The sequence below is a fragment of the Phaseolus vulgaris genome, chromosome 11 (assembly GCF_051622355.1).
Source record: "Phaseolus vulgaris cultivar YP4 chromosome 11, ASM5162235v1, whole genome shotgun sequence".
Classification (NCBI taxonomy): Eukaryota; Viridiplantae; Streptophyta; class Magnoliopsida; order Fabales; family Fabaceae; genus Phaseolus; species Phaseolus vulgaris.
The window spans coordinates 5,969,376-6,111,495 of NC_143508.1; the positions used below are offsets into that span (position 1 = coordinate 5,969,376).

The 142,120-nt window shown below is 32.6% G+C and overlaps 17 protein-coding genes across 31 annotated transcripts in view; 12 read left to right on the top strand and 5 right to left on the bottom strand.

Moving 5' to 3' along the window:
- Positions 1–11,183: 11,183 nt before the first annotated feature.
- LOC137822334 (ras-related protein RABE1c) lies at positions 11,184–14,840 on the top strand. Its single transcript, XM_068627238.2, has 8 exons — positions 11,184–11,471; positions 12,297–12,369; positions 12,463–12,563; positions 13,541–13,606; positions 13,719–13,816; positions 14,200–14,262; positions 14,338–14,430; positions 14,510–14,840. The coding sequence occupies exons 1-8, from the start codon at positions 11,399–11,401 to the stop codon at positions 14,585–14,587; spliced, it is 645 nt and encodes a 214-aa protein (XP_068483339.2). The 5' UTR covers positions 11,184–11,398; the 3' UTR covers positions 14,588–14,840.
- An 11,204-nt stretch (positions 14,841–26,044) lies between these two features.
- Positions 26,045–30,433, bottom strand: LOC137821980 (UPSTREAM OF FLC protein (DUF966)). Its single transcript, XM_068626849.2, has 3 exons — positions 29,469–30,433; positions 28,506–29,375; positions 26,045–26,591 (listed from the first exon to the last, which is right to left on the bottom strand). The coding sequence occupies exons 1-3, from the start codon at positions 29,765–29,767 to the stop codon at positions 26,429–26,431; spliced, it is 1,332 nt and encodes a 443-aa protein (XP_068482950.2). The 5' UTR covers positions 29,768–30,433; the 3' UTR covers positions 26,045–26,428.
- Positions 30,434–41,824: 11,391 nt separating this feature from the next.
- Positions 41,825–43,378, top strand: LOC137822167 (transcription factor MYB59). Of its 3 annotated transcripts, none has more exons than XM_068627082.2 (3): positions 41,825–42,153; positions 42,240–42,369; positions 42,542–43,378. In XM_068627082.2, exons 1-3 carry the CDS (start codon positions 42,135–42,137, stop codon positions 43,116–43,118), a joined length of 726 nt encoding a protein of 241 aa, XP_068483183.2. In that variant the 5' UTR covers positions 41,825–42,134; the 3' UTR covers positions 43,119–43,378. The 3 variants fall into 3 exon arrangements, with proteins under 3 accessions (XP_068483183.2, XP_090153093.1, XP_090153094.1); XM_090296967.1 differs by having other exon boundaries at positions 41,875–42,160; XM_090296968.1 differs by lacking the exon at positions 42,240–42,369 and having other exon boundaries at positions 42,049–42,189.
- A 3,213-nt stretch (positions 43,379–46,591) lies between these two features.
- Positions 46,592–50,632, top strand: LOC137822221 (Protein-tyrosine phosphatase-like, PTPLA). 4 transcript variants are annotated; one of them, XM_068627139.2, is made up of 9 exons: positions 46,592–46,782; positions 46,855–46,940; positions 47,753–47,800; positions 47,892–47,980; positions 48,394–48,447; positions 48,920–48,987; positions 49,098–49,147; positions 49,533–49,630; positions 50,344–50,632. In XM_068627139.2, the coding sequence occupies exons 1-9, from the start codon at positions 46,724–46,726 to the stop codon at positions 50,446–50,448; spliced, it is 657 nt and encodes a 218-aa protein (XP_068483240.2). In that variant the 5' UTR covers positions 46,592–46,723; the 3' UTR covers positions 50,449–50,632. The 4 variants fall into 4 exon arrangements, with proteins under 4 accessions (XP_068483240.2, XP_068483275.2, XP_090153095.1 ...); XM_068627174.2 differs by lacking the exon at positions 49,533–49,630 and having other exon boundaries at positions 46,603–46,782; XM_090296969.1 differs by lacking the exon at positions 49,098–49,147 and having other exon boundaries at positions 46,603–46,782.
- A 295-nt stretch (positions 50,633–50,927) lies between these two features.
- On the bottom strand, positions 50,928–52,327 carry LOC137822101 (aquaporin TIP1-3). Its single transcript, XM_068627028.2, has 3 exons — positions 52,073–52,327; positions 51,712–51,962; positions 50,928–51,431 (listed from the first exon to the last, which is right to left on the bottom strand). Exons 1-3 carry the CDS (start codon positions 52,203–52,205, stop codon positions 51,057–51,059), a joined length of 759 nt encoding a protein of 252 aa, XP_068483129.2. The 5' UTR covers positions 52,206–52,327; the 3' UTR covers positions 50,928–51,056.
- Positions 52,328–56,294: 3,967 nt separating this feature from the next.
- On the bottom strand, positions 56,295–56,689 carry LOC137822755 (ATP synthase small subunit 6, mitochondrial). The gene is made up of 2 exons (XM_068627780.2): positions 56,447–56,689; positions 56,295–56,341 (listed from the first exon to the last, which is right to left on the bottom strand). The coding sequence occupies exons 1-2, from the start codon at positions 56,565–56,567 to the stop codon at positions 56,295–56,297; spliced, it is 168 nt and encodes a 55-aa protein (XP_068483881.1). The 5' UTR covers positions 56,568–56,689.
- Positions 56,690–58,813: 2,124 nt separating this feature from the next.
- Positions 58,814–69,750, top strand: LOC137821900 (putative leucine-rich repeat receptor-like serine/threonine-protein kinase At3g14840). 4 transcript variants are annotated; one of them, XM_090296965.1, is made up of 24 exons: positions 58,842–59,006; positions 59,819–59,993; positions 60,122–60,193; positions 60,282–60,350; positions 61,079–61,150; positions 61,232–61,303; positions 61,480–61,551; positions 61,679–61,750; positions 61,859–61,930; positions 62,014–62,088; positions 62,215–62,286; positions 62,502–62,576; positions 62,774–62,836; positions 64,444–64,509; positions 64,591–64,626; positions 64,731–64,771; positions 66,249–66,624; positions 66,960–67,155; positions 67,248–67,394; positions 67,914–68,032; positions 68,126–68,336; positions 68,451–68,688; positions 68,909–69,059; positions 69,250–69,750. In XM_090296965.1, the coding sequence occupies exons 17-24, from the start codon at positions 66,394–66,396 to the stop codon at positions 69,643–69,645; spliced, it is 1,689 nt and encodes a 562-aa protein (XP_090153091.1). In that variant the 5' UTR covers positions 58,842–59,006; positions 59,819–59,993; positions 60,122–60,193; positions 60,282–60,350; positions 61,079–61,150; positions 61,232–61,303; positions 61,480–61,551; positions 61,679–61,750; positions 61,859–61,930; positions 62,014–62,088; positions 62,215–62,286; positions 62,502–62,576; positions 62,774–62,836; positions 64,444–64,509; positions 64,591–64,626; positions 64,731–64,771; positions 66,249–66,393; the 3' UTR covers positions 69,646–69,750. The 4 variants fall into 4 exon arrangements, 2 of the variants coding, with proteins under 2 accessions (XP_090153091.1, XP_090153092.1); XR_016517151.1 differs by having other exon boundaries at positions 58,872–59,006; positions 68,457–68,688; XR_016517152.1 differs by lacking the exon at positions 64,731–64,771 and having other exon boundaries at positions 58,814–59,006.
- Positions 69,751–78,709: 8,959 nt separating this feature from the next.
- Positions 78,710–81,340, top strand: LOC137832448 (uncharacterized). The gene is made up of 2 exons (XM_068640652.2): positions 78,710–78,964; positions 80,309–81,340. Exons 1-2 carry the CDS (start codon positions 78,929–78,931, stop codon positions 81,146–81,148), a joined length of 876 nt encoding a protein of 291 aa, XP_068496753.1. The 5' UTR covers positions 78,710–78,928; the 3' UTR covers positions 81,149–81,340.
- A 349-nt stretch (positions 81,341–81,689) lies between these two features.
- LOC150023014 (RING-H2 finger protein ATL66-like) lies at positions 81,690–82,423 on the top strand. Its single transcript, XM_090297048.1, has one exon. The coding sequence runs from the start codon at positions 81,742–81,744 to the stop codon at positions 82,306–82,308; it is 567 nt and encodes a 188-aa protein (XP_090153174.1). The 5' UTR covers positions 81,690–81,741; the 3' UTR covers positions 82,309–82,423.
- An 829-nt stretch (positions 82,424–83,252) lies between these two features.
- On the bottom strand, positions 83,253–84,763 carry LOC137832605 (large ribosomal subunit protein uL23). The gene is made up of 4 exons (XM_068640896.2): positions 84,673–84,763; positions 84,547–84,593; positions 84,055–84,418; positions 83,253–83,529 (listed from the first exon to the last, which is right to left on the bottom strand). Exons 2-4 carry the CDS (start codon positions 84,557–84,559, stop codon positions 83,445–83,447), a joined length of 462 nt encoding a protein of 153 aa, XP_068496997.1. The 5' UTR covers positions 84,560–84,593; positions 84,673–84,763; the 3' UTR covers positions 83,253–83,444.
- Positions 84,764–84,854: 91 nt separating this feature from the next.
- Positions 84,855–89,922, top strand: LOC137832531 (UDP-N-acetylglucosamine (UAA) transporter family). Of its 2 annotated transcripts, none has more exons than XM_068640774.1 (11): positions 84,855–85,198; positions 85,564–85,677; positions 86,031–86,123; positions 86,225–86,290; positions 87,463–87,561; positions 88,156–88,235; positions 88,395–88,507; positions 88,658–88,746; positions 88,924–89,010; positions 89,102–89,170; positions 89,339–89,922. In XM_068640774.1, exons 1-11 carry the CDS (start codon positions 85,067–85,069, stop codon positions 89,459–89,461), a joined length of 1,065 nt encoding a protein of 354 aa, XP_068496875.1. In that variant the 5' UTR covers positions 84,855–85,066; the 3' UTR covers positions 89,462–89,922. The 2 variants fall into 2 exon arrangements, 1 of the variants encoding a protein (XP_068496875.1); XR_016517214.1 differs by having other exon boundaries at positions 84,856–85,198; positions 88,854–89,010.
- Positions 89,923–95,554: 5,632 nt separating this feature from the next.
- LOC137823534 (glutelin type-D 1) lies at positions 95,555–98,599 on the top strand. The gene is made up of 3 exons (XM_068628724.2): positions 95,555–95,932; positions 96,901–97,621; positions 98,261–98,599. Exons 1-3 carry the CDS (start codon positions 95,737–95,739, stop codon positions 98,412–98,414), a joined length of 1,071 nt encoding a protein of 356 aa, XP_068484825.1. The 5' UTR covers positions 95,555–95,736; the 3' UTR covers positions 98,415–98,599.
- Positions 98,600–99,678: 1,079 nt separating this feature from the next.
- Positions 99,679–108,029, top strand: RAD51D (DNA repair RAD51-like protein). 6 transcript variants are annotated; one of them, XR_011082239.2, is made up of 10 exons: positions 99,679–99,837; positions 99,928–100,007; positions 100,113–100,228; positions 100,459–100,540; positions 101,356–101,484; positions 101,563–101,673; positions 101,765–101,855; positions 102,469–102,640; positions 104,597–104,746; positions 104,983–106,317. XR_011082239.2 is itself a non-coding variant. In XM_068622929.2 (10 exons), exons 1-10 carry the CDS (start codon positions 99,750–99,752, stop codon positions 107,793–107,795), a joined length of 975 nt encoding a protein of 324 aa, XP_068479030.1. In that variant the 5' UTR covers positions 99,679–99,749; the 3' UTR covers positions 107,796–108,029. The 6 variants fall into 6 exon arrangements, 5 of the variants coding, with proteins under 5 accessions (XP_068479030.1, XP_068479042.1, XP_068479048.1 ...); XM_068622929.2 differs by lacking the exon at positions 104,983–106,317 and adding an exon at positions 107,739–108,029 and having other exon boundaries at positions 102,570–102,640; XM_068622941.2 differs by having other exon boundaries at positions 102,570–102,640.
- Positions 105,194–106,256, bottom strand: LOC137819188 (dirigent protein 25). Its single transcript, XM_068622965.2, has one exon. It carries the CDS (start codon positions 106,254–106,256, stop codon positions 105,360–105,362), a length of 897 nt encoding a protein of 298 aa, XP_068479066.2. The 3' UTR covers positions 105,194–105,359.
- A 15,192-nt stretch (positions 108,030–123,221) lies between the features above and the next one.
- LOC137819152 (cytochrome P450 93B16) lies at positions 123,222–126,216 on the top strand. Its single transcript, XM_068622919.2, has 2 exons — positions 123,222–124,182; positions 125,308–126,216. Exons 1-2 carry the CDS (start codon positions 123,262–123,264, stop codon positions 125,962–125,964), a joined length of 1,578 nt encoding a protein of 525 aa, XP_068479020.1. The 5' UTR covers positions 123,222–123,261; the 3' UTR covers positions 125,965–126,216.
- A 12,748-nt stretch (positions 126,217–138,964) lies between these two features.
- The window catches only part of LOC137824987 (Tetratricopeptide repeat (TPR)-like superfamily protein), a 3,377-nt gene continuing 221 nt past the window's right edge, over positions 138,965–142,120 (top strand). The window contains exon 1 of the mRNA XM_068630662.2: positions 138,965–142,120. This exon is cut by the window's right edge and continues 221 nt beyond it. Coding sequence (XP_068486763.1) covers positions 139,042–140,385 — 1,344 coding nt within the window. The 5' untranslated portion in view covers positions 138,965–139,041 and the 3' untranslated portion in view covers positions 140,386–142,120.
- The window catches only part of LOC137824994 (dirigent protein 25), a 1,047-nt gene continuing 221 nt past the window's right edge, over positions 141,295–142,120 (top strand). The window contains exon 1 of the mRNA XM_068630669.2: positions 141,295–142,120. This exon is cut by the window's right edge and continues 221 nt beyond it. Within this exon, the coding sequence (XP_068486770.1) occupies positions 141,295–142,120 (826 nt within the window).

Here is a 142,120-nt window from a genome sequence, read left to right on the forward strand (position 1 = left end):
AGGGAGTCATGAGGAATTATAATTTTATAAAAAAATTGATATATCTATTGAAACTAAAATATTCAAAGTATTAAAGATGAACATATTGCATATTTTGTATTCAATTTTTAAAATATAAAAATGGGTCGATCATTCAATTTAAAATGGTTTAACAACTCGAAATAGTTTAACTAAGAGATTAAGTGAATCAAGTCTATTTTGGTTTATAATGGGCAATGCTCTATTTGTTTCAATCCAATTCTACTTGAACTTGTGGTGAATTGGGTTTACTTATGTTTTTTTCTTATTTATTTGCTTTGCTACTATTGTTTTAATGCATGGAACATCTTTTTAGAATTGTGAATTTTAAGTGCTTTTGTGGTATATTTTTTATTTGCAATTTTTTCCTTAATTTTAGTCAAAATGTTTAAGAGTTTTTATGGAGAAACACTATTCTTTGAAAGGTTTTCCTAATTGAGGGTGATTTTTCCAAATCACGTCCCTATTTATTCTTTTTCTCTATTGAAATATTTTGATAATTAATTTGAATCCTAGTGAAATTGTTATTGACTTTAACTAATTTTGTCCTTCTAACTTTATTGAGAGGATGTAGATTACTCAATTACATAGATGAATAATAAACAATTAGTCATTTTAATCAGCTCTTCTTATACTCTGTTTGGATCTAATCATGTAATGTAATCACAAATTTGAAAACAGATAAACCAAAAACATTATTCACATTTAGATCCAGTGATTTAAAGGAAAGGGATGTGAAAAAGAAAGGGAGAGGGAGCGATGCCCCTAGAGTTGGGGTGAGAAAATGAGAAGAAAGTTTATGGATTCGGGGACAACTCTCTCTTTACTCATTCACCTTATTGTGTATGCATTTATGGTGCATGTACCTAAAAAAAAGTTATCATTTATAATATTCAAGGTTACAAACGACATGAGAAAATAACTAAGTTTGAGTTTTTCAATGAAGACACAACACATTGATCATGATTAAGAACATAATTGACTGTGTTTGACTTGCATAACCACTAGATGGGAAAAAAATCATATAACATCATCTATCACTGTTTTTATAATGAATATTATTTTTTGTCTTTGAGATGGTTTTATTATTTCTTCTATTCTTGTATTGAAACTTCATATTTACGTTTTTAATATTTTTTACGACTACAACAATGTTTATGAATTCATCTACTTGTCCATAATATGTGTACAAATATTTTTTCAATGACATATATACATGTACAAATTTTAACATATTTTTCATAAACAAACTTAGTCAACTTTTAATTAGAAGCTTATTTTTATGAACCAAAGTTCAAACAACTATTTAACAAAATTGAATTATTATAGACTCGGATTCAACCTTTATAAACTTAAATAAATGTATATTCAACGAAAGGAGATAAGTAATGACACATACTTAGTGTGGTTTAGATATATAATTATATTTACTTTTTATGAGTTTAAATTCAGTCCAATAATTAATCAATTCAAAATTGATATAGTTTAAATGTAGAATTCTACTCAATCCTTTATGATATGGAGACTCCATAACAAATAATCAAGTTCGAATTGAATTGTTTAAATGTGGGTTTTTGCTTAACCTTTTATGATGTTAAATTTGACTTAATAATAATTAATCAAGGTTAGATTCAAATTAATTCAAATGTAGGCTCTTTTTTTTTACGAATTCAAACTATATTCAATATCAGTTAACCAAGTTTCAATTAAGCTACTCACACTTGACCTCCCATAGTAATTTAGCCATATAAAATAAAGGTGTTTGTTAATAAAATATTACGTGTCTCATTGAAATTCCACTCACCAATTTTTCTGGTTAGAAAAGAAACCAAGATGAAAAAAGGAACAATAAAGTTCATTGGATCAAATATAATAAATTTTCGAATGGATTACATTAACTCTTTGAAATCAACTCTCATCAACATCAAGATCTTTCAATTTATAGATTTTATTCTATTAATCACAAATTACATACAATTTTCATTTTACTTTTCACTCAATATAGCTCAATTCAAACAACATTAGTCTCTTCGTTCTTTCTTAAATAATTTCATATTCACTTTTTAATCTAAAGCAAACATTAAAAGTTAATGAGGTTGTGTTAATTATCTGCTCTTGACAAATCCTTCTTCACCTTCATATTTTTTGTTTCTAATTCCAATAATATTATTTTCAATATGATGAAAAGTGTGATGGTTTCTTCTTCATTTTCAAGTGGTGGTGGTTGTTTGTGGTGACTGGTGGTGAAAGTGAGTGATTGAGGTAAGTTTTGTGGTTGAGGTAAGTTTTGTAGTGTTTTTAGGTAGTTGTATTTTCGTTTACTTTTTTTTATTTATTTTGGAAGTCAACAAACCTATAAAAAAAATTAACAAAAGAAAAAAATGGAGTACAAACTAAAAAAATGAAATACTAAGATATAAGGTATTGATTGTTCAAATAATGAAATTGTTTGTTCAAACACTTCAATAAAAGGAGAAGAATGAAATACTAAGATATAAGGTATTGATTTGTCTTTGCTCTTTCACTTTCATTGTGGTTACTCTTATTGCAAAACTCTAGGCCCAAGATAAAAAGAAAAAGACTAAACCTAACCAAATCTGGTTCAATCTCATTATTTTTGTTGATTTTTACCATATACATTATAATCCACTAGACTCACGTGCTTGTGTATCCGCATTTTTTATTTTAACTATTTATATATTCATATAATTTTAATAAATATTAAATTATATGAGAAGATATGTAAATTATCTAAATGCACCATTGATAATAGTTTTATTAAGATTTTATGTTAATTTTTTTATATTTTCATTTTATTGTTTTTGAATATTAAATTTTGATTTAATTTGGGTGTAATCTTGAACTTTGTAAGGTTATCAAGATTAAAATTAAGATTTAAAAAAAATGGACTAGCAAATAATGTCAAAACATAATGCAAATGATTGTATGTTGAAAGTTGTAGAATCTATCACCATATCAATTGAATCCACATCTTCCATGGCAAAGAAGTCGAAAAAAATAAAATAATAAACTAAATACAAATTAACAAACTTCCAACTTATGTAATATCTAATAGATCAAAGCACAAACATAAAAAATTTGCCCGCAAAGCTGGGCTTAGGATTCATACAAAAATAAATAAAAAAATTAAGAAAGCAATAGAAACAAAAATGTTCAAATCCTATAACAATGAGACACGTCTCTGCTTCGAACGCTTTGGAAAGTGCGAGAAGGAGGAAACAATGGTGGTTGTTGTTGTACAATGGTGATTGAAAAGGGACTAAGATGGGTGAGAGTAGGAGAAGAACATGGAGCGTGAAGGAGGAAAGTTCAAAATGTGTCAAAATTTTCTTTGGATGCAACGGGTGAAAACTACTTCTTATAAGGAAGTGGAAGAAAGTGGTAACCGCTCAACTATTCCTTATAAGGGAGTGGATGTAACTAGTGAAAACTACTCATTCGTAAGAAAGTGGATGTAAATGGTGACGGTGAAAACTACCGAAGAAAGTGGTAACTGCTCAGTAATAATCAAATTGTTCACGTTTGGCCACTACTCACATTTCCTAATATTTATTTTTCTCTCATAAAACAGACACTCCTCTCATTTCATTATGCAATTAATTTTTAAAATAAATTATCTCTTTCAATTCGAACGGTTGCTCCATTTATTTCAAATATTTTATTAATTTTATTTTTCTCTCATACAACAGACACTCTCTCATTATGCAATTAATTTTCAAAATAAATTATCTCTTTCACTTCATAATCACTCCTCCACCTCTCTTTCCATTCATAATTGTTCCTCCACATCTCTTCCAATTCAAAACCGCTTTTCCACCTCTCTTTCAATTCAAAACCGCCCCACTACGTATACTAAATATTGTAGAAAAAATAAGAAAGAGCACAATGACCATAATACAATAATAAAATTAAATATTAATATAAGAATAAAATGGAAAAAAATTAAAAGCAGTCAATAGCATAATAAGAAATGACACAATGACCATAATACAATAATAAAATTAAATATTAATATAAGAATAAAATAGGAAAAAAAATTAAGAACAGTTAAAAAGAAATCTCCTTTATATATAGGTATAGATATATCAAAATCTCGAATAGCCATTAAAAGTGGATAACCATTAAAAGTGGAGAACAAAGTTAATTCCCAAACTTCTATATTTAAGCGTTTCAACTTTTATTTTGGTAGAATAATCCATATACACAGTACATATATATAGCATATCTCGCGAATTAATCACATTATTCTGGGCACCTTAACTTCTAAGTTGCAGAACAGATCAGACTCCAAACAAAACACAGCAAAAAAACAGTTTAAAAAGAACAAGGGAGCAAAATAGAGCGAGAATAACTAGCACTGCAAAAGGGTGTGCAATAGCACATACACACACAAATACATAATTATATAATCTATATTAAGCAACCATAACTTAACCATAACTTAGTATGAGTTCTTTCACAGAACATACATAGATGGAATCAACATTTTGGAAAACCAAAACCTCATAATTTGTTGGGAAAATAGAAGGTTAGAGGAGGAGCAAGGAGCATCCTTCACATCCTGTTCCTAAAGGGTGTCATGCCAAAGGATCTTCAGTTGCCCAAATGATCAAACAAGTCCAAAGAACTTGCAATTGTCATTGGTTGATCAGGAATTGAACTCTGTGTCATCTTCCTCGTCTTCACCGTCGTTGATCTCACTCTTGTTACATGCCTCAGTTCCTATCCGAATCAGCATCTTGAACTTGCAACAGAGCACACCTCCCCTTGGAATTCTGAAGTGATGATTGGTGAAAGAGAAGAAGGGAAGGAGAGTTTAATAAAGTATAAAGGTTTGGGTATGGAGAGGGTGGGTGGGGGCATAGGCAGAGGATCTTCTAAGCATATGCTTGGAGCATTAACTTGCTGCCCCATTCTTTTTCACATATGCTTTTGGCATCTTTTCTATCACTAATTAATTACTATACTTCTATTGTTGGATGTGGATGCATGTAATATGTACCTAAAGATTGCAGTTAATTGCTTTCTGTTTTCTCTTAAAAAAATTAGAATGGTCATTGTCTTGGATTTCACTCCATGATTTTTTTTTTCATGTGCTTTGAGATGTAGTTACTTGATTGCTGAATTTTTCTTGATTTGTAACTTAAAAAACATAAAGATGGCTACATGAAAAGACCAAAAGTGGGTCCTTTCATTTTTCTTTCTAAATAGCAAGGGTATGAAGTCAGGGGTAGGCAATTGATTGGTGTTCAATGGCACATGGTAAACAGTAGCTAGTTGCATTTAGCCAAATTAATGGACAAGTTAATTGATTGTAAAAAAAAATTAAAACTAACTTTAAAATTGTATTTGTATTAAAGAGTATAGGCAATCTGTTGAACAATTTATTCTTCTCTTTCTATCGCACTTTTTTTTCTCTTTCTCTTTTTCTTACTTAGTTCTCGTTTAAGAGCATACATATCATAATCTGACGATTAAGTATACTCAATGTGATTAATGTATTGATTAAAACTTATCTTATTTTGATACAAACACGTTTATTTATAGAATTTATAATAGACTCTCTTGTTGATGGACCGTATTTAATGTATGTCATATTTTAAATGGAATTACATGATTTGTCGCGTATTTTCTTACTTTATCTCAGTGTTTTAACGTTAACTGATATCTGTTTTAGTTTGTCTGATCTCGATCAGTAAAAAATATTAAATAACTAATAAAATCGGAACTTTATTTTTAATTTTCACATAGAATAACATTCTTAAAAAAAAAGCCTTGAAGGAAATCCTTTATTAGACAAGTTTTTAAGTCACTTAAGTATATCAAATTCTAGTTTAAAAACACCAAGAGACACTTTTTAGGTCAATTATGGAGAATATATTGATTCGCATATGGAAAGCATAAATAAAGCTCAAGTAATAGTCCACACATTGCATTTGGACTATGATTTGGGTTTATCGACTAAAGAAAGTTATTTATTCACCAATTGCACTGGAATATTTTTGCTGGTAGTAGGCGAGTACATTTTAAACATCTCAATTTTTATAATACACATTTATTTTATTTTTCAATCTCAAATTTATCAAGGTAGCATAAGATTAAATTATCATATTTTTTGAGCTATTTTTCTCTCATAATTTAATATTTTTGTTAGAGTTTTATCTAAAAAAATAAAAATGTAAGTACCTAATTATTTGTTTAAGACTGAAAATGGTATAACATAGATGAAGTGTTAATATTTTATTATTGAAGTATAAAACTTATAAAGAAATAAAAGTTAACTATTTAGATTTAACTTTAGAAAAATTATTATTTTTTCTAAAACACTACAAGAAATAATAATAGTAGAGTTTCTAAAAGAGCGACGCAAAAAGCAAAAGATAGACGCAACATGAGATTAGTGTGAGCTTAGTGTCCTAATAGGAATGGAAGTTAATCTTTTGGTGGCTATGCATTAGAGATGACCTCCAGACACAAATTTACAAGATAGTGTTGACTAAACCTATATAAAGAAAAATATATTATTTAACTATAACGTAGGTTTGGAGACACTAAAATGGATATAAAATTAAATAGTTATTAAGAAGTGGACTTACACTACAAGAAAATTGATAAGCATATATTTATTCACACTCACTAGCCTTATTCATAGATTATTGGACTATAATAATAAATAAATTCATTGTTTTAATTAATATTCTTATAATTGGGTTTATTTGGGCCTTAACTATTATTATTGTTAATTTTGTGTTTTTAGAGTAAATTATCTAGAGGAAACATCTACCTTTGTGAATGAGCCAAATATGCAAAAGTCCAAGTTGCTTTTTGAACCAAAACAGTAAACAAATTTTGATGAGAAGAAAGAGAAAATAAAATCTACAATATATCAGAAACAGAATTGGAAGCAAATCTTCTGCAAAATACAATAATTATGAAAAGATGGAAACGGTTAACAAAATATAAACTACAATATTTTCCCAAGAGATCCTTGGACCAAAAAAGCCCTATAAAAGGACACAAGCATCAAGGAGAAAATGGGGAGCTTCATAGGATTTTCTTAGTTTAGTTTCTTCTTAGTAATTCTTTTGTTTTGCCTCCGCATGAAAGGCTAAACCTTTTTGGTTGATTCTTTTGTAATTCTCCATTTAGTTATGAGGTTTTGTTTCTTAGTTAGTTCGCATTGTTCTAATTAATTTCTTGAGCGAATGATTCAAGAGATAAGAGGTAAGCATTCCCACGGAGTATACGCATGAAACAAAGTGGGTATTGATTAAACCAGTAGACGCATGTTCAATATGGTTTAACTCTGTTGGAGGATTGACAAAAGATTAATCTTTAGAGAACCTGTGAAGAATTCAATGGTGAAAGAACTTGGGATCAACCGCTTTTTATTTTTTGTTTCAATTCTCTTTTATATTTCCTGCATAACTATCTCAATCTTTTTTTTTTCACTTTACCATTATTGCTAATTTTCATTGTTTGCAGATAGGTTTTGAATTCTATTCACTGAAATCACTATTGGATTCGTTGGGAGACAACTTGGGGTCATCTGACCACAATTATACTATCATATCTATGGTGTTGGACAAGTCTACACTAGAATCATATTAACTTAACAGCAAAACGACGACTATAAAAAATCATGAAATAAAAACTAATTTTTAGAGACCAAAATAGAAACTAAAATTAATTAATTGTTATAATGACTAAATTAGAAACTATTTTAATCGATATCTAATTAGCTATCAAAGTTATCAAGGTTTTTGCTACCAAGTTTAGAAACTAAATAATTGGTGGTTAAAACCTTGGTTGTTAATTAGATACCAATTTAGAAACTATTTAGTTACTAATTGCAACTAATTATTATTTATTTATTATTGCAATTAATTATTTTGGTCTCTAAAACTTTGTTTATATTTCATGATTTTCTTGTAGTGTTAGCCTAACTCAATATCACAAAATCGGCTTATAAGGTGAAATTTTCACTCACTTATATTCTATGAAATGTTCTACTATTTAGTCGATGTGGGATCTCCAACACACTCCCTCACGTTGAGGCTACCAACTCGTGCGTGAGATTATATATTATGGGTGGTCCGATAACCGCTTCATGTGTCTGATAAGCCCAACAAATAATCGCTAGGATAGACTCGAAATGACTCTGATACTATATTAAGAAGTGAACTTTAAGTCTAACTAAACCTCATAAAACTGGCTGGTGAAGTTTGCACCCACTTAAATACTATGAAATGTCCTAATCTCTAGTCGATATGGGATCTCCAACAATAATTAAACTTAGCGTCGTCGTTGGGAATATTACGTGAGAAAGTAAATGTGAGTACATTGTTGCCATTGGGGACACTATTTGGAAAATAAATGAGTAAAATGCACCCAAGCACTCAAGGAGGGAGAAATGGCCACGATGACAAAAATGAAAAACGAAATTACGGAGAGCGAAATGACCACGAAGAAGACGTAGGTTTTTTTGGGAGGAATTTCAAGATTATGAGTTTGAAAGTGTGAGACAGAAATGAGAAATTGAAAGTTGAGGAGATGAAAATATGAGACAAAAATGTTTTAATGTTTTATTTTTCTCTCTCATTAAATAACTTAGCGTGGGCTAAGGTGACGATAAACGTACACGCCATCTTAGTGTCATCCACAACTACACTAAATGTAATAAAATATTAACTTGCATTCACTTTGTATCCACATTCTCGACGTAGTATCATTCTACAACATTCTCCACGTCATCTTAGTATTATTCTGTCACTTAATTTTTTTCATTGCATCTACTTTGTGTCCTAATTCTAGACTCTAACTTATTATTATTATTTTAATAATTTTTAGTAAGTTAAAGGTCTTCATTAAGGACACAATATTTGACATTTATTTTTGTGTCCAACTTGAGTAAACTTCATCCATGCTAGTGACTTCATTTTTATAGCCCCCACTTTTTTTTCAACTAAAATGGATTTTTTATTGTAGTGAAATACTTCCTCCAAGCACTTTTTCTATAGATTTCTCAAATATCTTATTATCTCTTTTTGACCAAAACTTACCTTAAAATTTTTGGTGGAGAACATATAAAATCGATCTGATCATAATTTGTTTTATAATAAGTTTCTTTTTTATATTTTTTTCTTAAGTTAGGTTTGAGAAGTTTTACATGTCTTGTGACTATGGTTTGCACGTGGTTTTAAAGTAAAGAAGATTTTTTTAGTCCAAGATCATAATGTTTAGATCATTAATCAGAGAAATGTGTACATGTTTGAGAGCTTAAACTTGACTTGAGCAAGTAAACAAATAAGAAAAACTAGAGTAGATAACGTAAACCCTAAACAATTAGACAATCTTAATAGTCTTAGCAAAAATAAACTATAAATGTAAAAAAGATGTTATATTCATCTTTTATTTATTCTTCATTTTATATATATATATATATATATATATATATATATATTCTATAGAAAGGAAGATTTTATTTTAAAAAGACTTAATATCTATATATATTTTTTGTTTGGTAGTTAGTAAAAATGTTAAAAAAAAGAATAAGATGTTTTTAATTCTGAAAGGACTTTTGGATGTGCTAAACATATTTCTTATGTTTTTAATTAAACATTTTTTTTTATTTATGTTATAAATTAATCACACTCATTTTTCTAATTTTGTTTAAAATTACAATACTAGTTACAATTTAAATAAAAATTATAAAAATTAAATATCTTTCATTAAAACCACAAACCGAGTGTTTTTTTTTATTAAAAATAAGAAAAAGTGAATACCTATTTAAAACTTTTAATAAGTATGTAAAAGAGATAAGTACATATTTTAATATTAAAAAAATGTAAGTGTTACATAATATACCATTAACAAGACAAATTAAAAACTCACACATTTGTAAAAAGTATAATTTTATAATTTGTTTACTATTTGTTAATTCAGAAAACATTAATATAATTTTCAAATTTTGACGAATAATATTGACAAATAAGTAAATTCAATTATTGACGGAGTATCTACTTTTTTGCATAAAATATATTTTGAAAATTATTAAATTTATATCATAAAAAAGTTAGAAGAATAGGTGTCTATTAAAAATAGCTGTAGTGTGTATTGGGAGATTAATTTTAATTAGTGTTTACATTTTTTATCATTATCATTATTAATTTAGTTTAGTTTTACATATTTTACTGATAAATTAAATATATAACAAAAATGTTAGCACGTCTTAAAAAAAAAGAAGATAGTTAACACCATCATTTTATCATGAAGGTAAAATGTATAAAAGTAGAAAGATATGATGATTAAAGATATGAAAAAAACTTGAATGATGAAACAAGTCTTTATGTCCACGTGATAAAGATATTTTATTTATGATATATACAATAATAAATAAAAATAAAGACGATAAAGACAATTTATGATACATACTATTATAAATAAAAATTAAAAAAAAAATTTATAACGAGTATAAAATTTTATGAGTCAATTTAAATTTTAAAAATATATTAGAATGCTATGAACTATGTAGCACAAACACTGATACGGATACTGATATGACATGAATACGGACGTGAAAATAAGTATAATCTCTAAAATGTAGGACACGGGAACACGAATATATATATATATATATATATATATATATTGTATAATTATGAATTATATAAATTGACAATAAAGATTTATGTGCACAAGTATATTTCAAATATTTTTTTGGAGCAAAAAATGTTGTTCATGACTAGTTCAAAATGATTTGTTTCTTATTTTTATAATCATAATAAAAATTTATACAATAAGTTTGAGTTTTAGAAAATTAATGTATTTTTCTTTTTTAAAATTGTACTAGAATTATAAAAAATTTAACAAATATTTTTTGAATTGGACACTTTATAGATACGTGTGTCCTACGAGTGTCGTGTTCATGTATCCAAAACTTACACGCCATTTAAGAGAAGTGTCTGAACTTCATAGACTGTGAATGATTTAATATATTAATATATTAAAAAAATTGAAAATAGTTTGTAAACTTTGCTGAGTCTAACATAAAATTTAAACAAATTACACTTGAATGTTAAAATATAATGGTTGAAGATGAAGTTTGTAAACATATGTTCTCCTACTCTTCTCTTTTCATTTTTACTTTTTAATAAAATAAAATGAAATGAGACAAAATTAAGCACCGGTGTTTTCTCTCTAAATTTTCCATCTTTCTTCACTTACGAGTGAGTTTTGGACGAGATCCCTCTCTCTTCCATTATCGATCTCACCATTTTTCTCACACTCAACACCATTTTCCATACTCTTCAGACCTGTTCTTCCTTTCATTCCAAACAAAATTTCAACTTGAGAGTTGATGGCTGCTCCACCTCCAAGGGCTCGTGCCGATTATGATTATCTCATAAAGCTTCTCTTGATTGGTGACAGCGGTAGACTCTTCTTCTTTTTCAAATTAATTTGTAGGCAAAACAAATGTTTGTAAAATCAAACACAAGGGGAACATGCGATTTCTTTGTAATCATAAATTATGGTTCTTTCACTAGGGGTTCCCTTTTTGTCATTCCACCATTTTTTATTTATTTATTTTTTCTATATTTTGAATCGTTGAGTTTGGAGTTCTGCAAATGCATATTTTTCAAATGGGATTGGTGTTAAACCGTGGCAAAAATTGTTCTTTTCATGATCTGGTTCGAGTCAGCATTTGAATTTATTGTTTGTGTTATTGTGCTGCAAATTTTGGGTGAAAGAGGTTGGATTGCAAATTTTGTGTTGACTTGGGTGGTTATCATTTGAAATTAGCCTTCTCTTTGATCCATTAATAATTTGTTTAATTCTCAAAATTTCGGTTGCCAAAATAAGCCCTCAGTGGTCTAATTGCATCTGCAAGATGTTCTTGTGTTCATGATACCTTTAATTTCCTTTCTCCCAACAAAAGCTTGAGTGATAAATGTATATTGATACTGTGAACGATTTCTATCATCCAATCACAAACTAACTTGTATGACGGAATGACTATGTGTAATTAGAACAATTGAATACGTTAACATGATTTGTGATTGGGTTATAGTATAATGTTTCTTACACTAGTGGTGCTCATAAATTAAGCTCCAAAAATTATGGCATTTGTTGAGGTTTCGCAAAGGTTGGAAGTATTTTAGTTGGCATCCTAGTTATCACAATGGAATAATTGTGTAGCTTTTGTTTGAAACTATATGCAAGCTAACATCTCATGTTTTTTTATTTTATTTTTGGAGGTGTTGGAAAAAGTTGTCTCCTTCTGCGTTTTTCTGATGGTTCTTTCACTACTAGTTTCATCACAACTATAGGGTATGTTTTTTACAGCTTAGGAGTAAAAGTATAGAATTTTGTTTGCCAAAAGCTTCTCTCTCTAACACCAATAGGCCCACCTTCCTAATGTAGCATTGATTTTAAGATAAGAACCATTGAGCTTGATGGCAAGCGGATCAAGCTCCAAATTTGGGACACTGCAGGGCAGGAGAGGTTTCGGACAATTACAACTGGTAAGATTTATGGGTATTGTTATATTGATTTTAGTATCATTGTATGTGAGACTTGGAAATTCGTTTCATAGCAGTTGACATATGGTTTGTGGCTCTTCCTGATGTAGGACTTAAAGGTGGTGAAAAAATGGAAAATAGGAGATATAGTATAGAAAAAAAAATATAAGCTTGAAGAAAAATTAGAGAAAAAAAGTCAGGAAAAGAAAGGGAAGTAATCAGTGAAAACATCATAGTTCTTATTGAGTGTCAAATATGATATGTTAGACCATAGAAGCAGCTTATTGTTCTAGTTTGGAGATGATACTTCCAAATCCCAAGGATATGACAAAAATTGGATCCTGGGATATCTATTATTTTGAACCTTAAAATGGTCTCTTCTTGCTATATCTTTTTTATCACCATTGTTTCTGCTGCATAACTTTTTGTTGGTGAGAAAGTTTCTGTAGGGATAATATAACTTCCATGTAGATTTTTTTCTCAAGTTAATTATTAAATGTTAAAGATACAAGAGACTAGAGCCAACGAGAGTTTGTTCAATTTACATGAGATGAATATTACAGAGATTCATTTAGGATATGTGAGTTAGGTTTTGGAGGGGAGTGAAAGGATTGACAAATGTTTTATTTTAAATTAAGATAGATAATAAACAAAAAACTAATGCTTTAAGTTCATGCTAATCTATTACTTTGTTTCTTTTATTTACAATAAATAAATTATAGAGTATTGACTAAAAATGAAAAATTTGCCCTCCCTTCCAAAAAACAACTTCTAAACATCCCCTTTGTATTAATTTGTCCACTACCAAGAGTTAAACTTCAGAAAAACCGTCCATTACTGTCGTTTCATTCATGCTACCTTAAATTTTTTGTATTTTTCAAATTTTTTAAACTTTTTTATATATAAAAAACGTACAAGTGGGAGTGTTTATCATTTAAGTTTTTGGTGTTACCTATCTTTTTTGTATTTTGTTTTCGCAGCTTACTATCGAGGTGCAATGGGCATATTATTAGTCTACGATGTTACAGATGAAGCATCATTTAGCAGTAAAGTTCTCAATTGTTACTTAAGTTCGAAATTTGAAAATCTATGAATAACTCTTCAAACTTTAAATGCTTTTTGCATTTGGAATATTCATTCTGCTTCTACTTATTATAGATATCAGGAATTGGATTCGCAATATTGAGCAACATGCTTCAGACAATGTTAATAAAATACTGGTGGGGAACAAAGCTGATATGGATGAAAGCAAAAGAGTAAGATAACCTTGGTCATGTTTGGTGAAACCTCTTCATTTCTCTTTCCTTGTACCTTCTACAACTTGAATGAGCAAAGTAAAGATACTTCGAACACCAATTTCATTTGAACAAGGTTGTAGAACTAAGAGCAAAAGGGCTTGGAAAAATAACCAATACTGTTATCAAATGTTCTTCCATCATTGTTATGCAAGTTACAACTTATGGTTAAATTTCATCATTGATGGTGTTAGAGAACCCTGTTACTGCAAGTGAATTTTCAACTGTTTTGCTGGGATGTGGAGGTTAGAAAGGGGTTGAGTTTTGATTTGAGATGCCATATGTGCATGCATGTCAGACTTGAAATGTTTGTGATCGTAATATACCTTCCCGTCTCTTTTAAGGTTGTGCCTACATCCAAGGGCCAAGCACTGGCCGATGAGTACGGAATCAAATTCTTTGAAACTGTAAGTGGTGTGTACCAGAAAATGTGGAAACCCCTAAACTTCTTGTTATTATGCTCATGAAAAATACCATTGCAGAGTGCAAAGACAAATCTAAATGTTGAGGAAGTTTTCTTCTCAATAGCAAGAGATATAAAACAAAGGTTGGCTGACACTGACTCCAAGGCAGAGGTATTTGAACTTCCTCTCTCAGTACTTAAATGTCTTAATAGTTCCCTCTTCCTCTCTGAAGTTGATATTTTCTTTGCAGCCATCAACAATCAAAATCAACCAAGACCAATCAGGTGGAGTCGGGGAAGCTGCACAAAAATCTGCTTGCTGTGGTTGATGACAAATGTTACAAATTGGAGGCAACATTACTCTCCAAGAACATGGAGGAAAAATTACATGTATAATGATCATGATGCTGACTTGCACTCAACCTTGTCATTCTTCATAAATTTGTGTGTGATAAGTAGTGTCTGAACCTTTTATAACAAGTAATCCAAGACTCCATGCATCGTGGAGATTGCATGTCTAACTCTACCCCCAGCTTTCTATGGCGGGGGTCGTGAGATTCATTCAATATTAATTTTTTCCCACTGTATAGATGCAAAGCAAACGACTTGTGCTGGGCTGAAACACATTTTGAAAATTTGTTCTCTGCCATTAGGCACTACAGTGAAATATAAATGCAACCTTCATATTAACTACTTAAGGCAAAGTTGATATAAAAAAATATATTAGCCTGGTTGTTTTAAGTGAAAATATAAATTTTAAATATTTTACAAAAGTTAAATACGATCGGAAGAATTTTTTTTAGTTTCTAATATGTTACAATTTTCTAATATCCGAACTACCTTAGAAATAATTCTGTGTCAAGTACAAGATAAAATCTTAATAACGTCTGCCAAAGATATTACCCAATGGAAGACATAAATAGTAAACAAAATATGAAAAAGATAAACATATTACCTTATTTTCGAGATTGAGTTTTGTACTGGTACAATCAAACGATTTGCTGAGTTGGCCAACACTCTAACTAGGTCACCGTCTAAGCAAAGTCGAGGTGGTCACGTGACGCCACATGGTCGATCGACCCCTAACATTTAGTCAAGGGTTGACCAAATCAGCATGGTTAATCCGTGGTTAAGGGTTGTTTAGCATAACCCTAAACATGAACCAAATCCATAATCTGGTCCATCAACGAAGGTTCATTAAGATAATATAAATAGCACGCATCCCAAAGAGAAAGGTATGTCATTATCTATGGTGCTCACCCCGACTGACTTGAGCGTTAGAGCGCCTTCTACAGGTACTATTCCCGTCTGTGGAGCCAGAAGACTGAGAGGAGGAAAGTGTGACGGAGAGCTTGGAGTATTGTAGACCGACTGAAGGTGGAAGCAAGAGCAATCGTTCTCTAGATTCCAAACCTGTTCGAGAACAAGTTTATATATATATATCAAATTAAAAAAATATATTGAGTTACATAATTAGGTAGTTAATAATTTTCTGTAAATACCATGAAAATACTTACTGATGTATTGAACTGATCCTTTTAAAATTCCATTTTTATATAAAAAAATTGTGAATTTTAAAAGACAATGAATCTTATGTAGAAAAAAATAAATTAAAAGGATTTTTTGAATTCTAATGAATCTTTGTCATAAGAATTTAAAATATTTTGAAAGCAAAGTATGAAATTATAAGATTTGAACGAGCTTTATAAAGTTTTAGAAAACATTAAAAATCAAAATTGCAAGAGCCAATAAAAATAAATAAATTGTAAGATATGGATAAAAATATAAACCCAATACAAAAATTTCAATGTCTGAATAACTATTTTATTCTAACTTCATGCTCTTTGTGTTAACCTTGTATACATTACTATTTTTTTTTTTAGTTTATATGATTGGATTTAAATAATAAGTTTATTATTATGGTTACTGTTATTTGGTGATATCGAAGATGAAGATTTTTATGTTGGTTCAATTAAAAAATTCATCATAAGTAACATCATTCAAGTATTGAACATGAATATTTATATCGCCTTCTCGATAGAAAATAACATATCAACGTATAAGGAAAGAAAATATGATAATAGTAAAACAAAGATATAAAATTCAAAAAGCCTAAATTATTTACACGAGATTGTTTTAAAGATAACTACAAGAAAATCATGAAATAGAAACTAATTTTAGAAACAAAAAATAATTAGTTGATATAGTGACTAGATTAAAGATTAAATAATTGGTAGTTAAAATCTTGGTAGCTAATTAGATACTAATTTAAAAACTATTTAACAATAATATAAACTAATTTAGAAATATTTTTTTTAGTTTTTAAAATGATCATTACAACTAAATATTTTAGTATATAAAAATTGGTTTCTATTTGATGATTTTTTTTAGTGTAAATAATCAGATTCATCTTTACTAAGTCAAATATATGAGAATCCTTCTTAAAAAAAAGTATATTCATCTTTTTATAAGCAGTAAAACATTTAAATTAAACATGACTGAATTTTATCATCTCTTAAAAAAAAATCTTTAATCATCATAATGGAATAATAAATAAAAAAATAAAAAAATCAATCATTCAAAAGTAATTAAAAAGACTTTTCACATCTAGAAGATATAATATAATATAGGATTAACCTATATCAACCATAACTCATGGTTGGGTGATGCATCATATGAAATAAAACTATACTTTTGCATAGGTAGCTTCTATGAAATTTAATTATATTTTATTTTGGTGTTCTTGAGAGTGATTGGGATGAATTCGTAAATTTTGAAAATTAATTTGGTATGTTTTTTAAAATAAATTGGGGTTGTGTTTTTGAATAATTTCAACCTAGTTTAGTGTTAACTTTCTCTCTCTCTAAAAGATATATATTTTTTCCAACAATTATATATTAGTAATAAAAAAATTTATTTAATAAAGAATATTATGTATAACATTACTTTGTATTATAACGAAGTATTTTATTTCAAAATTTGTAGTTATAAACTAAACACTAATTAAACTTTATATTATTTTATAATTTAACTATATATAATTTTAGATTGATATGTTGTAGTTGACTCAACTTTGTTTCTACTAATTTCAGGTTTTATTCGCAGCCAGGATTAAATTTAAATAAACGGATTCATAAAAAAAAATTAGTTTGGATAACAACAAAGATGGAATAGGTCTCACATAGTTCCTTACTCACTTCTAAGCCAAAGTGTCTAATTGAAATGCATTACAAAATTATTAATAAAGATAATTTCATTGTAATTTACTATTTCTAGTAACTTTGAATGATTTCTTTACACTTTTTCTTCCACTTAACAATAAATTTTTTAGGTCAAACTCTATTGAATATTTTAATTTAATTTTTACGTTCAATTTGCTCTTTAATTAAAGAAATTAATTCACTCTAATAGAGGTGATTAAATTGATGACATGAATGCGACTACATTCATAACGTATACTGAAACTACAATAAAAATAAATAAACTTACATTCCACTAAACACATTTTCAATATAAAAATATTTAATCCCATAAAATGATTTATAGGATAGATATTTTTAGTCGTGGTAGGTTGATAATCCAACAATTAATTATTCTGGATTATAAGTGTTAAAAAGAAAAGGAAAAAAATCTTTTATTAAAATAAAAAAAAAATTGTTAAGTGATTCGGATTAAAAGAGAAATAATCTTTTAGTCAAATATGTGAATGTGAAGAGATGCAGCAAAAGATTGAAAAGTGATATATCTGAACATGCAATGATAAAATTGATGGAAAAAAAAATATCGGGAAGCAACACTGATAATCACGAATCAATTGAAAAAAAAAAAATAACACAAAATTTAACGTGGTTCGGTCGTCAATTGCAATCTACATCCACAAAGACAATGTTTTCATTTTTATCCTTACAAATCAATTACAAGTACAATTATCTCTTAAAATAAAAATTATAAAGGAGACACAATAATTAAGTCTACTAAACATGATGTTTAGTCCGTCCAACCCAATTGATATGACTTCATACTCAAAAAAAATAACATGTTTTTAAACGTTTTATTTGGTTATTGCAACTACAAAATGAATTTGGTGAAGTAAGAAACGAAAAGAAATGGTAAAAAGTACTAAAAAAACTGAACAAGGGATTGCATCCAAAATTCTGGAATCACATGAACAAATGTGACACAGGTGTTCTTAAATTGAGGTTGAGATGATTCTCGTAGGGTGTCAAGTTCAAGTCGAAGCAGAAACGAAGGTTTTTAGTGGCGCTAGATTTTGGCAGATCTTGGTGATGATGATGAATTGAGGAAACTCTATGCTTTCTCATATGTCCTCCCAAAGCTTGTCCAATGCCAAACACAAGTCCACAAATTGAGCACTGGTGCAATTTTGGTGTGACCACCGAACACGGAAGGTTCGAAGCCATGCGTTTTAGCTTCTTGTGGCTAGCTCTGTGCCCTCCAAGGGCTTGAAATGAAGGAAATTGCTTGTCACAAGTCTTGCACTTAAACTCACCACTCTTCACAACCCTCTCTCTTGATGCCCCTTCACCCACTTCCTCCACCAACATCAAACACTTACTCATGCTTCCGTACGAATCACAACAACGTTGTTATGTGGGAAAATGTGTTGGACTTTGGTGCCATTGCACAGTGTGTATATATACTGTGATGAAGTGAATGGACAGTGGTGGAGTGTTAATCGTGAGTGTGGGTCGAAACACGAGGTGACACAAGTTTTTGTGGTGGATCAATGGCTATGAATAGATTGCGTGACCACGTATTCATGCACTTTGTTTTGTTTTGTATTTGTTTAAGACTCCAACTGAAACTCCCAGTCAAAGCAGGGAAAGTTATGAATCAGATGAATACAAAAAAATTATATTCCCACAGTTTTTCTACTGCATCATTCCCAATAAGTAATGTTTGGTACAAAAGTATATACTATTCCTATATTCAATCTTGTATTATTTGATTTACTGAATAATTAATCTGATCTAAAATTATTTTTTCAAACCGATAAAATTATATATAATTCTTATGTGATGGGTTTAAAAATAAATATATATAATAAAATATATATTTATAATTAAATGGTATAAAAAATATTAAAATAAGTACTGATGGTTGTAAAGTTAATGGAGAAAAAAAGTGATTAGCAATTTATCAAGGGCATTTCTAAAAATATGGTCAAGATTATAATTCCAAAAAAAAAAAAGATTAAATATGTTATTTCACTAACATTTAATTTTTTTTGACGTTATTTCATCTTAAAGTAAGAGGGAACACATAAAAAAAGTGGAGATCAAAGAATGTGGAAATTTAGGAAAGAGAAGATACGGATGTTATTAAGAGAAAACAAAGAAAATGAAGTTAAAAAATAAATGATTAATTTTCACCTTTTCTTTCTACAATATTGAAAAAGTTGGATCCACATAAAACTATTGGGAGACTAAATTACTATTGCAATGAAAAAAATGAAAAATAAAAGTGAAAGAAAAGGAGATAGATTGTTTATTTGAGAAAAAAGTGATATATTTGTTTATAAACAGAATATATTTGTTTAAATTAATAGAGAGGGAGAAGTAACGGAAAATGAACAAGAAACATAAAAAAAGAGTGGAGAGAAATAATGTAAAAAAGTCACCTAAATTGGAAATAAAGAAAAGAGAGTTTACGGTTATTTTATAAAAATTTGAGCAGACGTGATGCTTTGGATGGAGTAGCTTGATGAAGTTGGTTTAGGAGAGTTACTGCAACTCCTTTGGATGGAGTGTAAAAAGTGTGAGTAGTTTGCAAGAAAGTTAGAGTTTAGAGAAAATGGGGAAAAAGTGGAGAGATTTGTGAATGGAAGAAGCATAAGGAAAAAAAATTATAATTCAACTTTATCTTTTTGTTATTATGAAATGTCTTTATCTTCTGTTCCGACTTCAAGTTTCTTAGGATACATCGTTACGATCAATCACCACATCCGATGTATTGTCCGCTTTGAAGGTTGGTGCTCCATCACGATTTAGTCCTTAAAAGGCGTCTCGGTGGATTGGAGGAGGAGGAATATATAAACTGTTATTGATTTTGACTCCTGACCGATGTAAGACTATATTGATATACCAAAACATATATGATTTTATGTTGTTCATTCCACATTTTTTACCATTTATTGTAATGAAGATGAAGATTAGTCTTATATTTGTTTGTTTTTGCTTTTCAATGGTCTTCTTCCATGGTGGAAGCTTGTTGAGTGAAAAAACTTAGAGAAATTCATTGATACATTGTTTGATTTGGTGATTAATCAGTTTAAATATTTCAAAATGCTAGGAAAAAATGGTGTTTATGTATTTTTGATAACCAAAATAATTTTAAAATAGTTTTTGTTTTGTTTTAAAGTAGTGAGTTTAAGTGTATTTTTCAATGTAAGAAGTATCGTATTTATAAGGAATCATTATTTTAAGTGAATCATTAAATGAGTACTCAAAAACAGAATCAAGAGACTCATTCTTTTAAGTGAATCATTAAATGAGTACTCAAAAACAGAATCAAGAGACTAGCAGTGTGGCGTATCAGAAAAACTAGTTCCAACATCTAAAGATTTAATTACTTTTTAGTTTATGAAATTTCCGTAACAGAATATCATCTTTATTAATCTGTTAAACCTATTAAATAGTTTATCCTATTATCAACATGTTAAGTATCTAAAGAGTAACTTAATCTCAAATAACATTTAAACCTTAAATTTAACTTACACGTGAATTACTATACAATTTTCAAATACTTTTGTAGCAAACAATCATCTTCAAAAGTATATTTGAAAAGAATGTATTGTTTTAGAATAACTATTATGTAATGGGTTTTAGAAATTGCTATCCCTAATGTCTCCATCCATGTAATTTGCATAGTATCACATTTTATACCATCCTACAAAATCCGAGTTACAAAACTTGCATCCGATATACTGAAATTTGTTTACATTGATTGGTATAGAAACAATACATAATCAAGAAAAATAAAATGTAAATTATGAGCAAAATTCATAAAAAAACTCGAATAACACAAAGATATTGTAAACTAATATAAAAAAATCTGCATTAATAGTTTATAAAAAAAAAAAATGAAAGCGCGCAATATAAGTTTCTAGGTAATCTACGAAATTTTACTTAAATACACAATAATTTTTTTTTCCTTTATATAGTATATTACAAAATGAATGAATGTATTTTTGAATTAATTAATTTGAAATGAGTTATTTTTTTTCTTAAATGATTTTTTTGAAACTTCTTTACGCCAAAATTTGAAGAATAGGATGGATGTTTTTAACCTGATTTGGGGTGTACTGCCTAACTTATCAAAATCATGGAACAAATGAGAGGTTGATCAACATATTTTCCCAAATTAAAAAATAAAATAAAAATTATTAAAAATAATATTTTTTTATAATTATTTCAAATTATATGTCATAATTTTGCAAGTTAAATCATTAATATTTATAAATTGTGTTCCAGCTTTTAATTATAATGGAGTAATTTAATATACAATGATAATAAATATTTTAATTTATCCAATTAGATATATTAAATAAATAATTAAAATTTAGAAAATATTTATATAATTAAATATGTTTTTAATATATATATAAAAAAAAGAATTGAAAGGGTGGGTCAAAATTTTCGACCCGTTTCCTACGGCGAGTCAACGGTAGGGCAAAAACAGGGCAGCCATTATGCCACTAGCAAGGTTAATTCACTCATTCAAATGTGATGAGAGAGGTGTGTAAAGAAAATCTGGAGGTGTGAAATACAAACACTTAGACTGGGTCATTACATCCTAGCAGATTTGGCAGTTTCTTCCTGCACCCCTACAGTTTTCTTCACCCCTACAAATTTGTAAATTTCGAAATTGAGCCCCACAATTTTGGGATCTGGGAGTGTGTTACGGATTCATCAATCCGGAAGTAAATCATGTTGCATTCCGGATGAGGGGGTGCTCTGGAAGCAAAGTTTGCTTAAATTATTGATTTTCGGATTGATGAATCTGGAATGATTTTTTTTCAATTATGGATTTTTGAATCCGGAATGTATATTTTGAATTACGGATTGACGGATCCATAATGATTTTTTCAATTATGGATGTTTTGCATTTTTTTTATTTTGGATTAATACTATCATTCATGTACTACCAGAAGCATCAATCCAGAAGATTACCGGATCCGCTAATCCGAAAATTTACCGGAAGCGCCAATCCAAAAATTTACCGAATTTCATAATCCGGAATAAAAAAAAAGATGTACAGTTCATATAGGGACAATTTTGTCTTTGCGCAACTCTACGGGGGTGCAGGAAGAAAAATGTAGGGGTGCAGGAAGAACCTGCAGCAGATTTTGACCTACGGAATCAGATAGGCCCATGCATTGCATCCATTCATCAATAAATAGGCTTTACTTTATGTACCCCAACTTTTCAATCTGTATTCCCCATGATCGGGTGAAATGATCCATTTGTCCCATCCGTTTTTCCCTCACTGCATGTCACCACCACCTTCACTACTATCAACGCTCCTGCACCATCACCACTACGGTTAGAAGAAGAAGAGCAAAAAAACTCTCATTCTAGAAACCTTTCTAAAAACTTATTTTGGAAAATATATTCTGAAAAGAATTATATATATTTTGAAAAGATTATTCTGAAAATTTTGCTCTGAAAAACTTATTTCAAAATGGATTTAATGTGTTTTGAAAATTTTATTCCAAATTTTTTGTTCTGAAAAATATATTTCATGGATTCTGAAAACTGTGTTATATGAAAAAAGCTTTCATAACGAAATCTGGAAGTCACTGTAAAAAAGGTGAAACTAATTATTTTAAAAATTATAGGGGTACAGGTTCAAATAGAGGTGTTGCAGAAAGCAATTGGCCAACGAATAAAGTCATTTGCCAATTTCAGTTCACATGGTGCTTGAGGGGCCTATTTTCGACCCACTTCAAAATATTAAATTTAAACAAAAAATATTTTCCTTAAATAAACTTCAGCAAAATCTTAAACAAACCAACTTTGATTGTCACCATTCCGAGTAGATAAAAGGCTATAACTAATGAGTTGTTGGTTTTATTCTTGAAAAATGGGCACACTATACAATATCTTGCATGGGTTGTTCTATTTTTTTGCTGGGAAATGGGCACAACGCATAGAAATTTCAACACATCACAATTGTTCAAATGGACATACATTATTTGAAGTTCACAAATAGTTATTAACACTTAATTTGTGTTATATTGTATTATTTTAATATTGCATAATGAGAAAATAAAATAAAATAAAGGTCATGTAAATGTTATAACCGTGCAGAACAACAATAGATTAAATTCATATATATTGTAAAGTTACAATAGATTAAACAAAGTATAATAGATTAAGCTTCAATTTCAACTAATTAATCAATTATGTAGCACATCATAATCAATTAGGATTTTGAGTGTAATTGATTTTGAGTTTTCAACTAATTAATTATCCATTAGGATTTTGAGTGTAATTGATTTTGAGTTTTCAACTAATTAATTATCCATTATGATGGAATTGATTATGGATTTTCAGTTAATCAATTGTCTATTATGTTTTTTTTAACTCATTTATTGTTATTGTTGTAACTTGTTAGTTATTTACGTTTATCAATCAATTTATGAAATATTTATTTTTAAATAAACAAAGTACAAATTATAATTACAAATATTTTGTCTGTTTACGTCATAATATTGGTTGTAAAAATTTCTTTCACAAATATATAAATACTACAATTTTTTTTATATAAAGTTTTATATTGATTTTAAAACAAAAACTTTTTCGTAAATGATTAAATTATACAATTTAATTTTTTAATATTTCAATTACATAAATTAAATCATCTACAAACTTTCATATCATTTTCACGATTCACTAGTTTCCAATTCATTTTTTCTATATCCAAATTGTTGTAAAACAGAACCTAATATAGTAGAATAAAAACGAAAAACAGAGTGTTTGAAACGGAGATCAGATTGTGCGTGGAAAATCCTAGTTTTTCAATTTCGTTGGAGGAGATCTCGGAAGTGTAGTAGAGACTGGAACTTACCGAGATTGTCACGCTCGTTGCGCTCTCCACCCTGGATCGTGGCCGCATGACCGGGAAAGCACTGCCTTGTCCTTCGAAAGTTGAAGAACGTTGCTCCACTTCCGCGCTCGCAGTGTCTGGTCCTTCAGGATTTTAGAACGTTGTCGCCGTAGTTGAGATGTTGGACGGAAGCACGTGGGTCTAGAAGTTGCAACGGATTCTTGGATCCTCTCCCTATAGAAAGAGAGCTCCACCCCCTTCAAAAATTGCATCTCACACACTCACCTCTTCATCTTCTTCAAACCCTCGGTTCACCATCTTCTCCTTTTTTCCTTTTCAATTTCTCTCTCTTGAAAATCTCTAAGAAGTTTCTGTGGGTATCCTGAGAGACTTGCACAATATACCGCGGATAAGTTCTTACTGACAGGAGAAACCAATTTTGTTCGTTTTAAAGCGAATTATTACTGCACAAATAACCCAACTTTTTATTTACTTTCCTTTTCTTTCATTCCGAACCCCAACCTAATATGAATCAGAAAGACCTTGATATCCGCATCACAACCAAACAATGTTTAAACACAGTTAGAGTAACTATAAAAAATTCTGTACCTTTTGTTAATATATTCGAACTCAAAGTCTTTTTATTCTTATTATTTTGGGTACTTTTTTCCATTTTCATATATAAAACACACATGATATTTGCTGTAATAGTTTTATGCCTTGACTTGATCAACAGTGTTTGTAATGCCTCACTGTTCTAAATAGTAAGGAGATTGTCTAAAAAATATTGAAGAAAAGACAAATAAATTTATAAGGAAAAAAGTGACACACACGCGTGCTTTAAAGGGCAAAGCTGAAGTATGGTGGCATACTCACATTTCGCTGCAATCGAAGTCAATGGACTAATAGTGAAAAAGGCTGCTACAAATGGCAATCACACTTTATTCTTTCCATGTTTTAAAATGGCTGTGAATGTTTTTGAAGGTAGTTTCTTTTTTTCAACTTCATTCAACACATTATCATGCTACGTTAAAATATTATTTAAACTTTAATATGGTCTTCTACAGCAATTGGTATAAATAATTAGGCACTTGAATTTTTAATATAAATAAATTTGATTTTCAGTTTCTACATATTATAACTAAAGATACTATTTTACCCTTATAGCATAAATCTATACGTAAGTCTAATATATAAAAAAAACTCACAAACTGATTTGTCTTCAGATTTTAGGTTAAAGATGACTTAATTTCTCAAGTAAATTTAGTGTTTCACTGAGATCTGATTATTATTAAATCTCTCTCTGTATCTCATCGAAGATCATAACGAATCAATGGATGCTTTCAAAGTAAAAGTGTGGTGGGACAAAGCTTATCATCTTAAATAACTCGTTAAAAACTATTGTGTACAGTTTTTGACATAAGGGTATATAAACAGTGTAGTTTCTTTTTGTTCTTTATTTGTCTTGAAAAGCAAATAGAGAAAGGATTCTCTCTTCTCTGTTAATCAAACTAAACAAAGATTTTCATCTCAGTCTGATAAGTCCCTACCACAAGCTGAACAAGGTAAACTCCTCCTTCCTGAATTTTATAGTAAAACATTTTTAAAATATCAATGATATGTTGACATTTCTATAAATTTTATCATTTTCATTTTTTAAAAAGAATGAGCTGGTAAGATGTTTAACTTGAATGAAGGCATGAGAAAAAGTAAAATAAGAAAAAAAAGGCAATTACTTACCAAGAAAAGAAAATTGTCACCGCCAACAGGACCCCATATAACGCCAGGAATGAAACCATGGGCTAGTCCTTACATGTACTCACTTTAGGCCAAAACCTAAACATCAAATCGGACAAGGCCTACAAAACTCTACGTATCTGCACACACTGCTGTGTGACTTGCAAATTGCCAAGCTCTAGACCACTATACTGCCCCCCTACTTGCTGGTCCTATCTGCTTCCATGTTTATACATTCTGCCAAACTGCTCCTTCTAACCTCACATCTCTAAATTTTTGTTCTCTTCTCCACTATCAACTAATAGCCTACAAACCTCCATTGACAGGGTTTCCTTACGCTTTATATTCATTCAAAATATCAATTATTGTTGTGCGTCAAATCTTTTGCTTCCTTGTTGACCACCGGTACCAATATGCATGGAAGTACCCTCTTCTTTCTTAGTTGGTAGTGTCTTAGATTTCCTTGGTATGCACTTTGCCCGCACCACTTCTCCTTCATGCTCCACTATTTGTAACCGGGAACCGCTGCAAGGAACAAAGAGACCACAGACAAAACCACATTATTGATAAAACAATTTGGCACTGTCATTATCATAAAGAACACTTTTAATCATGTAATCTAGCAACGTTGTCCCATCAGTAGAAATTTTTAATTGCTATAAATTAAAAATTATGTTCTTTAAAACACACCTAATTTCCACTACATGGTTGATTAATGATAGTATAAACAGTAGTCAGCAATCAAAACATAGCATATAATTTCTGAATGTATCGACGTACTCATTGCCCCCAAGAGAATTCCTATTATACCTCGATGCACCCAGAAGATGCTTATTTCGTACTACTAGTATGGTTATAGGTGACAAACTGGAAAGTTAATTAATGATCAACTCTCTGGATGATTTAAATTAGGCCCCACATGCAGAAGCTGACAAATACTAAATGGGTTCAAAACAAAATAACGAGTATGACTAATTGCATCATTAACTAAGAGTTAAGAGGTATCTAATTAATTCACTGCATACTGTGTACGAGATGGAACAGGAGAGACACGCCACTCTCAAGCATCAACATCTTATGTGACTGTACACAACCAATTAAACTAGCTACTCATTTGTGTAAATTGCACATTTTTCGCAAACAAATGTTAAATCATATGAAACTTGGAGCAATATGTTAAAAAGGTTTAAACATGACCACACAGGCTTTCATTTTCAGCTAGAAATAAGTAGGAGAAGGGGGAGCCGAGGCTACATGATGAAGAAGTAGAATGGACAACATCCGGAGAGAGAGGAAGTTAAAACCCTACCATGTTCTGACAATAATACATACGATCTACAAAAATTTGAAATCGTAAGAAATGTAGTTTTGTTCAGATTTCTTAAATAACTAATGATGTAATATGCTTACTAAGTATTAAGATTACGTGAAGCGTGGAACTCAATCTTAATGCTTACCTAGTAAAATTTTAAAGAAAACTGGTGACATAGAATAACACTGTAAACGGAAATTATAGTATTATAATGAAAAAGATGTTAGATGTGTATTTATGAAGACAAACAAGAGATTGCTTCTTGATCCCTTAATAAAGATCTCAGATTATTAAAAAACTATATTTATGGTGATGTTTACATAGGGAGAAAAGAAAACAAATAACTAAATAATGAAGTGTTTATTAAGAGAAACGAAAAAGGTTAAACAAAGTTAACTTTTAGAAGAAAAATATATAGCTTTTTTCCACTTTTTTCAATTTAAACTTTAACTTTTTTTCTTCACTGGTCTCCTTTAATCATGAGAGATAGAGTGTATGAATGGAAGAAACACGACAAAAGAGAAATCTACAAAGATAAAAAATGATGTAATAAAAAAGAAACAAAGAAAATATAATAAAATAAATAGTACCATGTGAGAAAAGTTAGGTTCCTATTATAATAATGTGACGAACAGAATTGTATGATAAAATGTTTTACGTTTTCAACTCGAATATCATTTTTCTTTAATAAGTCTTCAATCTCAAGATGCTTTCTACGTCCTAGGAGTATTCACACATGCTTAACCACAACTTTTTATTTAACCTATGGAGCAGACACTGTATGAATGTCAATGCCCACATTCTCCAAGGTTTGGTAATTACAAGGTACACGCAGAGGCACGGAATTTACTTTACAAAAGTCGCCTTAAAACAATAGTTGTACAATAAAAATATAGGATTCGATAAATAAAAGATAAAACATGAACCCTAAACCCTAAATAATAAATAATTTAATGCGTTCTTCTAATAGAAATTATTCAGTATTTCATCAACGATAACTTTCCATTAATGAATATAGCAGGAAATGGGGCATAGCTATGGCAGCAGCAAAAACTTTGTTTGTCTAGTTTCAGTCAACTTGTTTACTAAAAGGGATTTGATTATTTGAAAGCAAAAAAGTAACATACCTATCTGCATTGTAAGAAGAAGACCTCTTCAAAGCTGGGGTTTCCACTTTCTTGGTTTCGATCAAGCTCCCACTAAAATATTCTTTATCTTCCAACCTTAGCCTGCTCAAATCCGGAATTTCCATCGATATCCCTGTATCTTTTCCCACTTGATTCCCTGCTCCGCGGGGCATCCTGGACTTGTAGTGCCCAACCAACGAGAACCCTTGATCTTTCGCTGCGTTAGCCCCACACTCCTTAAACGACACAGCGCCGCACGATAACAACTGCAACAAAACCGACGACGCTCTCATCCTCCCACTAGGACAGCTCTCCACCGTCAGATTCCCCTTCTCCGATTCCGAAGACCGCAATCCGAGCCGTCCATCTGCTTTCATCAGAGTCTCCAGCGTCTCGGGGCTCGAATCCGACGGTGGAGGCGAGATCTCATCCCTGCTCAGCTCCGTAGTATGATTAATGTTATTATCACAAGTCACGTGCGGAACCCTCTCCCCATCCATTCCCGCGTCAATTCCACCATTCTTCTCTTGAATATCTTCCGCCTCTTCCTCCCTCGCCGCCCTTCTGCGCCTCCGCTTCTCCTCCGTCTGAGTGGCCGCATCGGCGCCGATTCTCCCAGCCGAGTCACCGAACGATTCGGATTTATAAACACGGTACTCGTTCAAATCGATAGAACTCCACGACTGGTTCCGCCGCCTCGTGATCACCACAGGCGAAGCGGACTCCTCCTCCGTTTTGTTAACCCTCGCACCGCCGGCGACAGTGTTCTCAACAATCTCCGAACCTTTGAGAATGTAGTCCTGCCCCTGCGTCGGGTAGATGAAATCGTTCTCCGACAAATCGTGCCAAACGAAGCCGTTTTTGTAGCTCCTGAATCACCACCACACACACCACCTTTAATCAGATAAAACAAGAATGAAAAAGGAATTTGAATTAGTTTAAACAACAACTACAAAACGGTACCGTTTGGAGGACCAAGAGTACATGGTGGGCATGGATTTCCCTCGGAGAACGTTCAAGCGGTTGATCACGTCTTTGAGGTAAAGTCCTTGAGATGAAGAGAGAGGAACCTCCATGAAATGAGGGTGTTCGAGTTGGCCGTTTCGGGAGAGGTAGTAAACGACGGAGACCCTTCTGGGCGTTTTGGGCTTGGGCTCGGCCCAAACCTTGGTTCTCTCTGGACTGGTTTCTCTGTCAGTAAATTTCTTGGGGACTTGAAGCTCCGTCGTTATCCTTCCCCTGGAACTCGAACTCACCGACATTTCTCTTCGCTGCAAAACCTCGATGGAAGACGGGTTGTTGCAGAGTTCGTGAACAGAGAGCAATGCGAACGAAAGCGAAAGAGCGCAGAGAGAAGGAGGGAAAAAAAAAAGACAAAAAGAAGTGGAGTTAGAATTTTATTTTGAAGAGGAAGGGAAATTGTGTGGGTTTTTAAGAGGGTGTTTGGCGTGTGATGTGGGAGGGAGAGAGAGAATTCAAAATATGGATGCGAAAGACAACAGCTACCAAACAAGGAATGGCTGTTTGGGATTCAGTACTGCCAGACCTGTGACGGTGACAGTAGAATTCTCTTTAGTTTATTGCTCGAACGCGAAGAAAAAAGCAGAACGCCGTCGTAACGGCTTTGTTTGTTCCTTCCCTCTTTTTACTGTCACCAACTCCAAATTAATCGCGTTTCAACTCTTCACAAACTCCTCTCCCTGTTACGTACCAAACAACTTCGTTCTATCCCATTTGTCGTTTTACCAAACCCTCACCCAAGTAAATATACGGAATATCTATTTCACAGCAGATAATAGAAGCCAAAAGATACGAAAATTCAGACGATTCAACTTTTACCTGAAAATTCAAAACTCCAACTTCTTCTTCAACTCTTGGCATTCAATGTTTGAGTTGAATGATGTTTGTACTACTCCTCCATTATTGTGATCATTATTCCACACTTTATCTTGCATGCAGGTTTATTAAAAAATTCAACCTTTTGTGGTCCCAGGGTTCTTATAAAAACGATAGGCAAAAAAGTCTACGTTTATTTACCTTTTCTTCTTATGATTTTCTATGAATTTTCAACAACTTTTCCTTTGAAAAATTCAAATGTTTCTGAGGCAGGTTGACCGGCGAGACACGTAAACGATCTTCACCTAACTTTGACTCCATGGAGTTATGATGTCGCGGCTCTCTCACGGCATCATTCAAGTTTAATTAAACCTAGAAAATTTAGAGCCTAATCTGCACAGAGTGGGTCCCATTCCAGGTGGCGTTTATTTATGGGATGGACGCGATCGTTGACCATGCCCCGTATATATTCCCAATGCTCCTGAAAAGAAGATATTCATGTATCCCACATTGGAGAATTGAAATTTTTTTATTTAAGTTGTTTGTTTATGAGAGAGCAATGGTGTGGAAGAAAATAGGAAGACCCCACAGAAGCATGCATGGCGGATGATGAGAGGGTGGTGGTGGTGGTGGTGGAAATGAGCAATGTTGTGTCGTTGATTTGGGAGGAGGACAGGACTTTGAAATTTATGAACAAAATAATAGTGTGAATAAATGGGAAATGGTCGGTTGGTCCAATTTATCGGCACAAGCGTCCAATGGTGTGAACAAAGTCATTGAAGAGCACATGCATTTGCCAATAACCCAGTATTGGCCCCATTCTCACACGCCACACTCTCTCTCAACAAGCCTTATGTTCCCACCTCTTCATCTTTTCACACTGCCACAATTTCTCATAAACTAATGCTAATCATTATTGTTCATATAGTGAGATATATGAGAGAGAGAAGATGGATCGAGATCACGTGAATTCCACATGCAATGGTAAATGATTTGGGTGGAGAGAAGAGAATGAGTCTGATGGAAATAGAAAGGAGGTGAGACATTTGTTTAGGAAAAAAAGGAGAATGGGGTGATGATGAGAATGACTGTTCGAGATTGTGAGATACTCAAGTGATAGATGGCGTACGTGGTGTTTGATTTTCTGATGGCGACCTAATAGGAAAAAATACACGCGAAAGAAATATATAATCACGAAATTAACTATAAAAAATAAATAATACAAAATTTAACGTGTTTTAATCGTGAATTTACAATTTACGTCCATAGATAAATAATTAGATTTTAAGTTTTATTATGTTTGGTTACAATTTTATTATAAACACGAAAAGTCTAACTATTACATGGAATTGATCTGGTTTCACAGAATAGACATATATATTACTTGGGAACAAGGATTGGTGTAAGGATTTGATATTTGCAATCACTTGGAAAAGGATAAGACTAATGTAGATGTCGGGATTTTATTACTATATAAATAATCTATTTTGGAAGAAAAAAATTCATTGGTTGTCATATAAAAAATACGTGAAGTAACTTCGCCTTTTGTAGTTTAAATAAATAACAAAACAAGCTGAGAAAAAAAATCATAAAAAAAATCATTATATATATATATTCGTTATATTTTACAGTATCTCATGTTGTACATGAGATCTACCGAAGAAAAAGATCATGTGATGATAAGAGAGAGAAAAACTTTTCTTAATATTCAATATGTATATACTTTTGTCGACAATTTAATATTCTATTCGAATTTCAATGTTTTTTTCACAGAATCAGACGCGAATGTAATTGGATCAAAGCTTCCTCACATTTTGGGCTCAGCTTTACAACTGGGCAATTTCTTCCTCCTCCTCCATAGGTTATTCCTGCACCTCCATCAATTTTTCAATTCCTTGAAAAAAAATGTGCATGTTTTTTTTTTCAATTTCAAATTGTGTAATTCGTAGTCTAACTCTAAAATTCAGAATAAAATTTTGTATTCCTAATTTCAATTAAGAAAATATTTTTTAGATTCCAAAGTATATTTTAAACTCTAAAATTTATAATATAATTTTTTATTTGAAATTTTAAATTTCAGAAAATATTTTTTGGATTTGAAAATGTATTTTGAACTTTAGAATTCAAAATAAGAGTTGAAAAAGTATTTTTGAACCTAAAATTTTAAATTTTAAAATATATTTTTATATTTTAAATTTTAAAATTTTAAAAATATTTTATAATAATGTATGTTTTCATCTAATTATATCGCATAATACTTCATCTTTAAACAAATCAAATATTTTTTTTAACCAATCAGTTCAAATATTTATTATATATTTTAAGTTAAACAAGTCTCATTTCATAAAATAGTATTTTTCTTTTGTTTTTATAATTTTTAACGACTTTCACTCCTTAGATTTTCATCATTAGTAATATAGTCCTTTTGTGATTTTTTTTATGAGTATTTTTATTTGTTATAAAATTGTGCGCTTTCATTTTGATCCCATATTTCTTTATTATTTCTGTAATTCTAAAATAAGAAAAGCATGGCTTTGTAGAACCAAAAAAGCTTAGAAGACTAATTTGATGATGGATATTATATTGCTAATGGAAATGTTGGGACGAACACTGCTAAAACTATATCAATATTAAACTAACAAAAGTTAAATTAACGATAAGACTAGAAAATAATACTAAAACTGTATAAAAAAAATCTATAACTAAATTTTGTTTAAAAAAATAAAGTGACATATTCGTCAAATTTTAAATATTTAAGTCTTATATTAATTTAATCTTGTTTATCAAAAAATCTGGAGGATAGAAAATGAATAGTTCAAAAATATGTCTTTTCCTTAATTTTGTTTCTTTTCCGGGTTTGGGGAAGGTGGATGATAAATTTTAGACTTTATTTTCATTTTTAATTTTTTCCTATATTTTCCGCTTTTAAAAGTTTTAAGAAAAAATTAAAGCATACATGTCTTTAAACTAAAAAATAGTATTTAAAGTAAAAAAAGGAATTACAAAATTTGGATGTTATAGCTATTGAAGTGGAAGCATTGTTGTGTCGTTGTTAAGGGCTCTGGTGGACTTATAAAGAATAATGATATGAATGACTTTTTGTAGCTTTAAAAATCTAACAAGATGTAATCTGCTTTTGCGTTTGTGGGCTGGGTGGAAGTGCTTCATTACCGCACCAGTCCCCACCTCCTATAGTTCCAACCAAATTTTCCTTATGTCACAAATCACCAAATTCTTACTTAGCCAATTTTTCTCAAGTATCAATAGGGCACAACAAATTGGGCCCAAGGTAACATTCTTATTCTTCTTGTTCCGATATTGTCCAGTCTCATATCACTCAAAAGTCAAAATCGATGATAGTTTATGTACCGGTGATGATTGTACGACTGATGCAACATCTCGGATCCCATCATTGGATCGACCGAATATAATCAAGGCCCACGTCCGACGGGCCGACTGACAGCTCAAATCCAATCACGCTCAACTAAGATCAGCAAAGTTAATCAGTGATTAGCATCTAGGTAATGCAGTTCTAAGTACGATCTAACTTCCTAATCCGATCCAACAAGGAAGACCCACTAAAGTAATATAAATAACACATATTTGAAGAATTGAGTACTCTGACAATCGGATGATGAACTTTTTTGTTGACTTGAGTGTTGAAATACATTCGTTGAGATGCCTTTTGAAAACAAAACCGTGATGAAAAATCTAGAAGTGATTTTAAGATGAAAAATGTATTCCATAAAATAAATTCTTTAGTTATAAATTCTGGAAGAGAAAATTTGGCTTACTTATTTAGATTTTTGAAAGAATTTTTTTTAAAAAAAATTGATGATATTTTTGTCATTTTATATCTGTGATATATTGTATGTTGCAAAATAATACAGTGCAGAAGCCTTCTTCAACATTGGATCATGACCCCTTGTTATAACCCCAAAACCAAACCTCCTATCAAAGTTTCATTCTTCTCTTTTCACACACAAACACTTCATTTAGTTATGATGACACTACATACATCATCAATAAACTTATTAATCATGTTTTATTTCATTGTGGTGAAAGTTGGCATATATTGTTGTATATTTTTAAAATATGAATTGATTCCCCTTTAAACTATTAAGATTTGATTTCTTTTTGGGTGATTAATTTAGGTACCTACCTCATATAAGTTGCGTGTGCTACCCACGAATTAAGAATAATATCTTATATGTTTATGCGTTTGTGGTTTCTATTGGTTTGTAGGTTCGTATAGGCAGTTTGTTGCATGCGGTTTTGTTTTGAATACAGCTTCGTTTGTATTTTTTTCTGTTTTATACTACTATCTATTCATAAGGGTGGTTTGTAGTCTTTCTTTGGTGTGTTAAGAGATAAGAATAACACATTGCAGTTTTTTTTTTCCTCCTCCTTACATCTATGTACATATCTCTACCTCATTCTTCCATATGTGAACTGAAGAGGTTCTATCTTTTTAGGGTTAAAGATTCATCGTTTAGGATCTTTTATGACTAATGTAATCTTATTGTGTTTCATCATGAATCACACTGTGTATATGTTAAGGAAGAATTACCTTTTTCAATATGATATTAAAGTCTATCTTAACGATATTTGATGGATCTATCATGCCATTTATGATTGTATTTTTATCGGGCTACTCACGAATATCTAATCTCACACATGAGATGTACATGTTTTGGCCTGAGCGAGGTGTATTGGAGATCCCTTTAGGGATGACAAAGTGAATCGGGTATGGTTATCTGATCCTTTTTTCTATTTCTGTCACTTTTAAAGAGGAATCTCATGTTTTTGAAATTAAAATTGATGGTGGTCAATGTTTTATATAGAACTTTATTTATATTAATTTTTGTATACATCATTTTATTCATTGAAATATTGTTAAATATATACTTTATTTTGTTACGAATTAAACTTTCTTTAATTAGAATATTAAAGTTTGATTTAATTTTATTGTTATTCTTTGCATTTTTATTATCAAAAAATTAGTATCAATGACTACAACAAAATAAATAAATCCAAAATAAACAAAAAATTAAAAAGTGACGGGTTAGCCCGCTAACACTCCCTATGTCGAGGGTGAATTACTAATTTTTTCTCATATAACCTTTGTGGTCCAGCCTGTCCCGTCCCGTCCTGCCGCGCTCCGCTTTTGATGGGTTAGTGGTAGGTCAGACCAAAATGGGCGGAACTAATCTATTTTGCCATCCTTAAATCTCACATCGACTACAGATAAAATCAATTTACAATATATAACTAGGGACAATCCTAACCTTACAGGTCGATTTTATGAGGATGAGTTAGACTTAAACTCTATTCTTAATATGACATTAGACTGAGTTGAAAAACTTGGCCTTTGACATAGATATGTACATCTTCTTTTTCCTGCTCATGATACTCTACGTGAGAACTCCAACAATACCTTCACTTCCCTTTATGCTTCCTTGTGCACCATCAACATTTTTCATTGACTATTACGAATCACTATTTTCATTTTGTGTAGTTTGACTAGGCTAGAACCTTCAAAGCAAAACAAAAAATAGATAAAACCACCATCATAACAATAAAAGTTGAGCTTATAAAGATCACTATGTTCCGTAAACTACCTATGAGTGAATTTTCTATATCAGATAAACCTATCTGCTTCTTCAAAACAAAAATCAACTACCCTGCCCACCAGTCCAAGAAAGTTGTAGGTACAAGCTAAGATGGACTTCCAAAAAATAGATACTTTATGAAGAGATTAATAGACCACTTGAAGTAAGAGCACTAAAAAAGTTGCATTACTAGAAATGATAGAAAAAGCGTGGATCAGGTTTTGATTCTTGTGTGAGTTGTTGTTGCATGCATCTTAATCCTAGAAGTTTTTTTATAAATACATATGCAACTTGAAATGAAGAAAAGTAGCAATCACATTACATAATATTGATGATAAAGACAATAGAGAAGTTATGAATCAAATTTGGATTAATGCATCTCATATTAATACAAGACATGAAAATAAAGTAAAAATAATGCTAAGTGAATGAATTCTTGCAATTTGTTTAACAAATAAACAAACCTATTATATAATTGTTCATATATTTATTGTTTGAATCATAGATAATATGAATTTTAGAAGATATGTGACCACTTGTTCATCTTCATAATTATCAAAAGTAAGAAATATATACATAACATGAAAAAATATTAAAAGTTTGATAAAAACTAGTCTTAATACCAGCTACAAATTATTGAGGGTCTCCACTTTTTAATAAAAATGATATAATTTATAGTTATGAATATTTGATAAATTTATATAAATCATATTAGTCAACTTGTTATTATTATAAACTTATAATAAAATAGACCATTTTATAAAGTCATATTCGTTTTTGTTTATGTTATTTTTGTGATAAAAATGTACAATCTTACTAAAACTTCCTCTTTATCAATATACTCTGACCAAAATAATTTTTTATTGTTCAACTAATGTTTTAGGCACAAGTGAAAGTAAGATAAGATTGAAAAACTTTGATAAACAAACCAATATTTGGCAAGTGGTGCAATTAGGACCTTATATTTGTTATGAGTCAATTTTGTAAAAATAACTAAGGTGATGTAAGTAGTTCTTATTACTTGTAATAGTTGGGCTCAGGATTAAAGTTTTTTGTAGTATATAGTGTCAATACCCCTCGACCTAAATAATTAACTCCTCGGTGACATCCTAAAAATAAATTAAGAATAAAATCAATTGAAAAATAGTACGTGATATTAAATTAATAAAGAAATTAATCACAAAGATAGTGATAATTCAAATTCACAAGCAACTTATACAACTTATACTTATAAATAAGTATAAGTTGAGCAAGATAATATTAATGTATATATTTAGTAGTGTTTATCATACTTAATCATCATATATTAAACATTAACTTGAATTATAATTATTTTTTATAAATATCATTTAAATTCCGACTGGAAACTAACAATTAAATAGTCACACTTACGCTACAAGAAAATCATGAAATAGAAATCAATTTATAGAAATTAAAATAATTAGTTGCAATAGTAACTAAGTTAGAGACCATTTTATAAACTAAAAAAAAATTTGGTTTCTAAATTAGTTTTTATTATTGTTAAATAGTTTCTAAATTGGTATCTAATTAGCAATCAACCTTGAGCCTATTTTTCTAAATTAATTTTTTTTTAATTTTTAAAATGGTGTCTATTTTAGTTCCTATTGTAATTAATTATTTTGGTTTCTAAAAATTGGTTTGTATATCATGATTTTCTTGCAGTGTTACCAATGCCTAAAAAACTAGAGATTAATCTTATTTAAGAAAAAAGACATTTCTAATCCAAACAAAAATATTTATAAAATATTTTCTTTATAAATCCAAATCAACTCATTAAAGAAAGAATATTATTTTCAAAATAAAAAAAAACACTTAAATTAGGCGTTGAAAGTGTTTATTGATAATTTTTATTTTGCTTTAGAAATTGTCCAAAATTAGTCAGATAATTTTTGTTTTATATGTTTATAAGTTACATATTTATGATAATTGTTAATATTCGTTAGCGGGGTATTAAATAATTTTATATTATTCTAGTGATAAGCACTTTAATATAATAATAAATTATGAATAAATTCAACCAATACAAAACTATTTGATTATATATATATATATATATATATATATATATATATAATAACTTTAATTTACACTTGTCATAAAAAAAGGAAGTCAAAAGTTAGCATTTGTGGAAGAAAATTATAAAGGATTGAGATAGCAGAGTGACGTGACAGATTACTTGCACACTAGTCTTGCTTCGTCATCTTACTTATCTTATTTACGTCTTAAATATATTTTTTATTTTCCTAAAGCATATAATTTTCATTTTTAGTCCTTCAATAGTTTAGTATAGGGATTAAAAATACACAATTTATAAGGATTAAAAACAAAAGATTAAAAAAGTAAATAAATATATTTAAGTTTGAAAAAATTATTGCATATATATATATATATTTGTTGATTTATATGAAAAGGAACACTTGGCCTTGAGACAGAGAGAGAAGAGGATGTAATGAAGTGGTGTACCCACAAATTAGTGCCATCCAACTCACTACCCAATCTTTTGGCTATTCTCTCATTATATTTCTCCACTATAACAAACAAACTCCTCTTCTCTAAAGTAAGGTCATGTTACAATTCGTGCAATTAATCAAATGGAATTTAGTAAAATTTGGAGAAAATAGGTTGTGCTAGATATGGTGGTGTAAATTTGTTGATTTTGACTATAGCTACTTAAAAAACTCGCATATTATTTAAAAAATACAATTTTTTTTATCAATAATAATAAAAATAATCAAATATAAAACATTTTCTAAACTACAATCAACATATTCACTAAGAAAATCAGGAGAGAAAAGTCCATTTTAGATATAAAAAATAATTAGTTATTATAATGACTAAATTAGATACCATCTTATAGATTACAAATATTTTGGTTTCGAAATTAGTTTCTACTATTGTTAAATGGTTTCTAAATTGGTATCTAATTAACAACTAAAGTTTTTTCTACAAAATTTAAAATCTAAATAATTGGTAGTTAAAACCTTGATAACTAATTAGATACCAATTTAAAAACTATTTAACAATAATAAAAACTAATTTAGAAACCAATTTTCTTTTAGTTTTTAAAATGGTTTCTAATTTAATTATTATAACAACTAATTCTTTTTTCTTCTAAAATTGGTTTCTATTTCATTATTTCTATTTCTAAAAATGATTATTTTTTCATTTGGAAACTACATTTATTACTAGTTAGATAGATTCAACAATAAGTTTAATAGTCAAAAATAAAATAAAAAAACAAAAACTTTATGTAAGAAAACATTTCTATAGTAATAATATATGATTGAATAGTAATATTAATCAATGATAGAAATAACAGTATAAACACTATCATCATTAAATTCTGAAATCTAGGTTGGTTTTAGACACGTATATATCAAAATAAATAAACTAATAGTTAGTAATGTAGGATCTTTCCTACATCATAATTAGCATATTGCAAAACATACTTCAATTTAACTTTTATATTTCATAATTTAATTATAAAATCAGCATACTATGTTCAACTACAGCTGGAATACTAGGAGATTTCAATAAATAGTTTTTTATTTAAGCTTTTTCTCTACTTTCACAAATTTGAGAAGTGTGTGATGACGTGTAAATTTAAAAGATTAATATATATATATATATATATATATATATATATATATATATATATATATATATATATAACACCTTCTTTTAACATGAAAACAAAAACAAAAACTATAAGGCCTTATTCGTAGTGATTTGTGGATTTTTTATTTTTGGCTGAAATGATTTTTTATGCAATTTCGAAACACTTTTATATTTATTTCTAAAACTAAGAAAAATATTAGTAAAATTTCTTGTATAGTTTTAATAATAAAAAAATATTATTTTTGGTGATGATTATAGTTTTGGTATGATGATTCTTACAAATGGTTCCATACTCCACTCTTCCTATCTACTTATCATGAAGTTCATGGATAGCACTCATCGAGTAGAAATGTGTAGAATCACACAGAAAATGAGTGTCCAATTAGAACCATTTGAGTGTCCTTAATTTAATCCAATGTTCATCTCCACTTAGTTTCCGAATGCGACCAATTTCGGATCTTTCTAGAGAATTATATACTCCGAATCATGTTTGGACTAATCACATTATAAGCTCAAAAGTATACCATATCGTGATTTTGTCTTAATGCTGTAAATTGGTGCCAATGATCAAGTAACACTTTTTTATGATTTAGAAATTTAGGTAAAGTTTTACCCAGATAAGCAATTCTCGACAATTTGGAGGGATGACTAAAATTAAATTAAATGTTTTCCTTTTCTTGGCGTAGAAACTTTCTGTTTTTGTTTGCTCGTGCTATAAAAATAAATTATTAAATAAAAAATATTTTTTTAAAAAATAATTATTATATTAATTAAAATAAATACTATTAAAAAAGTATTACTATTTATAATAGTTTCTATTATTAATAAATAATTTTTAAATTGATATTTAGCCACCAAAATTTTAACTATCAATTAATTATTCTATAAAATTAGTAGCTAATTAAATACCAATTTTAAAATTATTTATTAATAATAAAAATTATTTTAAATATCAATATTTTTTTAGTCTATAAAATAGTATTTAATTTGATAGCTAAATTAGATATCAATTTAAAAACTATTTATTAATAATAGAAACTAATTTAGATATCAATAATTCTTTTAGTCTTTATAATAATATTTAATTTAGTCAATATAATAACTAATTAATGATTTTCTTGTTATTGTGATTACTTTATTTTTTTTCTATAAAATTAGTCTTAGTGAATTTCTTTTCAGCCACAAAATATTCCTACAAAAAGTGTAAAATTTGAAACAAAGATACTCTTACTCTTATGTTTTGTTTTCCAATCTTTTATTTCATTCCCTAAGATGGCAAGGCACAAAGCACATGTTGAGGCGAATCTAACATCTTTAAATGCAGTCCATAGCATTCTAAGGGATTTGATTTCTTCATTTTATTTATTCATGTTCAGATTTGTTTATTTTCCCCAAATGGAATATGGAACAACCTAAAGTGGACCGACACTGTTGGAGCCGAAATCCTAAATAATGTTGGCTGCAACCCAACATATGGTATTTATTTAGTACAATAGCAGTGACAATTTTTCATCTGAATTATTAACAATAGCTTCTCAGATTTTCACTTTGTACTACTATGAGAGTAAAGATTGCCCATAAAACATTTCAATGATTTCTTCCCATTCTCCACTTGTAAAGTTTGATCTGTCCAATTCCTCTTTCTCTCTTATTGCCAAACCTGGGCCTCCTCTTTTCTAAAGTCAAGGAACGCATTCATTCATCAATTTCTATAAGAAAAGACCAAGTTGCTTCCTAAAGTCATTTCCCTCCACTCATTCATGCATCTAAACCTCACTAATTATTTGTGTCCATTCAAATCCATAATTTTATTGCAACTTGTTGCAACACTAGATCTCCAAAAACTGATACGAGCAAAAGAGTAAATTTGCTTCATCAAAATTTTGATTATATTACTTATTATTCCGACACGTTAATATAGTCTAACATCGCTTAAGAGTCGAGGTCAATGTTAGTTTATATATTTCTTCCACCCTCATTTACCGAAACGTCTTTTAAGACCAAAACTGTGACGGAACACGAAATTTCATAATGGACAATACATCGAATGCGCTGATTAACCCTAACTATGCTATCCTACTAAGATACGATATCCTCTTATTAGCATGAGCTAGAATATCTCACACAAAAGAGATACGATTTTACTTCTTATAATTAATAAAATTTTAAAAATAATAAATCGAATCAAAGTATGAAGTGTAATAAATTTGTGAAGTCCTTGTCATAGGTGACGTGACCATCCTGAATTGGCCATAGAAAGTTAATGATGAATGAGCATGAGTGCACCACATGAACGCGTGGATATGCAGACTTGCTTATTATAAAAATGAAGTCAGGGAATAAGAATAGTGGGAAAACCACGTATAAATAGTGGTAGTAGCCTCACAGAATCCGTAAGCTTATGAAGTGAAGAACAAAAGTTGAAATAATAGAAGAAGGTGGTGTAGGAGAAAATGGTTGAAGAAGAAATCCGAAGGGGTCCCTGGACAGAACAGGAGGACTTCAAACTGGTGTATTTTGTTAACATGTTTGGAGATCGTAGATGGGACTTTATAGCAAAGGTATCAGGTTTGAAGGTGGAGGGAGACAGTGAATAGGTATGAATATTTCATTCTAAGCACCCTTTAACCACGTCACTTTGTTGTAGGTTTGAATAGAACAGGTAAGAGTTGCAGGTTACGGTGGGTTAATTACCTCCACCCTGATCTCAAACGAGGGAAGCTGACATCCCAAGAAGAACACCTCGTCATGGAGCTTCATTCCAAATGGGGAAATAGGTTTGAGAACCATGCAGAAACTAAACTATAAGCTACCTGCTTATGACTCCAAATTTTTCATCTCTTTCAATCTTTTCTTACTCTATTTATGTCTGTCATATTATTCACTCTTCACCTTATTTTGTTGATTAGTTACTTGAACTGTGTTGCTCACTTTAATGCTCCCTTGCAGATGGTCAAGAATTGCTCGGAAGCTACCAGGGCGCACTGACAATGAGATCAAGAATTTCTGGAGGACCCACATGAGGAAAAAGAAGGCTCTAGAGAAAAAACGAGCATCATCATCATCTTCATCGTCGTCATCATCATCACCTGTGTCTTCTAGTTCTCTATCTTCACCATCCTCCAGCAATCATGCTGCGGATTCACATGGTTCCAAAGAGGTTGGAGAAGAGAGCTTTTACGACACAGGTGGATGTGATGACATAATGGGGTTGATCGGTGCTGGAGATGAGGAAGGTGGTGAAAAAGGGTACTCTTTGGATGATATATGGGAAGATATTGTTATGTCAGAAGAGAAGGACATGTATGATATTCTGCAACCTGTGTATGAAGGGCACAGTGAAGAGGGATGCAACTTCTCTTGTCCATATCCAATGATTTATTCTCCATCATCATGGGAGTACAATTCTTCTCATCCCTTATGGGTGATGGATGAAGAAGAAAGTAGCAAGATGTTGTTTCCTACATTAACTGACCAATACTATTCCTGCTATGAACAAGGGAATGATGCATTTCTAACTGGCTAACTAGGGTTCATGATATTTTTTTAATCAATATCTTGTTGTAGTTGTCTGTGCCATCTGTCAGAATAAGAAAGCTTGACATGTACAGCACAATATCTTTGAGCTTTGGGCATGGTTCTCCATAGTGTGACACAGCTGTGATGAATCCCAAGAGTAACTGTAGTGTATTTCAGTGTTTGTGTTTTTGCTTTAAACCAACATCCAATAGTGAGGTTGTATGTTCTGAATGTAAAATAATAATATACATGAGCACTTGTTTAAAATTAAGTTTCAATATCCGATGTGGAACCTATCCATTACAGCACTTTCTTTTTCATTTGAAACATATTAAATTGATGTTAGCCACTACTACTAATGGGTGAATAATTTATATTCACCTTTCCAACCACAAGAACCGTATCAGATGCACTAGGCACATTTTAGTCAACGTGGCGCATTAATGAACTTATGGTTCAGGTTTATTACCAGTAAATCATTTATGGAAAATTTTATTTCAACTGTACATTAAAAAAAGACAAATTTTATAATTGGGATTTGATGAATGTAATTTTAAAATGATTTCATCTTAATAATTTTTTTTTCAATTATAATACAATGGAGAGTATCAATATATCCACTAAATCATTTTTAACAGTTATATATTTAGTCTAGAGATAAAACGTAAGTTCAAAACACATTAATTATTTTAATTATTTTGTTAGAGATTTCACATAAATAACAAAAAAAAATCATAATGTACCGAACAAAAATTGGAGGTCTAGGTGTTTGACATAATAAATCCATTAAACTCAACATCAGATTAATAATTCCAAACAGTGATTAAACATTAGGTAATGTACTCTTAATTATGACCTAAACGCTAATTCGACTCAATAATAATGAGTCCACATAATAATCATATAAATAGTCATGAGTTTCGATAGAAAAAAAAAATATGTCATCATCGCGTATTAATTATATCGAGCACCAAATATTAAAACTGACTTGAGTGTTAGAGTACCTTTTACATGTATCATCCAGACCAAAAACTTATGCATGGGTGAAGAGTTATGAAGGAGGAGTGGTGAGAGTGATCCAAGGAGAGGGAGTTGTTTGGTGAAGTGAAAAAGGAGGAAAGATGACTGATGATCAAAAGAGGTAATAGTTCTCTCCGTCCCCTTTTATATTAGAATACATAATATATAAATAAATATAAATATAAATTTTATTTATAAATTAATTTTATAAAATTGAATTAAGGTTAAATTAGTGTACTTAATATATTTTTAATTATAAAAGTCATTAGGAAAATATAAATTACATTATACCTTTTTGTTCCAACTTATTTTTTTTTTTATTCATTTCTTTATTTTACACGTGACACATCTATCTTACATTTTTTAATACTATTCGTGAATAAGGACTAGGCGAGTGGGAAATATAGGTAATAATAGTACATGAATATTCAAATTCAAAAAAAGGAAATAAAACAAATTTTGTTAATATAATATCAAATCAAAACTAGGTGAATTCACCCATTTCAAAATTAAGTTAATATAAAAATAAAATAAAATAGACTTTTTTGGGTACAGGCGTGACAATTTTTTATTGTACAGTTAAATTTTATATTTAAACTTGAAATTTAAAACATGAGCTCTTAAATTTAAAATTAAATAATAAAAAATTACACAAACTTTTTTAAGTACAATTTACTATAATTGTTATATAAAAACTGTACGGCGGGTTTTTTTTTATGGCGAAAATTTTAAGAATAGTATAAAATATTTATATTATAAATTATAGATTATATATTTGAAGCTTAATTGTATGAATTATTTATAACCATTACGTAATTTGTTAAATTATCTAGTCCTGACTTAAATACTATGCTTTGGTTTAACAAGAAAATTAGATTAATGAAGATGCACCCTGAGCTGAATTGGACACCACTTATATATAGATATTTTCTTAACATTGACCTAACAGTAACAAATTTTTAATTAACTTTGCAAATAGGAGCACTTACGTATCATGTATCCATAAAAAAATTACTAATACGAATCAAACCTAAATTAAGTAAAAGAGTGCTTCAATTATTTATAGTGAAATTTGATTCATTGGACCACTTGAAATATAAATTATGTTGTTTGAAGTTGACCTCACTTGAATTATAAACTATTACAATTTGAGAAGAAGTAGATTATTTTAGTAATACAAATAACTCCTAGAAATAATTTCGTAACAAAATTTAAGATCTGTTGTTACAAAGTAATATTGCAGGAATGAAGTCTTCTTCACAGAGTAATTTGGTAGGAATGAATGTTTTTCACTTGCTATATGTTTTTAGTCTTTGTTATTCGGTTTTCAGTTTTGTTGTTCTTTTGGTGTGTATGGTAGAAGTATTTGCGATGACATTTCGATATTTAACTAAATTTTCATTATTTTATTCTTGTGGAGTGACTTCTTCTTATTTATAGGTGTATTTTTGAATTTTTAGGATGCTATGTTTTAATACAGTTAATCTAATCTACTTGATAGACATGATTTATGTGTGATTACCATGTAATATTTATTTAATACTAATACTTAATTAATATGAGATGTAGATTGGATTCCTGGTCATCGGCATCCGGTCTTCAGTATTGTCATCCTTTCGTTTTTTCAGGCATGAGTACCTGCAATGATACTCTGATGCTCAAGTTAGTTTTAAATATATTAGTGTCAAAGGTTCTAGGATCAAAATTTCATTATCTTATTCTTGTGGAGTGACTTCTTTTTATGGGTGTGGTTTTGAACCTGTTCTAGCCAAGTCAGATGACCCTCAGCTAGAGCATCAAAGATAACCAGAAGCAGTGTTTTTCAGTCCTAGTATTGTGTTTTTTCTGCTTGACTTCCCTTCTTCCTTATATAGGTCCTGACGCCTATCCCTCTATGTAACGATCTTCTTTCCTGAATTAATTCTTTCAATAAATTCTCGTAACCCCCCTCCGATAATTTCTCCAAAACTCTTTATGAAGATTCTGAAAGTATCGTCATTAGTCCCTCAATATCAAAAAGTTACTATAGGTTGACCCATAACCTCACATAACCTTTAGGATGCTATGTATTAATACGTCCCAACATAAACACAATCCAATTTACCACCTAATAATAATGATTTATGTGTGTTTACCATACGCAACTATTCGAACATCTATTATATTCAATCTCAATTATATTTAGTCTCACGATAATATTAGTTATTGAAAATACTATGATTGATGCTTTTGAATTTAAGTATATTTTATTAAATAGAATATTTAATTTAAAAATAAATTTTATCTTGGCTTTAATAGGTGATTATGTGAGAATAAGTTAATCTCATTACCTTAATATATTATTAAATTATACTACTTATATACTTAAATTAACTTTTTCTCTAGTTGACAGTTAATGAATATTTGTAAAAATAAATAGATAATATTAGGCAAACATCTATTTAGTATATATATATATATATGAGAAAAAAATATAAATGTGATTCAAAGTAAAAGTGAACCGGTGCGATTGGTTGGTTCGAGAGTTTATTTTACCCATCTCCGGCGAAGTAGGGAAGGAGACGAGGGAAACGAGAAATCGAGAGACGGAGAATGTCTCGTATCTCCACATTCTATCTCCTCGCTTACAACTCCTTTCAGACCGTTGGATGGTACAAATTACAATTCTTCATCTCATCTCTTTCTTTAATTTCTCTTCTAACTCTCTAATTTCTCACTCGCAGGACGCTTTCCTTAATTAAGATTTTGTACAATGTTCTCGTCACTGCTTCCATCAACGGAACCTATGCTTCCGCCGGCAACTTAATATGTCAGTTCATTCCCAAAATACCCTTCTCGCAATTCTATTATTCAATACACTGTGAACAAAACAAACACATGTTTTTTTTTATAACTTTTTTCAGTTTAATTACTCACTTGTGATTTATACTTGCAATGTTTGCATTTTAATCTGTATAGATAGAATTTTTTCGTTTCAATTCCTACTCCTGGATTTTTTAATCGAGGTAATGTTCAAATTTAGTCATTAACATTTTATGTTGCTAAAAAAAATCATATAAGTCACTCGAATGTTTTAATATTGCATTTAATAAGCGATTATAATAATAGTAACAAGTGTTTAGAGATACAAATATGTTAGTTTTAGAATATATTTGAATTTTTAAATTCTAACAGAGTAAATTACACTTGTTTTTTTTTTTTTCAATTTAGTCCGATATCTTTCTTTTACGCAGAAAATTCTTTAATTATTTTGACAACATTATATTATATTGATATCCTTATAAATTATGGTAGTCCCTTTTAAAGTTTGAAAAATATTATGTAAAATAAAAATAAAAATAAGGAAAGCTAGTGTAATTTGCTCAAACTAATATGAAATATTGAGACAGTTTCAGAGATTAAATTGAACATTTATTTTCTTAAAATTTGTTTTATTATCTTTCAATAACTTTTAACTATTTTAGTCTTTATATTTTTTAATTTGTTTTAGTACTTACTTTGGGACGAGACTAAAATAGATTAAGAAGTGCAGTGGTAAAGTGTAGAACTGTAATTTTTAACAAGAGTAGAGATTTGTTTAATTAAAGCTAATATTTGCTCTGCCTTGGTACTTGATGCAAGGTTTTCTGCAATGTGCTGCATTTTTGGAAGTTATACACGGAGCTATCGGTGCGTTTGCTACTTGAATGAAATTGAATTGCTTTGTTAGTAGAACACATAGTTTAAATTTTAAGAAGCAATTTTAATGAGTCAATTTCAGGTATTGTGCCCAGCGGAGTTTTGCTTCCTCTTATGCAATGGGGAGGAAGAACCCATTTTGTGCTTGCCATTGTTCGGAAACTTGATGAGGTTTTATGGCTCACTTTCAGTTCTCTTGTCTTTTTGTTTTGCCAAATATCAGTATGCCACTGAAATAGAAAATGTTATCCCAATTTATTAATGTTTTACCTTTTTTGGCTAAAGGCTTTCCACAAGTGCGACATGTGTTGGCAAGACTCATTTTGAATAGTATAGTTCCATTTCTTTCCACTTTCGTTTCCACATGCTCTTGTTCATGGAATGAACCACTATATTTAGTTTTTGAAATTATTTACAGCGAACATTTTGAAAATCCTCTGTGTAAAATGACATATTTTTTTATGTAAAATGACAATGAAATGCATGAAGTCCTGAGGACTAATCTGAAAGTTTACTCGCGTATGCAATGGTTGACAATCAGACACAGATGCTAACATTGGCTCTTTGTCGCATGCTTTCTGTAGCTCCAGGAATTACCTTCAGTTTTTATCACTTTTCTTGCATGGAGTATGGGTGAGGTAATTTGTTTATATTTTTATTGGATGTAGTTCATTGAATTTTCTAGCATTACCTTCTGGTTTAACATTTAAAACAGTTGTTACATAACCATTTAAAGCAACAATGTTGATCATGTCTGATGTGTTCAGCAATAATAGGAAAATGACTTAATAACACATGAAAAGTTCACTTTTTACAAATTTTAGCATATTATAGATTGAGGTCATCTTTAATGTTCCCAAACTTCTTTTAACCGCGAGTTTATGTCATCCCTAGTGTAACATAGAATTCCTATTATTTTTTTTTTCTTTTTAAGAGAATATCAGGTGACTTTTTCATGGTGTGTATGTATTGTGAACTGTAGCCTGATATTTCCTTCTACGGCACTAATGGTTTATGTCTGATCCATGGAAATTATCTTATAAAAGAAATATATCATGATCTTTTTTCAAGTTAGAAAGATGACTGGGACTGCAATCTTTGGCGATGCAGGTCATTAGGTATTCACATTATGCTTTCAGTTGTTTGGGGAATTGTCCTTCTTGGATGACCTATCTCAGGTATTTTTCTATCTTAGGCCACATACTTAACTTGAACAAGGTTAATATCTTCGATTATTTTTATAGAGTACTCTTTTCAAAGTAAATGCTTGTTGCTATCCTCTAATTAGGTACACCGCGTTTATTGTGCTGTATCCTTTGGGAGTGGGTCCTGGTGAAAGTGAGTTCATAAATTAATATCTCCCTTCAATCTCTTGGAAATCCCTTTTGGAATGAATTTTAATCAATTTCACAACTTAATTATAGAGATGGATAAAATTTTAAAAAATTACTAAAATGAGTAAGTCGTGTAATCTTGAAATAACTTCATTTCAAATACACAGAAGTCATGTCACCTTGACACGATGTTACCATGACTTATCAATTTTAATACTCTTTTTAAAATATTATCTATTTTGATAATTAACGTGTGAAATTGCACCTGATTAAAAAAATATTTGAATTTTGAAACAAATTTACAGTAGGCTTGACTTCTACCTATTCCTTTCTAAACCAAATGCCATCATCCCCTTCATAAAGTAACTGATATGTATTATATATTGCAGTATGGACTATGTACCAGGCGCTTCCAATTATAAAGAAGAAGAATCTCTATGCAGATTCCTTTTCAGGCCTCCCATTTAGTTATTATGAGTTCCTTAAGGTAGTAAGTCCTTATACGTAACAAATAATCCATAGCCTCAAAAGGATCTCCCATTGATTACCGGACTTTCTACTAGAGAGGAGACAAAAAAAATGCTTGAAATGAAAACTATTGTGTCAATGCATTTTGGATAAAAGACTTGTGGTTTGAACAAATTTTTTCATAAACACATCTAGAAGGTAAAAATAAGAAAAAAATGATTTGAATTTCTTTATAAACTAAAATTAGGTTATGTATAAATTAATTTGGTAGAAACTCTTTCCATGTAGTCTTTTTAAATTTTTGTTTTTAATTTCTGCATTAATTAATTTTAACTAGTGGAAGAACTCATAAATTTTTCTTATTTTTTCATAGAAATGTTTATGGAGAAATTTGTTCTAGGATACTCTTATTAAGTATTTATTGAAGAAGGGCTTACCATGTAAAACCTATGCATAAGTTGATTTTATGATAAAAATTTAAATAAGATTATGCCATAAGTTATTTTCATAATTTTTAACAAACAAGTGGTGATGCAAAAAGATAAGTCCAAATAAACTGTACATAAGCTCCTCCAAGACAACCCAAGTGTTGAGAACTGACTGAAACTGGTTTTTGCTTCATATCAAATGTCTTTTTGTGTCCCTTTCAATTCAATCTTGTATAATTGTAGCTTATGTACACGTCCATGAATTGTTTATTCTTTTAATTTATGCTCCATTTCTCTCATTCAGGTTGTACTTGTAATTTATCCGTTCCTTTGGTTCAAACTTTACCTGCACATGTTCAAGCAACGACGTGCAAAACTTTATAAACGCCATGACAAGAAAAAGGCTTGAGGGGCTTTACAAAACTTTATAAACACCGTTCTTCATGGTTAGTCATATTATTGGATTGATGATTAAATTTCTGAACTTGTGTTTTAGTTCCGTACACTATGTATTTTTGTTAAAATTAATAGCATTCTGTGTGACACTGGAAACACTCATTCTGAAATTTATTTATTTCCTTTTCAATTTTCTCCATGACTGGATTCTAGTGTCAAATAATGCATTTGTTCCCTGCAGTAATGATTATGGTAGGAATTGGAAGAGAGACCATGATTTGTAATATTTTGCCTTCAGTTTTGTGTACAGATTTCTACCCCGTGAATTTATATTGATAGCTTGTTGATAAAATGAATTAGTTCATTCTTATTCTAAAATATTGCATTTCGAGTTTATGGTCTTCTGGATAGTAAGCATTATATGTAAATATTGTCTCCCTTAAGAATCATTCATAAGGAGCAAGAGGATGTAAAGTTTGCTTAAACCTTAGAAGTTTAAATGTGACAATTACTTGGTAAATTATCTCATAGATCAGGACAAATATGCAACCAAAAGCAAAACAAGGAAATTGAAACAACAAAGAGAACCCTCATGAAAAGCTAAGAAATGTAATTTAGGTCCTAATAATCTGCGACGGATAGCTGTTCATAAGAGTTTGGAGTGATGAAGAAAGTGCTGTACACAACAGCAGCAATAGCAGAGCCAATTAATGGGCCAACCCAGTAGACCCAATGGTTGGCCCATATCCCACTAACAACAGCGGGCCCAAAGGAAACTGCTGGGTTCATGGATGCACCATCAAAGGCACCACCAGCTAAGATGTTTGCACCCACAATGAAACCAATTGCCATTGGAGCAATTATACCAAGTTGACCCTTCTTTGGGTCCACTGCAGTGGCATACACTGTGTAAACCAAACCAAAAGTCATCACAATCTCAAAAACTAGTGCATTTGCAGATCCCACCCCAGGAGATAATGAGAATGCAGATGTCTCCTGCAACGGACACACAAAAAAAGGAAAACTAATCACTAAAATTAACATAATTCAACATTGTATTTCACACTATTTTGTGACTTCTTATCTGGGATTATGTTTTGGGAGACCACTTTATCATTAAATTATAATATTAATAATGAATTTAATACTAAATCAAAAACTATTTTTCATTTTACATCATCAAAAACTTCAAAAAGAAATTTCAAAAACTAAATTAACTATATCTTATATCATCATAGTAAATTAAACTAAAACAAATATAAGTAAAGTGTCTTACCAATCCACCAGTGGCAAATTTAAGCAGGAAGCAAGCCACTACAGAGCCAAGCAACTGAGCAATCCAGTACAAAAGGCCTCTGAGGAGGGTTATGTGGCCACCAATAAAGGCACCAAATGTGACAGCAGGGTTAACATGGCCACCTGAGATGTTAGCACCAACTGAGACAGCAACAAAAAGAGCAAATGCATGAGACAGTGCTGCTGCCACCACCCCATCTGCTGTTGCTGGACTATTGTTTGTCAGTTTGTCTGTCAAAAACACACCCCAATAGTTCATAATATACTTACTGCATGCTTCATACTGTCAATGAAAATCAGACTAAGAAGAGTTGTGTGCTCAAATATGAATAAGGACTTACTAAATGCCATTCCAGAGCCTTCCCCTGCAAAGACAAATATTAGCATAGAGATGAACTCAGCAAGAGCAGCCTGCAATGCATCGGCTTGGCCAAACTCTGAAGGATTTCCAATGGTAATTCTAGAATTCGCCATCTTTGTTTTCTTTGCTCAAAGATTTCAACTATAAGCTTTTTTGCTGATAAGCTATGTTACCAAAGCTTCTTCCTCAAGCTGTTGCTCAAATGCTTCTTATATATACTAATGACCTGCTGCTGCATTTCACCTTGTTTAACTTGTAGCACAAAAAAACACTTGGGTAATATGAAAAAGAAAAGCTTTTGGTAAGGCAAAATTATACAATTCTTTTTCTTCTTTCTTTTTTCCTACTTTCCATCTCTCTTGTTTATAAAATAAAAAGTTCTATATTCTATAATAATATTAATAGAGCAGTTTAATTATAAGATATCTTCAGTATATTAATTAGTTGAAAAACACTTTTAAATATAGTTAATTCATCTCATATTTCATATAAACAGAATTTGTGCATGATGAAAAAGTGGTCGGGGCCTCCTTTTTGTTTCGGTGAAGCCACGTGTACGGTTTGATGTGATGTGATGTGATGAGGTGCATCACCGACTGTGACCAATGGGTGATGATAGGTCCCCAATTAGCATTAGGACCAACCCACTTAGGTTGTGGTCTGGCCGGATCTTAAAAAAATTATTTTTTGGATGTCAAAATATTTTTATAAGTGTAAAAATATTCAAAGGTGTGAAATAAATGACTATATTAAAATTAAAAAATACATTTAGTTATTTATAAATTTATATGTATGAAAAAAAGTTTGGGAAAACGAGATCTTTCATACAACATCAAGCTCCGCTACTGTACATGGGTGATTTCATAACTTATATTATTTATAAACACATTTGTTTAAATTTCTTTTATCGTATTTTGCATTTTTTTTAATACCTTTCTATCTTAAAACCTTTTTAAATAACCTTCTATTTGCAAATTTTATAACTTGCTTAATGGAACAGATGAGAGAATAGTTATAATGATGTGATTTTTTTTCGAAGTCTACCTCCATGGACTAGTCCTAGAGTGGCCCACGAAATGAATGGCTTGGCTCCTAATTAGACGGTTTCCTTAATAAATATTTTGACGTTAAAGTTGTCATGTATGATATAGTTGCGAAGATTGATTCATACGTCTTACTGTTAGTCCATACTAAGTGAAAATGTATTTTTTTCTTTCTGTAAAAATTAAATTAATATTTAAAATTTCACATCATTTATATTCTGGATTATATAATTTAAAATATATTTTTGATTCTGGATTATATAATTTAAAATATATTTTTGAATCTGAAAGTATTCTTTTGCATTTATAAAATCTAGAAGTAATTTAAAAAAATAACCAGATTACATATCCAGAAACTAATCTAGAAATAAAATTAAAGTAATTTTCTTTGATTTTAATAAAATAATTATTAAATTTTTATATATTAAAAATAAAACTTGATTTTCTTTACATTAATTATTTTTTATTCTTAATAAATACTTTTTGAATTGGACACTTTACGGATACGTGTCCTACAGGTGTCATACGAGTATCGGTGTCCGATATATCGGACACCGCCACGCCATTTAAAAGAAGTGTTTGAGCTTGATAGGGTACAACACTCTTCATCATTCTCAAAAGGGTATTTTTAGAATTAAAAGAAAAAAGTATAGAAGGCAAGGGGAAGGTATGCAAGAGTGAGAATTTGCCTTCTAATTATTATGTCCTCATGCTGGTTTGTGTCCCGATTCCTAGTAATCTTTTTTTTTTCTATCTCCATATAGAGTATGCATCAGTTTGGGGCATTATTTAATTTTCCAAATGATTGCTACTCGATTAATCTTTAAAATATGGCGGCAATTCTACTGCACTGCATAGCGTAGGAAGGTTTTTCACTCTGAAAATATCAGCTTAGTGTGAACTAAGACAACTAGCCCCACACTCAAGATACTAGATACTAAGTCAATACTGAATAGTAACAAACATATTAGCAAGGCACAGAACGTACAGTACTAAAGACATCTATTTCCAGAGAGATTAGGGTCGATACATAACAGGGAAAACTACAGACAAGTATTATAATGAAGGAAATAACCTGAATTAGAAATTAATAACTATTGTGGGTTTTCTTCAACCAGATTTAGGTACACAATCAAAACTGAATTCAAAACATGGGATACAGACTGAGAGAGATTATCCAGAGCATCTCTCTTGTGTTATTACAATCCATAAAATCAAGACAAGCAAAGTAATCTTGACAAATCCAACATAGTGCCAAACCAGTGCAGATCTCGCGATTTAGAAGTCACCTGAAATGCGTATGAACACCACAATGTCCTATTATTAGAATTCAAGCATTTAGACGCATGCCTAATAACATATAATAGATGGAGCATAAAACAATCAGGTATAGTGATAAAATACGTTGTAGAATCGATGACAATAATGACTTATCGCTAATAATTCCTCAATTAAAGCCCAATAATCATGCGGAAAATTATGTTATAATAAACCAAATCGGTCAAGTTTTAAAAAATATGTTCCATCAACTCGGAAAATTATTTTCCTGTCCAGCATAGGTTCGAGAGAAAAACAACCACATTCATTGTCACAGTTTATCTACACACAAAAAGGCAATTGAAAATTCAGCCTAATATGACCATTGACCAAGATGCTGACATACATAGCTCTGATCCGGCCAACAGTTGGGTCAAACAACAAACTAGATTTATACACATCTAGCTCAGAAAGGAAATGCACCCTTCTATAAGAAGATGCAATGCAGAAACTAGTACGATAATTCTAGTAATTCAGCATGATGAATTTCAAGGATTACATTATCAACCTTTATTAGAATTCCAAACACAATATTAAATAAGAAAATTGCTCACACATCAATCATATCCAAATATCTATATAAACAAGTCAAAGACACCAAAGAAAACATGAAACAAAACAAAACAAAACTGCATTTAAAAATCTTTTAATTGGTTGGGCCCGTTCACGTTTTGTTTTTACATCTTTGCTGCAAAGTGTACAAATATTAAGTAGGTAATGCTTAGAGTTTTGTTATTATAAAAAAGGGATAAACTCTTGAGAACGAAATAGAGATATACAACACATTTATATTCCCTGTTTATTTGAACAGGTTACCTGGTCGGTTCACCAGTTCAATCGGCCAGTCCAGTTTTCAAAACCTTTTTTTTATACTCATATAGGTCATCCATTCCATTTCATTTCAAAAATTCTAAATCAAAATTAAAAAAATCCAAAATATCCAAGTTCAAATCCTAAAATCCAAATGTATAGGTCTGCCATTGTCTACGTACAGCACTCACATTTCCAGCACACCTAGCAAACCCAAGCAAGTTGTTCAGAGATTGTACCAGGTTTAGATTAAAGCAAGACGTATAAGAGGCCGGTGTTCTAATTTCTACTGTGACCAGAAATATACTATTAGGCATAATTGTTGAGCTTTAGTGCATGTTCATATAGTTCTTGCTTCTGATGCAGTGATTTTGAAAAACTTATTGCTTGCAGGAGTTGGAGGACATTGGGCCAGATTTGGCACAGCACCAAACTATTGCAGATAACATTGTGCTTCAAAGAAGCTAAATGGGAAGACGAGATAAAGGGCAGCATTGGAACTACTTATCCTGATCTCAACATTGAGGACAAGATTGAAATGGACGGGAGGGATATTTATATGTACATCGACCAAGACCAGGATGCTACCATAGCTGATCAAGTCAATAGTCAGGAACAAACCGACTAAATTTATACAGTAGTAAGAAATATAATTGCTGTTACCATTTCTATTAGAACTTAGGGTATATAACGAAGATAGAATTCTGTTAGGAAGTCGAGTGTAAACAGTACAAATAGGATGAATTGAGAGCAAATCGATTATTAGAATAAATCTGTGAATTTCCATATCTCTCTCATCTTTCTCTATTCGCCACTTTGAATTGCTAACACGGTACAAAACGACGTATCATTATACGTACAGCAAAATATCAAAGAGGAATCGCCATTTCCCAATAGACAAAATTCATAAACTACACAAGACAAATAAACAACCTCGCCCGCTTAAATTTTCAACAATTGGAAACAGTAGAAACACACTCGTACGAAATATTAAAGAACAGAAACACAAATGAAAACGCCTCGCAGATAGGGTTACCTTTTGTGCGCCTGAACGAACTTCGAATTCTTAGCGTCTTCCTCTGCCAAAAGAAAACGAGATAGTGAATTAGTGAATTACGATTCGATCATAGAGAAAACACAGTTAAATTCATCAAAAAGAGAGAGTAATTGATGTGGTGATTTACCGGTAAGGCCGAGGGAAAACTTGGTGATTATGGCTCCGGTGACGGCGAATCCAACGAGGAAAGGCCAGTTCCGTTTCCATTCGCGCCTGAAAAAAACGGGCCATGGATCGAACTTTCGCATTTTGTACCTCTTTTTATCAACGCTGCTGTTAATGCAATGCTATTTTCTCAAGCTTGCTTCTGCTGCTTTGTTATTGTAGTCGCTGCTACCGAATCGGAGATCTGAAAGGGTTTCCTGGTTATACCTTTTTGTGAATCCAAGTGGATATAATCCAAATTTAATTGGGCTTCAAAAAAGGGCCAGAGAGAGAAGGCATGTTCGTTGGGCTGCTCTGGCTTTTGAGGGACTGCTTCTTCCTGTACCTCCATATGTTCCTGTGCCACCCCATACAAAACATATGTTCCTGTGCCACCCCATACAAAACATGAAAATATATTTTTATTCTTTTTGTGTCACTCCATAAATTTATAACAATTTAAAAAATATATGTATTTCAGATTACATAATACAGAAGTTAATCTCAAATTCATAAATAACTTCCAAATTATGTAATCCATAGTCTACTTTTAAAAAATGATATTCTGCATTATATAATTTGGAAACAGCTTATGGATTACATAATCTTTATGGATTACATAATCTAAAAACAGTTTCTGGATTATTTAATCCAGAAGCTAATCTCATATTAAAATTTTTTTCTAGATTATATAACTCGAAAACTAATTATGCATCTAGAAAAAAGACTTCTATATTATATAATCCAGAAGTTAATCTCATATTAGAAAAGACTTCCGAATTATATAATTCATAAAATAATCAGAAAAAAGCCTTTTAAATAAATTATGAATTTAGAAAAAAAATTAAATTATATAATTTAAAATATTACAAAGGATATTTTTGGAATATAAAAAATCATGGTAATGACAGAAGTATAAAGGTAGAGAAAAAAGCAATCATTTTGAGTTTGAGTTCCAAGAAGGCAATTATATTTCTACAGTAGTACTTTGATGGTGGTTTTGTTTAAATAAAAGATAAAACTTACAAACTATAATATATGTATTATTCTTCCAATTGAATTTAGGTTTATTTATTTAATAAAGACTTAATTAAATTTAAACTTCTTCATAGTTACTATTAACTTTTTTGTTTTATTGGACATTGAATTTTTTTATATTTTTCGATTAAGTTTCTCTCATTCAACTTGTTCTAAAATTTGTGAGATTTTGTAATTAATATATTTTGATATTATCGTTAATATAAAATGACTATTAATTTTTATTTTTCATTAAAAATATGTTAGATAATGACTTTATTATTATATGTCATTATTTACAACGATATTATCATCACTCATACTCTCTAATGATTTTCACGTCATCACCCACAATGATCAAATAATTATTGTTATCATCATGTTGATGTAAGTCACTATGTTAGTCTCTTGTTATCAATATGTTTTCAATGAAAACAATAAAAATTACTTATCCTTTTATATTAACAATAATATAATTTATATTAAATCATATAATCTCATTTTTTCTAACACAAGTAATCAATAAAACAATATAAAAATCATGTCACTCAGTTAACATAAAAATTAAATAACAAGAACTAAAATGTAAAATATAAATCATTTAAGTAGTTAATGGAAACAATTAACAACTCAAATAAAAATTACGAAACTTAAAACTTAATTAAATCTTTAATAAAATATAGATTGTGAAATATAATTGAATAACAACACCTAGAATATACTACATCATGAGTTTTTTTTCCTTTAACAAACGAATTTATGTTCAAACGTCATTCTAACCAACAAAACAGTGTTTGGAGCTATATTTGAAGTTTTAAAAATCAAAACTAAAACTTTAAAAAACATACATGAACATGAAATGCCTTACCATATAAGATCAACCTGAACTTTCCCATTTACTCTCGTAACTTATATACACATGACCATAAACTATAACATATTTTAAATAGTTTTTTTATTCTTTAAATTTTTAAGCCACTTGGTTTCTTGAGCGTATAATATAAGCTAATGTAAAATTATAATTTTTTTTCTGTTTTTTATGCAAGTAAAACTTTATGGTAAACCTGCTAAGACAAACAAGCTACAGCATGACTATGTCAAATACCTCAAGAATGACATAACAACAACCAAACAAAAACAAAGCTTATTATTATTATTATGACTTATACAACTACCTACCATTCAAATATACAACCAAGAAGAAACTTGATTCTCCATCTTTTACTGTGTCAGCCAGTGGTCACTATCCTTTTCTCTTTTTTCATTGATTAAAATGGCAATCTCATTCTGAAGCACTTATAAAATTACCAAGTGGGAAGTTCTTCAGGAGAGTTGACTTTGTATTAAAATCTGTATATATCTTTCCTCTGAATTGAATTTGTTTTGTCATTCTCATGAAGCTATTCTCCATCATGAAATCAACAACAGCATGAGCATGGCTTCACCTCATTTCTTCCTCCTTCAGCTCCTACTTGTATTTTGCTTTGTCTCTTTAGCTTTTGGAGCTACTCTCCCAGAAGATGAAGGTATGTAAAGATAATCAAAGCAGTTTTTTTTTTTAAATATATATTTTTTCTCTGTAATATAATATGAAATTAATTTTTGTATTTTTCTGTATATTATCCAAAACTTTACGCTATTCAAGTGTGTTTATACTATAAAAATGATTGAAATAAGTCACATACACAAAATCCAATTTCATATTATATTATGAAAATAATTGAATAAGTCATTCTATATGTGAAATTGGTTCAATTTGAAATTCTACATCATAAACCAATTGAAAAAATCTAACAATAATTTCACATATGCATAACAACGTATCTCAATTGTTTTCATGTTACAAATATATAAATGGTCTAAAGTTTGGACTTGAGACAAAAATCAATTTCATATTATAGTACAAAGACAAAAATATATTTAACCATTTTTAATTAACTTTTCGGCCAAGATTCATAAAAAAAAAATAAGAAAATTCACAAAATAAAAAGAATCAAACAAACTTTGTTCCCATAAAATCAAAGTAATTTATGCTTATCAATTTTCGAAAAGGTTAAACCCGGACATAATTAAAAGCTTTGAAACGTATAAATTACTCTTTAAAGTTTGAAAATATTTAAGTACGAAATGTTTGAACAGAGGAACTAAAAAGTTTTTTATTTTTATAATTACATTAACTAAAAAGATTAATTTTAAATTATAAATCATAATCCAACTTAATTTAAGTTTAAGAAACAAAAAGTATACTTATCCAAATTGAGCTTTCTGGCAAATGAGTATGCATTTTGTTCTACCCACAAACATTATTTGAGTTGTTTAATAATCATTGTACATATAGTGCAAGCTCTGAAAGACATAGGTGAGACACTTGGGAAGAAGGATTGGGACTTCAGTGTTGATCCATGCAGTGGAGAACACAATTGGACATCACATACTAAAGTGAGAGGAACAGAAAATAATGTTATCTGTGATTGCTCCTTTGAGAATGACACAATCTGCCATGTTACTAACATGTACTTGTCTCACTCCCTTTTTTTCTTCAAAGTTTCCATATATTGTTCTCACTACCAAAATCATTAGATGTGTCTTTCAATTTCAATTACAAAATTAAATACATTTAATTGGCTAAATGAGAATGCAGACTTTTGAAAGTACAAAATCTCAGAGGCACTCTCCCAGTAGCAATGGTTAGATTACCGTACCTTCAAGAAATGTATGATATTCTTTAACTTTTGCTCACTTCAATTCAACAATGTGTTTTGTAATTTTCAATTTTGCATGACACTGTCTCTCTGTTGCAGTGACCTTAGTCGCAATTACCTGAATGGGACAATTCCTTTGGAGTGGGGCTTATTGAATATTGTCCACATGTACACTTTCTTTAGTTTCTCTGTCAATTTACTCTTCACCAATCTATAAATACATGCACGTACCATTGCTACTACTCCCTCTGTTTCATAAAAACTGCAGTTTAAGGTTATTTCTTATTCCCTCAGTTTCACAAGTATTGTGATTTAAGGTTGTTTCACACAGTTTAAGAATTATAATAAATATTTCATTTTTTAAAACATTTTTACTATAAAGGGTCATTGCTAGCTATTTCAGTAAATATATTACTGCGATTGAAACCTATGAGTAATTAACTTCGTGGACGAGTTAAGAAAAAAAAATAAGAACATTTATAGTATATAAATAGGTGTAAACCTTATTTTATAAGTCAGTTTTATAAGATTGAGTTAGACTTCTACTTTTTAATATGGTATCAAAGTCAATTATAACGATTGACCTAATCAGGTCATTCACTATTGGGTCACTATAAAATATTTCATGGTATATAAGTGAGTGCAAACCTCACCTTATAATTCAGTTTTATAAAATTGAATTAAGCTTAAAGTACACTTCTTAATACTAACACTAGTGGAAAAATTGCAACAGAGGTCACAAAACCTGGTAGTTGCTGTCACATTTGCAATTGGTGATCATTTATCAAAGAAATACTAACAATACTTGTTGTAATACATTCTTTTGTTCGTTGTGATGTACTAATTTATTGAAACAAGAAGCTAATGCATGCCAAGATGTTTCATATTTATGATAGTTCTCTGAGTGCTAATCGACTAACGGGTTCAATTCCCCCAGAGCTAGCAAACATCTCCACTCTCCAAAGTTTGTGAGTTTCTTTTTCTGGTTACCATGCATTGTTAAGCATTTATCACCTCATCTGGATTTAACTTTCGCTTTATGTGAATAGGACCCTTGAATTCAACCAACTCTCTGGAAATCTTCCTAGTGAGCTTGGGAATCTTCCAAGTATTCAAAGACTGTATGACGTTTATTTTGCTTTCTTTTTTTCCATTCAACTTTAGTACTTTGTTTGGGTTGTTATCTTTCCTTTTTGTTCTAAAATATCAAATGTCAATGCTCATTGAATAGCAGTTTAGTTTAATTAGAAGACCTTGGTTTCTCTTGACAATTTATTGTTGTTTTTAATACGTTTAGGCTACTTACCTCCAACAATTTTACTGGAGAGTTGCCTGCAACATTTGCAAGAATCACTACCTTGCAGGAAGTGTAAGCTTCCCAATTTGTTACTTTTAATGCACTGATTAGTGACTGTTAAATTAGTATATACTGTTGTTTTAAGTTCCATCTTTAGCTAAAGTCTTTTTGTTTTGTTTCTTGTCATCACATTATGCAGTCGACTAGGGGACAACCAGTTCTCTGGAAAGATACCTGATTTTATTCAAAGCTGGACAAGTCTCCAGAAACTGTGAGAATCTATTTTTTGTTCGGTTACAGTGGTACCAATGTTAACTGTTCATGATTGTTGAGGAACACAAACCCTTGATCTCAAAGAATTTTTCTTTTGTTATGACAGAGTGATTCAAGGAACTGGATTAAGTGGGCCAATTCCTTCTGGAATTTCACTACTTGAAAGTTTAACAGACTTGTATGTCTGGTATCTTATGTAGTAAGCTTTAAATTTACTTTCATTCTAGTTGTGTTTATCTGTGCTTAAAATGTGATGTGCAGGAGAATTAGTGACATAGACGGATCAGACCATTTTCCTTTTCCCCAACTTAACAATCTGTCAAATTTGGAAATTTTGTGAGTTGATTGCATCAATTAATACTTTGTGCACATTGTGGGACAATGACTCAGTAAGGCAATGTTTTCAGAAGAAGGAAATTACAATACTGATTTCCTTTTGTTGTCCATCTTACTGTTTCGCAGAATTCTGAGGAGTTGCAATATTAATGGAACCATACCTGAACATCTTGGGACTATGTCTAGTTTACAAACCTTGTAACTTCTGTTACTCTCCCAATATGCTTAAGTGCAACTAATTATACCAATGCTTAATATGCTTAAGTACAATGTTCTTGTATTACTTTTAAATTTCAATAGTATTTTTCTTTTGTACCAATGCTTCAAAAAACATAACTACAATTTTCCTTGAGTTTATAGAATGTTTTCTAAGCTAATTTCTTTCAGCTTAATCTGGTTGCAATTTTTTTCAGGGACCTCAGCTTTAACAAATTAAGTGGACAAATTCCAAGCAGCTTTGAGTATGGCCTAAGAAAGATAGAATATATGTAAGAAGTTTGTTAATTTCTTTTCTCTTCTTCCTCTAAACTGGGCTGGCATTTTCTGGTAACCAATTACTGCTGTTCACTTTCATTTTAGGAGAAATAGCATGTTTCAATATTACTAGAATTTTCACCATGATTCTAGGACTTGAATAAATCAGAAATTTTATACATGGTAATTTCTTTGTATTCTTTAATTGTAGATATTTAACTGGAAACATCCTCACGGGACCTGTACCTGCATGGGCAGAGAAAGATAAAAATGTGTAAGTTTTATTCCAGTGGTTTTTATTTTTATGTTATGATTCCTTAAATTGAATAGTTAATGAGTTCTAAGGGGAAAGAGACTTTATAAGCATATCATTTGCTGTCTTTTATTCCCTTGTAAAATGTGTCTTTCGTCTTTTTATCTTCCCTTCTATTTTCTATGTGAAAAACCTAGTCTTGGTTGTATGATTTCTGTTTGTATCAGTACTTGACCATCACCTATGTATGATTAAAACATAAAATTTGATTAGACTTTTGATATACAAATTGTAATTCCCTAAATATTTGTTGCAGTTATTTTATATCTCATAGAATGTTGTGCTCAGTTGCCTATTAGATTAATCTAACTATCTAAGTAACTTGATTTACCTGTGACCTCTCCTAATGTCATTTTATTTTGCATGAATACTATAAATGAACCTAAGACCACGTGCTTAAAGAAACCTAGCACCTTTACTCAGACCAACATTTATAGACACCATTCTTTTCACCTTGATGATAACTTGATAAACAATACTTCTTTCAGAACTTACTACAGGCTAGTCATATATTCTTCTAACTTTCTAAAAGTTTAAATGCTAATCTCCCCTCTATTTCATGTTGTCCAAATCTATGTGGAGGCAGGTTTTTTTTTTTTTTTTTATCAGCAAAGAATGAAATTAAATTAAGAGGGATACAAAAGGGGTATCCCAAACCTTTTACATAAACCAAATCACATTAAGAATATCCAAGAATAAAGAGATGAACAAACACCCCAGAAGCAATAGATAGATAATGTTTGCTGCATAAGCTAGACATCCTATTCCAGCTAGCACCGTGCTCGTATTGGAATGCTATAAGCACTGCAAACTGCAGCTACAAAACCATCAAATACACCCTGCCTCTATTGGTATGTTATAAGACACATCAAAACAGAATCCTCCATCATGTCCTTAACATTTCTTTTGACTCCCTGGCATACAAGCACATATGTCCTTTCCATCTTGCACCAGCTGCAGGCCGTGACAAACCCACCAACACCTCCAACCAACTATAAATCCAGTATAGGCCGTAGTCTTAAAACTCTTGGCATCTGGGAGTCCTAATTATAACTTCTAATGCAAAGCATTGGATTAAGAATCCAGGTTGTGTGTACTATTCTTCTTTGTTTAGTTAATCTGTTATCATTCTACTCTAACTTGTTTATGCAATCATTTTCTGCTAACTTTTACCCATGATGAAAGTCACTTTGATAACTTTTTGGCAGTGGAACTAGATTGTGCACAACGTGTTTTTTGAACAAAAACTTTAGTATTTTGGGGGCATTTGGAAGAACTTAAGGGGAACTTACGGCTCCTTCTGGCTTATTTCAATAACTTTCTTGGAGAACCTTATCAATACACACTTCTTTTAGTTCATTCCATCATGTTTCATGCTCAAAATTATGTCATGACCCTTAATGTCTTAAGAGCTTATCAGACAAGTGCTTGATTAAATTGTTTACCTGAAGGCACCTTTGAGTTACTATACTAATTGTAATCGATTTCTTTCTAGTTACCAGTCTCATGAAGTCTATCTGTTTTGAATCTTGTTTGATTTTCTGAATCAAATTTTAAATCTGAACCAGAGATCTTTCGTACAATAACTTTAGCATGGAAAACTCAGGGCAGCAGCCATGTCAACGTGGAAATGTGTAAGAATCCTTGCATATGAGAACATTTGTTTGCAACTTAAAGAGCCTATCTGAGTCATAACTTTCTGTTGTATCCCATAGGAACTTGTTTGCAAGCTCCTCGATGGACAATAGCTCGTAAGTTTGATATATCTTTTGACATTTCCCTTTCATATGGTCATTTTAAATTTTATATGATGGGATCATGCTAAATAGCTTTGTTACTTTGGTCATTCTTTCAGAGAATCCATTTCATGTTTAAAAAGTGTTGCTTGTCCTAAAAGTAAGTTTTACTTTTCTTTTTTTATAACAAATTTTTATACAAAGTTAAATTGTCACTAACCTTTACTTATTTACCATGTTTGAATGCTCTTAACTCTTTAGCAAGTGTACCAAATCAAACTAGTAATATTGAAAAGTCCAAGTATCGTTTGTCAAGAGATTTGCACAAGTTTAGCCAATATGCAATTTCACTAAATTTCGACTAAAGACTTAAAGGCATCGATTTATTAAATTTGAAGAGTAGAGTTAATTCTAAATTCAAAGCATCAAAATGACTAACTTTAAATGATATTACTTCACACGGACAAAGATTTACCGGGTTGGATTTCATGAACTTTTATAAATGTACTTCTCTATCCAATATATACCTAAAATAATGTGAAACACATCAGTTCCTTATTACTTTTTACACTAAGTTTGCATGAAGATCAAGTGTTATAGAATGACCAAGAGATAATAGGTTGTGTCTAATATTATATCCCTAAGTTGTTCAATCTTGAGGACCAAGTTCTAAAATCATTTCCAATGTTTAGAAGCAACCCAAATCATAGATGATCAAGCCACACAACATTAAGCATCAAGGAAGAACACAAGAATTATGAGAAGAGATTTGTATTGCAGTAGAGAAACTACATATAGAAGAGATTCATTACATCCAATCCCAATGAAATGGGGAGTTAGCTACTCCAAGACATTTAAAGTACAGAAATGGTAAAGTAAATGACTAGCTTGAAGTTGGAGGTCCTCCTGGATCTTTCCTTCATTCCATTTCAGTAGCTCCAAACATACGTTTTTTATTTTTCCCTCCAAAAGTCCATGCAATATGTTAAGTTCTCTCTTTTTTATCACGTCCAAAAAGTAGACTCTCGTTGGGTGAGCTTATCTGTTTTCTAGGTAAAAGACAACATTGTAAAAGGTGCAAAGTTTCAGCTCTCACTCAACAAATCCATTGCTAGCCCAGCAAATTCAAAGTCATTTTCTCTTGGTGAGGCTTCAAGTTGTTGGGCGAAAAACTCCAATGTTGACTTTCACCTTTCATGACTTCAAGCCTTTATTTCTCTACAAAATCTACGAAATAAGTAGTAATCACTTCTACAGAAAAAAAAATGTTTTAACAATGATTTTTAACACCAATTGAAAAGACTATATCATAAATACAACTAAAGAGGTCCAATACATATGTTATAACTACTTGCTATCACACTTATCAAATACCACACTAAAAAAATCTTATAGTGAAGTTACAAAATTGCTATTAACCGAGTTTTCCAAAATTCCATGCTGTGAAAACTATAAACTAATCATTTTGCATTATGAACCAAATAACATGTCACAATAGTACAAATAGAACTTTGGAATTTTGATGATCTATAATCACTATTGACTCGTTTTCTTCTGATCTGTCTTGCTTTTGGGGATAGTGCAAACTTATCATATATGTCTAATACCTTTTTTACTCACTAATATGCTTGTCCCAGAATCATACTCTCTGCATATAAATTGTGCTGGAAAGCAAGTAACAGTCAATGGAAATGAAACATATGATGACGATACAGATAATGCAGGACCAGCAAGATTCCACTTAAGTGAAAAAACTGGGGATTTAGCAGCACTGGTCACTTCATGGATAATGACCGTGCAGAATATTATATTTGGCTAAATCAATCTAAGCTTTTCATGGATGATGCTGAGTTATACATGGATGCACGTGTTTCTCCCATTTCTCTTACTTATTATGGATTTTGCCTGGGAAATGGAAACTACACGGTAAATCTACGCTTTGCAGAGGTCATGTTTACTGAAGATCAAACATATAACAGCCTAGGAAGGCGCATATTTGATGTCTACATTCAGGTAAATTATCTCAAACTTTTGTAGTTTTATTTTGTCTGTCATGAGTATTTCATTTCATGAAATTGAAAAACCCTTTAGTCAAAGTTGCCATGTTCAAATTCCATATCTTCAAATTTTAAAAAGAAATCTGATTAGAGATAGATATGTCCTTTTATACTCCATGTGGAACATTAGAATACCCAAAATATCACATATCAACTGGAGAAGTTTTCCCACCTTGGTACCTCATTTCATTCATGAATTTGATTACTACAATTAATTAAAGAAATTTGGATATTGCATACTTAAAATTGTAGCCACTATGAGGCATTAAGGTTGGTTTCCTTTTCATTCAGGGAAATTTGGTGCTGAAGAATTTTAACATTGCAGAAGAAGCAGGAGGAGTTAATAAAGCAATCACAAAATCATTTACCATTGTGATTAGTACTAACACGTTGGAAATCCGCCTATATTGGGCTGGGAAAGGGACAACTGGTATTCCATTTAAATCAGTATATGGTCCTCTCATATCAGCTATTTCTGTAAATCCCAGTGAGTTGTACTTCTCATTCAGTACTTGATATTCATATAGCACCTGGATGTTACCATGCAATATAATAATTTTTTCTATTATAATCAAGCAGACTTCATCCCTCCCTCAGAAAACGGAAGTAGAATGTCTGCAGGTGCCGTGGTTGCTATTGTGGCTAGTGTAGCAGTTTTTCTAGTCCTGGTATTTGGTATACTTAGGTGGAAAGGCTGTCTGGGACAGAAAAGTTCTTTAGCAAAAGGTAATTGCGAATAACTTATTCTATGATGATGAAAAGCTTTGTGCTTCAACTTAAGGACTTTCAATGTACAAAACTGAACTCTTGCACGCAACATAAATTTTCGCACCTAAATTCAGGCATGCAGTTAAAGTTCTTTGAAAAGCAAACTTCACTTTTTATTATTAACACTCTTTTGTAACTCAAGACACTTGATTCTAACCCTCACACTCGTTTACTCTATGTTTCACTTCTCTTGGTCTTTTATTCTTGCTTCTTCATTCCTCAAACATAATGGTGATAATTCCACAAGTAACAAAGTGAATTCATTGACAAGGTAACTAAGCTTGGATATATACATAGAACTAAAGAGATGCTACCAATTAATGACTCTATATTCATTAGTGTCCATCATTCTGTTTATGAACCACTAGTGATTTGTTTGTGCGATTGATCCAGTTTGCCAATGGTTACAAAAGTATTAATAATATAGAATTTTCTCGACCACATGAAATCTACAGTTTTTCTTTGTTTAATTGACAGAGCTAAAGGGTTTAAAATTGCAAATGGGTATATTTACCTTACGACAAATCAAAGTAGCAACAAACAACTTCAACAAAGCCAACAAAATTGGAGAAGGAGGGTTTGGTCCTGTGTACAAGGTAATTTGGACAGTATGGCATATCCCCTCAATTATTATGCATCTATTTTAATTGAAGATATTACTTTTTGATGTTGCATTGCTCCATATGCAGGGAACTTTATCAGATGGTACAATAATAGCAGTCAAGCAGCTTTCTTCCAAATCAAGTCAAGGGAATCGTGAGTTTCTAAATGAGCTTGGCATGATTTCAGCTTTGCAACACCCTTGTCTTGTTAAACTTTATGGATGTTGTGTCGAGGGAGATCAATTATTGTTGGTCTATGAATACATGGAAAACAATAGCCTTGCTCGCGCTTTGTTTGGTAATTTTTTCTTATGAGGCTGATTTCAGTTGCCCCTTCTATGATATTTCCCATCTTCTAACTTGTGTATGCATATGAAATTTTTGTGTAATTTAATTGCATTCACCAATGAAGGTGCAGAAGAACACCAAATAAAATTGGATTGGCCTACAAGGAAAACAATCTGTGTTGGTATTGCCAAAGGTTTGGCATACCTCCATGAAGAATCGAAATTGAAAATTGTTCATAGGGACATCAAGAGCACTAATGTGTTACTTGATAAAGATCTCAAACCAAAGATATCTGACTTTGGTTTAGCCAAACTCGATGAAGAGGACAATACCCACATAAGCACTCGAATTGTTGGAACTTAGTGAGTCTCTATATTTTGATTTTTCTATACAGATTTTATGAAGAAATGTTTTTTATGCATGATATGATTAGACTATGAAGCAATAAAACAGAGAGGTTACCAAATTGCATACCATGTTGAATTGGATTTAGTCAAGTAGTTGGGCATTAAAAAGAAATTGAGAATGAAAAAGCTTGAGCAATCAACACGTTATGCAGCTAATAATTTTGTGTGTGTGCAGTGGATACATGGCTCCCGAGTATGCCATGCATGGCTATTTGACTGACAAAGCAGATGTTTATAGTTTTGGAATTGTTGCCTTGGAAATTATAAGTGGGAGGAGCAATATGATTCAACGACATAAAGAGACATCATTCCATCTTCTTGATTGGGTAAGTACTTCCATGAAGTGTTCAACAAAAATGTTATTTTCCTTTAAGAACCACAGTTTTCACAGTTGCCATATAATATCAAATTTGACAGTAGAATCTTCCTTGTGACTACTTATTTTCTTTGGACTAGAATCATACTAGAATCCAGCATAGATAAGATTATATCATTTTGATGACCATTGTTTACCAGGCACATATGCTAAAAGAGAGTGATAATCTAATGGAGTTAGTTGATAGTAGATTGGGTTTGGACTTCAACAAAAAGGAGGTTACCACAATGATCAATGTGGCTCTTTCATGCACCAATGTCAGTGCCTCCCTTAGGCCTACAATGTCCTCAGTGGTAAGCATGCTTGAAGGTAGATCTATTGTCCAGGAGTTCATTTCAGAGTCAAGTGAGGCATTGGATGGGAAGAGGTTGGAAGCAATACTACAACATTACCAAGAGATAGAAGAAAACAATTTAGGTGAGACCAACAATCAGAGTCTCTCAGTGGATGACACATTGGCCACTTCTTCTATATCTGTAACAGATCTATATCCTGTAGACATGAATTCCTCATATTGGGAGAAAAGGGATTGGTGAGAAACCTTAGAAAGCAGATGTTGCTTTGGACTTGTAAGTTGTAATTACTTTGTCATGAGTTTGTGTGTACTTCATTTCTTTCTTCTATAGATCCTTTTGTGACTACTGATTCATGCTTAGTGGTCTTATTCAGATGAGTTTAATTGTCATACATTCCATACCTAAAGAACTCTATATTATTTTTAGTCAATTATAAATCATTTAGATATAATTTTTAAAATAATTAGTGTACTCGGACGATCGAAACGACTCCAGTAGGCCGGTCAGGAACTTGACTATTCGGCCACTTAACCACAATGAGAAGGTCACACGACAACACGTGACCGACTGACCCATGACGGCGAGTCATGGGTTGACCAAGTCAGCAAAGTTAATCCACAATTAAGGGTTGTTTAGCACAACCCTAACCATGAACTAACCCCTTAATTCGGTCCATCAACAAAGGTCCATTAAGGTAATATAAATAGCGCATATTCCAAGAACCAAGTACGTCATTATCTACGGTACTCACCCGAGTGCCGACACCTTGACTGACTTGAGCTTTGGAGTGTCTTCTGCAGGTACCCTCTCCGCTTGTGAGATCAGATGACCAAGAGAAAGAAGGTGAAGAGGAAGCTTGAAGTAGCAGTGACAGATCGAAGAAGGTGGAAGCAGAAGCAATCGTTCCTAGACCCCAACCCCATTCGAGAACAATTATTATAAGAGTAAAATAATTAACCAGAAGAGTTAATCTGTTATTGGATTCACATTGAGCCTCATAAGATTATAATATTTTCTTATGAAAACACGAAATAAAAACACACATTTCATAAAGGACTCGATATATATGACACTAGATATTTTTTTTTCATTTTCTCTCTCATATTTTGTATACATTTTTTTAAATAAATTAAAAATATAATTTTAATTACATAGTTATAAAAGATGTGCGCAGAAATTTGGAAATGTAATAAAACATTATTTATTAGTGTATTTATAATAAATTTTGAATTAACAAAATAAATTATTTATTTTATATATTTATAAATTATTTATTTATTTAAAAATAAGATTTAAAAAAATAATGAAAATTTTATAAAAAGAAAATTAATTTTAATTCAATTTTATTCATAATTTATAAATTTTATTTTTAAATAAATGGTGAGAAAAAATGTGAAATATTATTTATAAAATTAAAGGAGAAACTGATATGGTTAAGCTATCTTTCTCACCTTTCATTGTATATATACGAAGAAGAAGAAGAAGAAAACTCCCATTTCGATTTAATTCATTATATACAAATATGAATAATTCGCGCATTTCTTTCTTCTTCGTGGATAGAACTTAGGTAACAATAAACACAACGTAAAAAGTGTTCGATGGGATCATGAAACTACATGAGAAGGTAATACATGAAGATGCAATAAATAGCAAAAGCATGATATAACAACAGTCTGTAAGAAAAACAAATTCATAAGTTTGTATAAACAAGGTTGATTTGATGTTACGTAAAGTACGATGAATGTTTGTAAGTTAAATTTGGTTTTCACTACTTTTTATATAAGAATTTTTTTATATAAAATTCGGTGAGATTGTTTAAATAAAAATATAAACACTTTTAAAATGTCTTATTTTATTTTATTTATTTATTATTAATAAAAAAAATAAAACTCTCATGTTTCATGATTCATGATGCTGTCATATCACATTGATGAATGTTGAACTAGTTGAACTATGAATTTGACCTACTTTACATTCTCTCTTTGATAAATTGGATTACCGGTAAGACAGGTAATAACGTATACTTCTTCTTAATTAAACACTAGAATGGAAGTTGGTTTTGTTGAATAGAGAATAATTCAGGAGAAGCGTATGTTCTTTGATTGCCACGTCTTTATCCATGTCTTAAATGCAAGTACAATAAAACTTAAAAGAGTTTCAGACCGCAACTGCAAAAATTTGATTCAATATTTATTGTGATGCACATGCACTATAAGAATCAAGTTTTTCAACCATGGATTTTTGTTTTTGAGTCTGCAGAGTATATATAACTTTAATTAAGCGCTAATTTTGCGTCCACTGGTGCAGAACGCCATAATATAAAGATAGAAGAAAATGAGTGTTGAAAGGGTCATTGAGTAATGAATGACTTCAATGGTGACAAAATATCAAAGACTGCAGAAGATTTTATAGATTAAACCTGCATAGTCTAAAGTCAATTAATAGTTGCCAATGTGGAAGAAAAGAACATTCTTTGCCTCTTCAGCACTGCCGTTTGTGGACTGCTCCAATTAGAAGCTAAGTTAGGGTTAAGATTACGAGATAATCGTTTATTAATATCTAAACATAACTCAATATTATAAAATTAATTTATAACGTGCAGTTTATATTCATATTATGAAATGTTTTTATCTCTAATCGATGTGAAATTTCTAACACACACTTCTTATGTCAAAATCTATCTTGTGTGTGAAATTATGTTTTATAGTGGGTAACCTAATAAATCTAACAAATTTTTCTTAGGATAGACTCTAAATAATTTTGATACCATATTAAAAAATAAATTTTAAACTTACTTATCGATTCATTTATATATTATGAAATGTTTGTATATCTAATCGATTTTCTTATATCTAATCTATGTGTGAGAATTCCAACCATAGTTATGCTATGTGAAAATTGTACATGCCTTAAAAATGTGTAACCTTAGTTATGCTAGTTAGATATTAACACAATTATAACCTTATTATACGTTCAACATCGCACACTATATGTACTCAATGATCAAATGAGTTTCATGTCATTCATTTGATTAGATATAATTCTGCATATATATTGAGATCATCTACATTTTCAACATAGAGAATCTTAATAATATATTTCAACTTATAAACATTATTTAATAAAAGTCAAGGATGAGTTAAGAATATACTTTTCTTGGCTTAATAAAAACCAACTATTTATATGCAGAAGCTACATTCATGTCCACAAATTTTAAACTTTCTTTATTTTAGATATAATATTTTTTTTATATGTAAGATAAAATAAAATAAAATTTATGATAAAAATGGTTTTTTTTTTATCACAGTTCACATAATTTAACTATGTAATTAATTCGACAACTCTTTTACATTTTATATATATTTTTACTTTAAAGTTTACAACATAAAAAAAAATAAAAGTGTATTTAAAAGAAATATGGTCATTTTTAAAGGGAGAATAGTAGATGTATTGCATTGATCCAATTAAAGACTAGGTCTTGGGTTTCATCCAAGTCACAATCTGCATTTTTTTCATTTTCTGATTGGTGCATACACCCGATGATTTGTATGAGGATGATTTTATAAGATATTTACTTAGTATGTCAGGTGACTTTCTCTTGGTTAAGTTAAGTTATGAGTGTTTTGTATAGTCATACATGATAGTATGTCTACTGGAAGTGATTAAGGTTATCATTATGTATAAGGGTTGAACCACCAGTAAAGTAGCTCATATTTGTTAAACTTTTTTGTCGATTAAAAAAAAAAGAGTGTATTTAGTAAGACTATAACTACTAATTTATCTTACTAACCTATAAACTAGTTTTTTAAAAAAATCATTAAATAAAAAAAATTACAAGAAAAAAAATACTAAATTATATACTATTTTAGAGACTAGAAAATTATTGGTATCTAAGTTAGTTTTTATTACGGAGAAATAGCTTCTAAATTGGTATCTAATTAACTAATTTAGATTATAAAGTTGGTAACTAAAATTTTGATAGTTAATTAGATACCAATTTAAAAACTATTTACTAATTTACATACCAATAATTTTTTTAGTTTATAAAATAATATTTAATTTAGTCAATATAACAACTAATTATTTTTAATCTCTAAAATTGATTTCTATTTAATGATTTTCATATATATAATTTTATTTTTCTAAAAATGCATGTACATTAGTTTAATCATTAAAAAAAATTGAGATTACAAGTGATATAAACTTTATCACTTAATTATTAGTACAAAAGTAAAATTATACCATTATTTACATATAAAAAACACTAAAGTAAACTTATCTTCTAATAATAAATGTCACTAATTTTGTTAAGATTTGTAGTAAATTTGTGTGTGACTTTGCATGTGTCTTTTTGGCAATGTTTGACTTATGTGAAGATGGAGTGATGGAGAGTTTTACTTGGTGACTCAGTTTCCACAATGTGTCTTCTTCACCTTGGCCTTTCCCACATGACTTTAACCTAATTCTCATGTTCCCTTCCACAAACAGACAATCTCATTGGTCTCTTAGCCACACCCTACACTCTCTACTTTCTTCCCAATTAAACTCAAAATCTAATCAAATTAGACAATTTTCCATACCCAACTTAATTTTTTTTTTCCATAATCTTAGTAAAGAGAAAGATAATACAATTAATAATAAGATATGATTATCATACACTTAGAAATGTGATACAACTTGGATAACACATATAACTAAAATAAAACATATAAATAAATACAAATTTCAATATATAAATTGAATTTATGAATTAAAATAGATTTATCAGATCTCTTATATTATTCATTGTTATTTAATATTATCTTATAAATTCATTGCTAGAGATCTTATATTATATAGAACTATGAGGATCAAAACAAACCATAAATAAGTATAAATATTATCTTATAAATTTAATATTTTTTTGTCTAGATTTTTTGTTTTAAAATATGTTGTTAATCTAACAAGAGAATGAAATAGTAACAAATAGTAACAGTGAATATGATTTTACGTGTGATTGATAAGTTGGAGTTTACATGTTAGGTGGAAAAGTTTGTTTTATTGTATGTAATGTCTCCTTGTAATCACTTAGTTGAATTTTGTAATAAGAAAACAAAAATTCATCTATAAAATCATAGATATTTTTTAGAAATACTATTACTTAGGAAAGACTAAACTCTATTTGACTTGTCAAAAATATTATTATTATTTTATATAAAAAATTTAGCAATGATAAGTTATTTTTAATAAAATGTAAAGTTTGTTATAAATTTATATGAATTTATATTGTACACGCGTGAACAACCAATACTTAAAAACTATGATTTAATTTAAAAATTATTTATTAATAATACAAACTAAATATTAATAATTTTTTTAATTTTTAAAATAATATTTAATTTAATTAATATAATAATTAATTATTTTTATCTTTAAAATTGGTATCTATAATAATTATTTTGTTACTGTTATCTAAAAAAAATTAAAGCAATTATAATTAAAAGATAAAGGACAGAGGACATATTAATATTTTGTTTGACAGGTTAAAGAAAATCTTCATAATGACTTTTTAATTTTCAGATTATATAATTAATTCATGATGATTTTTTTTTACACTTTACACATATTTTGTCATGAATTTATATAAAAAAATATCTATATTAATTATTGTTTTTATATAAAGGGAGTGAGAAAATATTCTATCACCTGAACAATTAATTTTTTCCGTTTTGGTTGGATTTCACTTTTTTCTTTTGTTCCTTACTCTATTAACTCCTTCACTTTGGTCGGACTTCGTTTCCTTCCTTCGCCCTATACTCTCTACCTACGGCTCGATTCTCTGGTCGGAAGGACACCTACAAAAGGTAATCTGACGTTCAAGTGAGTATATTTGGTGTTTGATACAATAAACAAATCGTAATAACAGACATTGTTTTGATTGTTGTGCCTATTTATATAGTTGTGATGGACTTTGTTACTATTATATCAAAATTAATACATAAATCGTGATTAAGAACGTATTACTTAATTATTCATATGAATTAACCTAGTCAATCATCATTTAACCTTAATACATTTACACATATCGATATACTGAATACCAAGTAAACTAGTCACCAAATTATACTTAAAAATATAATAATTCTAAAAGCCGCTAAACAAAATAAATGGTAGTCGATAAATTGTCAACTTTTTGGGGGTAAATTTTTAGCGTAAACAGGAAAAGAAAATAAGAAAAACTAAAGAAAATCTCTCTGCAAAATAAAATAAAAATACTTAAAAAATAATTTTAAATAAGCTAATATTTAAAGAATTCTATAAAATAAATCATACATATAGATAAATATAAAGTTATAAAAAATGCACGGTTGAATTTGATTTAACAGTGAAAAGATTAAAAATGAATGTTTAGTCTGGTCTTATATCTAATCTAACAAATCATATTAACTATTTAAATATAAAAAATGAAACACAAATATAAATTCTTAAAAAATAAAACATGTATCTTTTAAATTTAAGTGGCATAAAAAATAATTTTAATTATAAGGTCATATAATTCTAAGACATAGATACTGACATAAATTAATATTCTTTCAACCTTTTCAAAAAAAAGTGTATAATTGATTTATTTATTTTTCAGAAACAGATTAGACTATGCAATCTAATCGAATCTTATTTTATGAGTTATTTAGGTTAACCATCAAAACAAATATACTTTAATGGTTAAAGTTAAATGCTAGAAAATTAAATAAGAGAGATAACAAAAAAACGTACATAAAATGAAATATTCTTTATTATGTTTTAATGTGATCATTTATAACCTTTAAAAGGGAAATAATAAGTTATAAAAAGAAGACTGTTAAAAAATATAAATTAAAAATATTCAAATATTTTACCTAAAAATATTCTAATATTTTACCTAAAAATACAAAATTATTCCTAAAATAAATATTATAAAAAAATGTATGTTTGTATGAAAGATTAAAAAAAAACTTTGTCATCACAGTAAATACTATAGAAAATAATAAAAATAATATTAATACAACTATATGGATCCTTAAAATTGGTAGAATGGTGAGTACATGGAGATTTTAATATAAAATCTTATAATTTATTAAAACAAACCCCTGAAAAGTAACATTCAACTTCCACCTTCATTTTTATTTAAAGTAGGTCCTTATTTATGTTATCATTAAAAATTCATTATTCAGTATTTATATATTATCATTAAATACAATGTACATAGGTAGTTACTTGAAAAAGAAAGACCAGTGAAAGACACAAAGTTTTTTCATAATTTTTTTAACATTCAAATAATAACTTTTAAAAAGAATCTATATATACATTCAAAAATTAACAAGATCACCCATCAAATTTATAAAATAAAAATAATTAATCTAATTTTAAAAAAATTAAGATAAGAAAAATGGCTCTGTCCCTATTACGTCAACCATGTGACTCATATACTCATCAAACATAGATTTCAATTTTATATGTTCAATTAATAGAATTGCATAAGGGTCAACCTAGAGGGCACAACTAGACAAACCAAACATTGCTGGCAAGTATAATAATCTTACCTAAAATCTTAAAGTTTTGTTTTCTTAAAGTTTTGTTTATTTATATAGATGTAGTGTTGACATGAAAAGAAGTGAAAGAATATCAGTTGTTTGGATCTAAAATTTTGCAGAAAAGAGGAGAAGAGGATATACAACAATAAATATCTCCTTCTCTTAAAATGAAGAGATGTAGAGGAACAGTCACATCAACATGTATTAATTCTGAATTTACTATCATTCATCTACAAGGATTTTGAAAAACATTATTTTTTTTATTTATATAAAATGTGATTTATTTTTTAATTTTATAGTATATATTTAATATTTTAAGAAATTATTTGAAGTTCTTTTTTTTTTCTTCATTTACATTAATATTTTTTTTATCATTATATCTTTTTAATAATTATTATGTTTATGAGTTAGTATAAAACAAAAATGCATGTTTTCTAGTACAAATAAATCGTATTAAGATATATGATTACTTTTGTATAAAATCCATCTTAGACAACATATCATTACATAAAAAAATATTATAAAAATATAAACAAAGAAACTAGATTAAATCTATGCAAAGAAAAATAGAAAATAAAAAATAAAAGTAAAAAATAGAAAATAAAAATAGCCTAAGCAAAAGTATATTAAGAGTTTAAACCAAAGAATGAAAGAACAAAACAAAAACAAGAAGTCAAATAATTTTTTGTTTCCTTAAACTAACTTCCATAAAGACAACAAAAGAACCATTAGATTCTAACAATCCAATTAGGTTAACCCTATTACATTGCTCTGTAAATTCTGTTTAACAACAATAAAAAGAGTCGACATTAATGATAAAAAAGCATTGCATGGACTTAGTTTAATTTAGTTAACTTAAAACAGTTTTGTCCTTTTAATATTGTGTTTTGTGAAACAAAATTCTGACATTAAAATAAGAATGTCGATTATTATAGTAATGCCGCCAAAGAGCATAGGAAAGTTTTAATTGGTACATTGGCTTGTTGCAAACTAAGTGCATAACTAAGATATCCACTAGGGTCATATTAGTCAGAATAATGTTTAAAAATTGGATAAGTCTCATACTAGAAACAAAATAATTATTTAACCAAAATGTTCTAAAAATAAGTTGTCATCTAACTATGATTTATTATTATAATTATAGTGTGTGTGGTGAGATGATTAATGTAGCTTTCACACACAGGATCATGTAAATTTTGCACCACTGCAATACTCAAGTAAAAAAAATGATAATTTTGGTATGAAAAGTATTTAAGATATTAAATGTGTTGTGTAATTTTAAATTAATCTAGAATAAAACTCTTAAATAACAAAAAAAAAATTGTCAACAATATAATTTAAATAATCATTCGGAAATCGCACATTCAAAATTAAATTTATACAATGCATTTAAGCCTTAAATATTTGTTTGTGTCTATAAAATATCATTTTCTTTAATTTACATCTCTCTCTCTCTCTCTCTCTCTCTCTCTCTATATATATATATATATATATATATCAATCAGTATCTAACCAACACATTAATCATCTGTTTTTTTTTTTTTTTAATTTACCTATACATATTATTGATGAAAAAAAATTGATGTTTGAATTTTAACGTCTTGAAGGATTTATACATGGAAAGTTTAACTGAATTAAATAAATTATGACGAATACATAAATATTAGAAGTGGCACATTCCTGAAAGAATGGGAGGATTTCAGGGATTCTGAAATCATATATATCACAAAAATGGGAACTGCAATTTGTTCTCTGAGGAAGATTTTGGCATTCAATGACAGGGACTTGGTCCTCACCATTTTTGTGATTAAACCTTGACTTTCCACTACCCTTTAGTCTTATAAATCTCACAAATGTGGAAATATGTTCTCTATAAATAAAAGGGTACACTTACAAATTTACTTAATTTTCTACACCAATATTTGGTTTTCCAAATTTCTCTCCCTTTCTGCTCTCAAATAGTAGCCGCAAATATGGAAGACCTGGATTCGCTCATCATCTACCCTGAGGTTTGTCATTGCATAATCATATATCATTGCATAATCATATCATATCATATATATATATATATATATATGTGTGTGTGTGTGTATATCTATGTGTATATATATGTATCTGTGTATGCTTCTGTCAGTCTTTTATCATTGCTGTTCTTTTCTTCTGCTGCATCCTTGACTAAAGTTTCTGTCTTTGAAGACCCTTTTTCCATTAAATGACATCTGCATTCATGTATTCTTTCATTTGTTACTCACTTCCATGATTGATCTTTATCTGGATCAAGTTTCTCCATTCAACTAATTCATTCCCTTGTTCTATTCGTTTTTCTTTGTTTATTAAGGACAAAGGTGAAGTCTTTGAAAGATTACAAAAGAAAATGTACTTTTTTTTATCTTGGTAAATGGCCATCTTTTGCGTATCCTATGAATTGGAGGAAAACTTTTACTGGGAAAGAACTCATTTTTATTTCAAATTGAAAACATCACCTCTGTGATAAGTACTTTATCTAAGTTTTGTCAGTAACTAAATACACAGGCTTTAATGTTTTTCAGGTCTAAGGTTGTAAAATTTTCCATGGTAGAAAACTACTTTCTTGAATCTAGGATGTTTTATCATGGTAGACGCATCTCCATTCTCTTGTTTTTTTTTCTTTCTTGGTTTTACCTTCTGCAAGGATATGGTGCATTAATTGCCAGGATCCTTTGTTATTTTTCTGCGACATGTTTCAGAATTTAATCCTTGACCCCTTTCTCCCAACTTGTCCTTCTTCACATTAAATCTTGGACAATTTATTGTCAATAATTGTCAATTATTGATACTTGCTTTATTTATAAAAAATTTAACGTGTTTCCTTGTTTATAGTTTTATAATTAATCCCTTAATTTATTCTTTCCATAATATACCAAATACCCTTATTGTTGCTGTTTCTATAAATAGCATGTCTTCCATTTATTTGAGCAAAGGAAAATAGATAAATCTGAGTCTAGTTTTTGCCTAGGGTTGGTTGAGATTACGTGGATCTTACTTTGAAACAGTGTTTGAACCTGATGCATGCATTATGTGATCTACATAGACCTAACTCTGTCAATAGTCTTTGATAATTTAAGGTAAAAAGCATAAATCATGACCACGTCGCTTTCTCTGTTGTTTATTTACCAAAAGAAATTGTTGTCCATTTATCAAAAAAATTACTGATATGTTGTGTCAAAGTTTGGTGAGACTCCTTATTATTCAGCTAAACTTTATTCCGTAACTAGTACCAGTAATTAAGGCAACAATGAGTGAACTCCTGAAGACCTTAGAAATGGCTATTTGACTATCTATGAACACTTTTTTTTTCTTGATTGATTTTTCAGGGAGAACATGAGTTGAGGCAAAAGCTTATGGATGCCAGACTTGAACTTGAAACCACAAAACATCTCAAGACAGAATTGTTCAATCTGTTGAAAATGGCTTACCAAGAGAGGGATGAAGCAAGGTCTGATCTAGTTAAACTAATGAACCAGTTAATTCCCTCTAGTTCAAACAATTTGCAAAACGTGTTTGACATCCAAAATCATTTCACCTTCCCCCCTTCTGCTATTAGAGCATGCACAAGCATAACAAAATCTGACAATACTCTCTCACACGGTTCCCCACAAATGGAATTCTTATTTGACTCTTCCACAGAGTTTACAAACATCAATGCAGTTAACCCCATTGACAAAATGAGTAATCTCAATCAGAATTTGATTCAAAACTTCAACTTCTCAGCACCTAGTGTTTCGATGATTCCTTCTGTAAAGCCAATGTGTGATCCTGCTGCTGCAGTTATAGATCGTCTTGCCAATGAAAGAGGTTTGCCTCAAATGGGTCATCTCCTTCAGGCTGTGAAAGATGCTGGTCCATTGCTTAACACACTGCTCTTAGCAGGGCAACTTCCTACATGGGTAAACCCCCCTCCTATTGAAGAGATCAAAGTGCCACCGGTAGCCATAAAAAAATGTGATGTCAGTAGCATCCTTAAGCCTAACACTTTTGGAGAAATTGAAAATTTACTTCTAAAACCCAGGATTCCAACCTTACCTTATTCTTCAAATGCTCTCTCCACGTGTTCTGCTTCCATGCTCAACTTAGCTGCTCAAAACACTGCTTCATGGAACAATACATGGCAGTTGAATTCAACTTCTGGTGTCACTTCCAAGACCCGTCAATGAACGGCAAAGGCATCAAATTTTTCATCCCTTGGTCCTTTTTTTTTCCAAATATGTAAATGGCACTCTCAACTTGAGTGAATCGGCAACAGATAGCCTTTTTTGTTTTAATTAAAATGTTGTGAGCTCTCCATTTGAAAAGTGTAGGAAATTTTGGATTTTCATATTATTAAATGTATGTTGTGATCTGATACTTTTTTTCTGCCTATAACCATCAAATAGTTTTCTTTATCGAATTCAACTAGAATGTTAAATTTCTTCAACCTCTCCTTGTCATATTATGTTAAATATGTAAACTTTTGTAACAATTATTTCAAAAATAACATTTGGGATCATTTGATATGATAAAAGTTTTTACCCAATTCAAGAAAATTAAACTTGTTTGGATTTAATTTGCTCAAGAATTTTTAAATTTATCAATTTCTTGAACCTTTGATAGTTAAGACAAGAGCTGTCAGCAATCACAACGGAGAATCCTTAGTGTGATCTCCAACTATACTACTTCGGTTTGAACGTTCTGTGTCCCTATGTTGGCATAGTTTTCCAACTTAGTTTACTGCTACTTTTAGCAAACTCCAAACTTGATTTTCATTAAAATGTCTTCTGATTCTGCTGAACTCAATAACCATACGCAATGGAAGCTCGAAGAGGTTTTTTCAATTATTATAGTATGCGTTATCTTTTTTACACTGAGTAATTGCTTCGGCATATTCAACCGTCTGTTGTGTGGAATTTGCCGAGGCAGAAACCAGGTTCCAAGGCGACTTCTAGATGAGACGGTTCTCGAGGATGATCCTTCCATGCAGGTTCAAAGCCAGGGATTGGAGTTCTGTGTGGTGCAGTCTCTTCCAACGATTGAGTTCAAGAGAAACGAGGGAGAACAAGAGAAGGGAAGTAATGTGGAATGTGCCATTTGTCTCGGAGAGTTTGAGGAAGGTGAGTGGCTGAAACATCTTCCACAGTGCAGCCACAGGTTCCATGTTTCATGCATTGACACGTGGTTTCAGTCTCATTCAAATTGTCCTCTTTGTAGAGCATCTGTGCATCATCACGTGCTACACTGTTCCGTAGCTGCTTCTCACACAACATTGCTACAGCCTTTGAGGAGGGAAGACTTTGAAAGGGAAAATCTACCCAGCACACAACACTTCCTTCCCTCTTGATTTCACATCCCACCAACTATAATTTTTTTGTCTATCTTTGTTTTCAGTTTCCATTTTTTGTGAGGTGAACCCTTGGAGACTTTGAGGAAGAGGAGAATGAATGATACTATGATTCCTGGTAAATAGAACTTGGATGGTTATAGAGAAAGCTAACAACTTCAGACACCTCCATTTGGATCGTTATACGAGTGTCATAGAGATTAGTATGATTATACAAGTATGCTTAAGAAAGCTCAATTTGAAATTTGTAGATCCATGATCAACATAAGTGTTGAAATTTGTAGAGTAAGCATTAGTTAAAACTTACAAGTAAAATTTGGTTGTATACATTACACTACACACTTAGTGCAGTATAGTTTTGAGGTTAATTCTTTAATAAAAGCTAAACTTTATTTTCAATATCTCACCTCAACCTTTAATGCAGATAATCAAACATGACTCTTGTTATAAATAAAAATAAAATCCAAAACAACTATAAATATTAGGGTTCTTTCATATTATGATTATCCAGCCGCTTAAATGTGACCTCACAAAAGTAATATTTAACTCTTTGTATTTAACTTTCTCTTTAAACTTTTATTCACCTTCTCTTTGGTTTAATTAAATCACAGATTAAAGAAATTTGGCCCATAATTCATTCACATGTTCACCTCAGAGACCTATTTCAAGACCGGTGTTATTCTAATTCCGAATTTGACCTAAAATTCATTCACATGTTCACCACCTATGTACTCAAACATCACTATTGCTGAATTCAATTAGCATACAAATTAAGTATAAGCTAATATCCTTTGTAGGTTGGCTACAGTTATTGCGCAAATTCTTTCATATAGTCACACCGGATTCTGCACTCTACAATTTCGTTAGTGCCAAGCAGTCCACCAGCTTCAGTACACATACACTCATTAACCTCATTCAACGAGTCGCCTAATCACTAAAAAATATAAACTTTTAACATGCTCATTTTAATCATCAATTTAAGAGACAAAATTGAAACACGATGTCTGTTTAGTGTCTTCTGAACCAAAAGATACAAAATAATAAAACCCAAAATATAGAACCTATCATTTTTTGAAAAGTTACCATCAAGAATCACCATAGAACTGCCTAACATTTAATAAAACCCAGGTGCTATCTTAGATAATGCCGATCTTGTTTGCCACATCCAATGCATCGTAATCAGGGGTCAACCTGACATAAGCCTTCTTGGTACCATCAGGCCTGCAACAGAATTGAAATTCAGAAATTGCAGCAGAAATACCTTATATATTGAACTAAAGCTAAACACATTTACACAAGTTCACTTTAAACGGGCATCTCAAATGCATTCCAAATAATACACAATCCTACATTCTCATATGGAAACAAAGAATTCCTTATTAACTAGCAATACAAATTGAAAAAGTATATTCATGCCCAAGAATTATTTCCACATCCCACAAATGAAATTATTAATCCTATAATCAGTTCTCCACATTATTAACTCATTAATATTAACACTGCACCAAATCGGTAGCAATGCTCACAACTGTAATTAAAGACATAAAAGAAGCCTACAAACAGGACTGGAAATTATACTAGGCATAATGTATGAACATAAAAGAGTTTTCAACAGGGTAGTACACCAACCCAGCATGCTATGCCACTAAATTAATAGGAAATTCACTACACTACCAAATCCATTACCAATAGCAAGTTATCAAACTATTACTATCAAAACCAATTAATCATTGCATAAATGCTTACCTGATCAAGGTGTTAACTTTCTTGGCCTGGATGTCATACATTTTCTTTACTGCATCCTTGATCTTCTTCTTGTCTGCACGAAGGTCAACAATGAAAACCAAAGTGTTGTTGTCCTCAATCTTCTTCATAGCAGACTCAGTGGTAAGAGGGAACTTCAGGATCTGATAATGGTCAAGCTTGTTCCTTGGTGGTGCACTAATGCGAGGGTACTTAGGACTCCTGTCCTTCTTCAATGTCTTCGGCCTGTGGAAAGTCACAGAATTTCGGGTCTTCTTCCCCTTCTTCTTAAAGGTAGGACCAGACTTAACTGCCTTAGCAGTTTTCAAGGCCTGTGCCTTTGGATCACCCTTCTTAGAACTATCAGCTATACATAAACACACACAAAGAAAACCATTAAAATCACAAACAACAAAAGCAAAACCAACTTAAATTTCGTTCCCCTAATCGTTGAAATGAAAATTGAAAAAAGCGGAGTGAGGAACACGAACATACCTTTAGGAGCCATTGAAGAAACTCTACCTGTCAAATATTCCTAATTCCTGAAATTCAAAAACCAGAAATCGTAAACAGCATGAAATTAAGCAAATTAGCAAAGAGTAACGATGCACAGACACAAACCTGCGCAGAGGAAGAAACCGGCTCTAGGGTTTACGTCTTGGTTTATGGAGTTTATATACGAAATGTAACGAAATGACCAAAATATCCTTATCCATGTGTGAAAATGGACCATGTTTGGACAGGCCCATTTTTAGCGTTATTGGGCCTAGTTTTTAAAATCCGTTAGGAGTGTTGACTGGCCCATTTTCAGTCAAGAGTGAAAATGCGAGTGCAGTTGCTGTCTTCCGAGAATGGTGAACGCTGACGTGGCGGACCAATTCCTTTTTCTCGCATGAAACAACAGAAGAGAAGAGTGCGGCAGAGCAACCCGAGCTCTGAGTCAGAGGCGAGCTAACTCGAATCCGACGTCGTTTTTGGTCGTGTTCTATGTCAGTGCGGTGCTTGTGTTTCGGACATGGCGGAAATAACCTCTGCTTCTGTTTCTTCTTCCGCGGGTGATTCGAATTGGAGAGAGAACAAGTTGGTGAAAGTCACATTTGCGGTCTCCGGAATCATGGTCACCCTCGTTACCTATGGCGTTTTGCAGGTCTATAACTCAAACTTTTCGTCTCTGTTGATTTTGGTAGAACCCCAGGATCTTCTTCTCTTGCTTAAAACTAATTCCAATTACATATTTGTGGGTTTTGTAATTGTTTCCCTATTGAGTTTGTAATCATTCCTTGTTCTTGATTTCTTAATCTTAAATATCACTTCTTGCTTATTTATCAATTTGTGAATGGGTGTTTATGGATTAACTAAACTAGCATCTATTATAGGCATGTGGGCTAAAGCTAACGCGGACCTTCTTGTCTTGTGGAGTTGGATAATGTCAAAACCCTCTCTGATAATCCTACTATTGTCCTGTGACTGTGAGTTATATTATATATATGTGAGTGTGTTTGTTTCTTTCAGGAAAAGATCATGAGAGTTCCTTATGGGGTGAACAAGGACTTCTTCAAATATTCTCTTTTTCTTGTTTTCTGCAACCGCATCACGACGTCTGCTGTTTCGGCTGGGGCTCTACTGGTAAGTGAGTGCTTTTTATGTGGGGAAGTACTATGGTTACCGAACATTTGATGCGTGTTTGGATTAAGGCTGGCAAACTTAATTTTGGAGCGGTTTTCACTTTTCAAACTAAGTTTGCAAAAGGAACCTCGGTTTTGCTGTATGGAAACTTGGTTTCAGACAATTTATACTTATATTTTAACAGTAACCAAACAGGTTAAGAAATTTGAGTTTTATCTCCAAACTGAGTTTGGAACATGCCAAACGAGAATTTAAACATGCTTTGTGCTTGACATTGCAGCCTGCCTTTCTTGTGACTGCATTTGCTTAGCCAGAATTTTCCTTGAATTTATGGTTTTCAATCTTTCTCATAGGCAAGTAACAAAGTTTTGGATCCGGTTGCCCCCATTTATAAGTACTGCCTTGTGTCAGTGTCGAACATACTTACCACGAGTTGTCAGTATGAGGTAAGCTGTTAATGCATTGTATGTTCATTATAAGTTGTTATTACATAGTTACTGTTGGCTGTCCGTTAATGCCCTTTTTTGTATCGTGTTTCTTATTCCAGGCCCTCAAATATGTTAGTTTCCCTGTTCAGACTCTTGCAAAGTGTGCTAAAATGATACCAGTTATGGTAAGGGAAACATTAATACCGTATTCAATTATATAATTTTTTTTATATTTATGATTACTGGCTGATTGAAAGCTTCATTGATACTGTTGATGAAGAATAGTAATAATTACATTGTATAATAATGTGTTGTTCCTTAACTCTGAATCTTTCATGCACTCTTTCTTTCTCATCTGCTCACAATCACTTGTGATTGCCAGTAGCCATTTCATTTTTTAGCCTAACAAGTGCATGAAGAAGAAAATATGTAACTTAGACGTAGAATCCTGATCCTCAGTCTTAAAATTTTGTTGAACATTCTTTTCAAATTGGTCAAAGTATTAGCCTGGTTGTCTCTTTCTCTCAAGAAAAACACTAATACTTTTTCCCCTACAAATTTTATTCTACCTAGGGTAGGCACATTTCGAATTTCTTTTTTATTCTTTCAAAATGTTGAACCTTCAAATACTTGTTTTGTCTCTATAAGAGAAGGCGAGAGAAGGAAGGAAGTTTGGTACTTTTGGTAGTTGCTAACAAATTTACCATGACCAGCAAAACAGTATATCCTCTATACTTTTCTTTTTTGAAAATGATTAAGTAGGTGGTTTTAAAGTTGCTGCAGTCTATCCTCAAATGGAGTGGTGAATGTGGTGTGAAGTTATAAACATGTCATCTTTTTTATGTATGACAAGATGATTTTTAGGTAGATTTTATAATATTTTAGTTGACTATTTTGGTTAAGATGAGGCTTTTTCTCTTCTTTTTTTATATTTTGATTGAGATAGATATAAGTCATTGTGGTTAAGTAGACGAAGGCTTAATACTAAATATAGTTTTGGAAAGTTCTGAAGGATTTTCTTTATCAAGTTGATTATCATTTCTGCATGCAAAAGCGCATCCTATGTATGAAAAGAGATGCAACTTCTATTTCCATTTTAATATTATTCTAAGGACTGATTTTGTGTTCTATTAAAGTGAATGTACATTTTATACTTGTTGGGTTGTAGGTAGTCTAATATATTGTCCTACCCTGCTAGCCATTATTTTTATTTTCTTCCCTCATGCATGTGTTCTAGACTCAACCAAACCAATCGTGTTCATTTTTTCGATGACAAATCTTATGTACAATCTCTATGCCTATGGTTTATTCATTCCATGTTATGAAACTTGATTTTTTTCCTATGTGTATTATTTAGGTCTGGGGCACGGTCATAATGCAGAAGAAATATCGAGGAACTGACTATTTGCTGGCCTTCATAGTAACCCTTGGCTGCTCAGTGTTCATCCTATATCCTGTAATCATCTTTTGAGCCTAGTTTTTTGTGTCTTTTTCATCATTCTCTTTGTATGCTAGTCTTTACTATTTAGAACCAACAATGAATATTCATACATTTAATCTTGCTTTTTTAAGATGGCTACATGCAATACTTTGTTCCGAAGTTCAGGAAGATCTAACTAACCCTGAATTTTTTTTCATATTCTTCTACATTTAACATACTAAAGCAAAATAAAGCATGGACAGACTTGCTGAGTCCCATATGACAATTGCAAATCCGCATATTCCTATGATGTATAGATACCTAACTTGGGATCCAAAATTCCACACACACAACAGATACACATTTAAATAGGCGAGTAGTTAACTGCAGTCTTGCTATTGTCATTTTGACTTGCAATTCTGACCTGTATATATTCTTGTGTGAGTTATATCAACTGATTGGATAATTTCTGTATCAAATGTTGTATTTATCTTCCATTGAATAAGCATTGTCACTGATATTGCTTTACTCTGGATTCATCATGCTGCTGAAGATACAAAATAAACATTCTTGATAATCTGGAACCATTCTGTGATGAGCTGATGTAATTCTTTTGTGTTGTTATTGTAGGCAGGGACCGACATAAGTCCATACGGTAGAGGAAGGGAAAATACTGTCTGGGGAGTTTTGCTAATGATTGGTTATCTTGGGTATCACTGCAAAACTTAATCCCACTTTCAGATTATTCTCATGTTAGGGATAAATCAACTTGCCTATATGTTTTAAGTGTTTAATTTGTCATACAAATTAACTCATGTGCTAGTCTTCCTTCAATTCACATGCTCTCTTTTTTTTGTCTGGTCTAATAGGTGTGATGGTTTTACAAGCACCTTCCAAGATAAGATGTTTAAAGGCTATAACATGGAGATACATAATCAGATATTCTATACCACTTTGTGTTCTTGTGTTCTTAGCCTGACAGGTGGGTCACAGACGATGAAATTTCATTCTGAACTTTTTATTTTTCTGCAATCAGAATTTTCTTGGACTATATGTCTCCATTTTTATTCTCTCAGATTTTGTTTCTTTTTCAGCTTCATAGTTGGATTTGACATCTGATATTTTTGTTTAGGCCTTATCATACAAGGACAATTATTACCAGCAATAGAGTTTGTGTATCTTCATAAGGATTGTTTCCTTGACATTGCATTGCTTTCAACAGTAAGAAAACTTTGCCTTCTGTTTTAAATTTTACAATACACTGTTGGTAATTTGCTCTCCTTTCTGACTTGTGAAATCTTTTGTGCTTTTACCCCGTTCCATACAAGAAATATAAAAATCCTCCTTCTCCATCTCCCATTTCACTAAAGAAGCTTGTTATAATATCAACTTCCACAGGTTGCAACAGCTAGTCAATTTTTTATTTCCTACACAATTCGCACATTTGGTGCCCTAACATTTGCTATTATAATGACAACTAGACAGGTAACTATTGCCAAGAAAAGTCAAATTTTACTTTATCCTTTCCATTATTTATTTTCTCAGTGTTTGTCATACTTTATTCTAATTGTTGCAGTTGGTAAGCATCATGCTATCATGTGTGTGGTTTTCCCATCCTCTTAGCTGGGAACAATGGATTGGAGCTGTAAGACTTACTTTTTTTTGTGCCACACTCTTTCTTTTTCAACCATTACGTACATTACAACTGGTCCCCACTTACACTTATTTCGGACCACCATGATATAGGTCGCACACTAAATGTATTTGCTTGGTGAATTTATGAGAAACCCATTAACACCAGTAAATTTGTCAGGTAATTGTCTTTGGTGCAATTTATTCAAAAAGCTTCTTTAGGAAAGCACCGGAAAAGACAACAACCACTTCTGTAGAAAATGTACAAAATGGAAATTCAAATAATTTGAAGGAGAACCCATGATAGAGGCTGAATCCTTTGCTTACATGGCGTGGTACTACCTGTACTAGTGTGAGGGCAGCTTCAGTTTTGAATTCAGGCTGCGCATTCAATATTTCAAGTCGTGGCTAATGCATTATACGATGGTGGTTTGATATGCAGACAACACATAATTTGGTGTCCCAATCATAACAATGGAGAAGTTGATAGGAGCTTAGCCCCTCATTTTTTGACAGGGGAGATCAATAATTCTGATCAAAGCCAAAAGAATGTTTATAAATTGAAACATTTTCAATGTGTTTGCTTAAGCAAGTTTGTTTATTGGTTAGTTTTGGGGTGTATGTGTTGTTAAGACAGAAGATTTGTGCTAATTTATTGCCAGGACTATATCCATATGTAAGGAGATTTGTCCTTTTGACTTGACTTTAACCAGGTAGGGACGATTTTGGTTGACACAAATAGCTAATTCAGATATATTTTTATTATGAGCATTATCATAATTGACACATTATTGTCAATGTAACCCTAAGCACATTTGCAAGTCTTACAAAATTCTAATAAAGAACACTTGTAACAAAATGTGATTAATATAACTAAATGATATTACTCTAGTGCTTATTGAGTAAAGTTTTTGAAGCAATTTGTTAGGTTTTTGCTACAGCTACTCAAGTGTTGATTGAATCAAGTTTCTGAAACAATTTGTTAGGTTTTTGCTATAGCTACACAAAGAGTTCTTCAACAGCGAGAGAATAAGCTACAGCCAAAAGTGGGTCTTACAAACAAACGTAAATAACATAAATCTGTCTCCCATCTACATTGTAAAGTCTCCCATCCATTTGGGTTGATTAATCTGTCATTTTGGTCTATTTGGTTTGTTGGGTTGTGGTGTAACATTACTCTCCACTGCGTCTAGCACTTTGTCTTCAAAGTGAATTGATTGTGCGTTTTAGGTCGCTGGTGTGAGCTTTGGCTGAAGGGTTATTGGGTTATGTTGGGTGGTATTGGGTTATAGGAGGTTTTGAAGAGTAGGTGCAGTGAGGGGCTCGAGGTCTTGAGTTAGTGGAACAACTGGAGGTGGATGTTGTGGTGTGTTTTGTGTGGCTAGGTTGGGCGGTGTGTTTAAAATGTTAGGTGAGGGAGTTAAGTAAGGTTTTGAGGGTTATAGTAAGTTAGATTTCGTAGTGAGGTTGGGTTTTGGTGACTCTTGCAACTTTTGCTGACGAAAATTGTTAGAAGAGGGAAGAAATAAATGATGGCGAACGAAGAGGAGGGCTTGGCGGAAGGAGAAAAGGGTTGGTTGTTGTTGATCATGAGTGCAAGATTTGATCAACTAAACACCTTCTTCAGTTGTGAAAAATTACTGCTGTTCTTGAAACAATAGAGGAATCAGAGCACTAATGCTAAGCTTTTGCTACAACTCCACTAAGAGTTCTTCAACAAGAGAATAAGCTACGCTAAACTAGGGTAACATGTTCTCATGCCATTCATGCTGTAGACAAACCTAAAATAGGAGTTGTATAGGCCAAAAGTGGGCCTTACAAATAAACTAAAAAACATAAAGGCAGTTTCTTCCTGCACCCCAACATTTTTCTTCCTTCACCCCGACAATTTTGTAAATTCCGAAACTGACCCCCACAATTTCGGGATCTGGGAGTGTGCTACGGATTCATCAATCCGGAAGTGAATCATGTTGCATTCCGGATGAGGGGGTGTTCTGGAAGCAAAGTTTGCATAAATTATTGATTTCCAGATTGCTGAATTTGGAATCTTAATTTCTATTACGGATTAGTGAATATGGAATGATTTTTTTTAATTATGGATTTTTGAATCCGGAATGCATATTTTGAATTATGGATTGGCGGATCCATAATGGTTTTTTCAATTATGAATGTTTTGCATTTTTTTTATTTTGGATTAACACTATCATTTATGTATTATCGGAAACATCAATCCGGGAGATTACCGGATGCGCCAATCTGAAAATTAACCAGAAGCGTCAATCCAAAAATTTACCGGATTTCATAATCCGGAATAAAAAAAAATGTACTGTTTATATGAGGATAGTTTTGTCTTTGCACAACCTTGTGGGGGTGCATGAAGAAACTGCCAAACATAAAATCGGTAAAACAATGGGAGTTTTTTCCTGCACCCTTACGTTTTTCTTCTTGCACCCTCACAATTTTTAAAATTCCAAAATTGTCATTGACCTTTTATTTGAAAAAGCGCATCGTGGATGGGTTGGTTTGACATTGTTCTTTTTCTTCATTTATCTGAGGCGTTGTGGAGGGTCATTTTAGCTGTGCGGAGCAAGATAGAGGAGTAGGTTGTGTTGTCAAACGATTGCTTGGCTTTTAGAGTTAATAATTAAGTTTTTTTATAAGAGCATGAGTGGTTATGGAGTTTTTGTGACATACCCAGCTAACTGTCTAGTATTCACATAACTACCATCTCCCAACTGCTCATACATGTGGGTCAAAGCAGCTTTTGTTCACGAGTATCCCCCATTGTGCCTCAAATCTACAAATAATCCCAAGTATGATACATTAATCGACGTAACACTCTTATTTGCAAAGATGGTGCAACCTACTAGGTATAGCAAATATGTCCCTGCAACCACGGTCCATTGTCTCTTGGTACATGCGTCCTCATACACTTCCCTCAACCAGCTTAGACACACATGTCCATCCCATGATGAGTCTCAGTAGTTGTTAGTCCCCGATCTACGCGAAGTGAATCAACAAGCAAATCAGTCGTCGCAATTGCATCTAAGCTCGAGTATGTGTATAATTGTTCGATAAGGGAGGTGCAACAAATTCGACACATCATCCAATGTTATGGTCAACTCATCTACAAACAGATGAAAATAATTTATTTTTACGTGCCACCTCTCTACAAAGGTACACAAAATCATTTTTCTACCTTGTCATAACTTGCCACAACAAATCCAACTCCACTACCGTTACTATCCCAAGACGAGGAACACCATCTTAAAATAGTTTTATAGTCTCTCTTCCACTCTTCTTACCTATTGCTTTCCAAACAATAATATTGGAGAAAAAAAAATTAACTCAAAATCTTTATAAATTTTAGATTACATTACTTAAATAATCAGAATACTAGAAACAAACTATAATACGATAAGATTCTTAGCTGATTAAATAATTGAACACTAAAAACTACTTTTTAAACAAAGAAAAATTTATTAAAAATAACTTTAAAAAACTAAAAAAGAATGAAATTTTTAAAAAATAATAAATTTATATAAATAAATAACTAAATAATAATGATTTGAATTTTTATTCTTAATAGTAACAGAAACACACGCAATTCTATACACATTTTTATTACATTAAAATATATACAACTTTATAATTTTTATAAATAACTAATTAAAAATAATAATATAATTCAATTCATACATATATATATATATAATTTTGTAAACATAATATTAAAAAATAAATTTAGTCTTTATATTTTTTAAAAATATTTAATTATTTTAAATAAAAAAATTGTTTAATTATTAATTTTATTAAATAAATAAATAAACATTTTTAAATAAAATTGTCTAATGAGATTAAAGAAAGATATCAAATAGAGTAAAGATTACTTAAAATTTACATTTTATTTTTAACACAATCTTTTGTAAATCAATAAAAATGAAAAATGGATTCTTATGAAAAGGAAACCTGCAATTATTTTTCCAGCTGGAGAGGATCGTGGAACAACACAACAACAAGTAAAGTTGGTTCAATCATAACAATGATTTGTGGAAGTATAATTACTTACTTGATATATTTAATTTCTCTAGAAGATACATAAAGCTAAAACCATTTTCCACCAACACTTTCAAGTGGGTTGCCATGTGTAGCATTTTTAGCTGCTGTAATCTTGCATTCTTCCCCGTAATAATCATATATGAGATTTAAAAAAAAAATGCATTTTGTACTTTTTTTTCAATTCGCAATAATTGACAGAAATGTTAATGATTAAAGAAGAAAAACAATTGATCCTTTTAATAGTTATTAGGAAGGATTTAAGTTCAACTCGATTTTATAGTTTACATCTATTTTATATTGTATAAAATGTTATTTATCCGACTTTAAATTCGAAAAATAATATTATTAGAGCAATTATCGTAACTGAAGTGTTGTTTGTTTAAAAAATTTATGTTTTATCACGATTTTATTTTTAAAAGATATTTTAGTGAATTAATATATATATATATATATATATATATATATAAATTTTCATTCACATCGACTTTGAATATTGTAAGATTATATTAGTAGAGGAACAATCTTCAATACTAAAATTGTTAAATTTAATTTTATAAGTTTTAAAGATGGGTAATATATTAATTAATATTCACAATATTTTTTTCCCTTAGTATTTTTTTCAAAATAATGTGGGTTCATATGTTCTAAGGGTAGATATTTCTAAGCAATATTATTTATTATTAATCAACCTTTATAATTACTTTAATTCAAGATGATTTTGTTATTCTAATTTATTCTTATCTTAAAAAAAATAAAAAAAAATAATAATAATAATAATAGAAGTCAACCTTTACGATAGTATAAATTTAGTTATTATAACTGATAGTCTTATCTTAAACTAAAAAAAATTAATAATATATTATTTTTTGTTTGAATAAATTTTGCGGATTAAAACAGTAGGTATGAAAATGTTTTACTCCTTGAATAAATTAATGTGACTAAAATCAAATTGGTAGAGGTTTAATTAGTCTTTAAAAACGGAAGGTCTCAGAAGAATTAAAATATATAATTACACATTTTTAATATAAGTGGTAATGTTATCAAGAAATATTTTTTTTTATTTATATTAAATTGTATTAAAACACTTGCCAACCCATTAAGTAACAGCAAAAAGAAATAGTAATATTTAGTGGATAAAGTTTAGGAGAAACTTTACTTTTAATTTAAGTTTAAATTTATTATTTATTTTGTTTTGTATTAAAAAGTTTCTATCAATAATTTTTCTCGAACTTTATTATTGTTTAACTGATTTTATTTAAAGACAATGATATATTGAGAATTCATATTTTTAATATAACCATTCCAACTCTCAATACTATTATTTTAATACTTTTTTATATTATTTAATTTTAAACTTATCTTTATATATATATATATTTATTTTTTTATTTTTTTAAATTCATTACATAAAAATTATATATAATTCTAAGGATTATTAAAGTATGATTTTTCTTATTTAAATGTTTTCCCAACAAATTTCTGTACCTCTGAACTCTCAACATAATAAATGTTTCTTAAATGATCACATTTTAAAATAAAGATATATTTTTTTTCCATTTTTGCTACACTATAAATAAAAAATATCATTTAATTTATGTAAGTATGTTAAAAACATGTTATTTATATTCTTTTAATGAGATAGTTATAGCTAAAATTAGGTATTATATTTTATTAACGAACTAATATTTGCACATTTTATATTGCACGAGATCCATTAAATTTGAATATAATTGGAATAATTTTTTTCTCAATCAAATCAATTTAGTTTTAACCGGACATAAGTATTTAAAAAATCTAAACAAAATTCCTGTTTTAAGTTTTCTTTAGTTATTATGTTAATCCAATTTTATCAAATGGTTTTTTCAATGTGAGAGAGCAGTTAAAATTAAATTTTAACAAATAGTTATTATATAATATTAATCATCCAGAAAAGATATGCATTTTCTATGGGTCTAATCTGTATTTTATCCAATTGTATTATTTTTTAAAAATTTTAATATTTATATCTTATGACTTTTTTTATTTAAAACTAATTCAAATATATTTTTATCACAACTTTACCGTATACCTACCAATATATATATTTTTTTTGGGTGTGTACCACTCAATTAAAATCCAAAGATAAATATTTTGAAGTTTTGTGATCCATTTAATAATCTTTCACAACAAATATTTTTCCATTCATATATATCTGATATCAAATCTTTAACTATATATTTAAAAAAATTCTGTTAATTATATGACACAATCTTAGTGAATCAATATTAATGTCAAACATTAAAAAACATCCGAATTAATAAAAGCTGGAAGATAAAGTTAGTTACAGTTGATGAATATTAGGAATATGTTAGTTTTCAAAATTGATGATTGATAAAAGATAACAAGAACAAACACGATGTTTAGATTGCTATAAATACACATGATGTGGGACTCAAAAACTGTGTGACCATTGCTCAATTTACTCTTGTTCCTTTTGTGCCAAATCTTTGTTTTTTCTCTTCCTTTCTCTGAAGTGTTGCGATGGAGATTGATCTTTCTCCTCAATTAGCCAAGAAGGTGTACGAGGGCAATGGTGGGTCTTACTATGCATGGTCCCCTTCTGAGCTTCCCATGTTGCGTGAAGGAAACATCGCTGCTGCCAAACTAGCTCTTCAGAAGAATGGTTTTGCCCTTCCTCGTTACTCTGATTCGTCCAAGGTTGCATACATTTTACAAGGTCAGTTTCCATTACCTTCTCTTTTTTTTCATATCTGTTTTCATTCCTTCACTTCCCTTATTGTGATGTGCTTAATTCACCCAATGATCTTTTGAAATCACAAAATGGTCTTTTTAAAGATCCTTTCTTTTTCAATGATGATATCTGACCATTTTTTTCTGCATATACCCCCTTGTTAATATTCATTATGTTTTGTTGGATGATCCATCAATCATTACGTTTTTAAAGAATATTTTAGTTTTAAATTTGATTTTCATTTTGAGGGTCATGTGAATCGAATTTCCTCAGACACTGATTAAGAATCAACTAGATCGGTTTTGATCGCAGTGTTGTCTCTGCTACACCGTATTAACAATCACAGTAATTATTGAGATTCTTAAGAGCATGTTTGGTAACCCGTTTGAAATGCTGCAAAAACGGACCTTCACACTTTTGGAGAAGACTAGATTTATGACATTTAAGAGAAAGTTCTGAAATTGTAGCTATTTTGTTTTTGTTTCATGCTGCAGTTAAAGAACATTATTTTATAGACGCCTTTTCTCTTAAACTGAGATGCAGTTTTTTCAGAATTTTTTACATGGTTACAAAAATGACTAATATATAATACTATTATACAGTTATAATTTAGTTGGAGGATGCTGGGCCTGCTATGATTTATGATATCTATAATATTCGTATGTTTTTTTTGCCATGTTAAATATGTTAATTTATTATGTTTTAAAAAGTTATTGATAATTTTTTAAAATCTTGGACAATTGTCTAATTTTATATTTCCTACAACAAATAATGTACTACTTGTCAACGATAGATAGGTGAGTGAGATGATACTCTGAAGATAAAATTTTATGATTAGCTTTTAATCAAGTAGGGTGTTCTTAAGATTAGTAAAAAATGATTGAGTGAAAGGCTCCAATTTGTATCTGATTCAGTATTCTGATTATTGGTTGATTTTTAAATGTGAACTACAGGAAGTGGTGTTGCTGGAGTTGTGCTCCCTGAAGCAGAAGAGAAGGTTGTTGCAATTAAGAAGGGTGATGCTTTGGCACTCCCTTTTGGTGTGGTGACATGGTGGTATAACAAGGAGGATACTGAGTTGGTAGTTCTGTTCCTGGGTGAAACTTCAAAAGCCCACAAGACTGGTGAATTCACTGATTTTTTTCTGACTGGTGCAAATGGAATCTTCACTGGATTTTCAACTGAGTTTGTGGGCAGGGCTTGGGACTTGGAAGAAAAGGATGTGAAAACCCTTATTGGGAATCAATCGGGTAAGGGTATTGTGAAGCTTGAAGGAAATATCAACCTTCCTGAGCCTAAAGAGGAACATAGGAAGGGCATGGCATTGAACTGTGAAGAGGCTCCATTGGATGTTGACATCAAGAATGGAGGAAGGGTTGTGGTGTTGAACACCAAGAACCTTCCCTTGGTAGGTGAGGTTGGTCTAGGAGCAGACCTTGTGAGGTTGGATGGAAATGCAATGTGTTCTCCAGGATTCTCTTGTGATTCTGCTTATCAGGTTACATACATTGTGAGGGGAAGTGGTCGTGCTCAGGTTGTTGGTGTGGATGGTCGTAGGGTTCTGGAGACAACTGTGAAAGCTGGAAATTTGTTCATTGTGCCAAGGTTTTTTGTTGTGTCCAAGATTGCTGACCCTGATGGCCTGGAGTGGTTCTCCATCATCACTACCCCCAAGTGAGTTTTCTTTTCTATTCATTGTTGTTTGTCATCAACATCTGATAAAAAAGCACTAATCTTCTGTCCACTGCATAAATAGGTTTTAAATATTTTTGTCCACACCAGTCACCACTTTTTGAGTCAATATGCCACTCTTGACTTGGGAACCTTCCTCTATCTTATTCTGAACTGTTGTTGAGCAGGATTAACAATTAATTACCATTGACATTGTTGATTCTCTTCTAGAGAAAAAAAAAAATCCTTCCTCTCATGTTTTTGGTATTGTTTTTTCAGCCAAAATTGGATGTCCATTTTGGTTACATAAGCTGATCCTTAATGCAACCTTGCCTGAATTACTAAATTAAAACTCTATTTTCAAATGGAAAACAACACTAACACAGTTGAGCACAATAGTCCAAGTTCTGTGTCCATTTTTTTGTAGATGTAGCTGGTGGTATCTGGGTAGTTAGCTAATTGCAGTGAACTAGTGATCATCATGCTTAACTTGACAATCATGAGTCCTAATAAACTCATGCTTTTAAGTAAAAGTTGTGTCTAAAAAAGTTACTTATTTGTTCATATCTCTTTGCTTGTGGCTAGTTTTGAAGCTATAATGCATATTAACTCAAAAAATGGCTATGATTGTTGTTTTGACAGTCCTGTATTTACTCACCTGGCTGGAAGCATTGGGGCATGGAAGGCTCTTTCACCAACGGTTCTGCAGGCTTCTTTCAATGTAGATGCAAAACTTGAGCAACTCTTTCGTTCAAAGAGGAATGCAGATGCCATTTTCTTCCCTCCTCCAAATTGAAGTAGCACAAAACCAGCATTATATTATATTTACATGGTTGAAACTGTTTGAATTATTTTGAGCTTTTTAATGGACTACTTTATATAGTATATATTTAGTATATATATCTTATTGTTTTAAGATACATGTGTGATATATATTTATAAGGGTCTTTACATATTATTACTCTTTAGAAAAGAGAAAAATATCTCAGTATTTGAATGTCATTAGAATTTAAAAATATTTTTTTTGTTTAGACTAAAAATACATTTTTAAATAAGACTCTTTAATTAATTTCAAATGTTTTGTAAAAGAAGTTTGGCCTACACAGCAAAATAATTAAAATAACAATATAACATTAAAAATGACAATGAATATTTTTTTAATAAAATATTAGGGATAAATTAAAAAATAACATCATTTTAATAACTTAAAGAAAATATTACACTTATCTTCTCCCATATTATTTTAAATGACATTATTTACATTTTTTAGTTTTAAAATAGATATTTATTATTGTTATGTTTATAATAAAATAATATTTACTTTCTTTAAAATTCTTAAGTGCACATTAATTATGTTAGTAATTTTTATATTTTAAAACTTTAATTTCAATTTTCATAATATTTTATTTAAGTTTTAATTAATACAGTATTTTAAATGAATTAATATAATGAAGTATTATTTTATTAAAAGTATTAGAAAAATTAATATTTTTTATAATTTTTTTGAATATATATTGTAAAACTAGATAATATGTTAAGTTGATAAACTTATTTAAATGAGTCTATAAAATAGCAAAATAAGAAATAACTTGTAATTACTAAAATAATTACCAAAAACATTGATAATGATATTTTTATTTTTTTCTAATATTTTAGCTGAATAAGAAAAAGTCTAAATATTTATAATATATTAATCAGGACATTGACATTAAAACTATTTACATAAATGAAAATAATATTTTTTTAATATCTTGCTCGTCATAAGTATTATCAATAATAAATATTTTGTTTTTATACACAGTAATATAGATGAAGTAAATAACTAAATCATATTACTTATAGTTTACTTCCTTTTTAAGAAAAAAACCAATACAACATATATCTCTCATCATTTTCGCTGAGTTATATTTTTATTTTTGTCTACATATGTAGAATTTGAATATTTTTCTAAAAGAAATTACCAATACAAAAAAACTTATATAACAATTTAAATAATTATTATAAATCTAAAATAAAATTAAGTATTAAAAAATATTTACATATAACGATTTTTATTTATATTATGAACTTTTGTCACATTTCACACGAGACTTTGGCTTATAGAAGATAATAGAAACATGGTTTAGAGAAAATGGCACCCTTGAAATCGCTGGAGAAAGAGTATCCTCTCATTGACTCCATTTTTCAAAGCTTCTGTGCTTCACACGCCATTTTCTCTGGTTCTCTTCTCTTCCCCTATTTCTTTTCTTTCCAATTTCATTCTTCACTTTTTTCAGAATTTGCTTACGAAATTCCACTATCTTTCTCAGTTGAAGATTTCCTTCTGCACGATATTGATGCGTTAATTGCCTTGGCGGATAATCACTGTGCTTCACAAACACTTAAGCAGGTAAGGGTTACCTAATTTTTGTTTTTTTTAAATTATTTTATTTTTATACTCTGTAAATTCTGTTATTAGGTTAATCAATAATAATTTTGAGTATGCATTATTCAGGGAATCAACCAGCTTCTCTCAATAATAGATGCTCGTCATCCACCGTTGCTAAATGGTTTGCAGCTCTTGGAAGACGCTCAGCAGAATAAACATGTTTTGTCCACTGGCTGTGAACGGTATTTTCAGCCTAACGTATAGTGTTGATGTTATGTTAGCATTTTGCATTGTTAATTTAATAACCGTGTTTGCACGCCTTTTTCATGCTCACGTTTTTTCTTTGGGGTTGAAAACTTTTGTGGATTATAACGTTGAATTCTAATAGATGTTAGATTTGTTTTAGTAAGGCGTGACTGTCTATTAAAAGTAGCACTACTTATTACTTAGTGCTTGAGTCCATGTAACTCAGGATTGATGCATTGCTCGGAGGTGGATTACGTGAAGGACAATTAACTGAACTTGTTGGGTCATCCTCATCTGGAAAGACACAGGTAATAGCCCACTCCATAAAAAATCATAGCTTGAGTAGGAGTGTTAACAGGGTGGGGCAGGGATGGACACTATTCCCCTGCGCATCTCTGATGGGAATTCCCATTTCTAATCTCTATCGTGAGATGTTTACCCATGGGTTTTTATTTTAAGAAGTCACAAAAGATTATAAATGCCTAAAATTTTTCTGTCACAATGTGGCCTTATATTAATTTCAAAGAATATCACAAATGGCAGTCTTAGTTCAATTTTGTCCTGTAATAATTAATGCGCACAAACAATATGAAGGGAATAATTTCTTTTGACATCTATTATCATTGTAAATTCATTTGTTGGAAAAGTCACTATAAAAGATAAAAAATATTACATTCTCTTCTCATCTAAGAAAAGAGAAAAAAATATAATATAAAAATGTTAAATAAAAAATATATTTTGTTGAGTTCTCTGCTGTTAACTATTTTGATCTCTACTCCTTCCCTGTTTATCAAACGGGGGTACCTGTCATCCCCATTGCAGGAAAGCCCTATGGAGTTTGCAGAAATGGAGATTTCATCCATGGTTTATCCTGGATGTATTAAGAATAAAATTATAGAAGTAAAATGGTTTACTTTGGTCCTGTAGATGATCTTTCTGCTGCCCCCGGTTCTCAGCTACACAGCACACACATATATCCTTCTGAATATTGACATGTACATGATGCAATTGCTAATGTGTCATCTCTTATTTGGTTGATATTATAAATTTTTATCTCTGTTCTTTTGTTTATTATGTTCAATTAAAATATAACTTACCTTTTTCTTTTATTCATTTATTTTAGGCATGCCTATTGACTGCTTCAACTGTTGCAAAACATAAGAGTTCAGTTATATACTTAGATACAGGCAACTCATTTTCACCTCACCGTATTGCACGTTTTGTTGGCCAGTCTTCTGCTTCTGACAATCAGGTTATTTTGACTTGAGACTTTTGACCCATTCATTAATTTAATGATCTTAAAGCTGTTTTTAAATTATTTGTCTTTTAGGCTGCCCATAAGCTCAAAGAAGTATTGGACAGGATAATTTGCTACTCAGTGTTTGACATCTATCAGATGTTTGATGTGCTGCATCAACTGAAGACTAACTTAAGATCCGAGGTTCTCATTGACTGGAATATTTGTAGTTGATGCAACTTACTCGATTTGTATTTCTTTCTAAAAAATAAACAACTACTTTATACTGGCCCAGATTGTGAAATCAAATCAGCATGTTCGATTGCTTATTGTTGATTCAATCTCTTCACTGGTTACCCCGATCCTTGGGGGCAGTGGTCCTCAGGGTATGGTATACTTTTCACACAAAATTCTTGGCTATGTTTACCTTAGATGATGACACTGCTTACCATTTTAGTTTAATGAGTTGTGCAAGTTGCTGTCTATTTCATTCTTTAGGAACTCCCATCCTGATTCTATCCCTTTTATCCAATTTACCTGCTTTATGTATACTTTCTTAGCAACATGAGCTTTTAACTACCCCGAGTTAAGAGAATAAGAGTGTTTGCTACTCTACATTTAAAGAAGGATGCAGAGGAGTATGGCGTGCATCTTATGTAATTTTGAACAATTAATTTAAAGAGCTGGCTTCTTGTTTTATTAATACTTTTCCAACCATACTTCTCGAATTATCTAAGAACTATGTATCAAGTCAAGTACTTCATTCTGATTTCAAAGTTTAACCACTAAGTCACTATTTTGTTCTTCTCAGAAACACCAAAAAGCAAAAGATTAGATATCTCCTAGGAAAGTGTATATATTTTTCATAGAGATATATAAACTTGACTGGACTCTTGAAATGAAGAGTCCGGTTATATGGATCATAAGCCATTCTGCAAATTGATTAGAGGTCAAGTTATTTTTCATGTCTTCCTATTTTCAATTCCTTTCCCTTCCTAGGTTATGGGAGTCTTAATTTCCATTATAAGAGGTTGGACAGAACAGAATACAGATACTGACTGGTGCATAAACTAACTGTTACATGCAATGGGTGATTTCAGGACATGCTTTAATGATATCTGCTGGGTTTTTACTGAAGAAGTTAGGTCATGAGCATAATATTGCTGTATTGGTAAGTTTTCGTTTCCTTTTTCTTATAATTGTAAGTAAAGCCTACTATTTAAAAGGATTATTCTGGGGTGATCTATATGATATATACAACCAGTAATATAGTTGTCAGAATGGGCCCGCCTGGCAGTTGGACCAGTCCACCTTGACCTCACCTTATAACTAGGTTGTCATGGTCTGACTTACTTAGCAATATAATCTGAAAAATATTGGCCTGGTTTTGCCCACCACGGTTTGGTGGATTAAACATGTCAGTCCATCTAAATTTTGACCTAGTTATTTTAAAAATAAAAAAATTATATTTTTTAATTTTTTTTATATATTTAAAAAAACTTAATACGTAAAAATTGGTACTCCATAATTAAGAATTAAAGATTGCATATGATACATAATGAATAATGAATTAAAGAATTAAAAATGTCACGCAAACTCATTTTTCAATCCTCGTAAACGTCACAAGTTTTCTAGATTTTAACATTACTTTTGTCTATCAATTCCAAGTTTTCACATAATAGATAGTTAATAAAAGAATTGAATTTTTAATTTATCATTATCTTTGCAATTAGGTGATTTGTTTTTGCGAGGTTGTTACTGGGCTTGATCCAAAATATTTGACCCATTGTCTATCTAAAATAAAATTCATTTCTGGCCCGCCTGAATCCATCATGGTCTGGGTTGACTTGTGGGTTTGGACCCGTTTTGACAGCTCTAGCAATCGCTAAAACTTTTCTCACTAGGTGGGATCACCAACATGGATTAAACAATGTCATACTCTGTCCTAAATCATGTTTGTAGACAATTTTTTTGCTTTAAAATTCTTGATTTGTTTCGGTTTCTTCTATAGTTTGCTTTGATCTCCCTCTGTAGGTCTAGGATATAGCTGCTGGACTATTCTGCATCTGGTCTACTCCATATTGGAACTGTTATAAATTTTCTTCACACACACCTAAACCACTTAAAACGATACTTTACCATTTGTTCTAGAATAGATGCTACTCAACTTTACCCTAGTGCCCTCATTCATTCTTAATCCTATCTTACCTAGTGGAATCCTATCTTGCCTAGTATGTCCACTCCTCTAATTTAAGATCTCATCTTTGCTACATTGAGTTTATTCTGCTTTTTTAAAAACAGAACAAAGCATGAAGGATGTAGAAACCAAACTTACAAGTAAAATAAAAAATATGTATAAACATTAAATGGCAGCTGAAAAATCTCAATTGGCAACACTGCTATTAACGTTTTAGTTTTTTTTATCAGCAGCTATTGACGTTATTTAGTTTCATACAACCTCAGAGTCACAGGTCTTGTAGATGTGAGCTAAAAGTTTCCTTTAAGTTTGAGCAGTACTTTTTCCATAACAAATAAAACTTGAGACTTCTCCATTTCATCCATTTTGTTTGAATCCTGTGGGTTACTTCCCTTCTATTTCTCAGTCATCCTATATGATGTATATAGTGTATGTTCTCCAGGTTTACCTCCATGTTAAGGTTGTTACACCTCTTACTGGATTTGCATTCTATATACTGTCTTCTGTTCATGAAAAAACCGTGCTTTTCCAAAGCTCATCTCCAACATCCCATTTATTTTTTCCAATCAAAACAATATCATCAACAAAAAAGCATATATTGTGGTACCTTATAAGAATGAACAAGACTACGGTAAAGAAATATGGGCACAAAATCGATCCTTGGTGTAGTCCTGTTCTTTTTTCTCCTATTTATTTTCTTATATATTCATGTTCAGTAATTACTACCGTTATGTGTGTTAAACAATGTAATAATGAGGAGAAGTTTATGCAGCGAGAGACACAGCCTTTGAAAAGGCCAGATAACGGTTGACTCGTGACTGGTCTCATTCTATATTTAGAATATTTCAAACATAATTGCTGTGATTTTAATTAATGAGGAATGGAGCCTATATATCTTCAAATAACACTTCTAAGGAACAAATTTTGAAGGTAACGAATCATGTGGTGGGTGGGGAAGATGGTGTTTCCAAACCAGCTCTTGGAGAGAGTTGGAAGAGTGTCCCGCATGTACGGCTTTTGTTTTCCCAAGATTGTGGAAGCAATGTCTGCAATATTTCAATGCTAAAACATCCATCTATGGTATGCCATTTGATCAGAAAATGTCTTTATGGTGTCGTATGCGTTAGTTAATGTCTTGTTAATGTCCTGTGTTATTTATGGGTATTCATTAATTGGGATTGCATTCTACTCTGGCACCATTTTCCCGTGGGAATTTGATTCCTCCACATCTCTATAATTGATGGGGCAATTTGTTATTATTATTTGGGGTTGACCACTGAAAAATTAACCAGTCTGAATTTGTTATTCTGTTTCAGGCTTCTGGTAGAGCTGCAAGTTCTGCTATGTTTTTATGACTGTTATTACGGTTGATTCAAAATTATATGCTTCATTATAATTCTGATCCCACCGTGATATTCCAAGTTAAACTACAACCATTTTGATTAAAATCAATTCTGATAAATAGAAATATATCAAACATTAAGTATGGTATTGACATTATCTTGAAGAATTGATGTCTGTAGTCCTTGACATTTTAGTTGTCGTAGCCATTGGTTTTAACATTAACACTGTAGTTTGTAAACATTGGTTTGAAAGCACAACATGCTCAAAAGTCAATTCATTACATGAAATTCAAGCATGTTTGCAGTGATTGTAAGTTTAAAACAAGAAATCCAGAGAGGCTGAAAGGAGGCTAATAAGCAAGATATGCAGTGAGCTGCAGCAGAGTCTCAACTCCATCAGTATTTTGTTGCTGACCGCTAACCGGAAAAGTCTTTATGATGGCAAACCCCTCTGCGTTCAGATACTTTCCGGTTCCTCCAATGATGGCAATGTGGGACTCAGAGACCTGCGTTCGATGGACACCAAAGAAGCTGAGACTGTCCACGTAACCATTCTCTTCAAACTTAGCAGTGAAAGCCATTGACTGGCTTGTTCCATCCACAGAGCTGGCTATATAAAAGCCTTGTGCTTTTCCCACCAAACCCGAACCCAACTCGTGTCCTTCCGTCAGTTCATCGTCAAACACAATCATTGTTCCAAACATGACCTTTTGCAGAGTCATTCCTTCTGGGAGCTGATTCGTGTTGGTCACCGGGAAACCAATCCCACCGTTCACAAGGTTGTTGCCATTGTTGTTGAAGACGTTCCCTGTGGTATCACCGAGTCCGGTGAGGAAGGGAAGGTTGTTGTTGTTAAGAATTCCGCCATTGTTGTTGTTCTGGGGAAGGCCACCGTTGAAAGGAAGGTTTGCGCCGTTTGGCTTAGCGAATGCCACTTGAGCGTTGAGAGCAGGATTGGTAACAACGCCCGTTACGGCTCGAGCTGAGGGGTTGGAACCTCCGAGAATGTCGTGCATGAAAAATGAGAGTGTGTGATGTTGGTCAACGCCGTTTATTGGTGCCGCAACAGGGGATGCAGGTACAACTGGAGGGAGAATGGATGAAACGGGGGATTGAGCAGTGTTAGTTTGTTGTGGTGTTTCTTCTACTTCATCCAGGATTCGAGTTGAAGTAGTGGAAGTGATTGCAAGGAATGTAAGTGCTACCAAAAGCATTGCATTCAGAGGCATTGTCATGCTCATACTCATGGAAACAGATTTAAAACTTGCTTGAGATGCAATTAAAGTTATGAGGATAGAGATGCATAAATAGGTAAATTAGAGAAGCAAGTTCAAATATATATATATATATATATATATATATATATATATATATAATATGTGTGTGTGTGAGAGAGAGAGAGAGAGACGTACGTGTGTGATGGAGTTGATGGGTGTGGAGTAGTTGATGGGAGGAGCTAGTGCAAACTAAACATGAAGGATTTATAAATGAATAAAACATTAAAGGATCTTTCTCATAAGAAATTTGACGCAGCCAAAAAAAAAAAGGATAAAGATGGTTTCCCATGATTTGAAAAGAAAAGTGAGTTATCCTAATAATAATTTTGACATCCTCTTGGATAAAGCATTTGGTGGTTAAGAACCGAATCGTCATGTAATTGACTGTAAAACATGAGAGTTGATTTCTACATCGTGGAATTTAGAAAAGTTTAGCATGGTTCTTTCATTGTTCCTATTAATGGGTATTAGAGTGTTTTGTTGTGTTTCCCAACCACAATAATAAGACTTGGCCTCAACTTGTTTAATTTTATAATCAAATCTCATCCTCACTAAATTGTTGCAATTTTATTTGCCTTGTAAAACTCGTTTTTGTACTTTATTCTTTTTACTTTGTTTGATTAAATTAATTAGAAATAAATTTATTATTAATCGTTAAGGTTAATTTTCTTTTCTTGTTATTAATCTTACATTGGCGTATTATTATTGTCATTATTGTTGCACTTGGTATTATTGTTATTTCTTTAATAAATATTTACTTTATCCCGATCCTAAAATAATTTGAGTTCATTCCTTAAGAATTTATCTTCATCTCAACTATCAATGTAACTTATCTTTATTTCATATTTTTCTCCTTTTCTTAATCTACACATATTAGCGGCTAATATATTAGTTTTCTAGTGAAAAATTAAAATCTATACATTTTTTTCTTTTTCACTTTTACCATCAAGTTAACTATGTACCTTTTTTTGTTTATACTTATCTAAGTATAACATTTTGGTATTCATATTAAAACTTAGATACTTTCATTCAGCAATAAATTTATTTAACCAACTAGGTCGAGATATAACTAAAAGAATGAATTGTCGAAAGGTCTAGTCGAAAAGTATATACATAAAAAAAATTAAATGTTTAACTAAAAGAATGTACTGCCAAAAGGTCTAGTCCGTAAAAAAGTTAAATGTTTAGAATTTAGGGTTTAATATATATATATATATATATATATATATATATAATAAATATGGCTATTGTAATAAGATTCAACATGACAAGGTCCAAATTAATAGGTGTGTGTTTAAAAAGATATTGGGTACAAAAAGAAAGGCTTAAGTAGGTTAAGAGTCCAATAAGAAAATACTATAAATAGGCATCAGTCTAAGATGTAAGTAGAGTGAATTTTATCTGATAATTACATAAAAATGATTCTAATTTTGGCATCGGAGCGCCTTGCAGGTACTCACACTCAACCGTGAGAGGAGACCAAGAGGAGAACCCGGAAGGTACAGTTGATCTAGCATAGCTTTGGAAGCTTGCCAAACTTAAATCCAATCCAAAGAGCCCTAGCCGAGAGTCAAGAGCCCAATCCGAGAAGTGAAGGCGTTCTGGTTGAAGATAGTTTCTAGTCCTTTTTGCATGAAGAAATCCTATTAGTAGCATTTCACTATTACTTTTGTTGTTATTAAGGCTATCATTACTATAAGTACCATTAATTATATTTTTATTATATTTTTTTATCTTAATTGATAAATTAATTGCGTTAATCACGGTTTCTTATCTTCTTTTATTGTTTGAGTTATTATATTCTTTCATCATATTTTGTTTGTTTGCCTTAGTTTGATGGGCCATTTACAAACCATTCTCAAATCAAATCTCATCATTTCAATTTGCATACTCAATTCAGAGAATTTCCTTTTGCACCTCATAAATATGAAAAATTTCGCTGTCATCTTGGTTTAAAGTTTAAAATTGAAAGTCAGCTTTTTAGATTAAAAAATTCAGAAATTTTTTTTTTACAGAAAAGTTTTTAAATTCTATAATTCAAAAGATACATTCAACTTCTGGATTAATTAATTTAAAAATATTTTTTTTTACATAAAAAAATTAGATTGTATAATCTGAAATTTGTTTTGACTTTCAAATTATAAAATTTAAAACTTATGTTTTTGGCTTAAGAAAATATTTTAGATTATATAATTTAAAAGTATTTTTTTTTTTAAAAAAAGTTCTTTAAGTTATGAAATTTGAAAGTCAATTGTAGATTGCATAATTTTGAAACTCATTATTAAAGTTAAGAACTTTTATAAAAAAAATATTAAGAATGCAAAAAATTTCTAAATATAATTAAATAAAACAAATAAATAAATAGTGATCCTGCCTGTTGACCGGAGCGCTGGAGAATGCCTCGTCAAAGGATCGACGTGCGCGCCGCTTCCCACCTCCGTTCCTCCTCTGGATCTATCTCAAGAACCTGCAAAGAAACGATATGGCGCCGCTGCGGCCGATCGCACTCCGACGCTCAAGTCAGTGACGGTATCACCAAATACTAAGAACTGGAACCGTGCAAATCTCTCTCACAAACAGCTCTGTCACTCGCAAGCGTAAAGTGTATGAACTGAACGTGCGTACCTTAGAAAATCTGTTAGGAACTCTTATATACCTGGTGGCTTTCTCTCTCCTGGCAGTTACAGACTTGGACACGTGGCTCGTATCCAACTGTACACGTGCCATCATCTGGAGGCTCCCTGACTTGGCGCTACTTCTACTCTCATTTTGGCTAAGTTACCTATGCATGGTGCTGCCCAGTGCATAGCTAACTCAGGAGTGCGATCTCTATTGAAACTGGCGAGGTAGGGCCTTCATACACCTTCCCTGTGGTCTCGCCGGCCGCCTTCATAATCTGCTTCTCCTTTATCTTCGGCGATGTGCTTGTTCTGGCGATCTCCGACTGCCTGGTCGCCTGAGTCTGCATCTGGCGACTTCATCCTCAACCTGGCGATCGCCTATTCTGGTAAGCTGGAGATCGGAACACGCCAACTTAACTATCGGCGACTACACGTGCCTCCCGACTTCCTTCCCAACTGTCAACCTGGCGCCTTGTCAACACGCCTACACCGTAACAGGATGCCACGTCATCGCATCCGACCACCAGGGCGGTACACAAGCCCCCCAGTCTTAAGCGAAGACTTGTCTAGCGAAAAGACTGAAAAAGCCTTCGTTAACACCGGTCTACGTGGCATGGGCGCAGAATTCCAAGCGATAGTACTTTCTGCTGCTCTGACGCTCCACCAAACTCTTCGCGCATCGTTCGACACGTGGCTCTCATCAACGGCCATCTTCATCTGCCGTTAGCGCTTCCCAAAACCGTTCGAAGACCCTTAAACCCCTTACGCTCCTACTGTTCCATCACTTTCTTCACACTTGCATACGCTCTCATTTCTTTCTGCGAAAGCTCTCGACGTTCCTCGACGCTCTAGATCACCACCTCCCTTTAACATTCTCCCGATCATCGAAAGGTAACTACTTTCCTTCATCTGCTGGGTTTTCTTGCATTTTCACCGATTTGCATCATCCTGTAACTGTCTGGTGCATATGTTGTGGGCTGTTTTTCCATTTCTCCTTCTGCGTGACTTAGGGCTTTGTCGATCGTCGCAACGAACTCACATTCGTTCGTCTTTCACCTTCCATTCATGATCGAGTCAGCCTTTGTAACCCTCCTGATTATTTTTCCTTCCTCCTTCGTTTGCAGTTGCTACCATGACTCGCACGAAGATCACCCCGAACCCCCCTCCGTCAGCGCGAAACCCCCCTTCACAAGCACACGACTCTACGCAAGTTCGTGGTGCCCCCTCTTCGCAGGCTGTGAGGCCCGCGTCTTCTCAAACCACTCTGGCCCAGGCGACTCCACCAAACGCTGGAGGAGCCCCCACCCCACTGCTAGACTTCAAGACGTTATACTCATGGGCTAACTCAACCCTCTTAAAGGAAACGTCGTCGGTGAACACCGCGGGAGCGGTTCTGCGATTGACCAATGGGGACGAGGCCCACCAATCATTCCACAAGGAGCACGATGAGAGAATGATGGTGCTGCCTTGCCCAGCCACTCTGCCAGTGTGCGCCGATGATAAAGTGAGCGCCGACGGGCCCTTCTGCTTCGTCTACACCACTCTCTTCAAGAAGGTGTCATTCAGCCTAACGCCAAAGACCCTTCCCTTCTCGACGATTTCCCCTTGTACTGGGTGGACAAGGGGAAAAAGGAGTCCAAGAGCTGCTTCAGGAGGCCCAGAAGTCCTGATAGCATGGGAGCTTTGGACAGAGACCTTTGTCTCTTCTGGAAGAGGGTGGCAGATGCCCACATAACATTCTTGACCCCCACCCTGATTTCCTTCGAGTTCTTTGAGGACCAGTTGGAATTTCAAATAGGTTAGGGCGCTACATCTTTGTCTTGACATTGCTTCTGATATTGTTTCTGGGCGTCTTGTGCGATACACACAAGACTTTGGTTTTATCTTTTCTGCATATGCCTGCTTTTGCTGTCTTATTGTCTTGTACACTTACCCCTTTCTCCTTTGAGCTAACTTATGCACTTTCATTTCATGTAGACACCATGTTGGGTAAGAACATGCTCGCCGATTTAAAGGCGCTCGCCCGCAACCACGGGTTGGCGACCGGCTCCCAGACGGTTCCCAACTCAGCGGTCGAGAAGGCCATCATCCAGGGGCGATCACCGCCTAAGGCGCCCACCCAACGAAAGAAACTGGTCCTTAAGAGGCCAAAGCGGAAGGCCCCCCAAGTTGTCCAAGAGGATGAGGAAGAGGACGACGAGGTCACAGAGGATGGCCTTGTCACGAAAAGGAAGAGGGTGGCACCATCTTCTCCACCTGCCCCGCCCCCTCTTCCAGCTTCAACACCACCATCAACACCCGCTCCTCCTCCTTCACCACCAGCACCACAAGCCCCTTCACCACCAGTCCAAGCAGTTCCATTGGCCACTGCGCCACCTGCAACTGGGGCCCAAGAGCCAAACTTCTTAGAGGACCCCCCGAGCGCCTCCACACCACATATATCAGCAGGAGGGGGCCCTCCTTCCAACACTTCAGCTGCAGGAATCGTTCCAATCGGGGATGAGGTCGCTCACACCTCTCCAATCCTAATCACCGAATCCCCGATTGCGTCGCCACGCCAAGAAGCAACCACCGAAAATATTGTTAAGGAAGGCGGCGACGAGAACCCTCAACAAGCCCCCCTGACGCCTCTCCAAGCTGCAAATCTTTCCCTCGAGGTCACGAGGATGTGGGAACCTCTGACTGCTAAACTCAAAACCATTGCAGAGGATATCCCATCAATCATAACGAGAGCTGTGGAGAGCTCCACCAGGCGGCTACAGGATGATATCTACAACCTCAAGACCGAGAACAACACAATGAAGGTCGAGGTGGAGAAGGTGTCATTCAGCCTAACGCTCGCGGAAATGGAACATTCTCGAGTGGAGGATGCCCTAAACACCGAGCTTAGGCTTGCGCGCAAGGAAGCTGTTGACCTTCGCCGCAAAGTCCATGAACTTGCCCAAGAAAAAGTCGAACTCGAAAGCAGAATCGTGCCTCTACGTACCAAGGCGAGCGACCTGGAGGCTCAAATTCAAGCCAATGCCGATAAGGTACAGAAGCTGGAGCAAAGGTCGATCGACCGCGAGAAGCTACTTGGGCAAGTAGAGAAAGCAAGAGACGACGCCATGGCTGATCTCTCCGAGGCAAACAAAGAGAAGGTGAAGATGGCTGCCGAGTTGGCCCAAGCTCAAACAGAATCCAAGAAGGTGGCTGACGACCTTCTTCAAGCTCAAGAGACCAACAAACAACTCCGAAAACAGGTCGAAGAGTTGGAGCAGCAGAACAAGGAGCTTAAGCAGCAGGTTGAAGGATTTCAAAAGCAAATTGAAGAACTTAAGCTAAGCTCCGCTCAGATTCTGGTTGTCGGGTTTGATGCCGCTCGAGAACAGTTCGCATGCCTATTCCCCGATCTTGACCTTAGCATGGTGTCGTTAGACAACGAAGTAGTAGATGGGAAGGTCGTTCCCGCCGAAGGCTCAACCAATTCTACCCCATCTGCTTCTTTATGAATTCACTTGTATTTACCTTGTAAAAACCCTTGCACACGTATTTTGAACAGCTACTTATTTCAATAGCGAAACTTGGACATTTCTTCTGACTCCTTTTGAGCGCTTTACTTTCTTTGTATGTTTAACTCTGCTGCGTTTAACTTAGCGATTTTGCAAACATGACCTTTGGCGTAACTGCTTCGAGCCGATTCAAACTTAAGCAATAATCGCTTTAAACAACTTGTACCCCTGAGGCACTAACCTGATCGTAAGAAAAGTTCCAAGCAACGAACTGTGATTCAATCATTGGTTCAAACAACGTCCCACTTGACCCGCTTTATCAAACAAGTCTTTCAACCTTCTCGTCGTGTTTGAACTTTTCGCGATCACCTAGACCTCTTGGTAACACCAGCTTTCCTTAGCCTCAGGCTTTGGCAGTCATTTCTTTATCTGAGGCAGAAATGCCCTTTGGGATCTTCCTTTACCTCCCTGAACCCCAGAGCTAGAGACTGGCTGGCTAGGCGTTCTCTTCGAACCTACCTTAGCCACCTTTCAAGCTTCTTCCACCCTCTTCGCCATACCTGAACTCGTTCAAGACGAGAAGGATTTTATCTTGCCTATACTCGCACACAAGCGAGAAGGTCTTTTAACTCGTCTGAACTCGCTCATCGGCGAGAAGGACTTTTACTCGCCTGAACTCGCTCATCGGCGAGAAGGACTTTAAACGGCCTTAACTCGCCCGACGGCGAGAAGGACTTTGTCTGGTGCCTCAACTTGCCCAGGGTGTACATCTCCTCCCCCCTGGATGCACTGAGGACCTTTTCTTTCTCATGCCTGCACTCGCTCGACGACGAGGAGGTCTTTGATGGGCCTTAGTTCGCACAACGGCGATAAGGACTTTATCCGGTGCCTCAACTTGCCCAGGGCGTACATCTCCTCCCCCCTGGATGCACTGAGGACCTTTCTCGCCTGCGCCCGCACAACGGCGAGGAGGTCTTTAACTTGCCTCTACGTTGCCCCGGGAGTTACATCTTCTCGCTCCCAGAAACACGGAGGACCTTTCCTCTTTCTCGCCTGCACTCGCTCGACAGCGAGGAGGTCTTTCATCTGGTGCCTCCGATCGCCGATAAACGATGAGGACTTAACAACTTAACTGGTGCCTCTAATCGCCGAAAAACGATGAGGACTTTAAAACTTTAGCTGGTGCCTCTAATCGCCGAAAAACGATGAGGACTTTAAAACTTTAGAAAACACGCGACATATCTTTTCGTGCCTTAAATCATGTACGAATGAAAAGGTCTTTCTTCGAAACTTTTGGGAATAACACATATGCAATCTGAAAACACCTTATACTTCGAAAAATCTTCTTTTATTGGGTGGCCTCATTAAAAACCCTCCTTAGGGAAAAAAGAGTGCCCCCTTGAAACTGTTTTAACAGAAACATTGCAATGTAATATTTGTGTTTGTCTTTACTTACAAAGCTCTTAGCTATAGTACAACTTCAGGTGTGTGGCGTTCCAGGTACGAGGGATCGCCCCCCCTTCCAACGTCTCCAAGCGATAGGCTCCGTTCCCGAGTGCCTCGGTTATTCTGAACGGTCCAGTCCACTTGGGTGATAGCTTATTCTCCATCTCGTACTGGTGGGCCTTTCTCATCACCAGATTGCCTTCTCTAAACTGCCTTGGCATCACCTTTGAGTTGTACCTTCGCTCGACCCTTCTCTTAACCGCCTCAGCCTTCAGCCTTGCCTCCTCCCTGACTTCGTCCAGCAGATCCAGGTTCAGTCTTCTCTCTTCATTCGAGTCTTCCTCTACAAAGTTCTGGAATCTCGGCGAGCTCTCCTGAATCTCGACTGGAATCATGGCATCACACCCATAGACCAAGCTAAACGGGGTCTCATGGGTTCCTGACTGCTCGGTGGTGTGGTACGCCCAAACTATTCGGGGTACCTCCTCAGCCCAACTTCCCTTGGCTTTCTCGAGCCTTCTCTTCAAACCTCTCAGCAACACCCGGTTAGCTGATTCCACCTGGCCATTAGTCTGAGGGTGCTCGACGGATGCAAACACTTGCTGAATTCCGACCCCTTCGCAAAGCTTCTTCAACAGGTGGCTCGCAAACTGAGTCCCATTATCTGATACCAGGCGCTTAGGCACTCCAAACCGGCACACAATATTCTTCCATACAAAGCCTTCGATCTTGTGCGCGGTGATCTAGGCCACTGGTTCTGCTTCAATCCACTTGGTGAAATACTCAATCGCCACCACCAAGTACTTCATCTGCCTGATCGCCAGTGGAAAAGGTCCCAGGATGTCGATTCCCCAAGTATGAAACGGCCAAGGGCTATAGATCGACTTCAACTCCTCGGGAGGTGCCTTGTGCCAATCGGCGTGCTGCTGGCATTGTTTGCAGCACTGGGCGTACTTCTTGCAATCTTCTCTCATGGATGGCCAATAGTAGCCTGCACGGAGAGTCCTCGCGGCCAGAGCTCGACCCCCGACGTGACTTCCACATATTCCTTCGTGGAGCTCTGCCATAATCCTCGTGCACTTCTCGCCGTGTATACATTCCAGGAGTGGGTGAGTGAATCCAAACCTGTACAGATCGCCATCAATCAATGTATACTTGCTGGAATTTTTCTTTACCTTCCTAGCTTCTGTTGGATCTAGCGGGAGGAGGCCATCCGCCAGGCACCGCTTGTACTGTGTTATCCAAGTGTCTGGCTCGTGGGTGGCACAGACATGCATCACGTCCACTTTCTCTCCTCGACATGCTCTAATTCTCGGCGATCTCAGAGTTTCTTGCGTCAAAGACTTATGGCTTCTCGCTGCTCTCTCCGTCGACCTGCTTATCTGAAGGACCAGGTGATCTGCTACAAATGCCCTCGGCGTCTTCAAAGTTTCTTGAATCACTGTCCTCTGCCTACCCCCCTTGCCTGAGCTGGCGAGCTTAGCAAGCAAGTCAGCTCGGGCATTCTGTTCTCGGGGCACATGCACCACTTCAAAAGAGACAAAGGAACTCTTCAATTCCTGCACATACGCCAAGTAAGCCGCCATTTGTGGATCTTTAGCCTGGAACTCGCCTGTTACTTGCCCTGTGACTAGCAGCGAGTCACTCTTAGCCATCAGCACTCTGGCTCCCATTTCCTTAGCCAGTAGAATCCCGGCGATCAGCGCCTCATACTCTGCTTGATTGTTGCTGGCTTTGAAGGCGAATCTCAACGATTGTTCGATCAGCACGCCATTGGGTCCTTCCAATATGACTCCAGCACCGCTACCCTGCTGGTTTGACGATCCATCCACCGAGAGTACCCAACGGAAATCGTCTCCTTCAACCCGCGTCGCCTCTGAAGAGAGCTCGACTACAAAATCTGCAAAGATTTGCCCTTTGATCGGGCCTCGAGGCTCATATTTAATATCAAACTCTGACAACTCCACTGCCCACTTCACCATTTTTCCTGCAACGTCAGGCTTCTTCAAGACCTTCTGGATGGGCAAGTCAGTCATCACCAGTATTGTGAAGCTGTGGAAGTAGTGGCGCAACCTCCTCGCCGAAAACACCACCGCCAGCGCAGCCTTCTCCAGGGCCTGATACCTCGTTTCTGGGCCCTGCAACACTTTACTCACGAAATAAATAGGCTTCTGAGCCTGGTCTTGGTCCTGGGCGAGCACGGCGCTCACCGCCCTCTCAGTCACCGCGAAATACAATCTGAGAGGGGTTCCCGCCAGTGGTTTGCACAGAACCGGCGGGCTCGCCAAATATTCCTTCAGCTTGACGAAAGCTTCCTCGCACTCTTTCGTCCAAACGAACTTGTTATTGCGCCGCAGACACTGGAAATAGGGATGCCCCTTTTCTCCGCTTGCTGACACGAAGCGGGATAGTGCTGCCATCCGACCTGTCAGCTGCTGGACCTCTTTTACTGTAGCCGGGCTTCTCATCGCCAAAATGGCGGCACATTTGTCCGGATTGGCTTCTATTCCTCTTTCAGTCAAGAGAAAACCCAAAAATTTTCCAGCCTCCACGCCGAAAATGCATTTCTCCGGGTTGAGCTTCAACTTGAACTTGGCGATCGTCGTGAACAATTCTTCCAAGTCTGCAACGTGCTTGCTTTTCTCCTGCGAGGTCACGACCATGTCATCGACGTAAGCTTGCACGTTCCTTCCCAGCATTGGTGCAAGTACTCGGTCCATCAGCCTCTGGTACGTGGCCCCCGCATTCTTCAGCCCAAACGGCATCACCTTATAGCAGTAGCACGACCTCTCCGTCATGAAGGCTGTTTTTTCTTCATCCATGGGATGCATCTTGATCTGATTATAGCCCGAGAAGGCGTCCAGGAAACTCAGCAGCTTGCACCCTGCAGCACTATCAACCAGGGCATCAATGCTTGGTAAAGGATACGAATCCTTTGGGCAAGCCTTATTCAGGTCGGTGAAATCGACGCACATGCGCCATTTCCCGTTGCTCTTCTTCACCAGCACGACATTCGCCAACCACTCAGGGTACTGGACTTCCCTGATGTGGCCTGCAGCGAGGAGTTTCTGGGTCTCATCCTTGATCGCCTGCCTCCTCTCTTCATTAAATTTCCTCCTTCTTTGCCGCACCGGTCTCACCATGTTGTCCATCGCCAGATGATGGCACAAGAAGTCGGGATCGATCCCGGGCATGTCCGAAGCGGACCAGGCAAACGCGTCCAGATGCCGTTCAATCACCTTGGCGATCTGGTCCTGGAGATCGACCTCCAGAGATCTTCCGAGCTTGAAAACTTTCCCCCCGATCTCCTTCTCGACGGGCTTGGGCCTTGATTCTCTGGCGATCACCGCCTTGGCGATTCCGAGTTCCCTTGCTTCCTCCGGGCGATTCCGCGCCTCTTCCTCCTCCAGGGCAGCATTCCTCTCCCCCAGCGCAGCATCTACCATCTCTACGTCCCTTCCGGCGGCCTCCTCCATTATCGGCGGTCTGGGCTTCACACCGGGCGGTGGGGTGGTTGTGACGTAGCTCACTGATCTTTTATTTTTCAGGCTATTCTCATAGCACTTTTTCGCTTCCTTCTGATCAGACTTTATCGTGATTACCACCCCTTCCATGGACGGCAGCTTCACCTTCATGTGCCGAGTCGATGGAATTGCGCCTATCCTGTTAAGGGTGGGCCTTCCCAGCAGGATGTTATATGCTGAAGGGGCGTTTACGATGAGGTACTTGATTTTCTCCGTCCTCGACCCAGCCTCATCGGTAAACGTGGTTCTCAGCTCAATGTACCCCCTGACTTCCACCTGGTCGCCAGCGAACCCATACAAGCACCCTCCATAGGGCCTCAGCTGGTCAAAGGGCAATTCTAGCTGCGTGAAAGTCGGCCAGAACATCACGTCTGCCGAACTTCCTTGGTCCACCAGAACTCGGTGAACCTTCCTCCCCGCCGTGATCAACGAAATAACAATGGGATCGTTGTCGTGAGGCACAACGTCCCGAAGATCCTGCTTGGTGAACGTAATGTCCACTTCGGGCGAGTGATCTTCAAACATGTCCACCGACATCACCGATCGCGCGTACTTTTTCCTCTGCGATGCGGTGCATCCACCACCTGAGAAACCCCCTGCAATGGTGTGGATCTCCCCATGGATAGGCATCTCGTGTTGCTGGGCTTCTCCCCCTGCCGACTGGGAACTCGACGCTCCTCCGGTCCTTCTGTCCAGCAGATAGTCGTTTAGGAACCCGCTCTTAACCAGATCGTCGAGCTGGTACCCTAAAGACAAACACGAGTCCAGGTTGTGGCCAAAGCACTGGTGGAACTCGCACCAGACGTCCGGCTTCGACCCTAGCACCTTGTCGCCCACCTTCTCGGGCGCCTTCAATCTAGCAGATATGTTAGGGATAGCGATCAGGTCCGCTAGTCCCATGACGAATTTGTGCTTAGGCGGGCGATTGTATTCCCGGCGTGCTGGTTGTTGGCGTGCTGGCGGTTGGCGCGCTTGACTTCTTCCCTTGTTTCTCCTATCGTAAGGATAGCGAGTCCTTTGATCCTTTCTGGCCGCTGCTGCCGTTTCCAGCACCCTCTGTGGCTGGATCCTGGTCTGGGCGCGTGGCCTGACGGGAGCCACACTGCCTCTCTTCTCGGCGACCTCACTCTCGTCGGCGATGTGAGCCACCGCAAGTCGCCTGACTTCAGCAAACGTCGCTGGATGAGCCCTGATCAAGGCTTCGCAGAATGGCCCTGGCTGCACGCCCTTCTTGAAGGCATAAACCAGCATTTCTTCATCCTTGGCCGGCGATCTGACCATCTGTGCCATGGTCATGGCGGCGTCGCCTTCAGCTGCGACGGGAGCCACGGGACTGGAACGATTGCTTCTCATCTTTCTCATTAACTTCAGCGAACCACAGAAGTACAGCAAATAACACTTCAACCACGAACGAATCAGCGACCGATCGGAGAAGATTCAAGAAACTGCGTAAGAACTTCAAGAACACCGCAAACCTTCGAAGAAAATCGCAGCTTCACCAAAAACCACCGTTTCCCCGCGAACCAAACAACCACTCGAAAGAACTCGAATCCACCGATCGAAAGCCAAACGAACGGTTTAAAACACAAACTTCACCGAACGAAACTCAAAGAAACCAAGAACGACGGTTGCACCAGCACACAACCGCGCAGAAAACCTCGAAAACCTCCACGAACTCACGCTGTGGATGGGAGCACGTTTTACACGGCCCCACGGTGGGCGCCTGATGATCCTGCCTGTTGACCGGAGCGCTGGAGAATGCCTCGTCAAAGGATCGACGTGCGCGCCGCTTCCCACCTCCGTTCCTCCTCTGGATCTATCTCAAGAACCTGCAAAGAAACGATACGGCGCCGCTGCGGCCGATCGCACTCCGACGCTCAAGTCAGTGACGGTATCACCAAATACTAAGAACTGGAACCGTGCAAATCTCTCTCACAAACAGCTCTGTCACTCGCAAGCGTAAAGTGTATGAACTGAACGTGCGTACCTTAGAAAATCTGTTAGGAACTCTTATATACCTGGTGGCTTTCTCTCTCCTGGCAGTTACAGACTTGGACACGTGGCTCGTATCCAACTGTACACGTGCCATCATCTGGAGGCTCCCTGACTTGGCGCTACTTCTACTCTCATTTTGGCTAAGTTACCTATGCATGGTGCTGCCCAGTGCATAGCTAACTCAGGAGTGCGATCTCTATTGAAACTGGCGAGGTAGGGCCTTCATACACCTTCCCTGTGGTCTCGCCGGCCGCCTTCATAATCTGCTTCTCCTTTATCTTCGGCGATGTGCTTGTTCTGGCGATCTCCGACTGCCTGGTCGCCTGAGTCTGCATCTGGCGACTTCATCCTCAACCTGGCGATCGCCTATTCTGGTAAGCTGGAGATCGGAACACGCCAACTTAACTATCGGCGACTACACGTGCCTCCCGACTTCCTTCCCAACTGTCAACCTGACGCCTTGTCAACACGCCTACACCGTAACAGGATGCCACGTCATCGCATCCGACCACCAGGGCGGTACAAATAGTATAAAGTATTCACAACTTCAAAATGGAATATTAATCCAAATTAAAATTATCAAAAAATTATTTATTTTAAAACTATATATTTATATACGATTTACTTATTTTTGTAATTTATTGTTGGAGATCCATATCGAATAAAGATAACTAACATTTCATATTTCATAGTATATAATTGAGTTTAAATTTTTAATATATAATCTATATTTTATAAGATTTACTTAGATTTAAAGTTTATTTATAAAAATGATACCAATAATTCTTTAGAGTATATTTTAATGAAAAATTATTAGATTTATCATGTGATTCCCTATTGAATCACCATCAAATAATTTATAAATATATAATTTTAGATGAATTTAAGGAGGTTGACCTGATAAAAAAAAATTTGATGTGAAAAGTCAACCTGAAGGAGACAATATTTAATTCAAAGTTCACGGCTACAAGAATCCAAATTTTCAACATTTCACTTGAATCAAATTAACATGTCTCATTCTCACCAACTAAAACTTTAATTCAACCAACTTTCAATGGACTACCTTTGCATGTATTCCCATCATCATTCTCAGAATAACAATAATTGGAAGAAACTTTATTTCTCTCATAGCATCAAATTCAACCACTATATGCTTCTAACCATCGTTTCTAGTTATTGCTTTTCAGAAAATTCTACACTCAAACATTGGCCATAGGGAAGGGTTTCACCAAAAGTCAAACATTTATATAACATTTTTTTTAGGAATGATACATTCATAATCTATATTTTTTTATATAATCACGTTATAACTCTTAATATTAATATTTTATTATTTTTTTATATTATTTAATTTTAAATTTATCCGTTATCATATATATTTATTTATAAATTCATACATAAAAAATTGTATATAACTTTATAATTTTCCATTTTTATAAGATACTTCCATCAAGTTTTATTTCCATCAAGTTTTATTTCACTTTAGTTGGGTTTTCCTATGTCACAATTATGTCACAATAACTTTCAGTCTTAAAATCTTAAAATAAACTTAGAATGTGATCATATTTAAATAATTCACTTCCTTCTAAAATTTGTATTCTTAAGTATGGTTGTTGGTATTAAAAAAATATTTTAACTTCACTTTCATAAATAATATATCTACTTCTATTTTCATTACATTATCTCTATATCTATATATAAAAGGGATTCTCCATTATAACCGTTTTTTGGTGTACATAATTTTTTTCCAATTCTATTCTTGTTTAATTTATCTCATTTTATTAATACAATGGAGTATTTTGTCATTTTATATTAATTACTTAAAAACTAAAATTATTTTTTAATTTTTAAAATTAATATTCATGTATAGTTTTTATATGACTCTCATCCTTTCCTTAATTTCTTATTTTAAGACAACAACCGGAAGAAAGAGATAACATACTCTCACATTTTTACATCAAATCTCTCCTATCAAATAAAATAACCTCAATTTTCAATCACTCTCTGCACTTCATTTTTTGTTTTTCAATTTTAACTCATCCAAAATTATTTTTGTATGTATGTTAAACTTCTATTATCGTAAAAGTTGAGTAAAAGAGAAAAGGCTAGTGTTAATAATAGGAGTTTTTTTTTTATAAGAACTGAATTCCAAATTTAAAATTCCGATTAATGTTTTTACTTTGAAAACTTTCCTACGAAAAGTCCAACTTTCTTTACCAATATATTTTTGTTTGAAAATGGAAAAACCCCATTGGATAACTTTGTGGTGGAGAAATGGTAGGCTTACGTGATTATGACAAAAACTTTTACGATGTTTGCCTCTTTGTTCTTTTCTAAAATAATTAATGCAAAAAAAGTGTTATATAAAATATATAAGTGGGAGGTGTACTTAAAGACAAAAAATAGTACGAAGTGAAGAGAAAATTTTGGGTGAAAAGGGTCCACTTTTCTCAATTATTATTAAAATAAAGTTGCTTTTTAAAAAATTATGAGGTTTAGAAATCATGTTAATGTGGTTATGTTAAGATAAGATGATTTTTTTTTTTTCATGTGAAAATAAAATCGTACCAAAGTATAACTCATACTATCTAAAATTAAGTGAAATCGTGGATGATTTTGATTAGGAATTTTTTTTATCAGTTAAAAGTGTGATGTATTATTCCCTTAAAACATTAATTAATGCATAAAAATTTATAACCCTTGTAGAATGTTTAAAATAATCCATTCAAAAGTAAAATTTCCAGTAATACTAATAAATAGAGAAGAGATTGAAATGTTTTCTTATTTAGTATCAAGAAAATAAAATAAAAAAATCACTATAATTATAACTTTTTTTTATTTCATCACAAATGTCAACATTATCAAATATTATGTAAAATCGATTCAAAACTCTTCCGAGATACAAATAATTTTTTTTCATAATAACAATCAAATGTTTTCCTTAAAATTGATTTCCATGTTAAACAATAAAAGGTTTTGACAGAAAATATTTAGGATATATATAAGATGTCTTTCATCATCTCCATCTTTCTAAAGTAAACATATATTATTAAATTTCAATAAAAAAAAGATTGCAATATACTTTAAAATACAAATTAAAAAAGGCCCTTTTTTTAGTGTTAACTTCAGCACTACAATTAATTTAGGGTATTATTGCACGTATCAGATAACCTAAGTTGACAATAATTTGAGTATATTTCAAAATGACTGGCATAATATAGCAATAAGTTTTGTCCTTTTAATATTGTGTTGTGTACGTACTAGGGACACTGACATGAATACGAATATAGATACACATAATGTAGGATAAGAGGACACGAAATCTATATATTATGTAATTATGAATTATATAAATTGACAATAAAGATTTATGTGCACTTCCAGATTATTTGTTGGAGGAAAAAGATGTTTTTCATGACTGATTCAAAATGATTTGTTTTTTATTTTTATAATTATAATAAAAATGTATACAATAAGTTTGAGTTTTAGAAAATTAATGTATTTTTTATTTTTAAAATTGTGTTAGAATCGTACTAGAATTGTTAAAAATCTAACAAATACTTTTTGAATTAGACACTTCATAGATACGTGTGCTACAAGTGTCATACGAGTGTCGGTGTCCGATAAGAGTATCCCACACCGACACACCATTTAAGAAGAGTGTCCGAATTTCATTGTGTGAAACAAAATTTTAAAATTAAAAATATTAAAAATAATATGAATTTAGATATTTATGGATTGAATTTGTCAAATTGTACTTTTTTGACCCTTATCAACAACACCCCATTTCCAATGAACACACGCCACTCAGTTTTTCTGTGCATGTATAAAAAGGCAGCGATAGTAACCATGAAAGCCATCTTCAATTCATAAATCTCTTAGTTAAACAAAAACGAAGATGATTTCTGAGTCCCTCTTGTCAGTTCTGATTTTCTTCCTCTCTGCTTACCTTTTCAAACTGTTGTTTGAGAGAAGAAGAAAGCCCACGGCCCACTTTAAGCCCCCTCCAAGCCCACCTGCACTACCCATAATAGGGCACCTCCATCTGCTTAAACCCCTCATCCATCAATCGTTCCGGGAACTTTGTCTCCGATATGGGCCTCTTCTATACCTTCGAATAGGTTCTGTGAAGTTCATAGTTACAAGCACCCCTTCACTCGCCAAAGAATTTCTCAAGAACAATGAGCTCACATACTCTTCTCGCAAAATGAACATGGCCATTGACATGGTTACCTACCACAACGCTACGTTCGCGTTTGCCCCGTACGACACTTACTGGAAGTTCATGAAAAAGCTGAGCACCACTGATCTCTTGGGAAGCAAAAGCCTTATGCAGTTCCTACCTATTCGGACAAAGCTGGTTCACGAATTCGTTCAAACTCTGTTCCAGAAATCGAAGGCCAAAGAAAGCGTGAACCTCACTGAATCGCTCCTGAGGCTCTCCAACAACGTGATATCGGAGATGATGCTGAGCATCAGGAGCTCGGGATCAGACAGCCAGGCAGAGCAGGCACGTGAGTTGGTTCGGGAAGTGACGCAGATTTTCGGGGAGTTTAACGTTTCGGATTTCGTAGGTTTCTGCAAGAACTTGGACTTGCAAGGTTTCAAGAAGAGGGCATTGGATATACATAAGAGGTACGATTCTCTGCTGGAGAAGATAATCTCTGATCGTGAAGAACTGAGAAGGGAATCGAAGGTTGAGGGTTGTGAAGAAGGAGAAGAGAAAGTGAAGGATTTTCTTGATATGTTGCTTGATATTCTTGAGCAGAAAGAACTGGAGGTTGAGGTAACTCGGAACCATGTCAAATCATTGATCTTGGTACGTATAGCTTCTCACGCATGCTTGATATTAATTTATTTTGATGAAAAAAAAAAATATAGATTGCCATTTATTATGATGCATGAAGTAATATAACAAATAACCCTAACATATAATGAGTATAAGGTTTTAAATATTAAAAAATAAACATATGATAACTTTGAAAGCTTTTGGATGAGATTTAAGTGAAATAAATATAATTAGGTGTAAATTTTATTTTATAAAATTAAATTAAATTTACTTTTTAATATAATATGAAGAATTATTTAAAGTTTATCACAATAAAAACTTATTAAATTTATCGGATTATTCGCTATTTATATATATATATATATTAAAATTGAAATAGATTTAAATTTCAGAATTTTTATAGTCATTATACTTTAAAAACATGTCCATGAGAAATGTAATAGGTAAGCAACATTAAAATGTCAAAAAAATCAAACTTATTTATTATGATAGCCACACTCATTAATAAATATTAAGTTTAGTAAAAATATTTCTAATTTTTCAACTATATTATATTTCTCTTCAATGTAATTAATGGTTTTCTATTAACTATTCTTAATGATTTATAGAGATGTGATTGATAAAAGTAACATGGGAGAATTTTTTTTTTTAAAAGAAAAGCTAGTATATCGAAGACACGAGTCTAAAAATAAATTGTTAAAAAACTAAACTTATTTATTATCTGAGAGATGTCATACTCAAAAGTATTAATTTAAAATCTTTCAAAATTTACTATTTCATCTACCTTCCCATTTAGTAAACTATTATTTCTCCATCTTTAAACATTTGAAATAGAGTCATTAACATTTAAAATATAGTGACATATCATGCTAAAATAAAACCACAACAAATATTAATATTTATAATAATAATAATAAAAAACCTTTAATTAAAATACACGTAAAATGCAAAAACTTAGAATTTTTTTAAATCAATAAAATTATGAATTTTTATAAATAATTGAAATATTAATATTTATTGAGTTGTTGGATAGAAGAGGATGGTAGAATAAACATTAATCTTTGAAATAATAGAGTTTGACTGTGAACATTCTATGAGACTACATGAACAAATAAATAGAAGTTTTAAATTATTAATTATCATTATTGTTTTCAGGACTATTTTACAGCAGCTACCGACACAACTGCTGTATCAGTGGAATGGGCAATAGCAGAACTGTTCAACAATCCAAAAGTTCTGAAGAAAGCTCAAGAGGAGGTGGACAAAGTGACAGGAAACAAGAGATTACTCTGTGAAGCAGACAGTTCAGAGCTTCCTTATATCCATGCCATCATAAAAGAAACAATGAGGCTTCACCCGCCAATACCAATGATTATGAGGAAAGGAATCAAAGAGTGTGTGGTTAATGGAAACATGATTCCAAAGGGTTCAATAGTTTGCGTAAACATTTGGGCTATGGGGAGAGATCCAAGTATCTGGAAGAACCCTTTAGAGTTTAGACCAGAAAGGTTTGTAGAAGGTGAAGGAAAAGATGTAGACATAAAAGGGCATCATTTTGAGTTGTTGCCATTTGGGAGTGGAAGAAGAGGGTGCCCTGGCATGCCATTGGCCATGCGTGAATTGCCTACAATCATTGGAACACTCGTACAGTGTTTTGAGTGGAAGATGTTTGGTTTTGAAGGTGAAATCTTGGAGCATGGTACAAGTATGATCAATATGGATGAACGACCAGGGTTGACTGCTCCAAGGGCCAATGATCTTATATGCATTCCTGTTGCACGATTCAATCCTACTCTTTTTCATCAACTCTAAGTTTATCGTCCAAGGAATTGCTGACACCCCACTGTTATATACTACATGCATGAAAAATAGTATTACGTTTGATATTTTGGATTTTGCAGACAAGTGTTGCAATTTTTCTTTAATTTGTATTTTATGTTTGATATTGGGATGGAGTGTTGTAATTTTTCTTAATTTGTATATAATGTTTGATATTGGGATTTATCGTAAATAAATAACTGAGATGACAAAAAAAATGAGGCAAAGGAAGAAATATTTCTTCTATTTTTTAGTTATTGTTTGTTAGACTTATTAGACCATCCACTGTTGTATTGTTATCAGACTACTTATAATATATAATCACACGCACGAGTTGGTAGCCTCGGGGTGAGGGGTGTATTAGAGATCTCACATCGACTAGAGATTATGACATTTCATAGTATATAAGTGAGTGCAAACCTTACCTTATAATCCAATTTTATGAAATTGAGTTATGCTTAAAGTCCACTTCTTAATAGAATTTTACATTATGCTATATTTTTTTCTTCAATTCTATCAAAATGTATAACATTTTTAAAATTATCAATATATAAATAAGTCAATTGTTGTATTTCATTGTATTGGGATAATACGAATTATCTATACAATTTTAATGTTACTAGAAAAGCAATTTTAATATTATTAAAAAGGTCATGCAACACACTATTTTAATTATTTTAATCAATTCTCTTTTTAAATTTATAGTGAGGTCATGCACTATTGTATAGGTGGTGCACTACTAAAGTATTTATTCTAACTACGGTGATGTATTAATTCTAAGATAGAAGGTGAAGTCGTATAGATGGTGTAGGATTTTGATGTATTTCTTTTAAAATAGAAGATGAAGTTCCCCAACACAATTTTAATATTCTTTTAAGATAAAATACTGAATAAAGTTTATGATTTTAATGTTCATTAAAAAAAACACTCATTATCGACTATTAAAAAACCCATATAAACACGATTCTCAAGTCGTCATTATAGAATCATATTAACGACATATGGAAAAATTTTAATGACAGTGTGGGTCGTAGTCGCAATTGCTGGCGGCACTATGGGCGGGTGAATGAGGGCTAACACGCAAAGGACGCATGCGCACACGGTGGCTGGCGGCACAAGACCACATGGTGTTGGCACGGTCACAGAGAGCAACGACGTGGCGTGGTGGGTTCTGTCGTGGGTCGCATCGGCACGACGGACGTAGTGGTTTGACAAGCGCAAAAGCTGTGGCATGGTGGGCTTTGTCGTGGGGGGGCAGTGGCGCAACGAGTATAGTTGTGTTCGCGGTCGCAGTGGTTTAGCAAGCGCAAAAGTTGTGGCGTGGCGGAGCTGGCAGTCATGATAGCACAACAGAGAAGAGGGGAAGACGAAAGGAGAAGAAGGCAATGAAGAGTGAACGAAGTCATAAAACCCTACAAACACACATATAACGATGGTTCAGGTTTGAACTGTCGTAAAAATTGCTAAATAATTACAAGTTTGCCACCACTCTAAATAATGACAAGTTTCACCATAAATCATAAGAACGAAGTCATGCTTGTTATTGGGGCATGATCATGGAATGGGACATGAGCATGAAATATGTAGATATTTTTCTATAATGCAGGTGAAAATGAATATAAAAATCATTTCTTTATATTCTTGCAGAAGTTTATATTTTGGCTTTGAGTTTGAAATTTACAACATGGTTATTTAAAAGTTTATCTAATGGTCGAAGTCAAATTAGTCACGTCATTCGGTATCGATATATTAGAGATAAAATAAAGAATACGTGACAATTATGGTAACATCCTTAAAAAAAAGTAATCTCCTTATAAATTCGGGTAACACTCTATAAATCTGTTACATCCCGATATATTTGAAATATAAATAAATTCATTATTAAACACTATAAATAAGTCTTCTACACAAGAGTACTGTACACTTTTATCAATTACACCACACACTCTTAATATAAAATATACTGATTTGATTATGGAAGAAATTTCTGCAAGTTAACTTCTGATTGAGTAACAAGGAGTTGAAGAGTAGTTCTAAAGAACACAAGAGAAATGAAGGAGAAACTATTGAACACAAGAAAACAAATAAATAAAAAAACAAATAAAAAATAACCAAAACATGAAAAACAATTAGTTTTCTTGGTGTGTAGTTCTTAAATTTTGACGTCTAAAAGAGCTCAAATTTGAAAAAAAGAACAAGTTTAAGTTGGTGTGTTTGTTAACGTTTTTAATTTAATGAGAACATATAACAACTGAACAACTTGTCGCATGAAAAATGTGGAAGTGGACAGCTACCAAAATGTAGTTTTTTTAGGAAATAAAGAATATGCAATTGCATTATACAATGTCGGTAATAAAATAATCATTTTCTACAATTTTTAATAAATTTAAAATATTTGCTTTTTTTCTCCTTAAAATAAACCAAAATTAAATTTAGATGAACTAATGAATAAGATATATTAGAAAAGGAATTAAAATGCAGTTATGGAAATTATAACTCGGCGTAGATTAATTTAGTGCAATTAAATTTTGGGTAAATTGTGTTCTGAAACACATTTTTTTTAAATGGATAAATAGTATATAAAGTATTCACAACTTCAAAATGAAATATCAATCCAAATTAAAATCATCAAAAAATTATTTATTTTACAACTGTATATTTAAATACAATTTATTTATTTTTATAATTTATTTGTTAAAAATCTCATATCAAATAGATAACTAACATCTCATATTTTATAATATATAATTGAATTTAAACCTCAATCAATTTTATAAATTTTATAACATTGAATTATACTTAAAATTTATTTATTAAGATGATATAAATAATTATTTAAAATATAACCTAACAAAAATTTATTAGATTTATCAAATCACTCCCTATCAAACCACTATCTCATAATTTATAAATATATAATTTCATTTATAAATATATACTTCTAAAACATAGTCTCATTCTCACCAACTAAAACTTTAATTCAACCAACTTTCAATGGACTACTTTGCATGTATCCCAACTATCATTCTCATAATAACAATAATTGGAAGAAACTTTATTTCTTTCATGGCATCAAATCCAATCACTATATGCTTCTAACCATTGTTTCTAGTTATTGCTTTTGACAAAATTTTACACTCAAACATTAGCAAGTGGAAAGGGTTTCACCAAAGTCAAATATTTGGATAAAATTTTATAAAATCTATATCTTTTATACGATCATATTACAACTTTTAATATTATTATTTTAATATTTTTTTCATATAATTTAGTTTTAAACTTACCTTTTATTATATATATATATTTAAATTCATTATATAAAAAATATATACAACTTCATGAATTTTCAAAGTATTATTTTTCATTCTTATTCTTATTATAAGATATTTCCGTCAAGTTCTATTTCACTTTAGATGGATTTTCCTATGTCATAATAACTTTCACAAGTGTTAAAAAAATATTTTTATTCTAAAACTTATTGTCATAAATAATATCTCTACTTCTTAAATTTAAGATTTTCATCACATGTTTCTTATAAGAACTGAATTCTAATTTACCTTGAAAATTTTCCTACGAAAAGTCCAACTTTCTTTACCAATTTATTTTTGAAAATGGAAAAACCAAATGGTAGGCTTACGTGATTATGACAACAAACTTTATGAGGTTTGCCTGCAGGTGACCCAATGCATTCATTCATGTGTTCCTTAAGAAAATAATACATCACACTTTTATTAACCTTAAATATTGGTTATTAGTTATTAATTCTGAATTTATTATCTCTAATCTATTTAGTATTTTTATTTTATAATTTTCAATAATTATAATTTTATTTTATATATATATATAATTGAAGTAAATCAAAATAAATGAATCAGTTTTATAATTTTGTATAATTTCAATCAGTTTCTACAGCTTTCTCTTATTTCTTTTTATTAATTCAAAAAAAAAAATCAATTTCACTTAATTTTAGATAGTATGAGTTATACTTTAGTAAGATTTTATTTTCACATGAAAAAAAAACATCTTACCTTAACATAACCACGTTAACATGATTTCTAAACCTCATAATTTTTCCAAAAGCAACTTTATTTTAATAATAATTGAGAAAAGTGGACCCTTTTCACACAAAATTTTATCTTCACTGCGTACTATTTTTTGTCTTTAAGTACACCTCCCACTCATATACTTTATATAACACTTTTTTACATTAATTAATTTAGAAACTCTTCCATTTTTACTTTAAAATTTATAACCCTTGTAGAATGTTTAAAATAATCCATTCATAAGTAAAATTTCCACTAATACTAATAAATAGAGAAGAGATTGAAATGTTTTCTTATTTAGTATCAACAAAATAAAATAAAATAAAATTCACTATGTACCTGTTGTGGAGAGATGGGACCTAGGCACGGTCGGTTGACGTAGTGTAATTGTTGACGTGTCGATCTTCTTCTCCTTCGGTCGGTCGTTCCTTCTGGGTGTCTCCTTCAGTCGGTCGCTCCTTCTTGGTGTCTCCTTCGGTCGGTCGCTCCTTCTTGGTGTCTCCTTCGGTCGGGCGGGGGAGGGTACCTGCGAAGGCACTCCGACTCCGACGCTCAAGTGAGTATGAGATTCTAAGTGTGGTTTAGTTAGTGAGTGAGTACGTACCTTTCTCTGGCTTGATTACCTAATGGGCTTTCTACCCTTTGGGCTCAGGGTGGTTATGGATAGGTCTTTGCCAGTTGTGCTCCAGAATACCGGGGAATATATCTTTAAATGCGTATTCCTTATTCTTCGGAGGTGTATCTTAACCACCTTATCTTGTTACATAAATATCAATATATCTTTAAATGCGTATTCCTTATTCTTCTTCGGAGGTGTATCTTAACCACCTTATCTTGTTACATAAATATCAATATATCTTTAAATGCGTATTCCTTATTCTTCAGAAGTGTATCTTAACCACCTTATCTTGTTATATAAATATCAATATATCTTTAAATGCGTTCGGTCGGTGCGTTCGTCCTGTGCCTATCGGTACACACTATAATTATAATTTTTTTTTATTTCTTCACAAATGTAGACATTATCAATATTATGTAAAATCGATTTCACAACTCTTCCTTAAAATTGATTTCCATGTTAAATAATAAAAGGTTTTGACAGAAAAAGTTGAGTCATCTTTCTCTCTCCACTAGGATAAAAGTGTAATGTTAACAAAAAAGTTCTCATCAAAGTACATTTATTTTTTTAAAATGAAAGTAAATATATATTATTAAATTTTAATAAAAAAAATATTGCAATATACTTTAAAATAAAAATTAAAAAATGCCCTTTTTTTAGTGTTAACTTCAACACTACAATTAATTTAGGGTATTATTGCACGTATCAGATAACCTAAGTTAACAATAATCTGGGTATATTTCCAATGAGTGGTACAAATTATATAGATTGCAATTTATTATGATGCATGAAGTAATATAACAAATAACCCTAACATATAATGAGTATAAGGTTTTAAATATTAAAAAAATAAACATATTATAACTTTGAAAGCTTTTGGATGAGATTTAAGTGGACTAAATATAAAGATATTTTATTGGTATAATTAATGGTTTTATATTAACTATTCTTAATGATTTATAGAGATGTGATTGATAAAAGTAGCTTGAAAATATTATTAAAAAGAAATGTTTTTAAAAAAAAATTCTTTTAAAAGCTAGATTATTGAAGACAAGCGTCTAAAAATAAATTGTTAAAAAATTAAACTTATTTATTATCAAAGAGATGTCATAGTCAATACTAAAAAATAACATTAAATAAAAATTAATTTTAAAGATGAAAAATAATTAATTGCTATGTTGATTAAATTAGAGATCATTTTAGAAACTAAAAAAAAATATTAATTTTTAAATTAGTTTCTATAAATAATTTTTAAATTGGTATATAATTAGTTACTCAGTTTTTTGTTACAAAATTTAGAATATGAATAATTAGTAGTTTAAACCTCGTAACTAATTAGATACCAATTTAGAAAATATTTATCAATAATAGAAATTAATTTAGAAACCAAAAATTTTTGTAGTCTTTAAAATATCTCTTTAATTTAGTTAATATATTAACTAATTATTTTTTACCTTTAAAATTAATTTTGTTGTAGTGCAATAGTATTAATTTAAAATCTTTCAAAATTTCACTATTTCATCTTTGTTACATTTATTAAAATATTATTTCTCCATCTTTTAACATTTGAAATAATCAAGTGTTTGAGTAGGAACATTCTGTATTATCATAACTTGAGACTACAGGAGCAAATAAATATAACTTTTAAATTATTAACTATTATTATTGTTTTCAGGACTTTTTTACAGCTGGTACCGACACATCTGTTGTATCAATAGAATGGGCAATGGCAGAACTGTTCAACAATCCAAAAGTTCTGAAGAAAGCTCAAGAGGAGGTGGACAAAGTGACAGGAAACCAGAGATTAATATGTGAAGCAGACAATTCAAAGCTTCCTTATATCCATGTCATCATAAAAGAAACAATGAGGCTTCACCCGCCAATACCAATGATTATGAGGAAGGGAAACAAAGAGTGTGTGGTTAATGGAAACATGATTCCAAAGGGTTCAATAGTGTGCATAAACATCTGGGCTATGGGGAGAGATCTAAGCTCTTGATGCCAATTGTTAGAATATATGGCCTTAAACGAGAGGGGGGTGAATTGTTTAAGAGGGATTTTAGCAAACTTTGAAGATATAATGAAAATCAATGCTGAATGACAGAGAAAGAAATCAAAGAAACAAAGAACCAAAACTGTTTCAAGATGATATCAGAAAAACAATTGGTTGTTTCTTCGAAACAATCAGTTGTTTTTATCAGCAGTTTATAAAAACAACTTAAAAACAGAATTTAAAGAGTAAAGGGTAAGAGATAAGCACGCAAGCAATTTATACTGGTTCACTCTTACACCAAGAGCTACATCCAGTCCCCATAAACCACTGGGTATTCCACTATGCAATCAAAACCAGATTACAAACACCACACACCAAAGTAGTGACCTTGAACCCCTTAAGAAACACACTACCTTTGGCAAACCACACCAAGAGTGTTGATCTTGAACCCCTCAAGAACACACAACACTCATTGGCAACACAAATACAGAAATACAGTAATCAAGGAAGAAGAGAATAGAATACACCTGGGTATTACAAAGCTTAAAGATCAGAATTACAACCCAATCCTATTCCACACACTTAAGAATGATCCAAAGCTCTTTCAAATCTTGGAAAAACTATTTTGATAAACTCTTTCTGTTACTCCAAGATTAGGAGCGTAAAACCACCTTTATATAGACCCACAAAGTGATCAAAAGCATTTAATAAAGGAGCCAAGTTAGTTAGGATCATTTAAAACACATTAAAACCGCTTAACAGAATTATGTTAAGGTTTTCAGGAAAACAATCGGTTGTTTTGTCGAAACAATCGATTGTTTTGGTTTGACAGCAAAGTCAACCAAGTTTTTCAAAAACAGCTAAGGTAAAACAACCTGTTGTTAGGTAAAACAACCTGTTGAATTTTTGACAGCTTTTTAGAAAACACATCTTTTCAAAAGGTTAAAGATTCAAATGAACTTGGATCAACTTAAGTAGTGAATTAACGAGTTTCAAACAACTAGACAACACACACACACCCAACAGCAAGGTCTTCAAGCTTTCCTATTGGATTTGGAGACATCAAAGCATCTTGTTCAACACGAAAGTTGTGGCGTGGTGGGCTTTGTCATAGGGCGCAGTGGCGTGGTGGGCTTTGTCACAGGGTGCAGTCGTGTTCGCGGTCGCAATGGTTTGGAAAGCGTGGAAGCTGTGGCGTGGCAGAGCTAGCAGTCACGATGGTGCAACGGGGAAGAGGGGAAGACGAAAGGAGAAGAAGGCAATGCAGAGTGAAGGAGTGAAAAAGACTAAAGGCACGAAAGGAGACGCAATGAAGAGTGAAGGAGTGAAGAAGACTGAAGGCTCAAATTGAAGACGAGGAGTGCGAGCATGGGAGTTGAAAAATCAATAAATTAAAGACAGTTCAGACTGTAACCGTCATTAAAAACCACATACACACATATAACGATGGTTAAGGCTTGAACCGTCGTTAAAAACACTAAATAATTACAAGTTTGTCACCATGCTTTTTTTAATGATGGTTTTGTAAAAAACGTCTTTGTATATGATTGTGGTATTGATATTTTGTACTATTGGTTGTTTCGCTATAAATCATAAGAACGAAGTCATGCTTGTGATTGGGGCATGATCATGGAATGGGGCATGAGCATGGAATATGTAGATATTTTTCTATAATGCAGACGAAAATGAATATAAAATCATTTCTTTATATTTTTGCATAAGTTTATATTTTGGCTTTGAGTTTGAAATTTACATCATGGTTATTTAAAAGTTTTTTTAATGGTCAAAGTCAAATTAGTCACGTCATTCGGTATTAGTAATTGACGATCAATGTATTAAAGATAAAATAAGAGTTCTTGATAATTATGGTAACATCTTAAAAAGGGTAATCTCCTTATAAATTTGGGTAACACCTCTATAAATATGTAACATCCCGATAAATTTGAAATATAAATAAATCAATTGTTAAACACTATAAATATGTATTCTAGATAAGAGTAAGGTACATTTTTATAAATCACACCACACACTCTTAATACAGAATACTGATTTGATAAGTTAACTCCTGATTGAGTACCAAGAGGTTAAAGAGCTAAAAAATAGTTCTAAAAACCACAAGAGAAATGAAGGAGAAACTATCAAACACAAGAAGAAAAAAAACGACCAAAACATGAAAAGCAATTGTTAATATTAGTTTTGTGTGTAGTTCTTAAATTTTGACGTCTAAAAGAGGTCAAATTTGAAAAAAAAAGAACAAGTTTTAGTTAGTGTGTTTGTAAACGTTTTTAATTTAATGAGAACATATAACAACTGAACAACTTGTCGCATAAAAAATGTGGAAGAGGACAGCTACCCAAAATCTAGTCTTTTTAGGAAATAAAGAATATGCAATTGCATTATACAATGTCGGTAATAAAATAATCATTCTCTACAATTTTTAATAACTTTTAAATATTTGCTTTTTCTCCTTAAAATGAACCAAAATTAAATTTAGATGAACTAATGAATGAGATATATTTGAAAAAGAATTAAAATGCAGTTATGGAAATTATAACTCGGAGTAGATTAGTTTAGTGAAATTAAATTTTGGGTAAATGTGTTCTAAAGTACATTTTTTAAATGAATAAATCGTGTTTCTAAATTTTAATTTTGTCAAATTTACATTGAAATCGTGCTTTAAAATGTATTTTTTATAATTATTTTTTATGTTTCTTAAGTTTTTATAAGAAAAGTTTTGTTTAGATGCACCAGTTTAATTTTTTTAAATTTAGGTTACTAAAATCGTACTAATAAGAACACTTTTTGTAATTTTATTTTTTTTAGTTTATTTAGGAAAGTTGTGTTTAGATATATAAGTATAATTTTTTTTTAATTTTTATTTTAAATTATTTTGGTGAAGTCATTGTTTCAAATGCAAATAAGGAAGACATTGTTTTGAATTTAAGCTCGGAGAACGGGTGGAGAGTTGTAGTTACATTGTTCCACTTCATATTTTTTTTCTTATTTTTATTAATACAATTTTTTCTTACAATTTATTCAAGATCGAAAGTTCATTATCAATTTTTTTTTTTATTGTTTTTTCGAGATATTTGGGAGAGATACTACAAAGACACTTCGATACTCAAATTATTGAAGTTAACTCTAATGGTCTGGTTCAAGATTTAGAATCACATTACTTTTCACGATGGGATCCTCTCTTATTTATATTATTCTAATGGACCTTGTCCTGTCATAATGATTAAGGTAAATTCAATGAACACATAATCATGCTTTGGTGCTTCTCCTTCGAGCACCTAGTTTTTCGGTTTCAATAGAGTTGTTAGTGATGAACACTAGTATTTGACTTACCAGTTGATTAGTGAAGGATAAAAATTCAATATCTAATCCTTGGTATAACACAATTTATAATGATGTAAGAGAAAACATTTAGATAGATAATAATTCTTCCTTTTCTTCTTCATGTGCAAAAGCCCTTCCACTATATGCAAGCACTTTTATTGCTGTAGAAAGTCTAAAGTATCGCAAGTAAGGCAGCAAGAAGAAGAGGAGGCTCGGCCATTAACAGTTGCGTTAGAATTGCCTCTCCATCCGCCGCTGAAGAAAGAATCTCACCCTTCCGCTGTCCCTACTATTCGACATTTCCCGGAGGAGTCAATCAGTGAGGGAGGGAAGATTCAAGACTGAACAGCCTTCCAACTCCATTCTCTATCCTCCAAATCAATCGCTAATGTATAACTTTTGAAAAGCTTTCATTATTAGCACAACTTTAACCAAAAAAAAATAAATTAAACTGATGCATCTAACCACCACGACTTCTCTTAACAAAGTTTAAAATAATAAAAATTACAGAAAGCTTCTTTAAAGTTTAACTTCAACATGAATTATTTGTCAGAAGTAAAATTATATACTTGGAAGCAAGAAATCATGCTTCCAAGCAAAATGTACCTATCTTTCTAATTTTTTTTAAAAATTTACCTACTCTAATAAATTTGATAAAAAATTGCACTATTTTTATAAATTAATCAAGTATCAAATGTTACAATGAAGTCAAAATAATTCTTGGAAAAATGTTTATGTATGGGTTAATTTAAATTAAATTGGTGTCACCAAGCTATCACAATTTAGGAATGTCAAATTAAAATATAATTTTAATTGATAAATATTTTACATTTGATAAAGTGAGAGAGGGTGATGGTTTTTTTTATAAAGGTAAGTATAAATATTTGTTAGGATGTAAATATAGGAATTGAAAAATCTTACCCAACCCTATCTTTTATCATCTTTTAATGGGAGGTAAGGTACCAAATTGTCAATAAGGTCCATGAGAGTAATATTGTTTGTATCACTTCTTAAAGTACTTTTAGTCAAATTATTTCACTCTTTAAATAAATTAATTATTTGATAAAGAGTAATTGATTTGAAGATAAGTTGAAAAAATTTAAATTAATTTTTTAAAATGATCGAAACTATATATAGCCATTATTAACTGCAGAAAAAAAGTATTTATTAAATTTAAACAAGTTCAGGTAAATTTATCTATACATATTTTTAAAGAATTTGTAGTCATATGACTCAACCCATTTTTCACACCTCACCAATATGATAAATAAATAATATAGGGTTAAGATTAACACTAATGGGCGGTTAGGGGATATTCTGGTATTATTACTTGTGAATGTATTTTTCGTAGGAGTATGGAAAAATTTATTGAAGTTTTTTTTTTTTTTGCGTTGTTGTAAGTTCATACTACTCTGGTTACTGAGTTTTATGGGATTATACATGTTATGAAGGAAGCTCAAAAGATGAAGCTTAATAATGTCTGGTTGTAATGTGATTTTGTTTTAGTTTGTGTTGCGTTTACTGTTAGGACAAATGTTCCTTGGATGTTTCGTACTAATGACATATGTACCGTCCCGTATCCGGGCGTTGACAAAGTCAAGGTCAAAGTCAACGTCGGGGTCAAAGTCAACATAAGGCGTCGCCTAGGTGAAGAGACGCCAAATGCCAGCGTCGCCAAGAGGAAGCGTCGCCAAGGTCAAGGCGTCGCCTAGTTAAGGCGTCGCCCAGCTAAGGCGTCGCCAAGGTCAGGTTTCACAAAGGCAAGGCAATCACAGTGTGGCTCCCCGATACCCATGGGTAGGAAAGACCATGGAGGGAGCGACGCCGTGGGAAGGCCTCAAATCCCGATGATCCGGGGTAGTAATAAAGAGAAGAGAAAGGTGGCTTCAATGCCATAGTAACAGCGCCAGTGTAGAGCAACCTGACTCGTGAAGTGCCCCTGCCGTCCCAGAGACGCCCTTGGGATAGATACGACTCATGAGGAGGGTCACGCCCAGGGTAGACAGGTGCGGGGTACGAGAGGAAGGTAGATACGCTCTCGTAGTGAGTGACTAGATGTTGGGGGCATGAGTTGGCACCCAAAGAGTCACCCCTAGCGCAGACGCACTCCCAGGTAGGAGGACTCACACGAGGAGATACCCTCAGATGGGGTCACGGCGCTGTGAGGCCCTCCACGTGTACAACATACTTATGGCAGCCTTGAATGTTGGAAAGGGGGGTCGAACTTTTGGCAGACTTTCCCAGAGTACACTCTAGTTGCTTGTTCGAGTCTTGAGATTACGCACAAGGGACTAGAGAGAGAGAGGTTGTTTGCCAGAGGGAGAAAGATACACAATACACAGTTTTGTTAGACCGCCTTCAGAGTGCTAGTCACGGTGCTCCGATACGGAGGTGTAGAGTTTTGGTGTTTCTTGCTAGCCGACTTGAGCGTCGGAGTGCAAACGGCCGCTAGGGCGCCCTTTTGTCCTTCCTTGCAGGAATCCACAGGTAACCAGTGGGAAGGAGTCCCTAGCTGACGGGTGAGGTCGCGCACAAAGACGTCATAGGTCAACCGGTCGGAACAACATACTTATCTTGATTATTGTTGGAAAATTAGGTTTAGAGTTACTCATATTTTTCGTGTGAAGAGAATGTGTGTGCTGATAAGTTGGTTAATTTATGATTTATTTATAGAGAATCTTTTCATTGACATCTTGTATATTATTATAATTCTATGAATAAGTATAGTCTACCTATGTATCGTTTTTGTTAACATATGAGTTTTTAGTCTAATCCCTGTATTTATATATATATATATATAAATATTTTTTTTCATATGATGACAAATGACGATTGTTATTTGAGGTGTCAGTCTAGTTGGGAATCTTACGTTGTTGGGATCTTACGTTGCATATGCCTGAAATGAAAACTTTTATTTTAAAAAAATAAATAATATATAATGGATGAAAATATAAAAAAATATATTCTTTCATATTTTATTTCTTTTGCTATTTTAGGTTGGTCTCCATGGTAAGAGCAATGTTATTGTTGTTGGTTCCATTGTCCATTTCTTCACTGTGACTCTCCTTTCCGCTTGAATGATCTGTGGGAGAGGCAAAGGGATTAATCCAAATCCATTGCTCCATTATGCTAACAATGGATACCAATTCCATACCCATAAACCTCGATCCCATGAAAGACCAACTCCAAAATTTCGCAGGCGCATTCCCTTCGTCACCGAAGTCAAAACAGTGGAAGACCCAGAAGAAGCCTTGTCTCTCTTTCACCGTTACAAGGAACAGGGTTTCCGCCATCATTACCCTTCCTATGCCGCATTGCTCTATAAACTAGCTCGTTCTAGAATGTTCGAAGCCGTCGAAACCATTCTCGCTCACATGAAAGACACCGATATGCAATGCAGAGAAAGCGTCTTCATTGCTCTCTTTCAATATTACGGTCCCCAAAAGGCCGTTGAACTCTTCAACAGAATGCCGCAGTTCAACTGTGTCCGCACGATACAGTCCCTCAACGCTCTTCTCAATGTTCTTGTAGACAATGATAGCTTCGATGAGGCTAATGATGTTTTTGGTCGATCCTATGAAATGGGTTTTCGTCCAAACACTGTCACTTACAATATAATGATCAAGGGGTGGCTGGGAAAGGGCGAGTGGGGGAAAGCATGTGAGGTGTTTGATGAAATGCTTCAGAAGAGAGTGGAACCTAGTGTAGTCACTTACAATAGTCTCATTGGGTTTTTGTGTAGGAAAGGTGATTTGGATAAAGCAATGGCCTTGCTTGAGGACATGGGTCAGAAAGGTAGACGCGCAAATGAAGTAACTTATGCTCTTTTGATGGAGGGTTTGTGTTCCGTGGAGAAGTATGATGAAGCTAAGAAGCTAATGTTTGATATGGCGTATCGTGGGTGTAAACCCCAGCCGGTGAATTTTGGTGTGCTGATGAATGATCTTGGGAAGAGAGGAAAGGTTGAAGAGATCAAGTCTTTGCTCCATGAGATGAAGAAAAGGCGGCTTAAGCCAGATGTTGTAACTTTCAACATATTGATAAATTATCTTTGCAAGGAAGGCAAGGCAGTGGAAGCTTACAAAGTTTTATTTGAGATGAAGATTGGGGGATGTGAGCCTAATGCAGCTACATACAGGATGGTGGTTGATGGTTTGTGCCGGATAGGGGATTTTGAGACAGGTCTGAGTGTTTTGAATGCAATGTTAACAAGTAGGCATTGGCCACGTTCTGAAACATTTAATTGTCTGGTTGTTGGCCTTTTGAAATCTGGGAATATTGATGGTGCATGCTTTGTGTTGGAAGAGATGGAGAAGAGAAAGGTAGAATTTGATTTGGGGAGCTGGGAAACCATAATAAAGTTTGCCTGCAGTGAGGATAAGGGTGTCAGTGAGCTTTTGACTGTACTTACATCTCCGTAAATCTAATATAATGCATTCTGTATGGGCGAATTGTGCATATCTTTGCAATTTTTTCCATGATATCATTTGAATTCCCTATGCCCATTAGTGTCTTTGTCATATAAAGTTAGAGTCATTGGTGCTTGGAAAGCCAGCATCTTATATGACATGCGCTCATTCCCTCCCATGATTCTTATTATGCGTTACTTGTTACTTGATATTTCGAGGTCCCAGGCATGTGGACATATTTCTCTCGGTTATTTCTTTGTTCTACTGCTTCTGTCTCATTTATCTTCTCCTCTGTCTCATTGTCACTGATGTCCCAGGTCTATTTCCATCCATAGTAAGTTTTTTTAAATAATTGATTTAGAGACAACTTTAAAGATGAAATTTATAATCTTTCTTATTAGAGACAAGTTATCTGTTTATAACATTAAAGGAAAAAAAAACTGCACGATGTCTCTATAAAAGATGGAAATTTTCTATCTTTAATGCATTTGCTTCCGTTTGTAATCATAGATAAATTACTATTTTTATTTGTAGTTCTAACACGCATAAAACTCAAATACATTTTTATGGATGCTTTTAATTCTATTATATAATCAGTTAGAGGTTTACACCTTTATCATGAAATGAAGACTTCAATTTTTCATAATGTTTCAGGAATTCATTGCTACAAATTTCCCATGAGAAAGATTCTTTAAATGTTTTATTTATAATTTACACTGTCTAGTTTTAACTACTACATTGAGAATTTCAATGAGATCATGAGCTAGCAGCTCTCATCAACTACTCCGCACACATCAACTCCATCACATAGACACAATTATCGTGTTTGAACTTGCTTCTCTAAATTGCCTATTTATACCTGTCTCTCCTCATAGGTCTAATTATCATAGCATCTTAACCATTTTTTGAAAATCTCTTTCCATGAGTATGAGCATGACAATGCCCCTCAATGCAATGCTTTTGGTAGCACTTACATTCCTTGCAGTCACTTCCACTACTTCAACTCGAATCCTGGATGAAGTAGAAGAAACACCACAACAAACTAACACTGCTCAATCCCCCGTTTCATCCATTCTCCCTCCAGTTGTACCTGCATCCCCTGTTGCGGCACCAATAAACGGCGTTGACCAACATCACACACTCTCATTTTTCATGCACGACATTCTCGGAGGCTCCAACCCCTCAGCTCGAGCCGTAACGGGCGTTGTTACCAATCCTGCTCTCAACGCTCAAGTGGCATTCGCTAAGCCAAACGGCGCAAACCTCCCTTTCAACGGCGGCCTTCCCCAGAACAACAACAATGGCGGAATTCTTAACAACAACAACCTTCCCTTCCTCACCGGACTCGGCGGTACCACAGGGAACGTCTTCAACAACAATGGCAACAACCTTGTGAACGGAGGGATTGGTTTCCCGGTGACCAACACGAATCAGCTCCCAGAAGGAATGACTCTGCAAAAGGTCATGTTTGGAACAATGATTGTGTTTGACGATGAACTGACGGAAGGACACGAGTTGGGTTCGGGTTTGGTGGGAAAAGCACAAGGCTTTTATATAGCCAGCTCTGTGGATGGAACAAGCCAGTCAATGGCTTTCACTGCTAAGTTTGAAGAGAATGGTTACGTGGACAGTCTCAGCTTCTTTGGTGTCCATCGAACGCAGGTCTCTGAGTCCCACATTGCCATCATTGGAGGAACCGGAAAGTATCTGAACGCAGAGGGGTTTGCCATCATAAAGACTTTTCCGG

Bases quoted from the DNA above. Each gene is read 5' to 3' on its own strand.
- LOC137822334 (XM_068627238.2), top strand. From the start codon at position 11,399: ATGGCTGCTCCACCTCCAAGGGCTCGTGCCGATTATGATTATCTCATA. The intron at 13,607-13,718 runs GTAAAGTTCTCA...TACTTATTATAG, and splicing joins AGATGAAGCATCATTTAGCA to ATATCAGGAATTGGATTCGC. The intron at 13,817-14,199 runs GTAAGATAACCT...GTCTCTTTTAAG, and splicing joins ATATGGATGAAAGCAAAAGA to GTTGTGCCTACATCCAAGGG.
- LOC137821980 (XM_068626849.2), bottom strand. From the start codon at position 29,767: ATGTCGGTGAGTTCGAGTTCCAGGGGAAGGATAACGACGGAGCTTCAA. The intron at 29,376-29,468 runs GTACCGTTTTGT...GTGGTGATTCAG, and splicing joins TACTCTTGGTCCTCCAAACG to GAGCTACAAAAACGGCTTCG. The intron at 26,592-28,505 runs GTATGTTACTTT...TGTTCCTTGCAG, and splicing joins TCTTCTTACAATGCAGATAG to CGGTTCCCGGTTACAAATAG.
- LOC137822167 (XM_090296967.1), top strand. From the start codon at position 42,046: ATGGTTGAAGAAGAAATCCGAAGGGGTCCCTGGACAGAACAGGAGGAC. The intron at 42,161-42,239 runs GTTTGAAGGTGG...ACTTTGTTGTAG, and splicing joins CTTTATAGCAAAGGTATCAG to GTTTGAATAGAACAGGTAAG. The intron at 42,370-42,541 runs GTTTGAGAACCA...GCTCCCTTGCAG, and splicing joins CATTCCAAATGGGGAAATAG to ATGGTCAAGAATTGCTCGGA.
- LOC137822221 (XM_068627139.2), top strand. From the start codon at position 46,724: ATGTCTCGTATCTCCACATTCTATCTCCTCGCTTACAACTCCTTTCAG. The intron at 48,988-49,097 runs GTATTTTTCTAT...TCCTCTAATTAG, and splicing joins TCTTGGATGACCTATCTCAG to GTACACCGCGTTTATTGTGC. The intron at 49,631-50,343 runs GTAGTAAGTCCT...TCTCTCATTCAG, and splicing joins GTTATTATGAGTTCCTTAAG to GTTGTACTTGTAATTTATCC.
- LOC137822101 (XM_068627028.2), bottom strand. From the start codon at position 52,205: ATGGCGAATTCTAGAATTACCATTGGAAATCCTTCAGAGTTTGGCCAA. The intron at 51,963-52,072 runs GTAAGTCCTTAT...TGTTTTTGACAG, and splicing joins AGGCTCTGGAATGGCATTTA to ACAAACTGACAAACAATAGT. The intron at 51,432-51,711 runs GTAAGACACTTT...TGTCCGTTGCAG, and splicing joins AATTTGCCACTGGTGGATTG to GAGACATCTGCATTCTCATT.
- LOC137822755 (XM_068627780.2), bottom strand. From the start codon at position 56,567: ATGCGAAAGTTCGATCCATGGCCCGTTTTTTTCAGGCGCGAATGGAAA. The intron at 56,342-56,446 runs GTAAATCACCAC...TTCTTTTGGCAG, and splicing joins GTTTTCCCTCGGCCTTACCG to AGGAAGACGCTAAGAATTCG.
- LOC137821900 (XM_090296965.1), top strand. From the start codon at position 66,394: ATGGATAATGACCGTGCAGAATATTATATTTGGCTAAATCAATCTAAG. The intron at 67,395-67,913 runs GTAATTGCGAAT...TTTAATTGACAG, and splicing joins GAAAAGTTCTTTAGCAAAAG to AGCTAAAGGGTTTAAAATTG. The intron at 68,689-68,908 runs GTGAGTCTCTAT...GTGTGTGTGCAG, and splicing joins ACTCGAATTGTTGGAACTTA to TGGATACATGGCTCCCGAGT.
- LOC137832448 (XM_068640652.2), top strand. From the start codon at position 78,929: ATGGAAGACCTGGATTCGCTCATCATCTACCCTGAG. The intron at 78,965-80,308 runs GTTTGTCATTGC...TTGATTTTTCAG, and splicing joins CGCTCATCATCTACCCTGAG to GGAGAACATGAGTTGAGGCA.
- LOC150023014 (XM_090297048.1), top strand. From the start codon at position 81,742: ATGTCTTCTGATTCTGCTGAACTCAATAACCATACGCAATGGAAGCTC.
- LOC137832605 (XM_068640896.2), bottom strand. The intron at 83,530-84,054 runs GTAAGCATTTAT...ATTCTGTTGCAG, and splicing joins AAAGTTAACACCTTGATCAG to GCCTGATGGTACCAAGAAGG.
- LOC137832531 (XM_068640774.1), top strand. From the start codon at position 85,067: ATGGCGGAAATAACCTCTGCTTCTGTTTCTTCTTCCGCGGGTGATTCG. The intron at 86,124-86,224 runs GTAAGCTGTTAA...TTCTTATTCCAG, and splicing joins CCACGAGTTGTCAGTATGAG to GCCCTCAAATATGTTAGTTT. The intron at 89,171-89,338 runs GTAAGACTTACT...TAAATTTGTCAG, and splicing joins GGGAACAATGGATTGGAGCT to GTAATTGTCTTTGGTGCAAT.
- LOC137823534 (XM_068628724.2), top strand. From the start codon at position 95,737: ATGGAGATTGATCTTTCTCCTCAATTAGCCAAGAAGGTGTACGAGGGC. The intron at 95,933-96,900 runs GTCAGTTTCCAT...TGTGAACTACAG, and splicing joins GGTTGCATACATTTTACAAG to GAAGTGGTGTTGCTGGAGTT. The intron at 97,622-98,260 runs GTGAGTTTTCTT...TTGTTTTGACAG, and splicing joins TCCATCATCACTACCCCCAA to TCCTGTATTTACTCACCTGG.
- RAD51D (XM_068622929.2), top strand. From the start codon at position 99,750: ATGGCACCCTTGAAATCGCTGGAGAAAGAGTATCCTCTCATTGACTCC. The intron at 100,541-101,355 runs GTAATAGCCCAC...CATTTATTTTAG, and splicing joins CCTCATCTGGAAAGACACAG to GCATGCCTATTGACTGCTTC. The intron at 104,747-107,738 runs GTATGCCATTTG...AGCGCCTTGCAG, and splicing joins TGCTAAAACATCCATCTATG to GTACTCACACTCAACCGTGA.
- LOC137819188 (XM_068622965.2), bottom strand. From the start codon at position 106,256: ATGAGTATGAGCATGACAATGCCTCTGAATGCAATGCTTTTGGTAGCA.
- LOC137819152 (XM_068622919.2), top strand. From the start codon at position 123,262: ATGATTTCTGAGTCCCTCTTGTCAGTTCTGATTTTCTTCCTCTCTGCT. The intron at 124,183-125,307 runs GTACGTATAGCT...TATTGTTTTCAG, and splicing joins ATGTCAAATCATTGATCTTG to GACTATTTTACAGCAGCTAC.